The sequence below is a fragment of the Anomaloglossus baeobatrachus genome, chromosome 7 (assembly GCF_048569485.1).
Source record: "Anomaloglossus baeobatrachus isolate aAnoBae1 chromosome 7, aAnoBae1.hap1, whole genome shotgun sequence".
Taxonomy (NCBI): Eukaryota; Metazoa; Chordata; class Amphibia; order Anura; family Aromobatidae; genus Anomaloglossus; species Anomaloglossus baeobatrachus.
In genome coordinates, this window is record NC_134359.1 from 41,321,692 (window position 1) to 41,465,870 (window position 144,179).

General features: G+C 45.0%; 2 protein-coding genes across 6 annotated transcripts in view; one reads left to right on the top strand and one right to left on the bottom strand.

Moving 5' to 3' along the window:
- The first annotated feature begins 22,599 nt into the window (after window positions 1-22,599).
- On the top strand, window positions 22,600-91,334 carry UPP2 (uridine phosphorylase 2). Of its 3 annotated transcripts, none has more exons than XM_075317244.1 (7): window positions 22,600-22,685; window positions 70,779-70,896; window positions 78,496-78,654; window positions 81,680-81,794; window positions 83,897-84,106; window positions 86,630-86,776; window positions 90,930-91,334. In XM_075317244.1, the coding sequence occupies exons 1-7, from the start codon at window positions 22,633-22,635 to the stop codon at window positions 91,070-91,072; spliced, it is 945 nt and encodes a 314-aa protein (XP_075173359.1). In that variant the 5' UTR covers window positions 22,600-22,632; the 3' UTR covers window positions 91,073-91,334. The 3 variants fall into 3 exon arrangements, with proteins under 3 accessions (XP_075173359.1, XP_075173357.1, XP_075173356.1); XM_075317242.1 differs by lacking the exon at window positions 22,600-22,685 and adding an exon at window positions 56,264-56,370; XM_075317241.1 differs by lacking the exon at window positions 22,600-22,685 and adding an exon at window positions 63,968-64,065.
- An 8,697-nt stretch (window positions 91,335-100,031) lies between these two features.
- Window positions 100,032-144,179, bottom strand: part of CCDC148 (coiled-coil domain containing 148) — a 214,909-nt gene continuing 170,761 nt past the window's right edge. For 2 of the 3 annotated variants that reach the window (XM_075317245.1, XM_075317247.1), the window contains exons 10-15: window positions 143,024-143,230; window positions 119,798-119,938; window positions 115,082-115,200; window positions 110,825-110,942; window positions 108,242-108,382; window positions 100,032-100,672 (exon numbers count right to left, since the gene is read on the bottom strand). In XM_075317245.1, the coding sequence (XP_075173360.1) occupies window positions 100,526-100,672; window positions 108,242-108,382; window positions 110,825-110,942; window positions 115,082-115,200; window positions 119,798-119,938; window positions 143,024-143,230 (873 nt within the window). In that variant the 3' untranslated portion in view covers window positions 100,032-100,525. The remainder of the gene's footprint in view (window positions 100,673-108,241; window positions 108,383-110,824; window positions 110,943-115,081; window positions 115,201-119,797; window positions 119,939-143,023; window positions 143,231-144,179) is intronic. The other variant, XM_075317246.1, reaches the window with a different exon arrangement.

Sequence of the window (144,179 nt, forward strand, 5' to 3'; positions counted from 1 at the left end):
CTACTTTAGAAGCCATATTTATTTATTAATGGTTATATGCTTTCCAGACATCAACATCACTGTTTTTTCCCATTGGGGCCGAAAATCCTAATTCACCATCAGTATGGCTTGTACTTTTCCTTCCTCATGTCTTACATTGCAATAATAGATAATGTTTTCCACTGCGTCTGTGTCATGTTATTAGAAGGTTGTTTTCCTATATGTCGATCAATTATTTCAGCTAAGTGTTATCTCTGGTCATTACGTAACCCCCAAATGAGACCTAGTCAGCACCGGACAGCAGCCAGGATATAGTTACACAACGCAGCAATGCAATACTTATTCTGTGGGTAATGTCATGTGCTGTAAATGATTTTACCTGTGAGAAAATACTTCCCTGCCATAATAAACCTCATAAAAAATATCTATTCACGGTATGGACACAGAGCATTGTGTAGAAATCGATTTCCTAATACATTGCTATTGCTTATTTGAGCTGGAAAATTCCTTTAAATGGAATCTGTCTGAGGTTTTTGCTATGTATTCTGAGGACAGCATGCTGTAGGGGTTCAACAACAAAAAGCAACTGTGCCTCTCTTATCTGTGAGTGTGCTATTGTTAACTTAAATTAATGGCTTTATTACCCTGTGATTAACATTGCAGGACTAGAAAGTTAAAGCACCCTCCTCTGATTGACACCTCACTGACCATCTGTATTGAGAGCCCAGTGTGGGCGGGACAGGTCCCTGGGCTCAGCTACATGCTTAAAACTCAATTCTTTGATTATGTGAGAACGGCTGCACCCAGTAATCTATGTGATACACCGTTGGATTCAGAATCTCCTTGCCTACATAATGTTGCTGTCAGATGAGGTAGAAAAAACCTGCTGACAGATTCCCTTTAACACAAGAAGTCCCAGGAATTTCGAGCTCCATAGGGTTTCAATGGTAGAAATGTCAAATGACCCCTCTCTGGGACTTCTAGTGTTAAACACCAGTCCCAAGCTACTTTCAGCCCATGACCATATTTATCAAACCCTGTAGTCACGTTTACCAGCACATATAACAACACAATTGTGTATGGGAAACTAAAAGGAGCGTCGCAGTCACACATTTATTTGCCACTAAACTTTTCATAACTTTTTTCTCAAGACGACTGCAGTTAAAACCAATTGTAACGTGTGAGATATAATTGTTAGTTTATGGAGAATTCAAGTATTTACTAACAGGAATGTAAGAAAAGAGTAAAGGTCCTCTGTAATAAATGACTCAGGGATAGATAATAAGCTCTGATGGGTCTGTGTGATAGATATATGATGTGGGTAGTACGGTGGCACAGTGATGCGTCCTGCTGTAATATCACCACATCTGCATTTATTTTGTATTCATTATTGATGTATGATGGGACAATTTCAGAGGACAGGTCATCAATTCTCTCAATTTGAACTACATTTTGGGTTGCTGTGTTCTTATATTTTATGGACATATAATCTTTTTTTTTTATTTCAAAACATTTTTTTTAAGATTTTGCACAATACAGGTTATACACCGCAACAAACATGCGGACAGTTGAAAAATGTATCCTATAACAGCAGGACAATAAAATTCAAAGCAAAGACAGATAGATGAAAATTCTGCATAGTAGGGTTAAGCGGGCTTTACACGCTGCGACATCGCTAATGCGGAGTCGTTGGGGTCATGAAATTTGTGACGCACATCCGGCCGCATTAGCGATGCCGTTGCGTGTGACACCGATAAGCGATTTTGCATCGTTGCAAAAACGTGCAAAATCGCTAATCGGCGACATGGGGGTCCATTCTCAAATCTCGTTACTGCAGCAGTAACGAGGTTGTTCCTCGTTCCTGCGGCAGCACACATCGCTGCGTGTGACGCCGCAGTAACGAGGAAGCTCCCCTTACCTGCCTCCCGGCCGCTATGAGGAAGGAAGGAGGTGGGCGGGATGTTACGTCCCGCTCAGCTCCGCCCCTCCGCTGCTATTGGGCGGCGGTTCAGTGACGTCGCTGTGACGCCGCACGGACCGCCCCCTTAGAAAGGAGGCGGTTCGCCCGTCACAGCGACGTCGCCGGACAGGTAAGTATGTGTGACGGCTGTTGTGCGACACGGGCAGCGATTTGCCCGTGTCGCGCAACAGATGGGGGCGGGTACCCACACTAGCGATATCGGGACCGATATCGCAGTGTGTAAAGTAGCCTTTAGGGTATACAATTTACAGCACGGGAAGCAAGGGTAGGGATGATAGGTAATAAAATAACAGGCCCATCAATCAGGTCTGGAAGGACGAGAATTTGGACACCACCCAGGGGGGCCAACGATTCCTTATTTTATTTTTGGTAAACAGATCCGAAGTCAGAAGGAGCTCGTATTGGTAATGTTTATTGATTTTTTAGATAATTTCCAATTTTGAGGGGATAGTTATTTCTCTCCAGTGGTCTGCCAGACACATACGTGCTGATATTAGAATTTGTGATACAATTTGTCTCAAATTGCCAGGGAATACATGTAAACCGATCCCCCAAAACCGCTAGCGGAACCCTCAAACTTCCAGCCAGGCCTGTAACTGAGGTAATAATGGTAAGGCCCCGTCACACGCAACGACATATCTAACGATATATTGCCGGGGTCACGGATTCCGTGACTCACATCCGACATCGTTAGCGATGTCGTTGCGTGTGACACCAACGAACGACCGTTAAAGATGGAAAATACTCACCAAATCGTCCATCGTTGACACGTCGTTCGTTTTCAAAAAAAGTTGATTGTTGAGGACGGAGGTTGTTCGTCGTTCCTGAGGCAGCACACATTGCTACGTGTGACACCTCAGGAACGATGAACTTCAGCTTACCTGCGGCCACCTGCAATGAGGAAGATAGGAGGTGGGCGGGATGTTACGGCCGCTCATCTCCGCCCCTCCGCTTCTATTGAGCGGCCGCTCAGTGACGCCGCTGTGACGCCGCACGAACCGCCCCCTTAGGAGGTGGTTTGCCGGCAACAGCGACGTTGCTAGGCAGGTAAGTCCGTGTGACAGCTCCGAACGATATTGTGCACCACGGGCAACGATATGTCTGTGACGCACAAACGACGGGGGCGGGTGCTTTCACCAGCGATATTGCTAGCGATATCGCTGTGTGTAACACCCCCTTTAGACACTTGTTCCCAAAAAGGCCGGATGAGCGGGCAATCCCACCACACATGCCCTAGGGAACCAACACCTGAGCAGCCCTTCCAGCAGGATTGGGGTTAGGAACCGCAGAATTTGGAAATCTTCAGCGGGGTGTCGTACCAGTCAAAGTGAACTTTCTTAAGCTGCTCAAGATGATTGATACAGGAGGAATATTTCTGCAGGTCGCCAGAAGCGGACCACCATTGGTCTGGGGTTGAGGAGAAAGCAAGAGCCCCTTCCCAGAGCATCATATACGCTTGTTTAGGACCATTACCGGAGGGAATTAAGCACTTTATATACTACCGAGATGCTGTGTTTTTGAGGGGAGGAGGAACTAAAAAGCCGCTGTATTGGCGAGCAAACAGCATTATGACTGTATAAGGGAAATACACATGAATTTAAAAAAAATGCCGAATTTGCAGATTTTGGTAGAAGTTATTTCTGTGAAGGCCAAATTCATCCATTAGGACAGAGAAAGGTTTCAACTCCTGAATTAAGAGGATATCTTTCATGACCATAATACCATTCCTCATCCAATTGCCTAATGTGAGGCCATCCACATGAAGCTCCAAGGCTCTAATAGAGATAGACTCAAATTTAATCACCTGATGAATAGAGACCAAATCAGACCAGTAAGAAAATGCCACTTTCATTGTCTGCAGGGGAAGAGAGGGGGCAAAGGAACTAAGAACTCGCGCCTCCAGTAGAAATCTCAAAGTCCCACGCGGGACCAAGTATTTCTCCACAAGCACCCATTTGTGAGTACTAGAGTCATCATACCACTCCTTTAACGCCTCTAGAACCGCTGCTTTATGGTACAAATGAAAATTCGGGACCCCCAGACCACCATGTGAATAACTATAAAATAAGGTAGACATACCAACCCTAGGTTTCTTTCCTGCCCAAATAAATCTGCTCACAACTGCCTGCTGGAGAGAGAGAAACCTCTTGGGGAACCTCAGGGGAAGACAGCGGAATACATAGATAATCTTTGGTAGGAACATCATCTTAACTATCTGAATGCGCACCATCCAGGAAAGGGGTAATTGTATTTGATTGTCTATGTCCTTTCGAATGGAATCAAGCAGAGTATTAAAATTCTGCTTGACAATATTGGAAAATTTACAAATCTTTAGCCCTAGGTACGAAAAGCCGTCCTGGGCCCAAGTATATGGGACAAGTGAGGAGATTCTATCTCTAACAGACGGTGGAACATTAATTGAGAAGAGAACCGATTTTCCTTCATTCAGCTTGTAATATGAAATCCTAGAAAATTCAAGGAGAGCGTTTTTTATCCCTATCAATGACCTTTCACTGTCAGTGCAAGAGAGTATTACATTGTCTGCATATAGACCGATCTTATGTTCTACAGGGCCTATTTTAACTCCAGAGATTTCCGGGTTGAGCCTAATGGACTCCGCCAGTGGCTCCATGACTAAAGCAAAAATTATAGAAGTAAGGGGTCAACCCTGGCGGGTCCCATTAGTCAGGTCAAATCTATCAGAATAGAAGCCTGCTGCAGAGACCGAAGCATTTGTTTCTTTGTATAAGGCCATAATAGCATTCTTTATATTACCAGAGAAACCAAATGTGTCCAAAACGGCGTCCACATAGCCCCAATGCACCCTGTCAAATGCTTTTTCCGCATCTAGAGACAGGAATACACCGGGCGTACCACTGGACTCAAGAAAATCGATCAAATCAATCACTCTTCTAGTGCCATCTCTAGCCTGCCTCCCTGGGAGACATATAATCTTTGCTGGCCTGAGATTGAGAGTTTGCACATGGGTTCTAATAACATGTTTACCAGTATATCCCAAATGGAGTCACACCTGGTTAAAAATGGCACCACTGATTTATTCGATTGCCTTTGTAGCTTTAAGAAATTATCCACTACCCTAACACATTTAATTTTTTATTCATCAATCATACTATTATGTGCCACTAAATGCAGCCATACTCTTATTCCAGTAATATAACATTTTATCATACAGATAATATCACCTGGTGTCAGCCAGCAGCTCTGATGTTTTCATCCATCTCTTCCCCTCCCCAGGCTTATTGTGTGCTAATACTATTAGTTCCATCATCCATTACTGCAGCCTGTGAAACAGCACTTAGTTCACCCCTTCCCTTCTCCAACCTGTGCTGTTAAAGATTTTGGAAGAGAACAAGTATCAGAGTAGCCCAGGGTAGGTACCAGCCCATCTGGCACTTGACAGGTGCCAGTACATCTCTGCCACTGTGTTTATTATGCAAATTTAAGCACTTTTCAGCTGTCTACATCAGTGATTCGATTACCTAAACCCTTTGCTTTTGAAATGCAAATCGCAGCACTTCACTAAATGTCAGCCCCTGCTGTAACTGCAGAATGAAACTGTCATCTCAGCTTGGTGAGACAGTGAGGCAAATTAATTATAATTCACTGCAAAACGTCCACACCCACCATCAGGAACCCAGTGACTACTTCCTTTCATTTTTTCTGATTCTGGTGCCGGAAAAGGAAGTATCAGACATAACAGTACTAGATTGTTATGAAGATTCTTCTTCTTTCTCTTTGTGATCCCTGCTGAGATGCGCTCATAGAATCTATACATTCAATATAAGTATATTACTGAATTTATTGTTTAAAAGAAAGATGATATATGGCAAGTGGGTGGAAAGAGTAGTTGAAAACCCCTTAAAAGTGAGGATACAATTGAATAAAGCAATGACGTTGCAACAAGCCATATTCAGCTTTGTGCCTAGCGCCCTCACATCTTCTCCTAGATGACACTAGCAGCAAAATGATGTCCTTTCAGCATCAGTGTCATTCAGCAGCAGAGCAGGCAGAATGCTGGGCCGTACAGGAACTGCTCCTAACTGCTGCGCTCTCTGATGCTGCTAGCAGAGGCATTTTTATCTCTGCAGCATTGCAGGAGCACAGGGGTACTGTTGCTAGCCAGATCCAGCCAGCTTCATAGCTATGATGCCTGCCCGGAACCACAGACCCAGGATGGATGATACGGACAGGATAGAGGAAAGACGTTCACTAAGCAGTATCCCGAGAACCCTGAAACCCTTTAGCTCCTATACAGGGATTTGGAATTACACAGGGCTCCGGAGTTCACTACCTGTGGAAAGTTGCAGTCCAGATGAAAGTAGTAGTCCAGCAGGATTAAACCAGGAAATACAGAACAGGGACAAACTCAGGCAGACAAAGGGCATAGTCAGGAAATCAGGCAGAGGTCAAAACCGAAGATGGCAGAAAGGTACAAATAAAGCAGGCAGGTGTGTAGTCAGAGAGCAGGCAGAGGTCAAAACAGGAATCAATAACCAGACCAGGGAGGACCAAAGTCTAGCAGGAATACAAACTATATCTGGCAGTGACCAGCAGACAGTAGGGGGAAATAGAAGGATGAGGTGTCTTACATTGTCTGTGGCTGAATGGTGGTACCTTCAGCTGGAAGACACACGCCACCTACACTCAGCCCCTGGTACTGCAGGTCCCAGGGAAACCCAGCTTAGTGGATGAGTGGAGCCTGCACCCACCAGAGCCACTGGCACTGACTCCTCTCCTATATCCAGCCCCGTCCATGGCAGGAATACGGCGGTGCCTGGTGACTGAAGCAGAAGTCACAGGAGCGGACTCCAGTGAGGGCGTGACAACAGCAGTGTCAACCTGTAATATCAGAAAGAGCTTGTAAGCGCTATGCTTCATACCAAGGAAATGGGTCACCACTAATAGGCTGCAGAGACAGTGGCATAACTTGAAGATCATGGGCTCCAATGCAAAATCTCCAGCAGGGCCCCCAATTATTGCAAGTTGGTCTTTTGGGGTCCCCTAGGCTCCAGGCTCCGGGAGTGATATCAGCCCCTTCCCCTATTGTAGTTACGCCCCTGTGCAGTGGTGGCTTTAACCAAGGCAACAAATAGTAAAGTATAGAATGTAATATCCCTCTGTTCTTGAGCTGGAGAGGTTTTTTTAATAGGTGGTAAATTGCAAAAGTGTTTGTTTTTACCAGAACTTTGCAATTTTACTCATTGAAGAAGTTGAGTGCCAGTCAGCAAGCCATTACTAGTCCATGACCGTGTTTATGAGGCCCCGAGTCAATTTTTCCAGCACATGCAACATTTAAATTGGGTTTGAAAGAGGATCTGCAGCATCAGGGTGACTCATTTATGTGACTTTTACATATTTCTTGTCTTTTGTTGAAGTCTCCAGGTAAAACCTGTTGTGGCGTGCGACAAGAAATTGTTATTTTATGGGGAATTGAAGTATTTACTAACAGACATGTGAGGACGGAGGAAAGGTTCCAGAAATAAGTCACGCAGGGTTAGCTAATAATAAGCTGTGATTGGCAGACATCTGATGTAGGCAGTACGGTGACGGGTCCTGACCACATCTGCATTTATTTTTTAATCATTATGTGACCGGCCAATTCCAGGTGATGGGTCATATTTCACAATTGTCAGAGCGTAGAATGAACAGTGCCTTAAACCGATCCAAATGACACTTCAGGTTGTTGTTATTTTTCAAGGACACATTGGCTTTGCCGGTATTAGAGCCTTGTCAGTAAGTGCCATTGAAAAAAGTCTTAATAACATGTAGACCAGCGCTTTCTAAAGACACTCTGGTTAAAAATAGTGGTGGATGCGCAGCGGAACTGATTTATCCAATTGCCTCCATTTCTTTAAAAAGAAGCTTTCATCAGTTTTAACGTTAAAGTGGATATATCATGGAAGATTGGCTGCAGAGCGGAATAAAACACACATTTTTATTTCTCATATGAAGTAGTAGCAGAGGCATGGCTAGAGGTTTAGCTTGGGAAGGGGCGAAACATCTGATTGGTCCTTACCCAGGTAACACTGTTACTAAAAATCACTATACAAAGATTAACACCAATATGACCGCCATATGGTGACCATATAGAGGTAGATACCAGTCCTACAGAACATGTAAGAGGTTACAATACAATTATAGATGTCGACTTACAGATGACGTTCTTTCTGATGGAGTGGTTCACTTTTCCCTTCTTTTCCATCTGGCCCAGACCGACATGACAACTTCTCCAGCCACAACTTGTCTGCAGAGATTACAACAAAGACACATCTGACTTCTCACATTTCCGGTTCCGTCCACATCCATTCCCGACCTGCACAAGCTCCTCATCCTCCTGATACCCCAATGCTGAGCCCCTGCTGCCATATGTTTCCCTATTACTGCTCCTTAGTATGGACTCCGCTGTACGATATCCTGAGTCTTCTAGTCAACTACAGGGTTCTGTAAGGTAAGCCAGGGGAACCCCAGTATGACTGGTGACCGGCTCAATGTGGAGGACTCTAATGAAGAGTTCCAAATCGTGAACGCACTCTTTAAAAAACTCCTGAGACACAGGAGATGAGTCGATGGCCACAATCCGTATCAGACTGGGTATCTCGTCCACCCTTAACCTAGAAGAGCGGGCAAAGTGCTCATCAATGATATTTTCCCCAACCCCACTATCCAAAAATACCTTAATGACGACTTCATGGCCCCCAACCTTTAGTCTGGTGGGTAACAAACATTGAGTAGCCATTATGAAGGAGATGCGTAAGCCCTGGCAGGAATCGTCTAATCCGCGTGAGCCTAGCAGTTTTCCAACAGCCGACCTTACTTATGTATGAGGGGACACACATTATTAAAGTGCCCCTTTTTACCACAGAAAAAAAACTTGCCCCACCAGATTTACAAGCAAGGAACTCCCCAATCACCTGAGTCATCCTACCGAGCTGCATGGGCTCGCCTGAGGTCTTCAGGGGTGGCACAGGAGAGACTTCCCCCTCCCAGATAGATGTGGTCTCATACGACCGCTGATGGAACTGGCGATCTATCCGGATTACTAATGCCATCGCAGACTCCAGAGAAGGAGGGGGTCTCATACAAGACCAAGGCCTCTTTCACCCTCTCTGAAACACCCTGAAAAATCTGGCTCTTGAGAGCTGGGTCATTCCACAGGGTGTGTAACGACCAGTGCTGGAATTCAGTGCAGTAATCCTCCGCTGGTCAATTCCCCTGTTTCAGTGAATGGATCTTGGACGTGGTTAACAACACCTTTTTGGTGACATCATAGATGAGACCGAGTGCAGAAAAACGTCCGTCAAACCAAACACAGGGGAGTTGAGACACAGCGAAAAGGCCCATGATTGCGGATCACCACTTAGCAGAGATACAACGATCCCCACCCGCTGGACCTCGTTCCCAGAAGAGAAAGGACGTAGTCTGAAGTACAACTTAGAGGCCTCCCGGAAAGAGACAAACCGACTGCGATTCCCGTCAAACTGCTCAGGAAGATGCAGTTTTGGCTCTGGAACACTTGTCAACGATCCTTTATGTACTGTAGATGGAGACTGGGATTGCAGCTGGAATGCACCCTTAGCTCCGCTACCTGGAGTGTTAATGTCTGCAACTGCTTAGCAAGACCAGTGACCGGATCCATAGGATATAATAGACTGGGCAGATAATAATGTCATGGGGTATGTAATGACAGAACAGGGACTCTTAGGCTGGCCTTCAAACTCGAGACCCTGTGCTGTCTCTTATCTTGGAGGTAGGCTTGATGGTAGTGAGGTCTGAGCCCCCAGCGTGACCCTAACTCCTGTCCAAGTCCTGATCTTACTGCTCCTCTCCCCCACTCTTGGGGTGGGCTGAAAAACACAATATCAAAGCCCCACAGAAACAACACGGAAGAGGGAGAACAAAAACTCGTACACAATGCACTCAAACACAAAGCAGAGACAATATGTGTACAGGCCGAAGCAGAATAGGCACAAAGGAGATGTGGAGCTAATACTGCGCTGCCAAAGATATGACATAAATCCAAAGATGATCAAATGAAAATGGTTGTATTCAACACGTTGTTTTGAAGTGTCTCCCCACTTCTTCATCAGGAAATCAGGGGTGCAGAGCGTACATTAATGAGAAAAAAAAGAACTTTATAGAATTTACCAAATGGCTGCAATGAAACAAAGGTTGAAAAATTTAAAGGGGTCTGAATACTTTCCGTATTCACTGTATATACAGTAATGTTACACCTTTTTTTTTTTAAGTACTCAAAAGATTAAGCTTCAAATAGCTCAAAATGCACCATTCTTGTCTATAGGATCTGTCTAGCATTGCAGCTCCACTCTCTTAAAGTGAATGTGTCAAAATTGCAATACCAGATACAACCAATAGACAAGAGTGGCGCTGTTTGGGGCTGAAGGGCAGGGAGAACTTTCTTCTTATTTACTACAAGCACTTTAAGGCCAAATTTTGGTTCATTCTTTAAGTTTACCTGTCATATCACTGAAAACCATAGTAGAAGCATGGTCTTGCTGCCCTCACTGAAAACAATAAGTTAAAACTTCTCCCTTGTCTGGTATGACCAAAAACTGTCTAGGAACTAGCTTGATTCTTATGATGTATAATTTGCCATCCACTGTATTTTCATTAGTTGTTTTCTCTTTGTTCACTGTCTGCCAGTACTACAGGAGCTGGGACGTATCTCACTTTCCAGATTGCAAAAGCCATTGTAAAATGCCTTGTCTTCTCTGGACTAAAACTCTCTGTCATACCTCTATATAGTTTAACATACAGCAGAACAAAAGCAGAGAGAAAAAGTTGTGCCCCCTTTTTCTGTTAAAATACAAAATACCACCCCCACTTTCCGTAGAGGCAAAGTCCCACTCCCACTTATCGTAAAGAGACAAAGTCTTGCCCCCACTTCCTATAGACAGGCAGAGCCACACCCCCACTTCCTGTAGAGAGACAAAGTCCTGCCCAACTTCCTGTAGAGATAAAGTCCTACCCCCACTTCCTGTAGAGAGACGAAGTCCCACCCCCACTTCCTGTAGAGAGACAAAGTCCCATCCCCACTTCCTGTAGAGAGACAAAGTCCCACCCACCCCAACTTCCCATAGAGAGACAAAGCCATGCCCCCACTTCCTATAGAGAGACAAAGCTATGCCCCCACTTCCTGTAGAGAGACAAAGCCACACCTCCACATCCTGTAGAGAGACAAAGCCACGCCTCGACTTCCTGTAGAGAGACAAAGTCCCACCTCTACTTCCTGTAGAGAGATAAAGTCCCACCCCCACTTTCTGTAGAGAGACAAAGCCCCACCCACCCCCACTTCCCGTAGAGAGACAAAGCCATGCCCCCCCTTCCTGTAGAGAGACAAAGCCACGCCCCCACTTCCTGTAGAGAGACAAAGCCACGCCTCCACATCCTGTAGAGAGACAAAGCCACGCCTCGACTTCCTGTAGAGAGACAAAGTCCCACCTCTACTTCCTGTAGAGAGACAAAGTCCCACCCCCACTTTCTGTAGAGACAAAGTCCCACCCACCCCCACTTCCCGTAGAGAGACAAAGTCATGCCCCACCTTCCTGAAGAGAGACAAAGCCACGCCCCCACTTCCTGTATGGAGACAAAGCCATGTCCCCATTTCCTGTAGAGAGACAATGCCATGCCTCCACTTCCTGTAGAGAGACAAATCCATGCCCCCACTTCCTGTAGAGACAAAGTCCTGCCCCCACTTCCTGTAGAGGGACAAAGTCCTGCCCCCACTTCCTGTAGAGGGACAAAGCCCCACCCCCACTTCCTGTAGAGAGACAAAGCCATGCCCCCACTTCCTGTAGAGAGACAAAGCCATGTGTGGTGCCCCAGGACCTGGTCGCCACAACAGCATTGCCCCTCCAAAGGGTTAATGCTGAGCCTGGAGGTAATTGGGAGGTCTATTGGCCAGTAAGTTTAACATCCAACGCAGTTCTCCCTCAGGCCAGCAGGGGGAGCTCTGAACCTGGAGTTCCAGGGAGCATTCCTTAAGTCTGGCCTGAGGGAGGAGTTAGTGTTCAGTCTGTAGGAGAAAGCAAAGAGTGCAGACGCAGAGTAGTGCTGTCCTGTGGAACTGGGGCCTAGAGCTGGAGCAGCTTGGCCCAGTGAAGCAGGAGGAGCAGAGAGGCACAGAAGAGACTCGGACATCGGAGTCTGTGGCCACCAGGGCCTAAAATACTCCCTGGTAGCCGAATCCGAAGGGCAGGAGAGCTGCAAGCACCTGGCCCATAAACAGCCCGAAGGTACAGCTGCATCATCAGGGCCCGGTGTGGACTCCAGCAGAGAAGCACCAGAGAGGGCCTGTGCAGCCTACCACAGAGGGAAAGGGACGTACCACCGGTCCCAGCAGCAAGATGGCCATTGCTAAATCCAGAGAGCAGGGTCCTATCACAGTAAGGAAAAGAACAGGAGTAGGCCTCATTCTCATCTGGCCAAAACGACATCTCAGTTACTTCCAGGCCGGCCGGAGCCCTCCACCACCTGTAACGGTCTCCCAGGACTAACCGTTTGTGAAGTAAAAGAGGAGAAGGTAAAGAGACTGTTGTTTGTGCCTGTTTCTTTCATTGCCTGTCGGCCCTGCACCGTGTTAACCACACAACACCATAGACTCTCACGAGCACCAACAGTGTCCCCAGGGCACCGCTTCACCTGTGGGGAGCAGTACCACCATTGCTGCCATATCATCACCCCGGAGGCCTCACACAGCAGCGGCGGCTTAATAGCCGCAAACCACAGGTGGCGTCACGAACACAAACCCCAAGTCACCAGCCATATTTAACTGACACCCACCAGGGCCACGGAGTCGGGCCCCGCCACCACTGACGACCCCCGGACTAGTCCGGCCCGGCACCGGGTGTCCCATAGCCCTGGGGTGGGCGAGTCACATGCCCCCCCTCCTATAGAGAGACAAAGCCATTCACCCACTTCCTGTAGAGAGACAAAGCCATGCCCCCCTCCTGTAGAGAGACAAAGCCATGCCCCCCCTCCTGTAGAGAGACAAAGCCATCCCCCACTTTCAGTAGAGAGACAAAGCCATGCCCCCCCTCCTGTAGAGAGACAAAGCCATTCCCCCACTTCCTGTAGAGAGACAAAGCCATGCCCCCCCTCCTGTAGAGAGACAAAGCCATGACCACCCTCCTGTAGAGAGACAAAGCCATGCCCCCCCTCCTGTAGAGAAACAAAGCCATCCCCCCACTTCCTGTAGAGAGACAAAGCCATGCCCCCCCTCCTGTAGAGAGACAAAGCCATGCCCCCCTCCTGTAGAGAGACAAAGCCATGCCCCCCTCCTGTAGAGAGACAAAGCATTCCCCCACTTCCTGTAGAGAGACAAAGCCACGCCCCCACTTCCTGTAGTAAGACAAAGTACAGTGCACAGCAAGTTGCACAGCATAGACACCTAGTGGCCGGCAATTTCAAGCAGTTTTTTGGTCTCAAAATGTAATTTTAGGTAAATAAAGCAATTGTAATTTTATTAGGTAGTAATTGCATTACCCACCAGGTAAATCTAAGCAAAAGTAGATATTTAGCGAGTTCACATAATTTCTTCATTGGTGTCTTGAACATAGCCTGATGTGGTTTTCTTTCTTCCACCTTGGGAATCTAACGCCCCCAGTATAGTCTGACTTTGTCTGTGGAATAGACTCCACGCTCCGGTAAACGACTAGTTAATGACTTTCTGCCTCTGCAGGGCTTCAGACACTCAACTCAACATTTACTTTGTGATACATTAGTTACAGAATCTTTCCAGCTGTCACCGCTCGATTTAGCGCACAAGTCACTGGATTAACATAACTTGCAAAATTGATGTTACTGATCCAATCTGATTTAGCGGCATATAACCGGCCCGGCTGCTGTATTACTCATAAAAGAAATCTTCTACAGTTAATTGCTTTTAATTGCATTCTGATTATTTGCATAGCGATAAGTGATTCAGATGCTCATTAGAATTACAAAGTGTTAAGATTCTTAGGTTCATGTTTGCGGTAATGATACATCGAATCCTTTCTAATTTTTTCTGCTTTTCTATTTTTTTTTTGTGAGATTGAACAAGAAAAACAAAGACAATTAATTATATCATTAGTTATTCTTGACTTGATGCTGAGTTTTTCCCCTCAGGTAAATTGTGTATCAGATCGTTTATTTCTAAATTGCATTAATTCAAAGTAAACTATACTCTCCGTATAATTGCTGGAGTGATAAGGGTGAGGGAAATGGGCAATGAGCCGTAGGGGAATTAGCAAACCAGTAAGATGGTTAAAGGGCTTGTCCCGTGAAAACAAAGCATCATGTATGAGTATGCGCCACACCATTTGGCCAACTGGGGAATTGTTATGCTCAGTAAAGCCCCTGTTACACGCAACGATGTATCTAACGATATATCGCCAGGGTCACGGATTCTGTGACACACATCCGGCATCGTTAGCGAAATACTTACCAAATCGTCCATCGTTGACACGTCGTTCATTTTCATAAAATCGTTGATTGTTGAGTACGCAGGTTGTTCATCGTTCCCGAGGCAGCACACATCGCTGTGTGTGACACCTCGGGAAAGACAAACTACAGCTTACCTGCGGCCACCGGCAATGAGGAAGTAAGGAGGTGGGTGGGATGTTACGTCCCGCTCATCTCCGCCCCTCCGCTTCTTTTGGGCGGCTGCTTAGTGACGCTGCTGTGACGCCGCACGAATCGCCCCCTTAGAAAGGAGGCGGTTCAACGGCAACAGCGATGTCGCTAGGCAGGTAAGTATGTGTAATGGCTCCTAACGATTTTGTACGCCACGGGCAGCAATTTGCCCGTGACGCACAAACAACCACTTCAAGGGGATATCCGGGACATAAGAAAGGTGGGAGAGGGGGTATATGGCACATCCAATTTTCAACGTCCAAGAGCACTCAGCCGAGCATTTCTGTGTATGGGTGACCTAATGGTTGGCCAAATGATTCTCAGCCAACAGCTATCTTGCCACAAAGAGACTTTTGCAAGCATCACCGACTGTCATGGCGGCATCAGGATCTGTGGAAACTCCAGATTCTTGCACTCTGCATTCTAACCTCTATAATGTCTGTGATCAGTGCATGGAGACTCAGGCGTCGATTCACAGACTTGTACTTTATAGGAGGCGTCGATTCACAGACTTGTACTTTATAGGAAGGCTAGCAAGAGTTAATATCTGCTGGTCTGCTTGTTAATCTCTTTTAGTCACATGCAATGGGAGAGCCAATCACCTTCACTCCCCTCCTATATATGCTGGCTGGACACTTCCATTAGTGCCAGCTATAACTGGTCTGGAGAGGTGGTTTGATCCAGACTTACTGGTGTTTGTAGTGCCTTATTGATGTGAACAGTTGTGGTGTTCTTTTGTTGCTGCCTTGCTTCTCTTGCTTTTCTCCTTAGTGTCTTATTCTTTGTTCCTGTGAGTTTGCAGTTTGTCTGAATTTTGTTTTTTCCCTGTCTGTCAAAATCTGTGTTGCCGTCACACTCCTGCCCCTTCCAGCAGATTTGCTCTGGTCAGGAGAATAACCAGGCATGGGACTCAGGCATCTTCACCATTAGGGGTAACCCTGCGGTTATGGATTGCCTAGTGTCCCCTAGCATGAGGGACAGTATAGGAGCCCCCTGTCCCTCACTATCTTGCAGTCACATTGTGACATATCTAATGTGTATGAGGACCTTAACTACAACTCATACAAATTTTTTATGTGGTTACAGTCGTAGCTAAATTTGATTTATCTAGGACAGATTCAGTTCAGCTCTAGAAGCTTCAAGCTTTGCTTTTGTCATGTCCATAGAAGTAATTTATAGATTTGACCAATCCAACTGTGCATGTAGACTTTGCTGTGAAAGAAGTATTTTCAGGATACACCACTAGGGTCTGATTTCTGGAATCACTGCTGATCCTTAGAGTGAAGGGGCTGCAGTATTCATGCTCATTGAGTGTCCTTTAGAGATGACCAAAAAGATTAAATCTACCTGGGTCTGGCATCCTGGTCGGTCCTCTGTGGCAGTAGAACCAAGGCACAGTTCACATTTGTGCCGGCAATCATTAACCTGGCATACTTAGCGCCACTACTGCTAACTAGAACTTCGTGATGCCAATAATGTTGAGGGGGACAAGTAAGCAGCAGAAACGCACAGGATCCAGGTAAAGGATGGCCAGTAGAGAGGTGAACACTGCCCTGTTCTGCCTGACATGGAGGACCGAACTGGACACTGGACGAGGGCAGTTTGATTAGATTTTTATATTTCAGTATACAGGAACTAAATATATGCAAAACCCAGCTATTAAAGAGGAACGACCACCAGGATTTTTCTATATAAACTAAAGCCAGTGCTATACTGACACTATCATGCTGATGCTATACATACCTTTAGTTGTGAGATCGGATGTATAGTTTCTGAAATATAGGCAAGTAAAGATTAGGAAATGCCCTGTTACTTGATTGATAGGTGCTGCAGAATATATAATAGGTGGGTCGGGTTTTGCTAGTTATTCCTGCCCCTGTCTGCTGCCTGTCCTTCCTCCCCCTGTCTCTATTATTTATTGGGGAGGAAGGAGGGAGGAAAGGCAGGCAGACAGGGGTGGGAATAACTAGCAAAACCCGACCCTCCTATTAGATATTCTGTAGGTGCTATCAATGAAATAACAGTGAATTTCACAAACTTTGTCTATATTTCAGAAACTATACATCCAGTCTCACAACTAAAGGTATGTATAGAATCAGCATGATAGCAGCAGTATAGCACTGGCTTTAATTTATATAGGAAAATCCTGGTGGTTGGTCCTCTTTAAAGGGAACCTGTCAAATGCTCTGACTGCTCTCAACTGCTTCTACAGCGGTGTACAGGCCAATTCCTTTACTCTAGTAAGGTATTTGATGTGCCATCATAAACATGCAATCTTTCAAGAATGAACTTTAATCCTGCAGCATCACGTACACAAATGAAGAAGGACTAGTCCAGTGGGGCGTCTCTTCTCACAGACTAGTCCTGCCTCAGATCGTTTAATCACACCTCCCTGGGAATGGTTCGCAGCCTTCATATACTGCCATTATGATAGGACTGTTATGTATGCTGTCAATCATGCGCGGAGAGGTGTGATTAGAAGATCCACGGCAGGAGACTTCCGGGAGAAGAAATGCACTGCCAGACTAGTCTTGCCTCATATATGACGCTGCAGGATTAAAGTTGTTGGGGGGTTTTCCTACGATCGTGTGGCACATCAAACACCTTCTTGGAATAAAGTAATTGGCCTGTACATTGCTATAGCCAGAGCTGTGGAGTCAGAAAGCCAAACCTCCGACTCCTCAATTTCCCTGATTCCTACTCCACAACTCCGACTCCACAGCCCTGCCTATAGCATCAGTTGGGAACAGTCAGAGCACCTCACGGGTGTTTGGGGTTTTTTGTTTTTTTCTAAGGTAAAATTAGTTTTTCAATATTTTTTTAGATTTCAGATTTTTTTTTGCTTACCGTATTTTTCGTTTTATAAGACACACCACAAATTTGAAGGAGGCAAATAGGAAAAAATAATTTTTACTGTTAAAATGAGAGTCTGTCTTATAATCCTAGTGCCTCTTATATTATCTCACCAGGGGGGAGCAGCGGTGGTGGAACGGCTCAGGGAGGTCACAGGAGGCCGGGTCGGCGTTGCCGTGGGCTCAGAGGAGGGGGTGTCGTCTCTCAGGAGAGTTGAGAATGCTGCGGTCTTGTAGGAAGGATGTCACGGCTCAAGAGGGTCAATGTGTAGCAGCAGGGGATCGGCGATACTACGGGCTCGCGGTGTGTCGCGGCGGCGAGCACTATTGATCTGCTGACGGACTGCAGGCTCCATTAACTTGCCTGTCGTTGACGTGATGGACTTCAAGAAAATGGCTACGGAGGCGACATGCGTGCAGATTGGCCTCTGTGGCCATTTTCTTGAAGTCCATCGCATCAACCACTGGCGATTCAAAGCAGTCCGCAGATCAGTGTCACCTGCCGCCACGACACCCCAGGAGCCAGCAGTATCGCCAACCCTCCGCTGCCACACGCTGACCCTACTGAGCTGCTCCACTGCAATGACACCCCCTCCGAGCCCTCCATATCACCGACCCAGCGCCACCACTGCCACACCTGTAAGCCATATGCAGTTTGTAAGACGCACCCCAATTGTTCCCCTTGTTTTGGGGGAAAAAAGTATGTCTTACAAACCTGAAAATACGATATATGCTCCTTTTATATGGAGCCTGGGGACCAGTGTCAAATATTTATCTACTTTACTTGCTGCGATCAAGTATATTGATCATATTGACAGGGCAAAGTGTTAGCGGCTCTATTATACAGAACTGCAGTGACTCCATGTGGCGCCATAGAGGCGGGGATGAGACCGTAGCATAGATTGATCTCAATATATAAATTCATGGCGAGTCGTGAAAGGAAGGTAACGTGGATGGAGATTGGGGCTTTGTAGACACCAATGTATAATATTCATCACTGTTGCATTGAATAATTATTATGTGCCAATGTGTGTATGCCACCTGCTGTGACATTAGAAATGCTAAGCGGTGGCACGCTGCATTTCAGTCTATCACATGAGTAACAATTATACGGGTCAGAAAAACGACCCCAGGCGCACGTAGTGGCTTTTTATCTCTAGTTGGTGCTTAAAGATTTGGAAATGAATGTGCGGGTCATTCCTTCCCAGCAATTATTTCGTCACCAAATGTCAGACTTCTCCAGAAAAGAGTAATGTGGTATGAATTGACCTCTCCAAGTAGCTGCCACAAATAATTCTCGCAAGCTCTTTTCACCTGTTCCCTCCACCTTCCGCTGATTTCTGTATCGTGTCACTGTGCACTCGCTTGCTATTTTCCTAAACTTCCCTCTATTGAGAGAAATGTCAGTTTCACCTTGTAAAATGGAGCCTGTTTACTAATTGGTGTTTGCGAAGATTCCTTTATTCCGTCCAAAAACGTGTTTTCAAAATGTCAACTTATTTTTATGGCGTTTAATCATTACCAAGAGTTTAAAAAGTAGACAGAAAACTAAATCAGAGGCCAAGTTTAGGGAACAGTGCCTGGGCAGGACATCAGCGAGACCTCTGTATCTCTGAATGCGACCCTGATGGAGCCATGGCCAAGAATGAAGTTCAACCTCCTTCCAAGCAAATGTTACAATAGTCCAGGAGTGGACCCACAGGGCCGTGCACCGGACTCCACCGGGGGAGCTAACCACGAGCTAACCTCTATACAGGGACTGTTGGGCGCAACCTCAGAGGGCCTAAGTGCAGTAGTAGTAGTAGTAGTAGAGTAGACTCGGGCGGTTTGGATAGCGTCCCGTTCTGGTCTCCATGCCAAGTGGTAGTAGGTCCAGGACAGGAACAGGATGGTAGGGTCAGGTGGGGACTGAAGCTGGCAGGCACTGGTGGTAGCTGGTTGGCAGAGGAGACTCGCAGGAGGAACAGGAAGATGGACGCTCTAAAGGGGGCATTACACGCAGTGATATCGCTAGCGATACCGCTGGTGAAAGCACCTGCCCCCGTCGTTTGTGCGTCACGGGCAAATCGCTGCCCGTGGCGCACAAAATCATTAGGAGCCGTCACACGGACTTGCCTGCCTAGCGACGTCACTGTTACCGGCGAACCGGCGTCACAGCCACGTCACTAAGCGGCCGCCCAATAGAAGCGGAGGGGCGGATATGAGCGTCCGTAACATCCCGCCCACCTCCTTCCTTCCTCATTGCCGACGGCCGCAGTTAAGCTGTAGTTCGTCGTTTCCAAGGTGTCACACGTAGGGATGTGTGCTGCCTTGGGAACGACGAACAACCTCCGTCCTGCAACAATCAACGATTTTTTTGAAAATGAACGACGTGTCAACGATCAACGATAAGGTGAGTATTTTTGATCGTTAACGGCCATTCGTTGGTGTCACACGCAATGACGTCGCTAACGATGCCGGATGTGTGTCACGGAATCCGTGACCCCGGCGATATATCGTTAGATCCGTCATTGCATATAACGGGGCCTTAAGACTGGCACATAGGGTCTGCAGGCAGGGACAAATTTAACACAGTACAGAGCACATGGAAATCCGAACAACTAGCACGAGAGACAAGCTACAGGAACATGTTGAACAAGCACCACACAATGGGGAAGAATATCTTAAGTACCCAGTACCTGTCAGAGGCCATCAGATGAACATCTTGGTCAAGAGATGCTTGCCTTTTAAGAAGAGGAAAAAGCCTGTGCCCTAGTGCGCATACACAAGCCCTGAGACCTGGATGCCAGAGCAGGAAGCATGGGAGAGGAGGCTAAAGCGCACCGCAGGTGTGCAGGAGCCGGGATCTGCTGAAATGCCGGCAGAAGTGCGGAGGGGACCCAAGTGGAGAGCGGAGAGTGACGCTGGGACCCCTGGGTAGGGAGCGCTGGTGACGTCGGCAGGGAAACCCGAGGGTAGCGGTCTGGGGCAGGGGACATGGAGGCCGGGGCAGTGAAAGACGAGCACCGCTGATGCACCTGGGCTGGTAGCGTGACAGCAACTCCCCTTCATGATCTTAAAGGGGGCCTGTCAAAAGATTCACACAGTCTGATGTTCGGATGAGGTATTGCAGCGTTTCGAATGACTAGTGCGCATTTCGAATGACTAGTTCTAGGCAGATCTCCAGCGGCTTCTCCTCTTGCCGATCTCTTTAACGGGCAGGTCTCTCTAATACAGTGTCAAATTGGAGACCAAGAGGTGACTGGATGGGAACCCCTACACTGGCCGTTAGACTAATGCACCCTGAGTTTTCCCTCATCCCAGAGGTACACTTGATAGTAGTGAGGTCTGAGCCACCAGCATCTCCCTATCTCCTGTCAAAGCCCTGATGTAACACCCTCCACATATACTATCCAAGGGACGGGATGGGACAGTAGTCACAAAACCCACTGGCAAATAACAGACAGGGAAGACAACAAAATTCACACACACTAAAAACAAACACCAGGAGGACCACAAAAAGGTGCACAGGAGGTAAATAAGGTAAGGAGAAAGTAACTAAACAACGGGGTAACTTTCACCTCAAACAACAGTAGACAGCAGCAGAAAACAACACCTTCTCGCTCCAGACCAAGCTCCAAAATGATTTCTGAATAACCGGAGGGGTTGCATACACCTGCTGTTTGATATGACCTCACAGAAAGAAGTCCAATGGGGTCAGGTCAGGTGAGCGTGGAGGCCACTCTACACAGCCACCATAACCAATGACTTGCAAGAAGGTCTCCATGAGGTATCGCTTCCCTGAGTTTTACACGTTCTAATCATAGCATTTCTGTACGCAAAAAGTTGATTCGTATTGAATTGATGATGCCCTACAACTTTGTAATTCACTTTTTTTCTCTATCTCATTCCGTTTTCGAGATAAAAATGCTAACTCCGTTGTTTTCCACCAGTTGGCGCTATAGGTGGTTTCATTGCATAGCGCATGGCTACTTTACTATACCTAGACACCACTTCTATATAGCTGTCGCCGTTCTCAAGTTAATGGCGGTGGACAGGAAATGGGTGGACACACTGTATTTGTTATAGGGTATTTCATGTTCAGTTTGTACCTGTTTACATTTGTCTGTTAGGAAGTGCCATCAGTATTCTGATTTTAGATTATTGGGTCATTCCTTCTGACTGAGCATTACTTCCCACCAATTTAAGGCTATTTTTAATTTCTTGTTAGCAGGTTCCTGCCCACCCATAAAATTGTAGGCTGTTCAAAGGCATTTAGGTAGGGATCCAGCATAAGAGATATGCCTTGACGCTGGCTGCTGGGCTCACAGAAAACTGGCCTTTGTTATGCACTATGTGTCTCAAATTTTAAATTTATTTCCTTAGCAGTAATACATGTCCAAATTCCTAGATTCAATAGTTGCATACCTTAGTTTCTCAGAGTGCAGCTGTATATTTATTTATTAGAGTGTATTTCAGGTTCAGTTTTCACCTGTTCAAATTTGTCTGTTAGGAAGTACCGTCAGTTTCCTCACTCCGGCCACATGGCGAATTTATTAATAATAATCATAGTAAGCGTTATTTTATGCATATTTTTAAGCATTTTTTGAGAAATTGAAGCCAGAAAAGTCTATAAGATTTCTGATGTGATGTGCGCTCATTGCCTTTTTTTTCTTGCAGATCTTGGTGCAGAAACAAATCTGCAGCATGGCAATTTTTGAGGCATTTTTTTCCTGCATTTTTTGTAGCCCTTTCAGCCATTGACTTCATATCATAAAAAAAGGATGGAAAAAAACACACCAAAAAAAGCACCAAAAAAAGCACTTGTTTTCTGTGTATTTTTCTGCCAGAACGTGCAAATTTCATGCAGAAAAGTTCTGCACCAAATCTACCGTGTGTGCATATACCCTTACCGTTGAACCAGTGCAATGCTCGTGGAGTAAGCACGGGGTTAGGGGATCCTCTGGACCAAAGGAAGCAATCACTGACCTGGAGGAGCGAGTCAAAACTGCTACCGAAGGTTCACTAAAACCACAGAAGATGACGATAGACACAAACGCTGGTGCCATGGACACAAACAGTTTTTGGTTGTAGAAGCAGCAGCAGTGGATTTCATAGGAGCGGCTGGTGTGGTGGGTTGCAGCAGTAACGGAGATAATTGCGGTAGCAGCAACGGATATCGTAGGAATGGCCAGAGAGGATACTTGGTGCAGCGGATATTGCAGAAGCCGCCGATGTGGGTAGGTGCAGCAGCAGACTTGATATGAACTGAAACACAGAGCTAGGTCAGCAACAACATACAGCAAGTAACAGCAGTGGCAGCACAAGGGACCAGAGAACTATTAACGTATATAACTCATTGCCCAAGCACCTCGCTTATGGGGAAGGTGCCTTAAATATCTGCTGCCTCTCAGACATACTGAGAGGCACTTTTGGGTCAGGACACACTGGCATTTTAAGAAAGGGGCCTATGTGCACAGGCCCCAGGAGACAGCATCAGGGATTAGGGTCAGAGCAGACATTGCTGGGTAGTCGGGAAAGTGAGAGTGCCGGCGTCCCCGCTGGAGAGGGTGGCAGGACACCGTGGGGACGCCAGCACGGGCGTTACAACTAAACACCAACACCTTCTGATATGAACAGAGTCACACGTTGCATAATTACTGAATGGTTTTTCACGTTTTTTTCATGCAAAGCCAGGAATTGTGCACGTGTGTCCTCTATCAGTTGTGTAACTACTGCTGATTGCTTTAAGCAAACACTTGTTTTACCTTGAACACTTTGGTAAAAATAAACTCTTTCACTTTATGAGTTTACAAAATACAATCATGGGATTGGGGCATGAACTTACTAGCAAAGTGTGTTCAAATGTAAGGGAGTTCAATGAGTTCACCCCCCCCACCCCCAAAAAAATAAATAAAATATATTAACAAGTTCCCAAGTGTTGAGCAACGGAACTACTGTAAAACTCATCAATACTTATCTGCACAGCTCATGTTGTTCTACGTCAAAATTTAATGTAAAGAGTAATCATTTTATGTAGAACAGATTTATTGTGCTGCCTCTGTCTGTCTGTCTGTCTATCACCAATCTTGGCCAAGGTTGTGACTTGTATTGCAACTCATGAATCTTCTATAATAGGCTATTGGAGAGCAAGGGACCCCTCACACCTTTAAGGGCTTCAATGGCAATTACATGATCCAGGGACATACATTTATGGGACTTAAGGGGGCTTTACACGCTGCGATATCGTTAATGTTTGGTCGTCGGGGTCAAGTTGTTAGTGACGCACATCCGGCGTCATTAACGATATCGCAGCGTGTGACACTGACCAGCGACCTTAAGTGACCTCACAAATGGTGAAAATCGTTCACCATGGAGAGGTCATCCCAAACTCAAAAATCGGTAAGGGTTGTTTATCCAGGTGGTTCATCGCTCATGCGGCAGCACACATCGCTATGTGTGACACCGCAGGAGCGAGGAACGTCTCCTTACCTGCCGCCGGCCACAATGCGGAAGGAAGGAGGTGGGCGGGATGTTACGTCCTGCTCATCTCCGCCCCTCCGCTTTGATTGGCCGGCCGCTTAGTGACGTTGCGGTGACGTTGCTGTGATGCCGAACGTCCCTCCCCCTTGAAGGAGGGATTGTTCGGCAGTCACAGCGACGACGCCGACCAGGTAAGTATGTGTGACGCTGCCGTAGCGATAATGTTTGCTACGGCAGCGATCACAAACAATCTCATGCACGACGGGTGCGGGTACTTACACGCTCGCTATCGCTACAAATTGCTAGCGATATCGCTACCGTGTAAAGCCCCTTTAAGGAGATAAACCTCCACCTTGTGTCACAATTCTGCTGGTTTATCTGTACCCCTCTTGTGGCAAGTTAGATGTCCGTCTGCATGTAGTATGTAATATTATCCATCCTTCTGCTGGTGAATGGAGAACATTATGTGGGAGATATTCAGCTTTTGACCAGCAGAAGGCACGTGTGCATGTGTGTTATGTGTGTGTATATTTTATATATATATATATATACAAAATAATGTGATTTTTCATGAACATTTTGTTCAAAGTTTGTGTACCCACCATAGGCCAAAGACTATGCATCCTGTTTTAGATGTGCCTGTATACTAAGGGCTCACCTGCATATTTTGTGTCACTCTCTGTGTGCTCATATCTCATATGTTTATATAGTTTGCTTTTTTTAACAACTTCCCTAATTCATTGGTCATTAAAGGAATAATCCCATCTCGTACATTTGTAGGATATCCACAGGCTATGCTATAAATGGATAGTAGATGCAGGTCTACAGTATCTCGAGAATAGGGCCCTAACGCATGCTGCTTTCAGTGTAAAGGTGGGTTGAATATGCATTGTCACAATGTGACAGCGAGGGACAAGGGGCTCCAAGACTCTCTCTCACTCCAGGGGACCCTAGACTATCCCTGCCCTCTAGATTACCCCTAATGGTGGAGAATCCAGAGTCCTGTGCCTTACTATACTCCTGAAGCTAATCTGTTTTTCTCCTCCCTCCAGGGAAGGAAGGGGCAGGAGTGTGATGGAAACATAGATGAGATAGGGATAACAGAAACTCATTTACACTGCACACTCTCAGGAATAAACAGAAAGTAAAGGGAAAAGCAAGAGAAGTAATGAAGCAACAAAATAAGTCTAGATAAATCCACCTCTCCAGGCCAGAATAGTCAAGCTATAGCTGGCAAAATAAAAACCATCCTGCCAGCATATATAGGAGGAGAGCGAATGTGACTGGCTCTCCACAGCATGTGACCAAGGAGATTAACAAGCAGACCAGCAGAGATTAACTCTTGCTAACCTGCCTATGAACTACAGGTCTGTGAGTCAATGCGCAAGTCTGCCTGTGCTGATCACAGATATCAAGGAAGTTAGCAGGCAGAGTGCCAGAATCTGAAGTTTCCCCAGATCCTAACGCCACCTTGAGAGTGAGTGATGCTTGAAAAAGCCTCCTTGTGACACCCATTAACTTGTATTAGTGTTTACTTTTCTACTGAATGCAGAATGCAATGGGGCCCTGTTCTTTAGATAGATGCAGTTCCCATTGGTGCGACCTACATATCTACTAACTAGACATTGATTGCATAGCATGTGGATACGCTATAAATTTGGGCTGGGAATAACCCTTTTCAGTAGGTCTAGTTTTGATGAATATCTGATGGACACACCTGGCCAGAGACGTATTTGCTGCTGCTCACCTGGGGTCTGTTGGTCCCATCAGATGAAATGATGTTCTCTGCAGCCCTGGTGTCAGGAAAGTCAAGAAATCCCGAGAACTGCGTTGCTTACTGATCTCAAAATAAATAAAATGTGAGTAATTTTGCAGCTTAAATCAAGATAAATACTGACAGGTGTTTGTACCGCAATACTCAGGATTGTGACTGAAGGACCATTAATATGTGAAGAACACTTCTGACATGCGGAGTATGACACCGACCCATCAATCATATCATATATTTTAGCATCAAATAATCCCCCAGTGGGAGACTGTGATATTCTCCAAGCTGTTAGCAAACGTGTGCTGTGGCGGTAATGACATCACTGATTCTCCGGTGACAGCCGCCATACTCGGCCATCATTCTCACTGGAGGTAAGCTGTGAATAATGGATACATGGAATGCTAAAGAATAAAGGAATCGAGCGATGCAGTAAATTATCTGCTGACGAGTCAAACACTTTCATTATAACGGTATGATATATTTTTGGTATAAAATATTTACTCTGCCTTGTGGATGTAGTAACTATACCGTAGAACGGGATATCATAACATGGTGACAGACAGCAAAGCCCATAAACTGAGCAATATTGTATATACTGTGTGTTACGGGCAATGTATGAAAACCCGGCATTCTATAGGATACCTAGACAATGTATACAATCCCTGTTATTTTCAGGCAAGGTTTGAAATATCTGCATTGTTCTATACTTTTCCTAGGCATTACATAAAATGTCTGGGTATTATAAAGAATGATAAGAACTGCTCAGGCAAAGTGTGATATAATGCCCAGATTGGAAAAGTTAGCCATTCCATAAAATGTCTAGGTGCCCAGATTGGAAAAGTTAGCCATTCCATAAAATGTCTAGGTGCCTAGATTGGAAAAGTTAGCCATTCCATAAAATGTCTAGGTGCCCAGATTGGAAAAGTTAGCCATTCCATAAAATGTCTAGGTGCCTAGACTGGAAAAGTTAGCCATTCCATAAAATGTCTAGGTGCCCAGATTAGAAAAGTTAGCCATTCCATAAAATGTCTAGGTGCCTAGATTGGAAAAGTTAGCCATTACATAAAATGTCTAGGTGCCTAGATTGGAAAAGTTAGCCATTCCATAAAATGTCTAGGTGCCTAGATTGGAAAAGTTAGCCATTACATAAAATGTCTAGGTGCCTAGATTGGAAAAGTTAGCCATTCCATAAAATGTCTAGGTGCCTAGATTGGAAAAGTTAGCCATTCCATAAAATGTCTAGGTGCCTAGATTGGAAAAGTTAGCCATTCCATAAAATGTCTAGATATTATAAAGAATGACAAGAGCTGCTCAGGCAAAGTCTGATATAATGCCCAGATTGGAAAAGTCTTTAGTAACAAACAGTCAAAAAAACTAATGAAAGAAGAAATCCTAAATGAACAACAGGATATCTTTACTGGGAAAAAACACAAAGAAACAGAAGTGTCATTCCTGACTATTAAGCGGGCTTTATACGCAGCGATATCGCAAGCGATATCACTAGCGAGCGTACCCGCCTCCGTTGGTTGTGCGTCACGGGCAAATTGCTGCCCGTGGCGCACATCATCGCGAACATCCGTCACACTATACTTACCTGCCTAGCGACGTCGCTGTGGCCGGGGTACCGCCTCCTTTCTAAGGGTGCAGTTCGTGCGGCGTCACAGCGGCGTCACGAAGCGGCCACCCAAAAGACGCGGAGGGGCGGAAATGAGCGGGACGAACATCCCGCCCACCTCCTTCCTTCCTCATTGCGTGCGGCCGCAGGTATGATGTTGTTCCTTGTTCCTGCGGTGTCACACATATCGATGTGTGCTGCCGCATGAACGACTAACAACCTGCGTCCTGCAACAATAATCGGGATAGGAACGACTGGACAACAATCAACGATATGGTGAGTGTTTTTTGATCGATAACGGTCGTTCCTGCGGTGTCACACGCAACAACGTCGCTAACGAGGCCGGATGTGCGTCACGAATTCCGTGACCCCCCAACGACATCTCGTTAGCGATGTCATTGCGTGTAAACCCCGCTTAGTAACAAACAGTCAAAACCATGAAAGAACAAATGCAAAATGAACAACAGGATATCTTGGCTGGGAAAAAAAAAAGGAATCAGAAGTGTCATTCCTGACTATTTGTTGCAGCACGGGAGGCTAGAATGGCATTTTGAATTGCACTTCATCTTTTTTTTTTAACGCAAAGGTATTTGTTAGTTTGGCACTTAGTCTTGCACACACACCTCAAAAATCCTTGGCCACTTCCTGTGGACTGAGCAGTAGCAGCAGATCAAAGAGGTATTTTGTGGTCAGGAACATCTTGAACCTTGAGCAAGCCCCTTTGACAAACACTGAATTGTGATCTTGCATTGAGTTGGTTCAAAATGCTGCCTGGCTGTCCACCTACTTTTGGACGGACCACCCCTGTAGTATTCTACACTCTGCCTGTTTGTCATTTAGGTATTCTATAGAATGACTAGGAAATGTGTGAACATCTGATGTGTTTCATACTTTGATGACCCATTTCCAGCATTGTATACATTGCCTAGGTATTCTATAGGATATAGAATAGGAGACATGAGGACCAGAAGATCTGGGTGGTGCTGGGTCTGTCAAGCCAGGGATGCTAGTGTAGCTTTGACCTTTAGAGTCAACCTGTCTGACAGTATTGGTGTGTGTGCTGTCCAACAAGTGTAAATAGCTTCTGATGGGTCCAATTGGACAGCACCACATCATACTTAAGATGCCAGTTATAGTTTATGCTTGCTCTGGTTTAGTTTGGTTATTTAGTACCTGTCCACTGTTTGATCACTTTGCTCTTGTTCAGATTATTCTTCTACCTGATGATTCTGTTCTTGTTCCTGAACCCCTGCTTTAACTCTGATTTCTGACAATCACCTGCCAGCCCACTCTACCAGTCAGTAGCTACTCTGTGATCCCAAACCAGGGGCCCCGGTGTTAGTCCAGAGCCCTGTACAGTGGTTTAAGTGTGAAGATCAGTTCAACCCTTGGGATCTGTTAGATGAGTGGCTGGCCCTAAGCCTTCCTGTGGCTACTCCATTAAGAGTTACCCAGCTATCAAGCACAGTGCACCATTGACAGCATGAAGCATAGTTATTGGTTCTAAGCTAGCCAGAGCCAATATTTCAAAAACCACCAACCATACGGTGCTTTCTCTTATAATGGTGTTGAGAGTATACCAAAAATTATACGAACACCCAACTAAAGGTGATTCTGTGTTCGTTGATAAAAGATGTCAGAGGTGAATGTGAATAATCGTTCTGATGAAGAGACGGTGGAAAGTCAAGCACGTCAACTCATTGTTCTTTTTCACGGACAGTCTATAACAACAGATGACCAATTCCAGTGCCATTGCTGCCTAAAAAAACAAGAAAGATATACTCTACGGGGCAAAGAGAATCTAAATTGTATTAACAAGCAATGGAAAACATTGAAAAGAGTCCAAATTTCCAGTGCGGAATGCTGATTTGATGATCAGAATTTGTCGAGAGGTCCATCAATCGTTAAACCCTTGCCGTAATGTGCCAACAGTTCAGGCTGGTGAAGGTGGAGTAATGGAGTGCGGAGTGGCACCACTTGGGTGTGATGGTCAACACTATGTGGCATAGTATGATGCTAGTCACTAGGTGGCGCCAGATACTACTTGCGTGTAGTGTGAACGGAGAGGTAGTCAGACAAGCCGGGATCAGAAACCAGGAGGACATGACAGGACACAGGGAACAGGCAGAGATGAGGTCAAGATACAGGCTGAGGGTCAGGATTCCAGGAGAGTATGGATAGGAAAAAGGGAGCAAGAGGAGATGTGATCAGGAGAACGTCTGAGGTCAGAAGCCAGGAGGTAACGACAAAGTCTACTTATTTTGGATGTTGTGCAATGTATGACGTTGTTTATTTAACTATATGTGGTTCCCGCTGATTTTTTTCAAACCAGTGGGTGGTCCTATGACGTATATGGACCATGATGTATAGGACTTAAGGTATTTATATCCATGCATGAGTTTTGCCTGCAAAATCTTCTGTGTCATTGTTGCATTGTCCTGAGGAAGGGGGCAGAGACCCCTGAAACGTGTAGACTTGTTCATGCTTCCTAATAAATGACTTGGAAAATTATCCTTTGGATTGAATGGTGATAAGCGCGGCACTGATCCCCGACTTCTTTATGAAACTGCTAAAGTCAGGGGGGGGTGGACAGAGCAGAGTCAACAACAGTCCAGGATCAAGAAGCCAAGATCAGAGATAACTGTACACAAACAGGAGCCAAAAGCACTTACTGCGGAACCAGGAAATACGACTAGAGACGTTCCGGGAGAACATGCTCCCTAATGAAGCAGAGCAATCACCCAGAATGAGGAGCATGTGAGGAAACCCCTCATAACCCCAGAGTAGGACCCAGTGCTAAGAAACAACTTGTCCACAGGTGCTCAAGACAAACAGCAGAGCATCTCAACCTGCAAAACGCTCTGCACAATGGAACAGGCAAGTACCGGCTCTGCAGGAGAGCATGGCAGAACATCACAGAGCACAAGATGCTCCACAAATCGGAACCATGACACTGGGTCCTCAGATACCTGTGCATTGTGAACAACCAGGTTCACCCTTCACTGCAACTTCTTACTAGTGCCACATTTACTGGAGAAATGCAACCAGTCTCAGTTTAAAAAAAAAAAGGAAAATGCAATATCTCCTCGGTGCAACGATTAGACTATTAAAAATGACCGGATCAGTTAGGACTTATCAAGAGAAACTTCAAAGTTACTCCGCAGACCGATATTATCTTCTCATTTATATTGAACGGTATATGAAGTAAATCCTGAATAGGAAGTAAAAAAGCGGAGGTAATATCTTCCAGTCCGCAGGCGCTCAGACTTTACTATCACTATTGTTTTGAAAACTTACAAAATTTCCAATAATAACAGAGCTCAAAGGAAAAATAAAGTTTCCAACGCCGGCAGCTCGACCTCATTAATTCATTCCCTGGTTCCTTGCAATAAGCTTATATTGTTATTAAGTGCACACCTGGACACCAAGAAAGTGACTTTACACAAAGGATTAGTTCCCAGCTCTGCACACACTCCATCTCTGCTGGACCCAATTACATTGCAATTGCATATTTGAACTAATTTGTACCCCCGTTGATTAGTTTGGAGGATTGAAGTGCGATTAGTTCTTTATGTGCATTAGATTTATTGGCTTTTGCGCTTTAAGTCTATACGCTGTCCTGCCTATAAAAAAACACCAGGTTAACGATTAACGAGAACAAATGCCATCATCTCCGGTGTGATCCTACAGGGTAACAATATCACAGAATGCGCTGAAAGTAAATGTGAGGGTAAAAACTTTCTGGAGGTTATTGTTGATGAAAAGATCAAGGTGTTAATACAGGAAAATCTGACATATACCAAGAGATCACAGTTTCCCACATAAGGGACTAGGAGGAAATTGGTTATTGATCTTCTTGATGTTTCCAAACTGAGCCTTCTTGAAAAATTACTATAAGAAAAAAACTGGCCAAAGAAGACAAATGTGAATAGGTGCAAACTGCTGTGACTGCGATAGTATACAAACCAATGCAACAACATGCAGTGTTTGCTTGTTTGTACCTCTGTGAAGGCATACATTCCCAAAGGGTTTATGGATTCCTTTATATTAGGGTCAGCACACACGGCAAGTAATACAGAGCAAGTGGAATGCAATAAAAAATCTGGCACCAATATTACTCTATGGGGTCGCTCCCATGGGCAATTTTTTTCTCAACCCTAATCGGACTGAGAAAACAGTCGCAGCATGCTACAGGTGGAATGCGATCCTGTTTCACTTGCACCCATTCAAATCTATCGGGCGAGAGAAACGTCTCATTGCCCTTGCATTACAGTGGAGTATAATGAGATTCTCGCATCAACCGGCAACGGAGGAGATGGGGAGATAAATCCCTCCCCTCCGCAGCGTCGGCCCTCCTTTCCGTAGCTGTGGTCTGATCGCAGGATCGGACCACAGTCTCATGACACTCGGCTCCCGCTGCGAACGTGAGCCAAGTTTCATGCGAGCACTCGCACTTAATCTCCATGTGGCCCCAGCCTTAATGTAATACTACCTGCCCATTGCATGACAATCAGAATTTTTGGCATACATCCAATGTGACATTTTCCTGGCACATGTGCTGGACAGAATCCCAACCCCAATGTCTCATGTTGTGATATCCCCAGTATTTTAGATTTTGTGGCAGCGATGAGCCAAGAAATAACCAATGCTAATATTTGTCACTGGAGGTTTTGTTCCAACGATCTAAGAATTTACTGTATCATGTATATAAGCTATTTGTCATGATGTGACTGTATGGATAGCGAGGGACAGGGGGCTCCTATACATCCCTCACACTAGAGGACCCTAGGCTATCCCTCACCTCCAGATTACCTCTGATTGAGGAGATGCTGCAGTCCCATACTTTAGTATTCTCCTGATTAGAACTAATCTGTTGCACCCCACCAGGGAAGGAAGTGGGAGGAGAGTAATGATAACAGAGATAAAGACAAACAGGAAAAAAAAAAAAAAACTCAAACACACTGCAAACTATCAGGAACAGACAGAAAAAAACTAAGGAGAAAAGCAAGAGAAGTAAGGCAGCAACAAAAGGACAGCAATGGTTAACACTACAACCGCTGACAAAACAAATTACTACAACCACAAGTAAGTATAGATCCCAACCCCTAACCAGGCCGGTATAGAGAAGCTATAGCTGGCATCCTATTCCTAATGAATTTACTAGGGAGATTAAATTCATATTGTTCTTTGTGCTTGTGTTAACATGGTTGTCAAAGTGTGAGTGCACACAATCAGTGTTATCAGTGTTTTGAACGCATCTTGTTTTCCCTGTGTCCAAAACGCTGCATTGTACAGTACGAACACAGTGGATGGGATTTATAGAAATCTCCTTCCCACTGTGCTTCTTTAGATGTTCCGTTAACTGACATGCGTTGCAGGTTTTCAAGCTGCAGCATGTCAACTTACTCTTGCAGAGAAATGGGTGTACTGATTGGGAGAACACAGCGAATACAAGCTGTGTCCGTAATCCGGATCGTGGGTACGTACAGTGCGTTCTCCCGCACAGGACACTAGTGTCTCCGGAAGAGACAACACACTGCATCCATAATGCTGGCACTCCGGATAGTGTGCACATACATGTAATGGAGACATAGACAATGTTCCATCACAATTTAATGATTTCCATTCTGACATATGAGAATAAGCCCCCGGTCTCCTTTATCTTCATACACTATAAAGGTGGTGAGCACTAATGAGAAGGAAATGTATAGGATTCGCCATCTGTGGGACATGATCTGAAGGAAGCGGTAATTACAGGAGCACCTGCTAGGTCTGCAAGAAGGGGTCACTTAGCGAACAAATTATGACAGAAGATTTAATGAACTAGGTGGGAAAAAAAGATGTCCCCCAGCAAAGGAACGGATGGAGGGAACCTGTAATAATGGCTGTTAGCAGTAGATTAATAAACATCTATTCCTATAGGCAGTTCCTCTGCACAGAAGTGTTTACCTAACTAGGCCTCGGCGGCGGCTCCCCAGTCAGCGCTTTACGATGTCTTTAATTAACACGGAGAAGATTCATCTGTCTTTTCATGAAAAATAATGAGACAATATGCTGTATATTGTACACACAACCTAACTGTGAGCCAAACTGGTCTCAAGTTTATCTTTAGAGGCATCCTTCATCCAATGCCAGGAATCATCGCTGGTCAAAATCTGTAAAACGAAGCGTTTCATCAGTTCTTACTGACTGCGGAGGAAGTCATCTACGGGAAGAGAGTTCCCATCTTCACATTAAGGGTGGCATTACACGCAATGATTTATCGTGCGATCGCATGAGCGATCGCACCCGCCCCCGTCGTTTGTGCGTCATGGGCAATTGCCCGTGTCGCACAAAGTCGTTAAACCCCCGTCACACGTGCTTACCTCCCTAACGATGTCGCTGTGGGCAGCGAACATCCTCTTCCTGAAGGGGGAGGGACGTTTGGCGTCACAACGACGTCATACAGCGGCCGGCCAATAGAAGCGGAGGGGCGGAGATGAGCGGCACGTAACATCCCGCCCACCTCCTTCCTTCCTCATTGCCGGCGGGATGCAGGTAAGTTGTTGTTCGTCGTTCACGTGGTGTCACACGTAGCGATGTGTGCTGCCACGGGAACGACAAACAACCGGCGCGCAGAAGAAGGAACGACATTATGGAAACGAACGACGTGTCAACGAGAAACGATAAGGTGAGTATTTTTGCTCGTTCACAGTCGTTCGGAGGTGTCACGCGGTACGACAACTCTAACGATGCCGGATGTGCGTCACGAATTCCGTGACCCCCGACGACATATCGCACGATATATCGTACCGTGTAACGCCACCGTAAGGCCAGTGTCACACTTGCGAGTGCCTCGCGTGTATATTGCGTGAGTCTCGCGGTGCATCACCCGGAACGGACTCACACTCTCCTCAAAGGAGTGGGTCGATTGCATAAAGATGCATGTAACCGACCCGCTCCTGTGAGGAGAGTGTGAGTCCGTGCCGGTTGATGCACCGCGAGACTCACACGCGAGGCACTCGCAAGTGTGACACCGGCCTAAGGGGCACTTTGCACACTGCGACATCGCAAGTGCGATGTCGATGGGGTCAAATTGAAAGTGACGCACATCCGGCATCGCATGCGACATCGCAGTGTGTAAAGCCTAGATGATACGATTAACGAGCGCAAAAGCGTCGTAATCGTATCATCGGTGCAGCGTCGGCGTAATTCATAATTACGCCGACGCACGGTCCGATGTTGTTCCTCGCTCCTGCGGCAGCACACATCGCCGTGTGTGAAGCCGCAGGAGCGAGGAACATCTCCTACCGGCGTCACCGCGGCTTCCGTAGGTTATGCGGAAGGAAGGAGGTGGGCGGGATGTTTACATCCTGCTCATCTCCGCCCCTCCGCTTTGATTGGCCGCCTGCCGTGTGACGTCGCAGTGACGGCGCACGACCCGCCCCTTTAACAAGGAGGCGGGTCACCGACCACAGGGACGTCGCACGGCAGGTGAGTGTGTGTGTAAAGCTGGCGTAGCGATAATTTTTGCTACGCCAGCTATCACCACATATCGCTGCTGCGACGGGGGCGGGGACTATCGCACTCGGCATCGCAGCATCGGCCTGCGATGTCGCAGTGTGCAAAGTGCCCCTAAGGGTGTATTTGATATTCTTAAAAATAGAATATCCTAATCAACAAGGAGAAACTTCTACATGGAGCTCCCATCCACATCCATTTTTGTGTAATTTTTGAGAATTTCACATAAGATTTGCCATCCAATTCGGAGAAGAGAGTGAAGGAGCACCGTGCACGTGAAATATCCCAAGATGTTAATAGTTATAATGCACAACCTAATCAAGTGGGCGCCTGTCCTATGAGTTAAGGAGGAGGAATAGGGGTGATAATTCTGCTTACTAACATTCTTGGGGAGCCATACTTCTTTTGTCATTTTTATAAGTACTTATGTTATTCTTAGGGAAGTGTCTTGCCATCCTGGATCACAGGTCTGTACAGGTGAAAAGGTTGATGCTACCTATTCTAAACATACAGAAGAATGGAAAAGTATAGGCAAGTGAGAAAAATGCTGCAAAGTAAGAATATAAAAAATAGAAGCTTTAATAGTTTATTGTAACCAATTCACAAAATACTAAGTGAATGAATGAATGAATGAATGAATGAATGAATGAATTATAAATCGAAAATCAACATTTGGTGTGACCACTTTTTGCCTTCTTCAATTTTTTGAGTTACACTAAGGGGTAATGTTATTCCTTGTAGAGAGTGACATTCCTGACATGCCAATGTAAGGAGGTTTATAAGCCATGTGGTGCTTTTCTGGCAAATTAAATATCTAAATGCCTCTTCAGAGAGGAAAAGGTGTTACCTCTCGTCAGTGCAAAGCATGAGATCTAATTTGGCTGTATGAGAGATTTCTGACTGGGTTCTAAGGCATAACGTTTCTCCTTATGGAGAATGCCATTCCTGACATGCCAATTTAAGGAGGCTTATAAGCCATGAAATTGTACTCTTGGAAATTAGATATGAAAATTGCCTCTTTGCTTATAAGCCTCTTTACACTGGCATGTCACTCTCCACAGTGAGAAACATTACCCCTGAGATCCCATGTAGAAGCCATTCATACAGCCAAATCAGATCTCATTGTCATGATCCATACCGGTAACTCTCGCTGTGGTTTCACCCAGCTCCAGCCTGGTCATCTCAAGGGGTTAACTCCTCCCTGCCTCAAGCTGGTTACCGGGACACTATATCCTGGTGCTACACCTCCGGTTCAGTGCCAGTGATAGTTTATGCTCTGCAGCGTGTATTTCTGGCTCTGGTGAGTTACCTGATCTGTCCTGCTTTCCTGCTACCTGGTTCTCACCCGTACTCTCCTCCGTTCGTCCATCTGTCTCGGTCACTGACTACTCGCTCTTGTCTACTGTGTATCCTTCCCTGTCTGTCTTATCCCACTCCTAATCTGTTTGTCCTCTTCTCTTGTTTGTACTTGGCCTTTCTGACATCTGACCTTTATCCATGTTCCTCACCCCTACCTCCGTCTCTCCCTTCGGCTGTATCTGTGACTTCTCGGCTTCTAACTTTCGACTATCACCTGACCACGATTTGCCTATCCCTGTGCTATTGACGAGATCTCCTGCTGCTTACCCGATATTCTGACTACTCTATTGCCCTCTGGTGGTTTACCTGCTAACTGCACTCTGAAGTTACATTGCTTGTAACATCAGCTTCTCCTAGTGCAGTGTGACACTCCTGCTCTGAGGAGGGGCAACACCCAGTAACAAGTGTCTGCAAATTGAGATTCTGGTTTGGCTTTTATACCAAGTCATATGGCAGGGCTTGATAAAGGGTTGATATTGACTTTTAGGCTATGTGCGCACTGGGAAATGGAATTTTCTTGAGAAAATTCCGCATGCTCTTAAAGATTACCGCACCAGCGGTAAAAAAAATGCGGCAAACCGCACCCAAAAACCGCATGCGGTTTGCTGCGGTTTCACCGCGGTATTGTTCGCGGTATTGCCGCGGTTTTGCCGCGTGCGGGTTGGGATGTGCTTTATTGCATTCAATGCAATAAAGCACATTGAAAAAAAAAAAAAAGTCATTTAATTCTGAGATAGTAGATAGATAGACAGAAGAATAGATAGAGGGATAGATAGACAGATAGATAGAGGACAGATCGCTACATTTCCCACGGTCGCAGTGAGTTCACATTACCGGCCGTGGGAAATGACCGGTAATTACCTCTGCTGTCTGCTGCATTCATTCAGCGCTGTGTCTGTGACAGTCGCGGCTGGATGTAAGCAGCGCAGGACCTGTGGATTACGCCGGAGCTTTGGTGCGGGAGGGGTTAATAAAATGGTGAACGAGGCTTGTTCGTTTTTTTAAAATAAAGGATTTTTCGGTGTGTGTTTTATTCACTTTACTTACGGGTTGATCATGTCAGCTGTCTCATAGACGCTGCCATGATCAAGCCTGGAGTTAATGGCGGTGATCCACCACCATTAACCCCTTGTATTACCCTGCTGCCACTTCTACACGGCGGCAGGAAGAGCCGGGGGACACTCTGGTGCTGCCGCATAATGCATGCGACAGTGCCGGGGCAGCTGCGGCTGATATTCTCGGCTGCCGGAGGGGGAGTGAGGCGGGGGACATTAACCCTGCCCCTCTCCCTCCCCAGCCTGAGAATACCGGGCCGCCGCTGTGTGCTTACCTCAGCTGGAAGGTAAATATGCAGCGGAGCCCACGTTCTTTGTTTTCTATATTTCTGTTTTCTTTCTATGTGTGTTCTATGTGTCTGTGATGTCTATCTGTGTGTGTGATCTGTGTGTGTTTACTCTGCACGGCTTCCTCTTCCTGTAATGACATCACTTCCCTGCAAAACCGCAAGCAAGTGATGCACATTACCGGAGGTAAACCGCGAAATACCGCAGGGAATAACGCAGGAAAACGCAGTGAACCGCACAGAATTTGCTGCCTGCGTTATTCCCTGCGGGATTTCACGATTAACATTGGAGTCAATGGAGTGAAATCCCGCAGCGACGTGCGGAAAAGAATTGACATGCACTTGTTTTTGCTGCGGGAATCCCGCAGCAAAACATGCAGCTGTCAAATTAATTCCGCTTAGTGCGCACAGGATTTTTTTTGCCCATAGGTTTTGCTGGTGATTCACTGCAGAGATGTTATGAACATTTTCTGCAGCGAAACATGCAGCAAAACCGCAAAAAATCCACGGCAAAATCCGGTAAGTGCGCACACAGCCTTAAGGCTGTGTACACACGGTGAGTTTTTGCCTTGTTTTTTCTTGCAGATTTTCACATGGATATCCTTATGCCAGCAAAGTCTTTGAGAATCCTGAAGTGTTGTACACACGTTCAGGATGTTTTCCTTGCAGAAAAAAATATTCAGCATGTCAATTCTTTCTACATTTTGTTTCCTTGCGCTTTCACAATTGAAAACCATGAAAAAACTCATACAAACGCACCAAATGTTGGTAAATACACGTTATTTTTGGCCAGAACATACATATTTGGTTGTAGATTGGCTGCAACCAAATCTGCAATGTGTGCACATAGCCTTAGGATTGCTACTTCCAAAAGGTGGCAACATTGATCAAGTCCTCTTCCTCTCTGAAGAGGAAATTTGCATACTCTAGGTACACTTGGTACTTGCACAGTTTTCGAAGGAACTCTGCAGAGAGGTTGTTACAAACATCTTGTAGAACTAGCCCCAGATCTGTAAATCCTTCTGTCTCCTCATGTAATCGCAGAGACTCAATGATGTTAGATCAGGGCTTTGTGGAGGCAATATCATCACTTTCCGGTCTCCTTGTCTTTATACTGAAGATTGTTCTTAGTGACATTGGTTGTATATTTGGGGTCACTGCACTGCTACAGAATAAGTTTTGAGCCTCCTACAAAGCTGTTCCTGTCTCAGTTCAAAACTGTGTTTCAACCTACATATGAATATGATGATCATTATCACGTGTTTGGTATAATTGAATACTCACACACCGTAATCCTACAAGTGTGCCTAGAAGAAGGGCGGTCACACCAGATATTGATTTGATTTAGATTTCTCTTTTGTTTATTTACTTTGCATTTTGTTAATTGATTAAAACAAAACTATTATTTCTTCTATTTATTAAAGCATTTTTATTTTGCAGAATTTTTGCATATCTGCCTAAAACTTTTGCTCACTCCTATGTATCATATAGTTTAGTAACAGAGCTAACAATGGTCATACACCTAAGATTTCGATTTGGTATATATATACAGTGCCTACAAGTAGTATTCAACCCCCTGCAGATTTAGCAGGTTTGATAAGATGCAAATAAGTTAGAGCCTGCAAACTTCAAACAAGAGCAGGATTTATTAACAGATGCATAAATCTTACAAACCAACAAGTTATGTTGCTCAGTTAAATTTTAATAAATTTTCAACATAAAAGTGTGGGTCAATTATTATTCAACCCCTAGGTTTAATATTTTGTGGAATAACCCTTGTTTGCAATTACAGCTAATAATCGTCTTTTAGAAGACCTGATCAGGTCGGCACAGGTCTCTGGAGATATCTTGGCCCACTCCTCCATGCAGATCTTCTCCAAGTTATCTAGGTTCTTTGGGTGTCTCATGTGGACTTTAATCTTGAGCTCTTTCCACAAGTTTTCAATTGGGTTAAGGTCAGGAGACTGACTAGGCCACTGCAACACCTTGATTTTTTCCCTCTTGAACCAGGCCTTGGTTTTCTTGGCTGTGTGCTTTGGGTTGTTGTCTTGTTGGAAGATGAAATGATGACCCATCTTAAGATACTTGATGGAGGAGCGGAGGTTCTTGGCCAAAATCTCCAGGTAGGCCGTGCTATCCATCTTCCCATGGATGCGGACCAGATGGCCAGGCCCCTTGGCTGATAAACAGCCCCACAGCATGATGCTGCCGCCACCATGCTTGACTGTAGGGATGGTATTCTTGGGGTCATATGCAGTGCCATCCAGTCTCCAAACGTCATGTGTGTGGTTGGCACCAAAGATCTCGATCTTGGTCTCATCAGACCAGAGAACCTTGAACCAGTCTGTCTCAGAGTCCTCCAAGTGATCCTGAGCAAACTGTAGACGAGCCTTGACATGACGCTTTGAAAGTAAAGGTACCTTACGGGCTCGTCTGGAATGGAGACCATTGCGGTGGAGTACGTTACTTATGGTATTGACTGAAACCAATGTCCCCACTGCCATGAGATCTTCCCGGAGCTCCTTCCTTGTTGTCCTTGGGTTAGCCTTGACTCTTTGGACAAGCCTGGCCTCGGCACGGGTGGAAACTTTCAAAGGCTGTCCAGGCTGTGGAAGGCTAACAGTAGTTCCATAAGCCTTCCACTTCCGGATGATGCTCCCAACAGTGGCGACAGGTAGGCCCAACTCCTTGGAAAGGGTTTTGTACCCCTTGCCAGCCTTGTGACCCTCCACGATCTTCTCTCTGATGGCCTTGGAATGCTCCTTTGTCTTTCCCATGTTGACCAAGTATGAGTGCTGTTCACAAGTTTGGGGAGGGTCTTAATTAGTCAGAAAAGGCTGGAAAAAGAGATAATTAATCCAAACATGTGAAGCTCATTGTTCTTTGTGCCTGAAATACTTCTTAATACTTTAGGGGAACCAAACAGAATTCTGGTGGTTTGAGGGGTTGAATAATAAATGACCCTCTGAATAAACTTTTCACAATTTAAAAAAAAAATAAAAAAAGAAATAACATTCTTTTTTGCTGCATTTCACACTTCCAGGCTGATCTACAGTCCAAATGTCACAATGCCAAGTTAATTCCGAATGTGTAAACCTGCTAAATCTGCAGGGGGTTGAATACTACTTGTAGGCACTGGATATATATATCATATATATTATATATATATATAAACATTCAATATATATATATATATATATATATATATATATATATATATATTGAATGTTTATATATTTTTTCAATTCCCAGATGACAGCAACACCAGGAAACATCTAAAAAACATTTGTAAAACTGGTAAACAGAATGTGTGTGAGGAGGAGCGGTGACGGTGCCATTGGCTTTATTTTAAGGTAATTGACCTTTTGAATTGCCAGTTGTGTAATCTGTTAAGGTTATGATCCTCGGGGGGTATTGATCCGGTCACGTGTAAAACGGACAGGTATTTGTGTTGTACTGACATGTGACTAATGGACAAATGAGGGAAGATTTATGAAAACTGTCTAAAATAAAAACTCTTTGTTGCCCCTAGCAACCAATCACAGGGATGCTTTCATTTTTCAGCGCACTATATAAAAATGAAAGCTGAAGTATGATTGGTTGCTATGGGTAACACAGACCATTTTTCTATAAGTCAGTTTCATAAATCTTCCAACTTAATGAAAAAGAAAATCCTTAAAACATTAAGCCTAAAGGCTGCTTTACATGCAGCGACATCGCTAGCGATGTTGCTCGTGAAAGCACCCGCCCCCGTCGGTGCGGTGCGGTGTCACAGTGACGTCACACGGCAGCCGTCCAATAGAAGCGGAGGGGTGGAGAGCAGCCGAAAGAAAGTGACGCCCACCTCGTTGCCGGAGGACGCAGGTAAGGTGTTGTTCGTTGTTCCTGGGGTGTCACACGTAACGATGTGTGCTGCCTCAGGAACGACCAACAACCTGCGTCCAGCACCATCAACGATATTTGGGATTAGAACGACATGTCAACGATCAACGATAAGGTATTTTTGATCGTTAGCGGTCGTTCATACGTTTCACACACAATGACGTCGCTAACGATGCCGGATGTGCATCATGAATTCTGTGACCCCAACGACATCTCGTTAGCGATGTCGTTGCGTGTAAAGCCCCCTTTAGGCATGAAATCTAGGGCCAGCGAAAATCGTAAATGTCGCCCATAGGAACTTATCAGAATTAGAGAAGGGCAAGGTTTCCAGCTCTTGCTTGCAATGGTTTCATATATGATACCCATTGTCTATTCTTTAGAGCAGTGGTCTCAAACTTTTGGACCTCTGTATAGCAACATCCAGGAAACCAAAATATGGAGACCTCTGTGTTAGGGCATGTTTTAATGCAATCATAGCAGGGGTGCAGCATTGGGGCTGTAGAAGGAGCAGTCACATGGCCCATGTGTCTTAGAGGCTCCTATAGACCTCTCCTCTTACTCAAAAAAGACCTACATCAACAAATTTTACAGCTAGCTTTCATGGGATTCAGAATTTTTTCGATTTATCCCATTGCCCCCTTTTAGGTCACTTGCGCCCCTGATGACGCGATCGGAAGCCGGTGCTCCATCCAATGCTAGAGAATCTTGTTGCTATGTATTGAAAACCTTCTGTGGGCGCTGGTTTCCAGGAGGTTTACACTGTGCCCTGAACACTTTCTCCCCTTTTCCTTAGAGTCTCACATAGACTCTAGGCCTAGATTATTATTCATGCAGGTTACAACCCAAGTGGGGTACTATTGTGCCTCTCTTGGCTGATTTGTATGAGCGCATGTATTTTGTCCCACAACTTGGGCCCTGTAGGCAAGGGAGGCCCATAGAGGTCTCTTTTGCCCAAATGATAAGATCAATACTAATAAAAATTCATGGCAGTTGGTGGCTGTGTTGGAAATGTTATATTGGGGACAACAAAATTAAAGTTTTGCCAGGAGATGATTGACGTAAGGGGCTCCATCTCTCCTGGAAAAAGTCTTGGAGTTGAACAGAGCATGCACTCGTACTCTCAGGATGGCTCCTCTCATTGGTGCAGTGATAGCCGACCCTTAGGATAGGAGATCAATGTCTGAACGGCTGGGGTCCGACACGCAGCACCCCCCGCTGATCAGCTGTTCTCAGTGCTGGCGACGGTAGCAGGCACCTGGAAAGGCTCAGTTCCGAGCTTCCACCGGCAACTGACAGTGGCCGCGGCCGGGTACTGCACATCCGCCTCCCATGGGAGGCGGATGTGCAGTACCAGGCCAGAGCTGCTATCAGAAGTCAGGGCAGCTCCAGAACTGAGCATTCCCGATCAAGCACAGCTGATCAGCTGGGTGCTGGGTGTTGGACCAAAGCCGATCCGGCATTGATGACCTACAAAAGGTGGGCAACCTCTATAATAGGGCTTTCATGAATGAACTTAGTGATAGCCACTCCATCTACCAGATCACAGGGGCTTTCTTATCCTTCCCCCATTAACCCCTGTATAAGTATTTGGACTTGCACAGAGATTTCTGATATGGGGCCACAGAGTAGGATGCTGGCGAGTGGAGCTAGCTTGAGGCTCGTCACATGGGGTTGTTAACAGAAGCTCAAAGTCAGGTACAGATCAGGGAAGCAAGCGGGTGGTCAGAATACAAGCCAAGGTCAGAAAACAGGATAATCAAAACAGCACCCAAGGGGCAAAGAGAAGGTATATAGATCAGGGCAAGCTGAACTTAATAACTGGCTACAGGGAAAAGGCATTCAGTATCTTAAATAGACAGCAGCGCTGTCCAAGGTTAACAGCAGAAATCAATGACAAAAGTTAACTCAAGCTGCTAGGCGATATGGTACCACAGGTCCCAGAATCACATCAGATCACTAAATTGTCACTTCACATCACGTGTGAAAGAGGCACAACATGAGCAGGCGATGGAAGCCGAAGAAGATGGTGGGCACCAAAATAAATGTCATGAAAGCTTACCTAATATATGCCCTAATTTACTGAATTTGGAGCAGATTATTACATAAAGATACCATAAGTGATAAGTATAGGTAATGCCCTATAAATTTAGCAGATTTGACATTTGTTGCACCCACCACATTCCTATATAGGTTGAATGACCGAGAGTGGAAAGACCTATGGATTTCACAAACCTCTTCCTGTAACATTGTTACTAGAAGTCAGGAAGCTTTTTAGTTAGTGAACCTGATGCCTAATGCGGGCGTCACACGGTACGATATATCGGGCGATATGTCGTCGGGGTCACGTCGGTAGTGACACACATCCGGCATCGTCTGATATATCGTAGCGTGTGACAGCTACGAGCAGAAACACTCACCTTCTCGTTCATCGTTGACACGTCGCTCACTTTCAAAAAATCGACCATCAGGTTGTTCATCGTTCCCGTGGCAGCACACATCGCTCCGTGTGACACCCCGGGAACGACGAACACAGCTTACCTGCGTCCTGCCGGCAATGCGGAAGGAAGGAGGTGGGCGGGATGTTTACGTCCCACTCATCTCCGCACCTCCGCTTCTATTGGGCGGCCGCTGTGTGACGTCGCTGTGAGGCCGAACGTCCCTCCCCCTTCAGGAAGAGGATGTTCGCCAACCACAGCAACGTCGCCTGGGAGGTAAGTACGTGTGACGGGGGGGTTAACGACTTTGTGCGCCACAGGCAACTAATTGCCCGTGACGCACAAACGACGGGGGCGGGTACGATCGCTCATACAATCGCACGATAGATCGTACCGTGTGATGCCCGCATAAGAATCATCATTGTACATTGGGGAGGATCTGTTATACTGTAGGAAAGCACTGGATCACCATTGTTCAGAATCATAAGTCTACAATCAGAGATTGTCACGGTTGACAGGCAGTCGGTGGTGTCCGGTTGAAGAAGGTCGCAGTGTTTCGCTGCACAAACTGCTCCCTGACATTCTATTCTTCCTTTTGCGGTGTAAATGGTATCCTATGTATCTTCGCTGTTTGGGGTTAATCCTTTTCCGTTTAGGATCCTGTGAATATCTTCAACTTTCAGTTGTTAATTCTCATCACTACTGCTTATGTCCTTAAATATCTGAATTTCCCCTTGGTGTTTGCTGGTGATAGAGTTCAATTTCTATATAGTCTTAAGTTCAAGCAGTCGGCTTGTAATTATCTGGAGAAACATTGTTGTATGTTGCTGTAGTTCTCCCTGAGTCATCTGGAGATAACTTGTTTATTTTCCCCTGTGTGTGTTCTGTAGAAGTTAGTGGGGTTGACTAACCGCTCATCCCATCTGTTCCTTACATAGGTCCTAGTTCAGCGTCAGCCAGGGCCAGGTATCCTGCTCGGCACATAGGTGTGGAACCTATCTAGGGTGGTGAGGGAAGCCAGGGGCAAGTGATAGGTTTTATCAGGGGTCACTATCTCTCCCTTCCCTAGACACAGGGTTATCCTTTTCCCCTTCCTCCTTTTTCACTGTTCACTTGGTGTTTCCCAATACCTGCTGTAGCTTGACAGAGATAGATGCCAGCTAAATCCAGAAAAAGGATGGCCTAAAAATCCGCATACATATTGGACTAACATTGGCTGAATCCACCATCATCAACAGCAGTCTGTTTATGGGGCCTCCTGACTCTTCCCCGACAGATGATGTCAAAGGAAAAAAGGATTCGACACATTGGATTTCCGGTGGCCAAGGTTTTCGTTCTGTGAGAGATAAGCCTCCATCAGAGGAGTCCCTCATAGCAAATACAGATACGCTCTGCTGTATATGGGGCTCCAGAGAGATAGCCATCAGCTGAACGATTGGTCAAAGGATCGTTTCAGTGACAGCTATCTATTGTGTATGGGGGCTTGATTCACTGCTTTGTATAAACTGTAGCTGCCAGTCAGGCTGAGTTGGCAGAGACTGAAAGCTGTCACTCAGACTGGGTGGGCGGAGACTGACTAGCTGTCGCTCAAGCTGGGTGGGTGGAGACTGACTAGCTGTCTCTCAGGCTGGGTTTGCGGAGACTGAATTGCTGTCGCTCAAGCTGGGTGGGTGGAGACTGACTAGCTGTCTCTCAGGCTGGGTTTGCGGAGACTGACTTGCTGTCGCTCAAGCTGGGTGGGTGGAGACTGACTAGCTGTCACTCAGGCTGGTTGGGCGGAGACTCACTTGCTGTCGCTCAAGCTGGGTGGGTGGAGACTGACTAGCTGTCACTCAGGCTGGTTGGGCGGAGACTCACTTGCTGTCGCTCAAGCTGGGTGGGTGGAGACTGACTAGCTGTCCGTCAGGCTGGGTGTGCAGAGACTGACTAGCTGTCCCTCAGGCTGGGTTTGCAGAGACTGACTTGCTGTCACTCAGGCTGGGTGTGCAGAGACTGACTTGCTGTCACTCAGGCTGGGTGTGCGAGACTGACTTGCTGTCACTCAGGCTGGGTGGGCGGAGACTGACTAGATGTCACACATGCTGAGTAGGGGGAGACTGACTTGCTGTCACTTAGGATGGGTGGTCAGAGACTGAAAGCTGTCACTCAGGCTTGGTGTGCGGAGACTGATTAGCTTTCACTCAGGCTGGGTGGGCAGAACTGAAAGTTGTCACTCAGGCTGGGTGGGCGGAGACTGAAAGCTGTCACTCAGGCTGGGTGGGCAGAGACTAACTTGCTGTCACTCAGGCTGGGTGGGCAGAGACTGACTAGCTGTCAGTCAGGATGGGTGGGCAGAGACTGAAAGCTGTCACTCAGGCCGGTTGAAGACTATTCATTTTGATAAGAATATTATGCCGCCATTTTGACATTTTAAGTAAGTACACCAGTCTTTCCAGGTCTAAGACATCTACGTATTAATTTAGGCCTTTGCATTGTCTGATGATGGGTCCTTTAAAGTTTAGGAATTAAAATTGTGGTTCAGTAGAGCAAATAAGTGCCATTGCCTGTTCTTACCACTAATATAGCCTTTATGGTTCATTATTCTTAATTTTAGCAACAGAATTAATAATCCATGTAATTATTTGATATAATAGAACCTGGAGGGCTTTTATTCCATAGTATTAAGCCCCCTGCAGTTTTATATAAAATAACCACCTGTGGAACTGCAATGTCCATTACTGAAATGATTTATATAAATGTGCATTATTAGTCTTTATTATAAAGCAAATGTTCAGCTATTTCCTCTGACAACCGGTGCACCCAGGAACAGTCTCAACTCTTTATATATTCTTATATGTTCATTTTAATGCATGTAAAATTTGAATTATTATCATTTGGCTACAATGTATCTTTCCTTAAATTGTCATAAAATGAGATGACTATTCTTATACAGCAAAAATGGCAAATTACACAGATGACATAATGGTGCAATAGGAAGAGGCTTACTGGTGGTCATTTGTCGTCATGACCTGTTCTTCTCATTCAGATATAATGGCGTACGCTATATACCACAGCAGATACATTGCAGCTAATGGTTCTTCCAGCAGGGAAATGGATTATAAAGGACATAGCGTCACATCATCCATAGGAGAATACTTCAGATTATGAATTATAAATTGATTGCTAATCAATAAATTCAGTATAAAAATAAGTGATCCTGATAAAATAGGACAGACTGAGATGGCCACTCCAGAACCTTCACTTTGTTTTGCTCTAACCAATGACAGTTTGACTTGGTCTTGTGTTTTGGATCGTTGTCTTGTTGGAACATCCAAGTACGTCCTTCCGAGCGGAGGAGTGCAAATTTGCTTCCAGTATTTGCTGATAACGTCCTGCATTCATCTTTCCTTTAACCATGACCAAGTTTCCTGTGCCTTTATAGCTCAAATCATCAGCGATCCACCTCCGTGCTTTACAGTAGGAATGGTGTTCCATTCATCATAGGCCTTGCTGACACCTCTCCAAATGTAACGTTTACAGTTGTGGCCAAAAAGTTCGATTTTTGGTCTCATCACTCCAAATTACCTCGTTCCAGAAGGTTGGAGGCTTGTCTTTGTGCTGTTTGGTGTATTGTAGGTGAGATACTTTGTGGCATTTGCACAGTAATGGCTTTCTTCTGGCCACTCGAACATGCAGCCCATTTTTCTTCAAGTGCCTCCTTATTGCGCATCTTGAAACAGCCACACCGCTAGTTTTCAGTGAGTCCTGTATTTCAGCTGATGTTATTTGTGGGTTTTTCTTTGCATCCTGAACAATTTTCCTGGCAGCTGTGGCCAAAAGTTTTGTTGGTCTGCCTGATCAAGGTTTGGTTTATACAGAGCCCCTGATATTCCATTTGTTAATCACAGTTTGAACATTGGTAACTGGCATTATCAATTCTTTGGATATCTTTTTGTATCCCTTTCCTGTTTTATACAGGTCAACTATCTTTTCCCGTAGATTCGTTGACAATTCGCTTGCTTTCCCCATGACTGACAATCCAGAAACGTCAGTGGCTGGATGAAAGATGCAAGAGTCTGGCTGGATCCCAGAAACTCACTCAGCTTTTATGCACACACTGATTACAAGCAAACAGGTTGTGTCATTTGTGTCAACATCTGTGCATGTTATCAGGCCAAAATCACCAGGGCATGGAAACTTTTGATCAGGGTCATTTGGATGTATTTGGTTGTCATTATGATTTAAAAAGAGAAAACACCGTAGATGACAATAAATGGCTTCACCCGACCACTAACCATAAGTGGAACAAAAGATTTTGCGTTATCATTCATATTCTGTGAAAAAAAGGCCAAGAAAGCAAAAAATCGGCCAGAGTATGTAAACCTTTGAGCACAACTGTATATACCATATCTTAAGGATTTGTAACTCTCCTAGGTTACTCGTTCTTGCTGAAGTCTATCAGAAGTGACCAATCATGCAAAGTGCTTACAAACTCTTCCCTATAGAGCTTGTAAGCACTGCTCTGAAGCTGGAGTGCACTGTTACCTCTGGATTCTAGTCAGATTCGGTGACACTGTGCTTCCCATGCTGCAGAGTGCACAGTGCGAGGCAGTGGTGCAACAAAGCTACTGAGCCAAACTGTCAGTAGGTGACACCAGCTGCCATGCAAGGAGGGCTATGTGGGCAGGATGAATTGCAGTTTTGAAAGACACCAATTATAATCAAACCATATAAGAAAATACAAGTATGCTAAAATGGGGAAATTTATTCAACGCCACCATTGTTTTTGTTTTGTTTTTAAAAGGACTCTGTTATCACAGAATGACTGTTCAAACTAAGCACAGGCACTTGGTGCTCCATTTTTGATCAAACATTTAGGTGCACCTTCCCGCCTGCTGTTTTCCCTCATTCTCCACCTCCACCATCTTTTTTCATTGACAGCTCTGGTTTCATAGAGAAAACAACTCAAAATAAATTTAGAAGTACAGAAAATGCAAAAAGAAATAACTCCTAAAGTTTAGAATTTATTATATATATATATTAAAGAAGTTGTCCAGTTACCAAAACTGATTTTTTTTTTTTCTGATAAATCTTGCTAATATGTGCCCCTCAACACATCTATTATGTTTTTTCAGCAAAATTACCTTTCATTGTGCACTAGCAGCACACGGTCATTGCTGGCTCCAGCTCTGATGGGGTTAATCTCTCCTCTGACTTCCTGTGTTCAGTTCCTACAAGTCCCAGAATTCTTTGTGGCTTTAGGGCGGTGTCTGGCTTATCTAAGACACCCACTGTGTCTAATACACCCACTCTGCTCCCACCCAAACCCTCCTCCCTGCCTCTTCCCAGTGGATGTGCACTCAGAGAAATCACAGATACAGCAGCAGCTCTGCACAGCCAGGGGAAGAAAGTGTGTGTGCGCGTGTATATACAGTGTGTGTGTGCGTATATACAGTGTGTGTGTGCGTATATACAGTGTGTGTGTGTATATACAGTGTGTGTGTGTATATACAGTGTGTGAGTGAGTGTGTATGTGAGTGTGTATGTCATACTCACCTGTCTGCAGGGTCCCGGTGCCATGCTTGCTTCCAGCCCCTGTCTCGGTCCCGCCGCTTCGGCTGTGTGCAGTCTCCCCGGTGCATGCACGAAGCTTGCAGGACCTGGCCGTGGATCACCTGATGCAGTCACCTGACGCATCAGCTGATCGTAGTCTCGCCGGCTTTTTCTTGCCCGGCCGGCTATCAGCTGATCCTGCCGTCAGGGGACTTCATCAGCTGATAGCCGGCCGCTCCTGCAGTGATGGGCCAGGATCAGACTCCGCTCCAGGAGCTGCCGGTCATCAGCACAGACGTGAGTATTTATTTATTTATTTTTTTTTTTGCACTGATGCATCAGCTGATTGTATAATCGGCTTTTATACAATCAGCTGATGTGTGATGGGATTCACATCCTTTATCCTGACACATCATCTGATCGCTTTGCCTTCCTTCCAGCAAACCGATCAGATGATATTGGATCCGGATTGGACGGCGCGGGACCCTGACCCAGGATTACTGCGGAGGGGGGTTTATTTCAATAAAGATGGAGTCACTAATTGTGTTGTGTTTTATTTCTAATAAAAATATTTTTCTGTGTGTTGTGTTTTGTTTTTTTTCTTATCATTACTAGAAATTCATGGTGGCCATGTCTAATATTGGCGTGACACCATGAATTTCGGGCTTAGGGCTAGCTGATAATATACAGCTAGTCCTAACTCCATTATTACCCGGCTAGCCACCCGGCATCAGGGCAGCTGGAAGAGTTGGATACAGCGCCAGAAGATGGCGCTTCTATGAAAGCGCCATTTTCTGGGGTGGCTGCGGACTGCAATTCGCAGTGGGGGTGCCCAGAAAGCATGGGCACCCTTCACTGTGGATTCCAATCCCCAGCTGCCTAGTTGTACCCGGCTGGACACCAAAATTAGGCGAAGCTCACGTCATTTTTTTTTTAAATTATTTCATAAAATTCATGAAATAATTAAAAAAAAAAAAAGGGCTTCTCTATATTTTTGGTTCCCAGCCGAGTACAACTAGGCAGCTGGGGGTTGGGGGCAGCCCGTACCTGCCTGCTGTACCCGGCTAGCATACAAAAATATGGCGAAGCCCACGTCATTTTTTTTTTCTTTTTGGGTAAAAAACTGCATACAGTCCTGGATGGAGGATGCTGAGCCTTGTAGTTCTGCAGCTGCTGTCTGCTCTCCTGCATACAATGAACATTTTGAATAAGGAAATGACATCAGACCTTTTTTATTTTTTTCATCAACAATCTTTAATGGCATTGTGCACTGATTAAAAACGCAGTGAGCAAAAACGCAGCAAAAAAGGCACCAAATCGCGGCAAAAACGTGACATGCAGCATCCGGTCACCTGCACTACAAGTGCCAGAGTGGAGAAAGATAGTGACATGCAGCACACTATGTGTCAGAGCAGAGCATGTCACTGTCTCCACTCCGCTGACCTCACAGCCCGTACACGCTGCGATGGATGCAGGGGGACACAGAACAAGTAATCGGACGACACTGGAGTCATCTGATTACTTGGGATGAATTGAGCAGTAAAATGCTCTGGTGCTCGATGGGCGAAGCCCATGCCGTTTTTTTAAAAAAAAAATTAATTAAAAATAAAAAAAAAAAAAATCACATTGTTTGTGGGCTCCCGCTGCATTTTCTGTTGCTAAGGGTAACCAAAGCAGCTACTGGCTGCTAGCCCCCACTGCTTGGTGTTACTTTCACTGGCAATAGAAATGCAGGGAAGCATTTTTTTTTTTTTTTTATAAAGGTTTTTCCCTGAAAACGTTTTTAAGAAAATGACGTGGGCTTCGCCATATTTTTGTATGCTAGCCAGGTACAGCAGGCAGCTACGGGCTGCCCCCAACCCCCAGCTGCCTAGTTGTACCCGGCTGGGAACCAAAAATATAGAGAAGCCCTTTTTTTTTTTTTTATTTCATGAATTTCATGAAATAATTAAAAAAAAAAATTACATGGGCTTCGCCGAATTTTTGAGTCCAGCCAGGTACAACTAGGCAGCTGGGGATTGGAATCCGCAGTGAAGGGTGCCCAAACTTTCTGGGCCCCCCGCTGCGAATTGCAGTCCACAGCCGCCCCAGAAAATGGCGCTTTTATAGAAGCGCCATCTTCTGGCGCTGTATCCAACTCTTCCAGTGGCCCTGGTGGCAGGTGGCACGCTGGGTAATAAGGGGTTAATACCAGCTATGTTTTACCCGCTGGTATAAAGCCCGAGATTCTAAATGTCAGGCCAAGGTTGACCTGGCCATTAAGAATCTCCAATAAAGGGTTAAAAAAAAAAGACCACACAGAGAAAAATACTTTATTAGAAATAAATACACAGACACAGTAGGGACTCCATGTTTATTACTCCCTCTCACCCCTCCACGATGGAGAGATTTCTGTACTGACCATGCCAGGAGAGAGCGAGGGAAAAGAGAGCGAGCGAGGGGGGGGAGGAAAAGAAGGCGAGCGGGGGGGGGGGGGAAGAGAGCGAGCGGGGGGGGGGGAAAGAGAGCGAGCGGGGGGGAAAAGAGAGCGAGGGGGGAGGAAAAGAGAGCGAGGGGGGAGGAAAAGAGAGCGAGGGGGGAGGAAAAGAGAGCGAGGGGGGAGGAAAAGAGAGCGAGGGGGGGAAAAGAGAGCGAGGGGGGGAAAAGAGAGCGAGGGGGGAGGAAAAGAGAGCGAGGGGGGAGGAAAAAAAGAGAGCGCGGGAGGAAAAAAAGAGAGCGCGGGAGGAAAAAAAGAGAGCGCGGGAGGAAAAAAAGAGAGCGCGGGAGGAAAAGAGAGCGCAGGGGGGAGGAAAAGAGAGCGCAGGGGGAGGAAAAGAGAGCGCAGGGGGGAGGAAAAGAGAGCGCAGGGGGGAGGAAAAGAGAGCGCAGGGGTGAGGAAAAGAGAGCGCAGGGGGGAGGAAAAGAGAGCGAGGGGGGAGGAAAAGAGAGCGAGGGGTGAGGAAAAGAGAGCGAGGGGTGAGGAAAAGAGAGCGCAGGGGGGAGGAAAAGAGAGTGCAGGGGGGAGGAAAAGAGAGCGCAGGGGGGAGGAAAAGAGAGCGCAGGGGGGAGGAAAAGAGAGCGCAGGGGGGAGGAAAAGAGAGCGAGGGGGGAGGAAAAGAAAGCGAGGGGGGAGGAAAAGAGAGCGAGGGGGGAGGAAAAGAGAGCGAGGGGGGAGGAAAAGAGAGCGAGGGGGGGAAAAGAGAGCGAGGGGGGAGGAAAAAAAGAGAGCGAGGGGGGAGGAAAAAAAGAGAGCGCGGGAGGAAAAAAAGAGAGCGCGGGAGGAAAAAAAGAGAGCGCGGGAGGAAAAAAAGAGAGCGCGGGAGGAAAAAAAGAGAGCGCAGGGGGGAGGAAAAGAGAGCGCAGGGGGGAGGAAAAGAGAGCGCAGGGGGGAGGAAAAGAGAGCGCAGGGGGGAGGAAAAGAGAGCGCAGGGGGGAGGAAAAGAGAGCGCAGGGGGGAGGAAAAGAGAGCGAGGGGTGAGGAAAAGAGAGCGAGGGGTGAGGAAAAGAGAGCGAGGGGTGAGGAAAAGAGAGCGAGGGGTGAGGAAAAGAGAGCGCAGGGGGGAGGAAAAGAGAGCGCAGGGGGGAGGAAAAGAGAGCGCAGGGGGGAGGAAAAGAGAGCGCAGGGGGGAGGAAAAGAGAGCGCAGGGGGGAAGAAAAGAGAGCGAGGGGGGAGGAAAAGAGAGCGAGGGGGGAGGAAAAGAGAGCGAGGGGGGAGGAAAAGAGAGCGAGGGGGGAGGAAAAGAGAGCGCAGGGGGGAGGAAAAGAGAGCGAGGGGGAAGAGAGCGAGGGAAAAGAGAGGGGAGGGGAGAGAGGGATAAGAGGGGAGAGAGGGATAAGAGGGGGGCAGAGAAGAGGGGGAACAGGGGAGGGGGAGAAGAGTGGGGGGAGAGAAGAGAGTGGGGAAAGAACAGGGGGGGGGCAGAGGTGCTCTGTCACCAACTGTCTCCACTCTGTGACTTGTGGTGCAGGTGATAGAGTGCAGACAGTTGGTCCCATGCAGCAGGACAGATGGCAGAGCACAGCGGTGACATGCCTGTCAGTGTCTTGCTGCTGGGAGGAGCACACGATCACACTGCCCGACACCGGCCGCTCTCATGACATCGCAGCAGAGTGGGCGGGTGGACAGTGTGAGCACATACTTACGTGCAGGGGGGGATTCAGCTAAAGACCCCCCCTGTACTGCACCCTGGCGCCCCGTGTCTCAGCCTCTCTGCAGGACGCCGGCTCCACACAAACGTCCTCCGGCTCCTCCCCTCGATGCTGGGCTGTGACGTGCGGTAGTCACCGCCCACAGCCCTGTCACTCAATCTGAGTGGCGCCGGCATCCTGTGACGTACCCGTCTTGTTTGAGAGCCCGGAAATGCCGGGACGTCAGAGGATGCCGGCGGCCACAGCTCCAGGGGGTCATGTGACAGGCACTGAGCGTGCAGGATAGCGCCGCTCAGTGCCAGAACTGGAAACAGAAGGCAATGGAGAAGACGCCTAGAAAGGTAAGTATAGCTCATACAGAAAATAAAAAAAATGGGTGAACCACCCCTTTAAGAATGAGAAATATTCTCATAACAACCAACAGCATAGATCATAGAGCCAGAGATAGATGGAAAGCAAGTAGGCGGGAAGGGGAACGGAAATATTTGACCACATCATGATGCCACGAGCGCCTGAGCTTGGTTTGAACAGTCGTTCTGTGCTGACAGAGTCCCATTAAGACATTCTTAGGATTCTTCATGTCAGTATGACTACAGCAATACCAAACTTCTATAATTTTTATATATATTTTAGTGGTTCCATACATTTTTTATTTTTTTTTTTAAATGTGGTTTCTTTTTCCATTTTCTGACTGATTTTTCCATTGATGGGCAGTGTCAGGGCTTGTTTTATGCACCCCGAGTTGTACTTTTCATTGATATCATTTTATGGTGTATATAATCTTTTGATCGCTTTTTATTGCATTTTTTTCCATGGCATCGGAAACCTAGCAATTCTGACATTGTTTTATTTATACAGTGATTTCTATGCTGGTTAAACAATATTATAGTTTGATAGATCGGACTTTTGTGGATGCAGCAAAATATATCAAATATATTCATATCTTTTATTTTTTTTTTCAGCTTCTTTATTTTTGTATTGGGAAAAGAGAGGGATTAAAAATGTTTTGTTTTTAAAAAAATATTTGTTTTAATTTTTTTTTATTTTTCACCTTTTTTAGATGCTCTAGGAGGCTATATACTACAATTCTTCAGTACTTCAGCAATATATAGTCATTTAATGTTTTGGCAATGGGGGCATTCAGTAGGCCCCAGTCCCAATTGGTACACCCCAATTATGTCATGCTGATGGGTGGTCTTCAGGCTTATGCCAATGAAATGCCGCTGTAAAAGATTGTCAGCGGCATTTAAGGGAACTATATACTGTACTACAATTTTCCAATACTTCAGCAATATATAGTGAATGTAATGAACCAGCAGGGGGAGCTGGAACACCAGGAGAGTGCATGGTAGGGATTCCCCACTAGATGGCACTAGACTTAACAAACCAGCAGGAGGAGCCGGAGCTCCAGGAGAGCGCTGACAGCAATCCTCCACTAGAAGAAGTGGATGGTCATATGGGGTAGAACCAGGAGGTCTACGCGGTACTAAGGGTTAGACGGAGACAGAGTCCAGGGAAAGCCGAGTCAGGTACCGAGAGGGAACGTCAAAGATCGGTGGAGCGCGGAAAGTGGAGTAAATAGACAAGCCGAAGTCGAGAGCCAGGAGAGCAGGTAATAGCAGGGAGTACAGGAGAACGGAGCATCAGAGGAGGGAGGATGGGAGTCAGAGAGGAACGGAGGTGGTCAGGACGAAAAAGCAGAGGGGACGGCGGGTCAGGACGGGAGGTAGGTAGAACATACACAGACAGGACAGGAGGTGGTAGAGCGGACACGGTCAGGACAGGAGGCAGGGAGGATGAATGTAAAGGGGGCGGGAGGCAGGATCAGAACTTACAGGGACCGGCGGCACACTGCACAGCAGAATTATAACTGGCACCACATGAAAAGAAGTGACCAGAAGATAAAGGCGCCGTGATCCCGAGAACAAGGCACGGAGATGGTCAGGGGATGGCACCCCTCCCCGACCATGCTCCAGGAAACACTGACAGCCGGTGTCATGACAATGAATTTAATGTTTTAGCGATGGGGGCATTCAGGAGGCTCCAGGCCCCGTTGGCACACCAAAATTATGTCACAATGATGGTGGGACGCCATCGGGATCATGCCAATGAAATGCCGCTGTCAAAGATTGTCAGCGCACTTAACACTAAAAGTCCCAGAAATTTCGAGCTCCCTTGTTTCCAAAGGTAGAAATGTTAAATGACCCCTCTCTGGGACTTCTAGTGTTAAGTAGTTGAACAGCCTTGATCAGAGATAACTCTGATCTCTGTTGTTATAGGCAGATACCAGCTGTGTAAAACAGCCAACACACAGCGTTTATTGAGCGGGCTATGCTTAGGGCTTAGGTTAGGGCTCAGCACAGGGGCCCTTTTCTGTCCGTGCCCACCCCTGCTGCTGTGTATAGTTGCGTGACAGAAATATAGTTTAAACAATGGCCAGAATGATTAAATATGTGAAATATGTGTCACGGGAATCAGGAACCAGAATTTACTACATTATCTCAGACTTTCACTACAGTAATCAGTAACCAGAATTTTTCTAAAGAGCACATGAATTTCGTAAAGTAACCGGCTCTATAAATAATCAGAGTAATCAGTAACCAGCATTTACCAAATACACCCAGACAACGCCCCCAACAAGCGGCCAATCAGAGGCCCAGGAACAATATTCCCCATATGATGTCACGTCACCACTCCTTATAAACACCTCCCTCCGGTGACATCACGACAGCAATTCTGTTTAGCTGAAATTTATAATCTACAGTGAAGAAAAACCTGAGGAACAAATTTCTGTAGATTCCGGCAGATCTGGAGAAGCGATGGCTCCGATCTTAGCAGATAACACCGGCTCAAACCTGGCTGAGAGGGACAACTATGTAAAGTAAGTGCATGATGTGGAAGAGCAGGTAATATAGAACAAACATTAAATATGTTATAAATGCCTGGGAATTATGCCTGCCCTTTATCCTGCTGCCAATGACAAATGTTTAAATTTATCCACAGCGGAAAAAATGGCCTAAATTTATGGATGAATCTGCCCCAGTGCATTTAACACTTTGGTGTGGTTTATCCGTGAAATAGATTTTCACATGTAGAATGGTCCAAAAGTGAAATTTTTGGGATTTTTTTACTTCGGCGTTCCATGAAATAAAACATAAATGTGTCACAAATCTGTCCGATGTGGAACACTGCACACTCTGTATAACATCAGTGGCACATAAAGATATGGTTTACAGCGCCCATCAAATTTTATTAGTCCTGTACAGACGTGTGAATGAATCCTCCATTATTCCGCAGTTATTGTATACAGGTTTCTGTGTCTTTATGCAAAAAATGTGAAAAAGAAAAAACACAACTGGGTTTCTTGCAAGTAGAGCGGCTGATCTTTCCTTATATTGCGTATGATATATATTTATATTCAGATGTAGGAGAGTGGATTTTGTGCAACATTGAAAAATTGAAAATGTCCAATGTAGAAAAGAGGACTTTCCAGATGTAGCAGAGCTGTGTTTGTTAGAGGCAGCAGAGCTGGAGTTATATAACGTAGCAGAGCTGTGTTTGTCAGTGCAGAATTGTTTGAAATCTGCAACTCTGCCACATCTGTTATATATAGAGACATTTTTTAGTGAGGTGAATACCATTACTGCCATTTTTATGACCATTATTATCTAATTTTAGCTCTGCTTTTACTGCAATTGAATGCAGAACCACAGGAGATTGCTGGGGGTGGGATTAGGCACTGCAAAGATGGTCCAGGAGAAAGATACATTGGGGGCTATTTGAGGATTACTGAAGAGTAGGACATTGTGTAAGGAGGAGGGAATGTGTGTTGAGGACCCAGTGTTTTACAGCCTGTATCCACTGCAGAAGTGGGACTTTCAATGGAACATTAGTGATGAGCAAGCACTACCATGCTCGGGTGCTCTATACTCGTAATTAGTGATGAGCGAGCACTACCATGATCGGGTGCTCAGTACTGGTAACTATTGATGAGTGGGCACTACCATGATCGGGTGCTCAGTACTCGTAACTAGTGATGAGCGGGCACTACCATACTCAGGTGCTCAGTACTGGTAACTAGTGATGAGCGGGCACTACCATGCTCGGGTGCTCAGTACTTGTAACTAGTGATGAGCGAGCACTACCATGCTCAGATGCTCAGTACTCGTAACTAGTGATGAGTGAGCACTACCATGCTCGGGTGCTCAGTACTTGTAACTAGTGATGAGCGGGCACTACCATGCTCGGGTGCTCTGTACACGTAACTAGTGATGAGCGGGCACTACCATGTTCAGGTGCTCAGTACTGGTAACTAGTGATGAGTGAGCACTACCATGCTCAGGTGCTCTGTACACGTAACTAGTGATGAGCGGGCACTACCATGTTCAGGTGCTCAGTACTGGTAACTAGTGATGAGCGAGCACTACCATGCTCAGGTGCTCGTTACTCGTAACTAGTGATGAGCGGGCACTACCATGCTCAGGTACTCAGCACTCATAACTAGTGATGAGCGGGCACTACCATGCTCAGATGCTCAGTACTGGTAACTAGTGATGAGTGAGCACTACCATGCTCGGGTGCTCAGTTCTCATAACTAGTGATGAGCGAGCACTACCATGCTCAGGTGCTCGGCACTCGTAACAAGTGATGAGCGGGCACTACTGTGGCGCCCCTGAGGCTTCCGTCGCCACAGGTCATTGCACCCCATCAGTGGTGTGATGCCCCATTCTGGGAGAGGAAGAGAGTGAACGCCGGTCCCCTGGTAAATCCGCACTACACCCATTGCTAGGGACACACAGGACCAGGGAAAGTGGCAGGCAACCCTCCCATGCTGTGCAGTGGGTGAGCAGACCCCTCTGCAAAAGGGAGCATAGTTAACCCGGAAATGTTATTAATAAAAATGTTTTATGTTGTATGCATGTATGCTGAGTCAGGGTACTCCCTAGGTGCCAGTGTAGTGAGTGGTTCCCCTGGTAACAGTGACAGGGAAGGGGGAGGAGCTGGCAGCTTAGGAGGAAAAAGGAAGTGTGTAAGACAAGCAGTTGTCTCGGGGACAGGAGCGGAGCAGCAGAGCCGGGGCAGAGTGTGGAGCTGAGTGGGCAGAAAGCAAGAAAGAAAGAAGGGAGCTGGAAATCAGGGAAGCCGGTGAGAAAAGGAGCGAGCGGAACCTCATAGTGTGAAGCAGTCCGGTGTGGGTCCGGACTGTGGGTAGCCAGCAGTGGGAGCCGGGCGAAGTGGAGTAGTCAGGCACATCACCACTGGAGGGGACGCAAGGACAGGCTTCCCCCAGCTAAGAAAGCGTCTCAGCACCTTTATGGCTTTGTTCGGGACTTTGTGAGAAGTAGCATCCGGGGCAGCAGTGTGTGCACGTCGGGCAGAGTGTGTGAGCAGAACAGCAGGGGACACCGGAGAGAAGGAGGTGGACGTAACCTCAGAGCCTATTCTGCCGGTGTGGGTCCGGTGTATGCTTGGCTGAATAGTGGGTGCCCGAAGGAAGTAGAGTACGGAGGGCATATCCCCACCCGAGGTGACGTTTGGTCAGGGTGTCCCCAGCTCCACAGGAATTGTCATCTGCCAGATTTATTGCTGACCGGATTGCTTTGTCTGGACTTTTAACTGTGAAGAATAAAAGAATGTTTGTTCATCGCATTGTACCCTGCCTGAAGAGTGTTTGTGCGCCGGACAACATCTGCACCACGACCACACTCTGCCCCACCAAGTTAGCTCCTGTCCCCATAGTGACGGTGGAACCAGGGGTAAGCCTGATACCGAGGGCCACGACTACAAGGCCGGAGGCACCCCTGGCACCCCGTTACATGTGGCGTAGTCGGCAGGATCCGGATCGTATGCCAGGGGACCCGCTCCAAGAAGATGGAGACCAAGTGGTGCCGAGGGCCCCTGATCCGGACTCTCAGCGAAGATTTGCAGTCCCATGGTGGGAAGAGGAGACGGTGCCTGAGGTGAAGGACCGGGCACAAGATGGCGGCAAGATGGCCGTTGTCTGGGAAGACACAGAAGGCGCGCGCAGAATTGGCGCCAAAAGAAGAGCCTGGGGCTGGCCGGCGCCGAAGAAAAAGGACAGAGTACTCCGCCCAAAGAGGGGAGGCGCCAGCTCCAGGGCATTGAAGACGAAGAAAAGGAAAAAGAAGTACCTCAGCGGAGGAGTCGAGATGATGCGCAAGGCTGGGGGTGGAGTTTGTTCAAGAGCGGGAAACGAAGACCCGCCTCCACTTCCTCCAGTCTCAGCGTCGACACCACCGCCATTACCAGCGATTCCGTTGAGAACCGAGATGGAGAACTTTGGGCAACCTGCGGAGTTGGCGACGACTATGGCCCTCATCAGCCTTGGCCGAGGCCGACCCCGGTTCGCTCCAGCACCCGTGAAGACCGGAATTGTTGTAAACCGGCAGAAAGTTGCTTTTGTTGAAAAGTTTTACGGGCCTGTTGCCCTTCAGCAAAGACCGGGAGCGCTATTGAAGCCTCCGGGCACCTCCAGCAAAGACCGGGAGCGCTCTTGAAGCCTCCGGGCACCTTCAGCAAAGACCGGGAGCGCTACTGAAGCCTCCGGGCGCCCATTTAAGACCGGGAGCGCTATTGAAGCCTCCGGGCGCTGTCCAGAGACCGGGAGCGCCGCTGAACTGGTGCCGCTGTTGAGGACTGACCCAAAAGGTTTTTATGTGTTTATGTGTTTAAGAGCCTTGCCGGGAGGCTCGGGTTTTAAGAGGGGAGGTATGCAGTGGGTGAGCAGACCCCTCTGCAAAAGGGAGCATAGTTAACCCGGAAATGTTATTAATAAAAATGTTTTATGTTGTATGCATGTATGCTGAGTCAGGGTACTCCCTAGGTGCCAGTGTAGTGAGTGGTTCCCCTGGTAACAGTGACAGGGAAGGGGGAGGAGCTGGCAGCTTAGGAGGAAAAAGGAAGTGTGTAAGACAAGCAGTTGTCTCGGGGACAGGAGCGGAGCAGCAGAGCCGGGGCAGAGTGTGGAGCTGAGTGGGCAGAAAGCAAGAAAGAAAGAAGGGAGCTGGAAATCAGGGAAGCCGGTGAGAAAAGGAGCGAGCGGAACCTCATAGTGTGAAGCAGTCCGGTGTGGGTCCGGACTGTGGGTAGCCAGCAGTGGGAGCCGGGCGAAGTGGAGTAGTCAGGCACATCACCACTGGAGGGGACGCAAGGACAGGCTTCCCCCAGCTAAGAAAGCGTCTCAGCACCTTTATGGCTTTGTTCGGGACTTTGTGAGAAGTAGCATCCGGGGCAGCAGTGTGTGCACGTCGGGCAGAGTGTGTGAGCAGAACAGCAGGGGACACCGGAGAGAAGGAGGTGGACGTAACCTCAGAGCCTATTCTGCCGGTGTGGGTCCGGTGTATGCTTGGCTGAATAGTGGGTGCCCGAAGGAAGTAGAGTACGGAGGGCATATCCCCACCCGAGGTGACGTTTGGTCAGGGTGTCCCCAGCTCCACAGGAATTGTCATCTGCCAGATTTATTGCTGACCGGATTGCTTTGTCTGGACTTTTAACTGTGAAGAATAAAAGAATGTTTGTTCATCGCATTGTACCCTGCCTGAAGAGTGTTTGTGCGCCGGACAACATCTGCACCACGACCACACTCTGCCCCACCAAGTTAGCTCCTGTCCCCATAGTGACGGTGGAACCAGGGGTAAGCCTGATACCGAGGGCCACGACTACAAGGCCGGAGGCACCCCTGGCACCCCGTTACAGCTGCATGCTGAGAGGGGCTGTAAGACCCATCCCTGCTTCCATAGGGTGGTAGCTTAGCAACTGGGGAGGTGGGAGGAGCCATCTGAGAGTAGATAGAGAAGGGAAGGTCAAGTTAGTTTCAGTTTACCTCAGGGAGTGAAAGAGTGAGGAGCCAGCATGTAGTTGGAGAAGAAGAACGAGAGCAAGGAGGGAGGAGGAGGCCTGCTGGAGGCAGGCAAGGAGGAAAGAAAGAAAGAAGGAAAGAAAGGCTCCAAGTCAGTCAGGAGCAGAGGAACTGAAGGAGACGCTTCCTGGTGAAGAACCTGGGACCCAGAGGTCCAGGTGACACCACGCAGAGACAGAAGGGGTCGCAGGGCCGCGGGTAGTCCTGTAAGGTACCACGAGCAGTCCTTGTTGGGTACCGAAGCCGAGGGCCCAGAGGCGCTACGAGTAGCTGCAGGCTGCGGTGGCCTGGTCCACAGTGACATCGGTGGAGTGATTAAGCTGCGACAGGGGACGGTCCCTAGAGACTGGAGGAGTGGAAAGACAATCTCCAAACAGTAAAAACCGAGGCCCAGGGACGTTGCAAGCTCCCAGGGCCAGAACCCAGAGCAGCCCTTCAGAAAAGGGGTAATCAGCCGACAGGTGACCCCCCAGCCTGGAGGCTGTAATGGAGGCCAAGCCAGGTCCATCTCAACTAAGGCAAGGCTAGTGAAGACAGCAGAGAAGGAGACACTAAGAGAAGGGTACCGGATTTCACACTCTGAATCACCCAGAAGGCGGAGGTCCCTGACAGAGGTCCCAGCAGTCCAAGGGTCCTGCTGCCCTGACAAGAACTGTGAGTAAAAGAACTTGAACTGCACCCTTGGAGTTGCCTCTGTTATTTCTGCTGCATAGACACTCACAAGCACCAACTGTGCCCCGGGCATTGCTCCACCTGTGGGGAGCAGTACTACCATTGCTGCCATAACATCATCCCGGAGGCATCACACAGCAGCGGCGGCTTAATAGCCGCATACCACAGGTGGCGTCACGAACACAAACTTTATTCAACAAGCCACATATAGTACTGACACCCACCAGGGCCACGGAGCCGGGCCCAGCCACCACTGACTACCACTGGACTAGTCCGGCCCGGCACCGGGTGTCCCACAGCCCTGGGGTGGGCAAGTCACTACCATGCTCGGGTGCTCAGTACTTGTAACTAGTGATGAGCGAGCACTACCATGCTCAGATGCTCAGTACTCGTAACTAGTGATGAGTGAGCACTACCATGCTCGGGTGCTCAGTACTTGTAACTAGTGATGAGCGGGCACTACCATGCTCGGGTGCTCTGTACTCGTAACTAGTGATGAGCAAGCACTACCATGTTCAGGTGCTCAGTACTGGTAACTAGTGATGAGTGAGCACTACCATGCTCAGGTGCTCGGTACTCGTAACTAGTGATGAGTGAGCACTACCATGCTCGGGTGCTCAGTACTTGTAACTAGTGATGAGCGGGCACTACCATGCTCGGGTGCTCTGTACACGTAACTAGTGATGAGCAAGCACTACCATGTTCAGGTGCTCAGTACTGGTAACTAGTGATGAGTGAGCACTACCATGCTCAGGTGCTCGGTACTCGTAACTAGTGATGAGCGGGCACTACCATGCTCAGGTACTCAGTACTGGTAACTAGTGATGAGCAAGCACTACCATGCTCAGGTACTCAGTACTGGTAACTAGTGATGAGCGGGCACTACCATGCTCGGTGCTCAGTACTCCTAACTAGTGATGAGCGGGCACTACCATGCTCGGGTGCTCAATACTCGTAACTAGTGATGAGTGAGCACTACCATGCTCGGTGCTCAGTACTCCTAACTAGTGATGAGCGGGCACTACCATGCTCGGGTGCTCAGTACTCGTAACTAGTGATGAGCGGACACTACCATGCTCAGGTGCTCAGTACTCGTAACTAGTGATGAGCGGGCACTACCATGCTCAGGTGCTCGGTACTCGTAACTAGTGATGAGCGGGCACTACCATGCTCGGTGCTCGGTACTCGTAACCAGCAGTTGGACCCCCAGCGTCCTGAGGTCCATTCATTGTTTATGGGACTGCCGGAGAAAGCAAAGGCTATACATCAGCTATTTCCAAGTCTCATAGACAATGTATGAAGCAATCAGACCTCTGCTCCATTCAAGATGTAGCGACAGAGCCTCATTCTCAGGGTACCCGAGCCCTGATCTTAGAATGATTGGGGGTGCCAGCAGTCGGACCCCCAGAGATCAAGTTTTCCCCTATCCAGTAAAGAAGGGGTTTTCTTTCTCCAACGGATAGAACATTTTTGAGGATCTGGGGAATTCTCCTTTAGCTCTTTGCATCTCTCTGTCATGAATGGGGCCATCAGGCTCTGCACTAGGCCTCACATCGCCCCTGCTTCTGGGTGCAGTTGTGGGACCGAAATTTAGAATAAACAGTGGTTGGAATGATTAAATGTGTGTTAAATATGTCACAATAATCAGTTACCGGAATGTACTGCATAATCTCAGTAACCAGAATTATGTAAAGAAAGAGCACGTGAATTTCGTACAGTAACCGGCTCTATAAATAATCACAGACTAATCAGTAACCAGCATTTACCAAATACACCCAGACAACGCCCCCAACGAGCGGCCAATCAGAGGCCAAGGAACGATTTTCCCCATATGATGTCACGTCACCACTCCTTATAAACACCTCCCTCAGGTGACATCACAACAGCAATTCTCTTTAAATATCAGTGGAATAAGAGCTGAGGAACTAATAATTGAGGATCCAGAAAGCTCCAGGATAAGATGGCTCCGATCTTAGCAGATAACAGCAGCTCAAACTTGGCTGAAAGGGACAATTATTATGTAAAGTAAGTGCGTGATGTGGAAGAGCATGTAACAGAGAACAAACGCTGAGGCTATGTGCACACATTGCAGGGTTTTTTGCATGTTTTTTTCATGAGTTTTATGTAAATTTAAAAGCTGCTTTTTACAGTACTAGCAAAAGCGATGAGATTCCAGAAATTTCATGCACACAGAGACGCACACTTGGCTTTTTTTTTTTTCCTGTTGCTTTTTTTTAAAGAAGCAGAATGTCAATTCTTTCAGCATTTTTGCAGCTTTTTTCACCATTGAAAGCAATAAGTGCAAAAACGCAGCTGCATTTTTTTTTTTTTTTTTGCTGCGTTGTTGCTGCTTTCATGGTGAATTAAACTAATTTTTATTTAAACATGTACTGTAGACAAATGACACCAAAAACACAGCAAAAAAATGCAGCAAACATGCTTTTAGGAAGCAGATTTTTTTTACTGCCAAGAGATTAGATTTTGCTGCAGAAAAAAAGCAATGTGTGAACATACCCTTAATGTACTATAAAGCTCTGTTCACACTGAGTTTTTCGAGTCGTTCGAAGGTTTTTCAAAAGGAAACCACTTCAGGAAATTCTTCTTTTTTTGGGGGGAGTTTTTGGTGGAATTTTTCTTTTCCTGAAGGGTTTTGAAAGAGTTTTTACCTGCAGCAGTTTTTGCAGCTTTTTTTTTGCCAAGTTTGGACTGGTTTCTTTCAGGATCAGCTTTAAGACCCTGTGCGCACGCTGCGAATTTACCGCGGATTTTGCCTCGGATTTGCTGCAGAAAATATGTCTAAAGGCTACTTTACACGCTGCGATATTGGTCCCGATATCGCTAGCGTGGGTACCCGCCCCCATCTGTTGTGCGACACGGGCAAATCGCTGCCCGTGCCGCACAACATCGCGCAGACCCGTCACACATACTTACCTGCCCGGCGACGTCGCTCTGACCGGCGAACCACCTCCTTTCTAAGGGGGCGGTCCGTGCGGCATCACAGCGACGTCACTGAGTGGCCGCCCAATAGCAGCGGAGGGGCGGAGATGAGTGGCCGGAACATCCCGTCCACCTCCTTCCTTCCTCATAGCGGCCGGGAGGCAGGTAAGGAGAGCTTCCTCGTTCCTGCGGTGTCACAAATAGAGATGTGTGCTGCCGCAGGAGCAACGAACTACATCGTTACTGCTGCAGTAACGATAATTGAGAATGGACCCCCATGTCACCGATGAGCGATTTTGCACGTTTGTGCAACGATGCAAAATCGCTCATCGGTGTCACACGCAGCAACATCGCTAATGCGGCCGGATGTGCGTCACTAATTCCGTGACCCCAACGACTCCGCATTAGCGATGTCGCAGCCTGTAAAGCCCCCTTAAGGCTATGTGCGCACTTTGGGTCGAGGTAGTTGCAATTCAAAAAGCATCCTCTGGCAGAAAGGACAATGCTTTTGGCTTTAAAAATGCATGTAAAACGCAAAGAAAGTAGCCTATGCGCACCTTGTGGTTTTCATGAGTTTTTAGTGCTTTTCCGCTGCTTTTAGAAACGCTGCAGTTTTGTATTAAATTGAATGGATGGGAAACGCAGCCAAAATGGCAAAAACAATTGACATTTTGCTTCTTTAAACGCTGAGTTTTTGCCCAAATTTATGCAAATTAAACGCAGGGTTTTGAACAGCAAAGTGCGCACAAGAAAGCTCAATGTCCCATTGACTTTGCTATGTGCGCACTTTGATTTTTTACTTGCTTTTCCACTGCAGCGTTTTCATGCCAAAATGCTTGCTTTCTGCTTTTCAAGCAAAGTCAATGGGACATTGAGCTTTCTTGTGCGCACTTTGCTGTTCAAAACCCTGCGTTTAATTTGCATAAATTTGGGCAAAAACCCAGCGTTTAAAGAAGCAGCATGTCAATTGTTTTTGCCATTTTGGCTGTGTCGCGGGCGGAGGAGGGGACGCTGCGCTCTCCCACTGCTCGGGTCCGGCTTGCTGCTGCAGCTGCTCGGTGGTGGCTCGAGCGGTGGGCCGGATCCCGGGGACTCGAGCGGCGTTCCTCTCCCGTGAGTGAAAAGGGGATTTTGATTGTGGGGGTTTTGATTATTGTCCGTGACGCCACCCACAGTTGTGGTGATATTGGTGACACCACCGCTGCTCTAGACGGGGATCCCGGGAGCGGTGACAGGGAGCAGCTTGGTTGTTATTTCTCCCCTCCGTGGGTAGGGGGTTGTTTGACCCGGGGCCCGGTGATGGGGGTAGGGATGGTTGGTGCAGGCGGGATACGGGTCCTGGCGAGGTGCAGGGTCGCGGGGGCAGCGCTGTGCCACACGGCACGGTGGTACTCACTCAGCCCAATGATGAAGACACAGTTCTCAGTAAAACACACGGCTGGATGGACGGGTCCCACAGGCGGCTGCGGTTGTTTCCTCCCGGCAGGTTGGTGATGACTGCCTTTCCCTGCACCTAGATACGGTAGTTGGTTCCAATGGGTTCCCACCGGTAACCCGCTCCCCGGCTTGGATGTGGCCGGAGGAGCCCCTTTTGCCCGCAGGCTCTGGCCCTGAGAAATGGTTGCCTTGGCGGTGGCGGTGTCTCTCTCACTTGGTTGGACTGTTGCCTTCTGTCGGGACTTGGTCGTTGGGAAACCCAGGAGGTTCCCTTCACTAACGGATTCGGCAACTTCACGGCGACTCCTAGCCTTGCCGGGGTCCGTAGGCCCCTGCCAGTTGGTGCTGGCTTCTCTTCGTGTACCGGTCCGGTACCGCCGGGCCACCGCCCGTCCACGGTCCTTACGGTAACTCGGATAGGCCACTCCTGCAGACGGTCACCACCGTCTGCCAACCTTGCTGTCTCGCCCGGGCCACACACCCGGACGCTGTCAGTCAGTTGCTCCACTACTACACTTTCCTCCTTCCACTTTCACTGTCCAAAACTAGACTGCTCCTTTTTCCCGCCTCCAGGACTGTGAACTTCTTGGTGGGTGGAGACCAACCGCCTGGCTCCACCCCCTGGTGTGGACATCAGCCCCTGGAGGAAGGCAACAAGGGTTTTGTGTCTGACTTCGGTGTGCCTGCTGGGAGTGTGGGGTGTGTTGTGGTGTTCTGTGTTGCCCCTGGCTTGTCCAGGGCACCACAGCTGCGTTTCCCATCCATTCAATTTAATACAAAACTGCAGCGTTTCTAAAAGCACCGGAAAAGCACTAAAAACTCATGATAACCGCAGGGTGCGCATAGGCTACTTTCTTTGCGTTTTACATGCATTTTTAAAGCTATGTGCGCACTTTGCGTCGAGGTAGTTGCAGTTCTAAACGCATCCTCTGGCAAAAATTGCCTTTGGCAATTTTTGGACGGACTTCCAAAACGCAATAAATACGCATGCATTTTTACCGCGTTTTACATGCTTATCCATGGCTTAAATCAGATGCGTTTTTAACACAAAGACACAACTAATTAAAGTTTCAACATACACACACTATGAAAAAAAATAAAACAAACATAACAAATATCAAAATTAAAATCATACCGCAAATAGTTATATTTAATATAATTATAGCGGTTTGCTAACATTTATGTCTAAATTAACGATAAAATATTAATTTAATTGTCGGACTATGTGTGTGTCTAAAGGGACATATCATGTCATTAATTTGATGTCAGAAATGCATGCGTTTGTTACCAAAAACGCTTGTTTTCTGCATCCAAAAAGCATGTAAAACGCTAGAATTTTGAGATTTGATGCGCTTTGAAATTTCTCATTGACTTTAATGATAGCTAAACGCAGCTAAAATGGCAAAAACAATTGACATGCTGCTTCTTTGAACGCAGAGTTTTTGCCCAAAAATATGCAAATTAAACGCAGCGTTTTGAACTGCAAAGTGCGCACAAGAAATCCCTATTTCCCATAGGCTTTGCAGGAAAATCAAAACGCATGCATTTTGGCATCAAAACGCTACAGTTCAAAACTCTGCGGAAACGCAGGTAGAAACGCAAAGTGCGCACATAGCCTAAAGCCAAAAGCATTGTCCTTTCTGCCAGAGGATACTTTTTGAACTGCAACTACCTCGACGCAAAGTGCGCACATAGCATAACATTGCTGCAGTCATTCCCCAGCAAATCCTATGGGTTTGAAAAAATGCTGTGTGTTCACTGCGTTTTTTTATACCTGTGGATTTACCAGCGGATTTTCCGCTGCAGAATTAATGAGCATGTCACTTCTTTTCCGCAGGTACTTGCAGATTTTGCCATAGATAATGGTAAAAACCGCGGGGACCAATTTGCGGAAAATCCGCAGTAAATCCGGTGTAAATCTGCGGTAAATTCGCGGCAAAAACGCGGGTGCGGTTTTACTGCGGTTTTTACCGCGGGTGCAGGATTCTTTTAGAGGGTCCGTTTTTTTCTTTAGAAAAAGGCACTTTCTAGTGTGCACATAGCCTTCAACAAGCCACATGCTCATACTTTATCCACCACCTCTTCATGAATAAAAAAACAAAAAAAACCTTTTAATGCAAATACCAAAGTAGATAGAAATGAATTGGAAGGGATTTCCAAGCATTTTTTGATTATTTTAGTGAGGATCTGCTCCAAAAAAATTAAAAAAAATATTCACGCAAAAATTCATTAAATCTGTTGTGAAAATATGGATAGTAATTGGGACTAAAAATTATCCAGAGATATGAACAACCTCTTCCCATAGAAAAACTACAGTACTGTTTGCATTTATTTATTTATTTTTTTATTTTTTTCGAATGATAGATTTTCTTTCTTTTTTTTTTGTGTGTGGGTTTTATTCCAGCAGCATATTATGGACTGAGGGTAATATTTTTAGTGCATATCTTTTCCCTATGGAAATCATTTTACAACAAAGACTAAACATGGCTCCTTGATGAATCAGTAGCTAAAAATAATGCCAGGTCTTTCGAAAAGTGATGGAAAATAAGTTGACATCTCACCATCGTCATCAGACACATGTTTATCTCTAAGACAAAGGTATTATAGAATTATCTATGGTATTGAAAAAAAAAAATCCATAAACAGAAATAAATCTGTCCTATTTAGTAGCCCATCATGCATAACCATTATGTTATGGGCACCTTTGGGTGTTGTTTTTTTTACTTGCCTACATGTAATTTGGGCTGAAAATAATTTTTGAAATATGGTTTCATGAAAACAATTACCCTTTTTCACTTTTATAGGCTCTTTGTTTCTCTGTTCAAAGCTGACTTCAGAATGAGTTAACTGAGAATCTGTCAGTGGGCTCATTTTGATGGGGAGTTTGTAACTTTTTTAGTAAGGAGTTCCTCTCAGCTAATTGATGACTGTATTAAAGTTTGACTTGCTTTGTGTTCATAAGTTCAGAAAAAAAAATCAGTTGTCATGGGGTACTTCTCCGATATCACACAAACAACAGAGTGAGAGATGATTGAACAATCCAAAGAATATTTATTCCATGCAATCCAGAATGTCCATCAAATAATCCACCACACAGAGGGTAAAATAGTCCAGTAATGGTATAAATGTCCTGGCAATGAGTCACAATCATCCAGCAGTCCTTTTCCATGGAAATCGGGATTTCTCAATGGCTCTCTGGGGTGCTGCCTGTCGCCACAGCTTCCCCCTCAGAGGATCAATCTTACTCCTTCTCTTTCAGACTGAATAATCTCCCAGGTAAGCAGAGAGTTTGGTGAATTCCAGGCCTCTTCCCCACACCTAGGGACAAAAGCCTGGCAGGGGTGAATACCCTGCAAACAGGACAATGTACACAGAATGGACAGAGCACCACGCCTAAAATACAAACCTACACAAAATTGTACACGATCCCCCCCATATTCCACCATCCCATCAGTCTCCCAGTGAAAACCAGCAACCATGTGCAGGGAAACAAAAGTTGTTCAAGTAAAACAATGTCAACATTTTCATGAAACCAGATTGCAAAGATAATTTTGAACCTAAAATACATGCATTTAAGTAAAAAAAAAATCTTTTTTTAAAGCGTCCATGTTTTAAGTATCATCCCAAACCTCTATAATAAATCAGTGCCGCCTCAACAGGAGAATATTAATGTAATTAAAATGCAAACAAAATGTTATAGCAGATTCAGGTGATATCCATGATAAAAACAAATTGCATATTAAAAATAAAATCCATAAAAAAATCTATAATGTTCACTGGCCACATCCATGCTATATAGATCCATATATTGTAGAAACAGAGGGGAAAAAAGGGAGATTAAAGACCAATATAGACCCAATAGAATAATCAAAAACCATCCTCTTGATGCAAAAATACAAAATCTTTATTTAGGATTTTGCAATTAATAAACAAGAGGAAATATAAGGAGGTTATAAAATCACATACTACAAAAACAGGTACAAAGTAAGAGCTCCAGAGAACACCATCAGACAGTGAATAAAACAATGGGCGACCATATTAGTAAGTTTCACCCACAGATATCCGGTAAAAGTGCAACCACTAATCGCCCATTCAGGGATTTACATATAAATAGTCCAGTGACAAAGGCATAGATATTAACATACTATAATCCCATAGGGCTAAATAGCACGGACATCATACAGTAAGGGGTTAACAAGTCTTACCCATGTCTTAAAACACTGTTCAGATGGACAAACGCGCTCCAACGCGTTTCATAATCTTCTTCAGGGGGCCGCCAATATTCAGTGGCCACATCCATGCTATATAGATCCATATATTGTATAAAGGGATTAACACCAGCGTCATTTGTTTCTCTTCCCCAGCAATGGATTTGGATATGTTAAAAATCCCCATCTGGACCTGTTATCAGAGGATATCCTCTACCACTTTGACTTGGGAACACGAACACACGACCTGCCCTCTATGTTCGGGGATGTTAAGGTAATTATTACTGAATTATCAAATGTACGCGTCTTCAGTTTCTGAAACAGATAACGGATTATAAAATTCGTCACATTTTTTAATTAGTTTTTTTTTATTAAATGTATTTTTATTTACATTTTCATAGAATCATAGAATGGTAGAGTTGGAAGGGACCTCAAGGGCCATTGGGTCCAGCCCCCGGCGAGTGCAGGCTTTCCTAAATCATCCCAGCTATATGTTTATCCAGTTTCCGCTGGAAGATTTCCATTGATGGAGAGCTCATTACCTCCCGTGGTCGCCTGTTCCACTCCCTGACTGCCCTCACCACCTCCCGTGGTCACCTGTTCCACTCCCTGACTGCCCTCACCACCTCCCGTGGTTACCTGTTCCACTCCCTGACTCCCCTCACCACCTCCCGTGGTCGCCTGTTCCACTCCCTGACTGCCCTCATCATCTCCCGTGGTCACCTGTTCCACTCCCTGACTGCCCTCACCACCTCCCGTGGTCACCTGTTCCACTCCCTGACTGCCCTCACTACTTCCCGTAGTCGCCTGTTCCACTCCCTGACTGCCCTCACTACTTCCCGTAGTCACCTGTTCCACTCCCTGACTGCCCTCACTACTTCCCGTAGTCGCCTGTTCCACTCCCTGACTGCCCTCACTACTTCCCGTAGTCGCCTGTTCCACTCCCTGACTGCCCTCACTACTTCCCGTAGTCGCCTGTTCCACTCCCTGACTGCCCTCACTACTTCCCGTAGTCGCCTGTTCCACTCCCTGACTGCCCTCAGTCAGAAAGTTATTCCTAATGTCAAATCTGAATCTCCTTCCTTTAAGTTTCATCCCATTGCTTCTTGTACTTCCTTGTGCTAATGAGAATAGGGTGGTTCCCTCTGCACTGTGACTACCGTTCAGATATTTGTAGACCGCTATTAAGTCTCGTCTCAGCCTTATCTTTTTCAAACTAAACATTTCCTAAATTGCATTTCCTAAAACAGGATGTTAGGAAGGAAATTAACTCAGTTGGCCAGTGTGAAAAATGCAAGATATCCAATTTTTACTTATTATAGAGACTGTGAACTGTAAAAGAAAAAATGACAAATTTTAAGAAAAAAAAAATATATAAATATATTTTCATAATTAGTCAAAATATATATATATATATATATATATATATATATATATCTATCTTAAACAGCAAGGAAAAAGATATTTAAACAATGGGACTTTTTCTGATAAAGTATTCCCTTTAAGTGGCTATTCCAATCTCAAAATTTATGCTATTTATACGAGGCGGCCGTCCAAACTTGGTTTCCTCCATTCACTTCTATGGAAGTTCTGTAAATGGTCAAGGTGGCCTGCTGATCTGGATTGTCCATACAGTGAACAGAGGGAGCTGCACATGCTCCACTACCTTGTCATTTACAGTGGCCGGGACCAGACCTGTTCTTGAGGCGTGTATGTATCCCAGAGGCATAAACATGCCATCAATAGGTAATAGCGGAATACCCTTAGGGGGGATACCATGCCCTGTCTGTCAGCAGGATTTTGATGTCCCTTCTGAGAGCAGCATGATGTAGGCAAAGAGATCCTGAATTCAATGATGTATCACTTAGATTACTGGCTGCAGCCCTTCTGACACAATGTGCATTTTTAGCATTACTCCTGTAGCTGAGTCCACAGAGCTATCCCCACCCATATCAGGCTCTCTAAAGAGATTGTACATTGACAGTGAAGTGTCAATCAGAGGAGGAGGTGTGCTGGACAACATGACAGCAGCCACCTAGCCACAGCAATGATAAGGGTCCAGCTGCTAAAACAAACATAGCAAGTAAACAAAAGATTGGACTGTGACAATACAGGCATGCCTGAACTTTCTGTCTTAACCCTTACAGAATGCTGGCTTCAGGTTATATAGCCAAAACCTGCTGACAGATTCCTTTTAATGGCGCTACAGTGCCAAGCCTCCCGGCTGAGTCCCATACTCCTGAGCATTGACAGTTGGGCAGGCGGCCTGCTAGAGGCGCTGGTCATAAGTGCGCTCTCTCCATTGCTGCTAGCAAAAGCAGTTGTGTGGTGCAGCTTCAGTGCAGCGCTAGCAGGCTCCATCCTGAAGAGCTTGTAAGCATGGCGCTCCATGCCTACAAGACTGGCCACCTCTCATAGATTGCAGCGGTGGCTTTGAACTGTAAACTATAGAATCCAAAATCCATTTTTTTTCTTGAGAACAGATTATTTTTAAGAAGAAATGACAAGAAGTAAGTTTTTGCAATTTTAAGTGATTTATACTTTGTCGAGCTATTAGTATCAATTTGTGTCCTACGGATAGAACTGTTACACTCAGTATATTATTGTATTTCTCATATATTGTTCTGGAGATTATTCTCAGGAGCAGGCGTGGGTAGCAGCCATTTCTTATGTTCCTGTACTGGAGTGTTGGGAAGTGATTACTAAGCATTTTATTTTGGAGGAGTGGACTTGAACCCCAACCTTCACCATTTGCATTATTCCAGCAAAAACAAATGTGCGGAGAATTTACAAAAGCCATCGATCATTCAGTCATTTATTCCCACTTCAGCACAGGCTGAATATTCATTACATGGAGTGATAATGGAAAAATTCAGAATGACGACCCCAGGGTTACTGCGTTATCCAAAAAGGATACATGACTTTATTATTATTATTTTTTTATTATTATTATTATTATTATTATTATTATTATTATTATTATTTATAGGCTTCACTTAAAGCGCACCGATCACCAGGATTTTCCTATATAAACTAAAGCCAGTGCTATACTGGCACTCTCAGGCTGATTCTATACATACCTTTAAGGCTGGAAACACATCTATGCGAGTAAAATCGGTCCGACTGGGCTGAAAAAAACTCGGCTGATTTTAGTTCACGTTAGGTCCAAGTGCAACGCAAGTGCGATGCTTTTTCTGAATAAATTAATGATTTTACTAGCGTGTGTAATGCGTGTGTAATGCGTATTTTTTACTATGTCATCTGCCATTCAGCTCTGCTACATGGCCGCTGACAGCAGACACAAACAGCCATGTAGCAGAGCTGAATGGCAGATGACAGCAGACACAGACAGCCATGTAGCAGAGCTGAATGGCAGATGACAGCAGACACAGACAGCCATGTAGCAGAGCTGAATGGCAGATGACAGCAGACACAGACAGCTATGTAGCAAAGCTGAATGGCAGATGACAGCAGACACAGACAGAGCCGCACTGTCAGAATGAACTCGGGTGAACTTCACCCGACTTCATTGTCATGCTGCGGCTCTGTCTGTGTCGCGTCCTGATTAGCGGTCACCTGTGAAGGGCTCACCAGTGACCGCTAATTCCCTGAGTGACTGAAGTTAGCAGCCCTCTCTCATACTCACCGATCCCCGGCGCGGCACTGCACGGCATTCACACTGCTGCGGCGGCTTTTACTATTTTGAAAAAGCCGGTCGCTCATTAAACAATCTTGTATTCCCTGCTTTCCCTGCCCACAGGCGCCTATGATTGGTTGCAGTGAGACACGCCTCCACGCTGAGTGACAGGTGTCTCACTGCAACCAATCACAGCAGCCGGTGGGCGGGTCTATACTGTGCAGTGAAATAAATAAATAAATAATTTAAAAAAATGGCGTGCGGTCCCCCCTAATTTTAATACCAGCCAGATACAGCCATACGGCTGAAGACTGGTATTCTCAGGATGGGGGAGCTCCACGTTATGGGGAGCCCCCCAGCCTAACAATATCAGTCAGCAGCCGCCCAGAATTGCCGCATACATTAGATGCGACAGTTCTGGGACTGTACCCGGCTCTTCCCGATTTGCCCTGGTGCGTTGGCAAATCGGGGTAATAAGGAGTTAATGGCAGCCCATGGCTGCCACTAAATCCTAGATTAATCATGTCAGGCGTCTCCCCGAGAAACCTTCCATGATTAATCTGTAAATTACAGTAAATAAACAGACACACCAGAAAAAATCCTTTATTAGAAATTAAAAACACTAACAAATTCCCTGGTTCAGCAATTTATTAAGCCCCAAAAAGCCCTCCATGTCCGGCGTAATCCACGGACCTCCAGCGTCGCTTCCAGCTCTGCTGCATGCAGGTGACAGGAGCTGCAGAAGACACCGCCGCTCCTGTCACCTCCACGCAGCAAATGAAGAGAGCCGCGTGATCAGCTGAGCTGTCACTGAGGTTACCCGCTGTCACTGGATCCAGCGGTGGCCGCGATTAACCTCAGTGACAGCTCAGCTGATCGCGCTACTCACCTCAGTTGCTGCGTGGAGGGGACAGGAGCGGCGGTGTTTTCTGCAGCTCCTGCCACCTGCATGCAGCAGAGCTGGAAGCGACGCTGGAGGTCCGTGGATTACGCCGGACATAGAGGGCTTTTTGGGGCTGATTAAATTGCTGAACCAGGGAATTTGTTAGTGTTTTTAATTTCTAATAAAGGATTTTTTCAGGTGTGTGTGTGTGTTTATTTACTGTAACTTACAGATTAATCATGGAGGGTGTCTCATAGACACTAATCTAGGATTTAGTGGCAGCTATGGGCTGCCATTAACTCCTTATTACCCCGATTTGCCAACGCACCAGGGCAAATCGGGAAGAGCCGGGTACAGTCCCAGAACTGTCGCATCTAATGAATGCGGCAATTCTGGGCGGCTGCTGACTGATATTGTTAGGCTGGGGGGCTCCCCATAACGTGGGGCTCCCCATCCTGAGAATACCAGCTTTCAGCCGTATGGCTGTATCTGGCTGGTATTAAAATTGGGGGGGACCGCACGCCATTTTTTTTAATTATTTATTTATTTATTTCACTGCACAGTATAGACACGCCCACCGGCTGCTGTGATTGGGTGCAGTGAGACACCTGTCACTCAGCGTGGAGGTGTGTCTCACTGTAACCAATCATAGGCGCCGGTGGGCGGGGAAAGCAGGGAATACGAGATTGTTTAATGAGCGGCCGGCTTTTTCAAAAGAGGAGAAGCCGCTGGAGCAGTGTGAATGCCGTGCAGTGCCGCGCTGGTGATCGGGGATCGGTGAGTCTGAGAGAGGGGGGGAGAGGGATAGACCGACATGGACAGAGAGTGAGGGACAGAGATAGTGACCGACGCAGAGAGAGAATAGAGTCCGAGAGGGAGAGACCGACTGACAGAGAATAGTGATTGACAGACATTGGGAGACATCGCTCGTTTCCAGTGTTTTAGGAAACATGCGAGAAATGTATTTAGAAAATCGCATGTCACTAGGATGGTGTGAGTGCCGTCCCGTGACATCCGATTATTTACACGCTCCCATAAGTTTGTAAAATGATCAGTGTTTTGAGTGGCAGCAGCTGCCGATCCCGATCAGCTGATAGCTGGGGTGGGTATTCATAGTGATTACTGCTCCCTCCTCCCCTATCTGTTATTTATACTAATTCCATTATAGAACCGTTTTACTAACTGACTAGAAGGACCTGTGCTGATGTCATACTCATGTGACCAGAAGGGGTGGGGCCTCAGCCAACAGAAAAATATTGTTGCTGCCTGGTATCAGCTGTTGGTTGAAGCCCCACCCCTTCTGGTCACATGGGTGTGACATCAGCACAGGTCCTTCTAGTCACTTAGTAAAACAATTCTATAATAGAATTAGCATAAATAAAAGATGGGGAGGACGGACAGGCAGGGGCAGGAATCACTATGAATACCCACCCCAATGTATGTAAAGCGCTGTGGAATTAATAGCGCTATATAAATGAATAAATATTATTATTATTATTATCTATCAGCTGATCGGCAGCTGCTTTCATTCATAAAGCTGGTCTATTTACAAACATTACTTGCTTGTATTTCAAAACCTATACATCCGAGCTGACAACTAAAGGTATGTATAGAATCAGCATGATAGTGCCAGTATAGCACTGGCTATAGGTTATATAGGAAAAGCCTGGTGATTGGTGCGCTTTAAAGGGAACCTGTCATCAGAAATTTACCTGTAAACCTAAAAGTTTCCCCCTCTGCAGCTCCTGGGCTGCATTCTAGCAAGCTTCCTATAGTTTTTGTGGCCCCTTTTATACCAAAATAAATACTTTATAAACTTGTACCTTTTCGTATGCAAATTTTGAAAATTATCCATGGGGCGGGCTGCCTGGTGTCCGTTGTTGTCCTCCTGCCGATTTACGCCGCCCCCGAACGCTGAATTACAAACCTCAGGACGCTGCCCCTGGGCACCCGTGGTCCCGCGCATGCGCTGTGCGACTGTAGCGGTGCCGTGCACTGTGTGCACGTGTGACCGCTGGTGACTCTTTGCGCGGGCACGAGGTTATGGGCGGCGCTGTGAGTGTCATCAGCAAGTGCCACCCATAATCTCGTGACCGCACTTTCCCCTTTGCCTTCTGCGTAAGCGTCTCCTCGTAACCTGTGGTGGCCTGATCCGCTCCTCCCATCTATTTCCTGCTGCAGGGCAAGATGGGAAAGGTGACGTCGGATCATCTGGCCAGCGCTTGCGCAGAACGCAGGAGGCAAAGGGGAGAGCGTGGCCACGGTATTATGGGCAGGCACTTGTGATGCATTCACAGCGCCGCCCATAATATCGTGCCTGCGACCACGTCACCAGCAGTCCTCGCGTGCACGGGACCTCGGGCGCAGTGGGCGGCGTCCTGATCTATGAAATGAAGCAATGGGGGACGGCGTAAACCAGAAGGAGGGACAGTAACGGACGCAAGAGAGCCCGCCCCCATGGAGAATTTACAAGAATTGCAGACAAAAAGGTACAACTTTATAAAATGTTTAATTTGGTTTAAAAGGGGGCACAAAAAGTACAGGAACCTGCTAGAATGCAGCCCAGGAGCTGCAGAAGGGGAAACTTTTAGGTTTAAAGCTCAATTTCTGATGACAGGTTCCCTTTAAAGGAAGTAACACTGTGCCTGCCACCATGCACCACTAGGGGGAGCTGACTACATGTAGATTTCTATAGACAGTGTTGAACTCAACAGTGTGTAGAGTCTACAATCTGTATGCAGTGAGCTCCCCCTAGTGGCAGCTATTGGTAAACCCTATCACTTGAAGCAAATCCGTGACACAAGGCGATTCTAGCCACACGGTCTGCCTGTATAGTGGGTATTTCACTGCTATAGACAACATAGAATGTCTGTCTCTGAATATTATGTATGTATTTGTAGCTAATTAAAATCTTATGCACTTATGCACTATGCCAACACTTTAAAACACAGCAGACTTTCTGCAAGCAGGGCAAAATCCGATGTGGAAACTTATCCACAAAGTTACTGACAAATGTAAAAGAGGCATTTTATATAGGAAATATATGGCAAAGTTTCTTACATTGACTTGTACTATTGATTTTTGAAAAAACAAAATTAATGTATACTTATTATTTAAAGATTTTGTATTGTTTCCAAAACGGCGACTCTCCTGTCAACAGGATGCATCAGGTATTGCAGCTGAGCCACATTCAAAAAATGAGCTGCAATACCAGACCCAGCCAGAGCACAGGAGGGCGCTGTTTCATTCTAATCAGTTACAATTCCTTTAAACGGTGATTTCTAATATTTTATTTCTGATGATATACATACAAGGCTGTGAGGAATTACAATTCTCTTCTTCTTTTCTTGCAGTTTGTCTGCGTTGGAGGAAGTCCAAATAGAATGAGGGATTTTGCAATTTTCATACACCAGGAGCTGGGTCTGGACGGAGATGGAAGTGACATAGCTGATATTTGTGCTGGCACAGACAGATACAGCATGTACAAAGCCGGCCCTGTGCTGTCTATTAGTGTGAGTGTCATTTTATTGAAAAATGGGAGATAACAGACGGCACAGACACAATCGATAGTTGCCAGGTTTAAATGACTTTCTTTCATTATTTATATCAGGTCATAAAATTGCATCTTTCAGAGGAGAAGGAACATTTCATTATTATTTGCAGCTAAAATTACTTTACAAAAAGGGAAAAAAAAGAAAAGTAGAGACGTGCGCCCTCTAGTGGTGTGTTTTATCTTCAGACCCTTCCCAATCACTTTGGTTCTTGGCCCTTAAACTATGTTTTTGATAAGTTATTATATTATTATTTATGTTTTTGATAAGTTATTATTATAATTATTTATTATTCATGTTTTTGATCAGTTATTAATAATAATAATAATAATAATAATAACTGATCAAAAACATTAATAATAATAATAATAATAATAATAATAATATTAAATAATTATAATAATAACGTATCAAAAGCATAAATAATAATACATAATTCAATTATTTATGCTTTTGATACGTTATTAGAATTATTTATTATTTATTAGTATCATTATTTATGTTTTTGATAATAACTTATTATTATTTCATACTTATGCTTTAAAAATGTTTTTCATTCTGATATTCAAATAATATTTGCATCTAAATTTCATTAAATTTGGGGTTTAATTTTTAACTTATTTTCATACTCTATACGCAATATAAGTGGGAAAACAAAGGAAATAAATGCCCGTTTTTTCCACATTTTTTAATAGCAACAATGGACAACAAAAACACATTTTTTTTTTTAAATTTCTCTAAAGTTTGTTCCCCGTTTTGTAACAATTAATTTTTTATATCTGACACATTTTTAAAGTCATAGTGAAGGGGATTAAGAGGGTTATTTTTTTACCTACTTCGTACTTAATTAATTTATTTTTGCATTTTTCATTAATGTCACATATTGTGCCCCCCCCCATAAGGTGATAAAAGACCTTTGGGGGCATTTCAACATTTAAAAACTTTTTTTTTCTATCTGATTACTCCTGTAACTTGGGCTGATGTATTAGCCCCAGTCAAAGTGGAAATCCAACTTCCGAGCTGCAAAGCAAAGCTGACTAGGTCTTGCTCCAGCTTCCTCCCTACATCCAGTGATCACCTGAATGTGGTCAAGAGGGGAAGCCCTCAATATTTCTGTATACACTGTACTTGTTTAGTGCTGTGTATACGGCGATTGAGATCCTATTACTGTATACACTGTGCTTGTTTAGTGCTGTGTATACAGTGATCAAGAAGACATGGCCTCCTCTATGTGGAGCTGGTCTGTGAATGACAGCCGGCTCCACGCTTTCACAGCTACATATTCACGTGCCGCTGCTCTACTATGTAGTGACATTGTTTATCAACACTGCGGCGCAGAATGCGGACACACCATCTATGGACAGTCTGGAAGTAAAGGATAAAGGCACCTTCAGGGCCTTTTTTATTACTTATGACATCCAGATAGCACACAGATAGCATGAACCTGTATACTTACCTGTCTCCAGCGCTGCTGTTACTTCCGGGGCTGCAGTCAGTGAGGTGAATATTCATGAGCATAATGAGCGGGCCCAGAAGCAACAGCAGCGCCAGAGACAGGTAACTATAAAAATTCTTTATTTTTATGTCACCTGTATTTACTCCCATATATGTGACACTGATGTCAGACGGATCACATCAGTGCATGGTCCATGTGACACCCATGGAGCTAGCAGAAAACGGACATGTCGCTGTGTGGAGCACATGGACATGCGTGTGCTCCATACGGATACACGGTCCATGTGAACACACGAATGTTTGACCAAGCCCATTGATTTTAATGGGTCCACATGTGTCTGTGTCTCCGGTACGTGTGCAAACAGACGTCATGTGTAGCAGAGACGCATATGTGAAGGAGACCATAGGGAAGTTTGAGAAACTTCATCAGATTTATTTACCTTTTTTTTCCATACAAAAAAAATCCGATGAAACTCTGATGCAAATCTGTTCAAAATCACCAATAAAAATGTATCCTGAAAAAAATGACAGACGACCGAATGAGGCCTCGCTGTCAGATCACGCTCGCTGATGGGTTCTTAGCTAACTCATTCTGCAGCCAGTAATGTGCAGAGAAACAAAGAGCCTGGAAAAGCCATTCAGAGCAAAGTGGTTAATGAAATCAAATTGCAAAACTAATTTTTAGCCCAGAATACAGGCATTTAAGTAAATATCTTTCCTTGCATAATGCACACATTTTAAACCCCAACAGCCCACAAAGGGCCATTTTCATGCATTTTTGCATATTCTCCCTTTGTGATTTGTTCCATATGACAATTCTGCATAAATAGGGGTGTTGACAGGTATTGCAGTGAGGTTGGGTTGGCCATCCCTGGTCTATATGGTGTTGTGCTAGTTTATATGGAGGTAATAATAATAATATTTATTCATTTATATAGCGCTATTAATTCCACAGCGCTTTACATACATTGGCAACATTGTCCCCATTGGGGCTCACAATCTAAGGTCCCTAACTGTATGTTTTTGGAGTGTGGGAGGAAACCGGAGTACCCGGAGGAAACCCACGCAAAAACGGGGAGAACATACAAACTCCTTGCAGATGGTGTCCTTGGTGGGAATTGAACTCAGAACCCCAGCAGCACTGCAAGACTGCAGTGTTAACCACTGAGCCGCCTCAAGACTGCAGTGTTAACCACTGAGCCGCCACAAGACTGCAGTGTTAACCACTGAGCCGCCACAAGACTGCAGTGTTAACCACTGAGCCACCACAAGAATCCAGTGCTAACCACTGAGCCACCACAAGACTGCAGTGCTAACCACTGAGCCACCACAAGACTGCAATGCTAACCACTGAGTCACTGTGCCGCCCCGAATTTATCTATATGGAGGATTCGTGGTGGTATCTGACCGGAGCAGGGGGGTTTCTGCAGGTTTATCATTGGAATGTCTCCAGGCTGTTATGTGATTTACATGCAGGTATGATGATTATATGGGGATGCGACACTCCTAACAAAGGTTTCTTTTTCTGCAGCATGGAATGGGGGTCCCTTCTATCTCTATAATGTTGCACGAGCTCATCAAACTCCTTCATCATGCCAAGTGCAGAGATGTGACCATTATACGTATTGGAACGTCAGGGGGAATCGGTAAGGACCAGTGCTTAAAAATATGCGTGATTTGCCCCTAAACACACAGATATATAGGGGAAAATATATATGTGCATTATTGCATTCTATATGCATTATCCAGCTTGCCATCATACACATCGGCACTTGGCAGAATGGTGTGGGGGGGAGACAATGGAAGAAAAGGGGGCAAAGTAAAGAGCTAAAAATAGGAAGTGCATGAAAAGTAATTTTTTTATACAGTCTGTATTACCACATTGAAACCAGTGCAGTCTGGAGTCACAAAAGCCAACGGCTGTCAAATCCATCATAGTGCACTGGTATAGTCAGGGGCAAAGTGACAATATTCTGAAGTTTATATCATCAATTGTGTGGATACATATCATCAGGGTTCATAAAAACTCCCCTACATGTCTGTGTAATCATTTTCGATCATCTTTTTCTTACAATTTTACATTGATCCGTTTATCACTTACTCCTCCTGAAAAAATATCAATAAAATGACAACTAAGGGCTATTTACCTTGGTAATAGCAAGTACCAGCACTGATAGGACAGTATCATTCTCCATTGACAAGGGTAGTCATCAGTTTAGTCATTCATTTCCAGGAGGAATAACAGAGGAACAGCATAGATTTTTAAGAAAGGATGTATGTGAATTGTCATTTTTCGGGGGTTAACATTTGCCTTGTTAGTCAGATGGACCAGCACTGATAGGACAGCGTCATTCTTAGTTATACATTTCCAGGAGGAATAGCAGAGGAACAGCAAAGAGGTTTAAGAAAGGATGTGCCTGAATTGTCATTTTCGAGCGCTAACATGTGCCTTGTTAGTTGGCTGTGACAGCACTGATAGGAACATGTCATTTCCCGTTGACAAGGGTAGTCGTCAGTTTAGTCATTCATTTCCAGGAGGAGTAACAGAGGAAAAGCATAGACGTTTTAGAAATAATGTCATTGAATTGTCATTTTCGTGGGCTAACATTTCCCTTGTTAGTCAGATGGACCAAGACTGATAGGACAGTGTTATTTCCCATTGACAGGTTTAATCTTCAGTTTAGTCATACATTTCCAGGGGGAATAACAGAGGAACAGCATAGAGTTTTTAGAAATTATGTCCCTGCATTGTAATTTTCGGGGGCTATTATTTGCCTTGTTAGTCAAATGGACTAGCACTAATAGGAAAGCGTAATTTCCCAATGAAGAGTATTCATCAATTTAGTCATACATTTCCAGGAGGAATAACAAAGGGGAAGTATAGAGGTTTAAGAAAGGATTTCCCAGATTGTCATTTTCGGGGGCTAAAATTTACCTTGTTAGTAGGGAGGACCAGCACTGCTAGCACAGTGTCATTTCCCGTTGACAAGGGTAGTCGTCAGTTTAGTCATTTATTTCCAGGAGGAATAACAGAGGAACAGCATAGAGTTTTAATAAAGGATGTCCCTGAATTGTCATTTTCGAGGGAAAACATTTACCTTGTTAGTTGGATGGACCAGCATTGATAGGACAGTGTAATTCTCCATTAACAAGGGTAGTCATCAGTTTAGTCATAAATTTCCAGGAGGAATAACAGAGGAACAGCATATATTTTTAAGAAAGGATGTCCCTGAATTGGGGCTAACATTTGCCCTATTAATCAGATGGATCAAAACTGATAGGACAGATCAGTGTGATTTGCCGTTGACAAGGGTAGTCGTCAGTTTAGTGATACATTTCCAGGAGGAATACCAGAGGAACAACATAGTTTTTAGAATGGATATCCCTGAATTGTAATTTTCAGATATGTCAGATCAGACAATACCTACAGCTCTCACTTTATGAAATATGCAGGCTACATGCACACAGACCACCCTATGGATTTCCTTCCAGTTGTGAATATTTATAACGCTGGCTGTTGTGACCTGACGTCTCCTTTATTAATATTTAGCATGATTATGACTGTGACCTCTTATCTAGCGCCTACATATTATCATATTTCTATATTTGTCCCTCGAGCATTAGATTTGCTTGCGGTTTACCGTTGTTTACGACTCTTCTGTACATTGTTAGTAAATATTCCGTCTTCTGTTACATCGCTCGTGCAGCATTGATCCGGTATTGATCCGCCCTGATATATGTATTGCAGGCATTGAACCAGGCACGGTTGTGATCACAGATATTGCAGTGGATGCGTTTTTCAGGCCACAGTTCGAGCAGGTTATTTTAGATAAGGTGGTTATCAGGAACACTCAGCTGGACCAGACACTCGCGGAAAGTCTTGTACGCTGCAGCAAGGAGATCGATGATTTTCCTACTCTTATTGGCCACACAATGTGCACCTACGACTTCTATGAAGGTAGGTGTCCGCCCTGATTGATACCGTAATATACCGACCGTGGTTTTCACCTGATGCCATAATCTTAGGCTACTTTCACACATCAGTTTTTTGGCATCAGGCACAATCCGGCGTGTGCCTGATGCAACGGATCCGGCGCAGAATATGCAAAAACAGATGTGCCGGATCCGTTTTTTTGACGGATATGGTATACCGGATCCATCAAAAAACGGATCCAGCTCATCCGTTTTTGCATCCGTTTCATCCGTTTTTTTTAAACTGAGCATGCTCAAATGTATTGTAAAAAACGGATCCGGTGGCCACATCCGTTTTTTGCCGGATCCGGCGTTCATAGGCTTCCATTGTAAATCACAGCGTATCGCGCCAGATCTGGCGCGATACGTTTTTTTTTTCAGAGACAAAATACGTTACATGAGACGTTCGTTCCGGCCGCCGCATTGATTAATTACGCCGGATCCGTCAAAAACCGGACGCAACGCAAGGCCATCAGGCACAATCTGGCGGTAATACAAATCAATGGGGATAAAATGGATCCGGCGCCAAATCCGTTTTATCCATTTTTTTTCCGGATTGTGCCTGATGGGAAAAAAACTGATGTGTGAAAGTAGCCTAACCATCACTGACTGGTATAAGATGTCAGTCCATAAATAGTTACTTTATAGTGGAACTGCACTTTCAGAAAAGTTTTGAGAACTTTCAGAAAACTTTTGACATGTCGGGTTTTGATTGGTGGAGGTCTGGGTGCTGAGACCCCCATGATTGCTAAAATGTAAGCACTCAGAAAACTTCTGGGAGACTGTCTTCAATCTTGGAGGAGTTCGGCACTCAGAAAAGCACTTCTGCTCCTCAGTTCTAGCAATCAGCAAATCTAACCGACTAATGTATATCTATGACATGTCAAAGTGCAGTTACACCTTCTTATCTATGATATATTCAGGTGCTGACAAATCTTTAAAGGAAATGTGTCACAAAGTTTTTGCCACCTAATCCGTGACCAGCATAATGTAGAGACAGATAAATGTATCGCTTACTGGGCTGCTTGCTGTAGTTTCGATAAAATCACTGTTTTATTAGCGGAGATTATCAGTAAAGGACTAGTAAACCCACTGCCATGTAGTCCTCCATACTCATGACCTCTGTATAACCCCGCCCCCAACACTGATTGGCAGCTTTCTGTCTATACATACTGTACACAGTAAGCAGCCAATCAGTGATGTGGGCAGGGTTATACAGAGCTCAGCATTCAGAGAACCGCTAGACCTGGAGCAGATAAAAAGTGATTTTATCAAAACTATAGTAAGCAGCTCGCAAGTGAAACATCAGTGGAATCAGTGTCTCTGTCCCTACATCATGGTGCTCTCAGAATAGACAAGCAAAAAATCTCAGATGTGAAACCAAAAAAAAAATGGCCCAACAAGTCCCAATCCAAGATTATAAACAATAAATTAACAAAATGAACAAATGTATTAAAAAGCAATGGAGGAGAGAAGGCGGACTGAACATGATCCAAATAAATGCCAGGCAGGTGGATAGTCATTAATATACAGTGACTACAAAGTTATATGGGATTATAGTATGTTAAAATGAATAAAGGTATATAGTATAATTACATGGAATAACAAAGACAAAGAAAATAAAAAAAATACCAATATATTAAGGTAAATATAGAAGTATAATATTGGAGGTAAACTTACCCAATTGTTTGGGATACAGGGAATGGAAATGACAATATGTCATATAAAGTAGATTATATAGCATACCATACTAGAAGGTGGCAGCATAGTGTTGAGGATCAATATAATATTAGCATGGTATAGAGTATACCTGGTAGCTGCTGTATTGTATTGAGTCCCTGTGCCCCAACGCACGTTTCGCCCTGCTTCTTCAGTGTTTTTTTTGTTTATCATATTAGTTAGGGTCAATATTAAGGATTTCTTTGTTTTTGCACATGCTCTCAGATTAGGTAACAAAAAACCTGGTGCCAGATTCCTTTTAAAGTGATGGGAAATTAATTTTTCTTTAGATATACAAATAATCTGCATAGACGTGCGGTGGATTTGTTGAATTCTGGCTGTTGCTATCACTAGAGAGAGCTTACTGTATATTGTAAATCAGTTGGGTTCAGTAGGATTTTTGGGGACACCAAATGAGGATTCACAGTTTTCTGTGCAGTCATATATACTGTATATAGGTAAACAGCCGTAATAATGAGGTACTGCCCACGTCACCCCAAACATTATATATAATCCACTAGGTAATAATATAGATATTCATTTTCTCATTTCCTACTTATATTACCAGCCAATTCCAATACACCTGAGGTTTTGGTGTTTAACGCTGCCCCATTAGAATATTTCTTCCCTGGCTTGGATATCGGTCCATCTATTACTATTTATTATGGTGCCCCACAGTAGTCAACATCAAGCGCTGGGCAGCAATGACTCATATGAAATAAAATAATTGCATGTTTGTTTGTGAGTAATGAAATACGGACGAGAGAGGTAAAAGTAATTTATTTCTAAGGTCAGGGGAGATTGGATGGCGCGCTCTGCTCATTTTCGAAGGAAGAAAAATGCGAGTATCTGCAAAAGGCGTACATCGCAGGAGTCAGGAACATTGAGATGGAGTCTTCGGTCTTCGCTGCCATGTGCCATTTATGTGGACTTAAAGGTATATTTTTTTCGTATAAACAAGTAGACATTGTGAAATGTACGACAAAGTGACCTGGTCTCTATATATTGTTGCATTCTGCTTGGAGAGTATGCTACTTTCTATTTATTTTAAGCACATATTTAATCTGTGCTACAAAATGTTTTGTATAATATATTATTAATTAATAATCATAATAAAAAATAATTAATTTATTACATTAGTATTATATGTATCTAATGTTAATGGTACTCTGATTAGATTGGTGGTGGCCACTGTACGGGCTGCTCTGCTACCTTTACAGTTGTGGTCAACATCATCAGCATCTCTGAATATTTCAAGGAGATAAAAATGTATTAAAAGCCACAAGCTATCACAACCTATAAAGGCTTGTATGATACCCCTTACTGCTTTAAGTGTCACTTCATGTGATTTTACAAATATTCACTGTGATATCACAGCACTGATGCTGATCCAGAGAGCTCTTCCTCCCTTCTGGGATACTATATCAGAAACTAGGGTGTGTGGCTTGCTTTATGCTCCTTAACCAAGCCAGCCCCCTGACTAAGCCTCCACTCACTAATCACAGATCATGAGGGTGTGGTTTGCTTCATGCTCTTTATGCAAGCCAGCCCCCTGACTAAGCCTCCACTCACTAATCACAGATCATGAGGGTGTGGTTTGCTTCATGCTCTTTATGCAAGCCAGCCCCCTGACTAAGCCTCCTTTCACTAATCACAGATCGAGAGTGTGGCTTGCTTTATGCTCCTTAAGCAAGCCAGCCCCCTGACTAAGCCTCCTTTCACTAATCACAGATCATGAGGGTATGGTTTGCTTCATGCTCTTTATGCGAGCCAACCCCCTGACTAAGGGGTACTTTGCACGCTGCGACATTGGTAACAATGTGTTATCGACGCTGCAGCGATAGTCCTCGCTCCCGTCGCAGGTGCGATATCTTGTGATTGCTGCTATAGCGAATATTATCGCTACGGCAGCGTCACACACACTCACCTGCCCTGCGACATCGCTCTGGCCGGCGAACCGCCTCCTTCCTAAGTGGGCGGGTTGTGCTGCGTCACAGCAATGTCACACGGCAGGCAGCCAATAGAAGCGGATGGGCGGAGATGAGCGGGGCGTAAACATGCCGCCCACCTCCGTCCTTCCGCATTGCAGCCGGGACGCAGGTAAGGTGATGTTCCTTGCTCCTGCGGCTTCTCACACAGCAATGTGTGCTGCCTGCTGGAACGAGGAACATCGTACTGTCGCGACTGCAAAATTATGGAAATGTCGGACCCTACACCGATCATACGATAACGATGCTTTTGCGCTCGTTAATTGTATGTAAAAGGATTTGCACACTACGATATCGACAGCAACGCCGGATGTGCGTCATTTTCGATTTGACCCCACCGACATCGCACCTGCGATATCGTAGTGTGCAAAGTGCCCCTAAGCCTCCTCTCCACAGTTACAGAACCAGAGAGTATAGCTTGCTTCTTGATTTTTATGCAAACCAGCCTCCTGACTAAGCTTCCTCTCCACAATCACAGATCTAGGGAGTGTAGTAGTGATGTGTCGGTCGCAAACGATCCGACACAAAGATCCGGCTCCCTGCTGTGACTGACAGGAGCCGAATCCCCAAAGTGAGCCACTAAAATCGCTAAATGGCTCTTTTTGCCGCTGAAACCCTGCCAAACCGTGTCTAAACCCCGCCCACTCCGCGATTTAATTGGTCCCTTGTAAGTGGGCGGGGTTTAGCCGCGGGTGGGCATGGTTTGAGCGGCGTCACCCCCTTGGGGTGAACACAAATTTAATAAGGAGCCGAGAATGATCCGAATGAGACGGCTCTTTTTGGTGAGCGGAGCCATGGGAACCGGATCACCAAATAGAGCCGGACTGCCCATCACTAGAGTGTAGCTTGCTTCTTGCTTTTTATGTAAGCCAGCCCCCTGACTAAGCCTCCTGTCCCTATTGTATGCAAAACCAACCCTTTCTATGCCATTTGAATTCCAAATTAATAAGATTTGGGTTTTTTGAGCGCTCAGGAAAACAATACAGCACACACAGCTTTGTGGCGTACTTGAGGTTTCTGATATAGTACATCATGTGACCAGTTTATATAGGATCTCAGAACAAAGAACTAGCTCCCCTGAACTATGCACCAATAAGAGCAGGAGGGGTGTGATAGAAATGTGAAACTTCCCCACACATCAGTGATAGCTGAACCCTATGCCATCAGTTATAAGACAAGATGGGTAGCATAAGAACAAAATTATGTTCTTTCACACTAGTCACAGATCAAGAGGGTGTGCCTTGCTTCTTACTCTTTTTGCAAGCCAGCCCCCTGACAAGGCCTACTATCTGCAGTCACAGATCAAGAGGGGGTGGCTTCCTTCTTGCTCTTTTTACAAAATAGCCCCCCTGAGAAAGCCTCCTCTCTGCAATCACAGATCTAGGCGGTGCGGCTTTCTTCTTGCTCTTTTTGCAAAACAGCCCCTTGACAAATTCTCCTCTCTCTAATCACAGATCTAGGCAGTGTGACTTCCTCCTTGCTCTTTTTTTCAAACCAGCCCCCTGACAAAGCCTCCTGTCTGCAACCACAGATCTAGGCGGTGTGGCTTGCTTCCTGATCTTTATGTAATCCAGGCTATTGAAGTGCCTCAGCTTTGGCTGTGTACGTTTGATGTTCCCCCTCACTCTTTCTGCTGTCCGATGCTCTCATGGCTCATATGTGACATAAGACCTGTGAAGAGGACACAATGACTATATGTACGGTCAAAGCTCGTTCTATGCTTCCTCCCTGCTCCTATTCCCCCTTCCATCCTGGGTGATTTTCTGTTTTTCCCATTCATGTTTTCCTCCTCCTCTTTCAGAATCCATAGCTTTTTTAATTTTCTGCTGACATAGCCGTATGGGGAAGTTGATTTTTGTTTTTTCTTTTTTTGCAGAATGAGTTTTTGTGTTGAATTACACCATTCATTTTATCACACTCAATGTACTGGAAAATGGGGGGGGGGGGCATTTTTAAGTGCTACTCAGTCCCTTTAAAGCAAAAGTGCAAGAGAATGAATAAAAAGGAAAATTAGACTGTTATCTAATGATGCACAGTTGGTACATACCCACCTATTTCTGAAGATATTGACCCCGATTCATCAAGATCATCAATTTTCGTTGCATTTGAGACAGATGATCTTGATTCTGGAAAATTGCTTTGATGAATCGGGGGGTCATTGGCTTTTTTATTTTTTTTTTATATTATTATTACCATTATTATTTTTTTATTATTATTAATAATAATAATAATAATACTAAATCAGAGGTACCAATAATGACTTTATAAGCTGTTCTATTCTTTCCACATCCCAAGGCGGCTTTTTATTATTTTATTATTACCATTATTATTATTAATAATAATAATAATAATAATAATAATAATACTAAATCAGAGGTACCAATAATGGGTTTGTAAGCTGTTTTATTCTTTCCATATCCCAAGGCGGCTTTTTTATTATTATTATTATTATTATTATTATTATTATTATTATTATTATTATTATTATTATTATTATTAATAATAATAATAAATTAGAGGTACCAATAATGTGTTTGTAAGCTGTTCTATTCTTTCCACATCCCAAGGTGGCTTTTTTATTTTATTATTACCATTATTATTATTATTATTATTAATAATAATAATAAATTAGAGGTACCAATAATGTGTTTGTAAGCTGTTCTATTCTTTCCACATCCCAAGGTGGCTTTTTTATTTTATTATTACCATTATTATTATTATTATTTTTATTATTATTATTATTAATAATAATAATAATAATAAAAAATCAGATGTACCAATGGGTTTGTAAGCTGTTCTATTCTTTCCACATACCAAGGCGGCTTTTTTATTTTATTACTATTATTATTATTATTATTATTATTATTAATAATAATCAGAGGTACCAATAATGGGTTTGTAAGCTGTTTTATTCTTTCCACATCCCAAGGCGGCTTTTTTATTATTTTATTACTATTATTATTATTATTATTAATAATAATCAGAGGTACCAATAATGGGTTTGTAAGCTGTTTTATTCTTTCCACATCCCAAGGCGGCTTTTTTAAGTTTGATATTATATGGTAGACATCTTCTAATGCAGTCACCTTTCTTGTGTTTCAGCTGCCGTGGTCTGCGTGACTCTTCTTGACCGGTTACAGGGCGATCAGATCACGCACAGTCACTGCGTCCTTACAGAATTCCAGAAGAGACCTCAGAAGCTGATTTCCAATTTTATCAGGCAGCAGCTGCAGATGTGCACATAGGCCCCGCGCGGACCGTGCACTCTGTATATAAACCTGGACTGTCAGCTATGTGCTATATATACACACTCAACAATATCCGGTTATTGTAGAAAACAGGCAGCAGGACCACTGATCCCCGAATGTGCTATATAATGTACTGTTCTCATATCCGAAAATACTGAAGGGGCATTGTACTCGTTAATCGGTTGCCTTTGCTTTTTGCAATCTCGAGATCTTCGTCGATCAACTGTAATCTGAGACATCATAAAGAAATCAAGCATTACACATTTCTCATTGACTGTGGTCTATGCAATGCATGAATGCACTTTGATCTCCCCTGTCCATGGGTTGTGCGAGATATCGCAGCTCATTGAATAGTGTGGAGCTGCGACACAATGCACAATATGTAAAAATTTCACAATGTTACTGTAGAATAGCGAGGGACAGGGGGCTCCTATACTGTTCCTCACACTAGGGGACCCTAGGCTATTCCTAACCTCCAGATTACCCCTCATGGTGGAGATGCCAGAGTCCTGTGAATTACTATTTTTCTGACCAGAACTAAGCTGCCCCCCCCCAATGGAAGGCAGGGGCAAGCGTGAGATGGTAACATAAATAAAGACAGACAGGTAAAAAACAAAAGACAGACTGAAAACTCACAGGAGCAAACAGTAAGAGACTAAGGAGAAAAGCAAGAGAAGGAAGGCAGCAACAAAATGAGAGCAAGGGTTAATTCTACAACCACTCACAGCAACAAAGAACTACAACCACCAGTAAGTCTGGATCACAACACCTCACCAGACCAGTATAGAGAATCTATAGCTGGCAGTAAAGGAGGGGAGCAAATGTGACTGGCTCCCCCACAGCATGTGATCAAAGGAGACTAACAAGCAGCCTAGAAGAGATTAACTCTTTCTAGCCTGCCTAAGAACTACAAGTCTGTGGGTTGATGCCAGAGTCTGATCACAGACATTAGAGAAGTTAGCAGGCAGAGTGCTATAATCTGTAGTCTCCACAGACCCTGGCGCCACCATGACAGTGGGCGATGTTTGTAAAAACACCTCCTTGTGACAAAATATTTGGTACTTTTTGGGGAAAAAAGTAGCCATGGACAACCCCTTTAATTTAAGTTTATTTATAAATCTCAATCACAGAAGAAGAAGAATTAAGATCTTACGTAAATATTCGTTATCAAAGTCACTTTCCTCTTTTCATTTCCATCCTTTGGTAACATCATCCAAAATGCCTCCAAAAAGAAATTGGGGGTAGTAGTTACCAAGAGGGTAATACACATCTGTGCCCTCTCATAGCCAACAACAGGGGAGGTGGCAGATACAAATACTGTCTTTGTCAGCTGTAACCATGGAAACACATAAGAGTGCATAAAAGCTGTGTCCATAAAACGGTAGACTTGCAAATCTGCTGATTTTTATTACTCAGATGCGTTGGAGCAATAAATTATTGCAAAAGTAAATCTAGGATACGCAATGTACTTTGCTTACAGTCTTAAAGATGCCTTTTGAAACTGTCTGGGTCAAGGGCCAGTGAATAAATAGATTTTATTCCAAAATTGTATTTCCTTCTCTAGTTTACTTGGCAGCGCAAGAGGTTTTATAAATATTCTCTACGTTGGCTAATGGTCTAAAGCACTTTCAGGTCATCGGAGTTTATAATTAATGAATATATAGGGCTTCTTGCCAGCAGGTAGACGTACAGCGAGCAGGGATTACAACCGGCCGGAGCTGCGGTGGTTTTGGCAAGTGCCAGACCTTGCGGTACATACATGATTGTTTATACTGCGTAGTTTTGTAGACCGGGTCCTGTTTTTATCCGTCTTTATTCCTTTAGCTGCAAAATGATCTTAAAGTAATGAATAATTTATGAACAATGCAAAGTAATTCTAGAACAAAACACTAAAATCTGCATCTGAGGCTTCACGTGAACCAATAAAATAAAGAAAAAAAAAACTTTATGGGATAATAAAACTAATAAAATAATAAAAAAATTATAAAACACAAATAGAATATTCTTTTTCAAATAAAAATCTGGACACAGAACTAAACTTGTTACACTAAAAAGGTTGCAAGGTTAAAGTGTCAGTCTGTTCTGTGAGGATACAAATTAAACTATCCAACCAAATTGATAGGAATCGCTGTCATCTATTACAGCTTGACTAATTAATTTTCCGCTGAGATGAATGGGAGTCAGGCCAGTCATAAGCTCCATCAAACACACAGATATAGTACATGGACCAAAACACGTTTGTGTGAACGAGACCTTATCTGGCATCTTATTGCGCTCATCTCTGGAAAGAAACTTGTAGGATCTGATTCGTAAAGGTGTTTGTGTGTTAGTTATTAGTTACATTACCCAATATTTGGTGATTCTAACCCCTCAGCATAAAGAAGGTCTATCCGTAGTGATGAGCGGGCACTACCCTGCTCGGGTGCTCAATACTCGTAACAAGTGATTGAGAAAGCACTACCATGCTTGGGTGCTCGGTCCTCGTAACTAGTGATGAACGAGCACTACCATGCTCAGGTGCTCTGTACTGGTAACTAGTGATGAGCGGGCACTACCATGCTCGGGTGCTCGGTACTCGTAACTAGTGAGAGCAGGCACTACCATGCTCAGGTGCTCAGTACTGGTAACTAGTGATGAGTGAGCACTACCATGCTCAGGTGCTCAGTACTCGTAACTTGTGATGAGTGAGCACTACCATGTTCGGGTGCTCGGTACTCGTAACTAGTGATGAGCGGGCACTACCATGCTCAGGTGCTCTGTACTCGTAACTAGTGATGAGTGAGCACTACCATGCTCAGGTGCTCAGTACTCGTAACTAGTGATGAGTGAGCACTTCCATGCTCAGGTGCTCGGTACTCGTAACTAGTGATGAGTGAGCACTACCATGCTCAGGTGCTCAGTACTCGTAACTAGTGATGAGTGAGCACTACCATGCTCAGGTGCTCAGTACTCGTAACTAGTGATGAGCGAGCACTACCATGCTCGGGTGCTCAGTACTGGTAACTAGTGATGAGCGGGCACTACCATGCTCAGGTGCTCAGTACTGGTAACTAGTGATGAGCGGGCACTACCATGCTCGGGTGCTCAGTACTGGTAACTAGTGATGAGCGAGCACTACCATGCTCAGGTGCTCAGTACTCGTAACTAGTGATGAGCGGGCACTACCATGCTCAGGTGCTCAGTACTCGTAACTAGTGATGAGGGAGCACTACCATGCTCAGGTGCTCAGTACTCGTAACTAGTGATGAGTGAGCACTTCCATGCTCAGGTACTCGGTACTCATAACTAGTGATGAGCGAGCACTACCATGCTCAGGTGCTCAGTACTCGTAACTAGTGATGAGCGGGCACTACCATGCTCAGGTGCTCAGTACTCGTAACTAGTGATGAGCGGGCACTACCATGCTCGGGTGCTCAGTACTCGTAACTAGTGATGAGTGAGCACTACCATGCTCAGGTGCTCAGTACTCGTAACTAGTGATGAGCGAGCACTACCATGCTCAGGTGCTCGGTACTCGTAACTAGTGATGAGCGGGCACTACCATGCTCGGTGCTCAGTACTCGTAACTAGTGATGAGGGAGCACTACCATGCTCAGGTGCTCGGTACTCGTAACTAGTGATGAGGGAGCACTACCATGCTCAGGTGCTCAGTACTCGTAACTAGTGATGAGCGAGCACTACCATGCTCAGGTGCTCGGTACTCGTAACTAGTGATGAGTGAGCACTACCATGCTCAGGTGCTCAGTACTCGTAACTAGTGATGAGCGAGCACTACCATGCTCAGGTGCTCGGTACTCGTAACTAGTGATGAGCGGGCACTACCATGCTCGGGTGCTCAGCACTGGTAACTAGTGATGAGCGGGCACTACCATGCTCAGGTGCTCAGTACTCGTAACTAGTGATGAGCGAGCACTACCATGCTCAGGTGCTCGGTACTCGTAACTAGTGATGAGCGGGCACTACCATGCTCGGGTGCTCTGTACTGGTAACTAGTGATGAGTGAGCACTACCATGCTCGGGTGCTCAGTACTAATTAAGAGCAGTTGGATGTTTGGATGGGCACGACTCAAGTAACTGCTTGTACCGACCACCAGAGCATGGTAGTGCTCGCTCATAATTAGTTACGAGTACAGAGCACCTGAGCATGGTAGTGCCCGCTCATCACTATCTATATGGTAAATCGCAGCACATCTCCATTAATCAGACTGACGGTGCAATACCAGACACAACCATTGGACAGGGGTGGTGCTATCTTTGGAAATTACCATTCTAATCCTGGCCATAGCGGCAACAGGAACAATAAACATTTACCTAGTTCATCTTTCCCTCTATGGTAAAGAACAGGCTATAATTTGCAACATATTTTCCAATCACTTTTGTTACTACAGAATTGATCTCTGTTGACTTTTGTCTGTACTGTAAGGATTATTTGTATATTGTTATGTAATATTATATATTTTATTATGTATATAGTGGAATTTCAATAAAATACTTATTATTATTATTATTATGACTCTGTGTATTATATCACTATAAGATATTATCAGATTCTGCTTCTTTTTTTTCTGTAAAAGTCATTCTAGGAACATTTCCACAAAGTTCTTAGCTTTAATGTCCATCTCTAATCATCAGGGTAAAATTCTGCGCTGATAAATGTAATAATCTATCTTTATCGAGGTCTGCTTGTCCGGTATAAAAGATAATTTGTAGACTGGAAGCCTTCAGGGCAGGGTCATTTTACTTCTGTACCAGTCTGCATTAATTAAATGGGTTTTATGAAACTTTTTAAAACTTTACAGACGGTAGGGATCCTTAAAACGAAAGAAAAGAGTAATACTTACCATGGAAATACCCCCTGCTCCAGGGAAGTGGTGACGTTTTGACCACCAATTACCGCATGGTCAGGTGACCGGTGGAGCAACAGAGGCTTCCGGTGGTAAATGGAGTTGAGCGAGTACCTAACTATTCGTACTTGCTTTACTCATAACGAGCACTGTCTAATACTCGTGTATTCATTAAGAATAGCGTGTGCAATGCAAGTCAATGGGGAAGACTCGCAATGTAACGAGTAACCCGAAAGCCGTACTATTCGTGCGAGTAGCAAATACTGTGGAATTCGGGTTACTCGTTACTTTGCGAGTATTTCCCATTGACTTGCATTGCACAAGCTATTCGGAATGAATACGCAAGTAGTAGACAGTATTGGTTATGAGTATAGCGAGTATGAATAGTTAGCTACTCGCTCAACTCTAGTGGTCAATATTGTTTTCCTTTTTTTTAAGAAGGATTTTTACTTTGTGTAAAGTTTTCAAAAGTATCAAAAAAAACACCTTTAAGATGATGAGTATTGTAAGGTTTTTTTCCTCTTATCTTTTTAAAATTTGTTTGCTACCTGCGACCACCACTAGGGGAGCCCATGAGCTTATTGCATAATATCTTATTCTTAAAGGATTTTTTTTCCAATTTAACAAAAAACTGGACCCTAAATGCTTTTATACTTGTAAAATAACATGCACAGATAGTTATCACCCTCTTTGGGTCCAGCACTTTCTCTCCGCTGCTGCTCTGGTCTCTGTTTTTCTGCTGCAGTGGTGACGTCATGTCGACAGCGTACATCGCTGAGCTCAGTGGCAGTGCTTATGTAGTCAGCACAAGCTCAATGATTGGCTGCAGCGGTGATATGTGTTGTAATTCTCTTGTCGCCACTGCAGCCAAAACACAGAGCGGCGCAGCAATGGAGAACCGGCGCTGGACCCGAAGAGAGTTAGTACCTGCTGTGTTTGTTGCCAAGCCTTCACACCCACTTGCGTTCAAAACAGACAAGTGCAATCAGATAACGAAAATTGGATTGCACTCACACCAGTATTATTCATTAAGGCAGTGTCCATCTACGAGTTTTTCCTCAGCTGTAATGTAAAAAAAAATCGCAGCATCCTGTGTATATGGCCGTGTATATTGCACGAGGCTCGCCAATGCAAGTCTATGGGTGCGAGGGAAAAAAAAAAACAGAAGTCACATGGAACATCTGTATGCTGTCTGATTTTTTTTTTCCACGCACCCATAGAACTGCATTGGCGAGTCTCATGTGATATATGCACATAAGTTCCCAGCCAGAACACTCCTGGAAATCAATTAAAAAACAGATAGGTAGGTAGATATTGTGCTGCTATAATGTCTCGCCCCCTTTATATTATGCTCTTGCACTTAGCCTAATAAATAATTAAAAAAAACAAAACGGTGTGAGGTCCCCCCCTATTTTTGATAACCAGCAAAGGTAAAGTAGACAGCTGGGGGCTGATAATATCGGGCTGGGAAGGTCCATGGTTATTGAGCCCTTCCCAGCCTAAAAATACCAGCCCGCAGCTGCCCTAGAAATGGAATATCACATTCTCACCATGATAATATTTATTTACTTATTAGGTTAAACAAGTCTAAACACCCTTTAGTACCACATGAAAAGGCACTAAAGGGTGCAAGTTTATAATATTTGGGGGGTTGGGACATTATATAGCTGCAGGATATCTATTTATCTATCTATCTGTATGTTTAGATTTGATTTCTTTATTATTTCTTACAACGAGCAAGAATTTACAGAGTATTCTGATGATAAAAAGGCATTGCATATGCATGTCATACAAATGCTAGGCGAGATAAAAATGGACCACTCGCATAGCACTCGCATGACCTACACAATAACATATGCGTGACACTCGTCCCACTTTTCAGGATGGGTATCAGAGCAATTATTTATTACGCTAGTGTAACGGCAAGCCACCCACTAAGCAGGACCCCAAGGTACCCCGAAATCCTTTAACCCCTATACAGGGATCTGGAATTACTGCAGGGTCCAGGGGTTCACTGCCTATGGTAGGCTGCAGTCCAGAGATGGGAATAGTCGACAGGCCGAGGTCAAACCGAGACGTCAAGCGACGTACAAAACAGCAAGCAGGAGGAATGTCCGGAAAACAGGCCAAGGTCAAACCGAGAAGTCAGGCAAGGTACAAAACAGCAGGCAAGAGGGTCGTCAATAAACAAAGCCGAGTTCATATGAGACATAAAGCAAGGTACACAGTACCAGGAAGGATGTGGATCAAAGCAACACAAGACTATCTCTGGCAAGGAACTAGGGACACTGAAGGATATAAAAAGGGTGTGCTGCCTTCCCATAGACTGAAGTAGGAGCTGATACTAGCTGGAAGGCACAAACCCCTACAGTCAGTCAGTAGTACTGCAAGTTCCAGCCAGACCAAGCCTGGTGAATGTGGGGCAACTCCGCTCTGCAGAGCCACTGATACTGACTTCTCCCCCATCACTAGCACAGCCTGCAGTGTGAGCAGAGCAGCGCCTGGTGACCGGGGCAGATGTCACTGGAGCAGGCCCTGGTGGAGATGTGACAGTAGAGCGGCATCTGGTTACCGGGGCAGACATCACCGGAGCAGGCCCTGGTGGAGACGTGACAGTAGAGCGGTGCCTGGTGACCGGGGCAGACGTCACCGGAGCAGGCCCTGGTGGAGCCGTGACAGTAGAGTGCGCCTGGTGACCGGGGCAGACGTCACCGGAGCAGGCCCTGGTGGAGACGTGACAGTAGAGCGGTGCCTGGTGACCGGGGCAAACGTCACCGGAGCAGGCCCTGGTGGAGATGTGACAGTAGAGTGGCGCCTGGTGACCGGGGCAGACGTCACCAGAGCAGGCCCTGGTGGAGCCGTGACTGTAGAGCGGCGCCTGGTGACCGGGGCAGACGTCACCGGAGCAGGCCCTGGTGGAGACGTGACAGTAGAGCGGCGCCTGGTGACCGGGGCAGACGTCACCGTTGCAGGCCCTGGTGGAGACGTGACAGTAGAGCGGCGCCTGGTGACCGGGGCAGACATCACCGGAGCAGGCCCTGGTGGAGACGTGACAGTAGAGCGGCGCCTGGTGACCGGGGCAGATGTCACTGGAGCAGGCCCTGGTGGAGATGTGACAGTAGAGCGGCATCTGGTTACCGGGGCAGACATCACCGGAACAGGCTCTGGTGGAGACGTGACAGTAGAGCGGCGCCTGGTGACCGGGGCAGATGTCACCGGAGCAGGCCCTGGTGGAGACGTGACAGTAGAGCGGTGCCTGGTGACCGGGGCAGACGTCACCGGAGCAGGCCCTGGTGGAGCCGTGACAGTAGAGTGCGCCTGGTGACCGGGGCAGACGTCACCGGAGCAGGCCCTGGTGGAGACGTGACAGTAGAGCGGTGCCTGGTGACCGGGGCAAACGTCACCGGAGCAGGCCCTGGTGGAGATGTGACAGTAGAGCGGCGCCTGGTGACCAGGGCAGACATCACCAGAGCAGACCCTGGTGGAGACGTGACAGTAGAGCGGCGCCTGGTGACTGGGGCAGATGTCACCGGAGCAGGCCCTGCTGGAGACGTGACAGTAGAGCGGCGCCTGGTGACCGGGACAGACATCACCGGAGAAGGCCCTGGTGGAGATGTGACAGTAGAGACAGTAGAGCGGCGCCTGGTGACCGGGACAGACATCAACGGAGAAGGCCCTGGTGGAGATGTGACAGTAGAGCGGCACCTGGTGCCGGGGCAGACGTCTCCAGAGTAGGCCCTGGAGACGTGACAGCTAGTAAGAGTGAGGCCTTATAAATATAAATGCATTTGGGAGTCCAGATTTGATGAAATGGAAAAACCCTTTAAATTAAATGTATAAAAGTATGGAGTACCGTCCTTCGCTCTTCCTAGTGGTTGCTGCAGGCAACCAGAATATTTTGGTTGATACCTGTGTCTGTAATGGATTAGAAACCGTGAACGCTAAGAATATATTTTAAAGAATTAATCAGCACTAAAATTTGAACCCATTTAGGATAAAAAAATAATCAAAATTAAATTCAAGAGGAGAAATTTTATACATTAGTGATGAAGCTGCGGAGTTGTGCAGATCCCTGTAGTAATACCTGTACATACCCAAAAGCAGGAAAAAAAAAATCTTTAAATATTTATTATTGGTATATAAAGAAATCAAGACTGTTTTATTACCCCTGTCACCCCGGACCTGGATGAAAAATGTTCCGTCTTGGACATTCCCCGATAATGAGCAATGGCAGAACGTAGAGGTTTATACAGGCATTCACGCAACTCATGCATTAAAATACATTCTCCCCCTGCAGCCACCAGAAGTCAGCGACCATTCTCCAATTTATGTTACGCTGGATGTAGCAATAAACACGGAGTAAACAAGAGCCGCGAAATTCCACCGGAGCAATGCAGCTGTCACCTCCAGTCCATCTCTCACATCTAATGTCTCAATTTCCATCCTCACGCTGCATAAAGAGACGCTTACTGTACAAGCGCATGATGATCTACGGCGAGAAAGCTGCCGGGTCTGTGTGTAATGGAGAGGTCCCTCCGTGTCAACGGTGATATAAGACCCCCCCAATAACACAATGGACTATTGCACCGTACACTGCAGGACTCGGCTATTTTCTGAATATCGTGGATTCCATGTCTTTCCTCGGTGGTTTTGGTGGGAGGATTTTGGGGAGGATTTCTTTAGCATAGTTGGTGTTGTGCAGTCCGGCCTCTCGTAGAGCCATCTCAACTCGGACCCTCGGGTCACAGATGATCTGCATTGTAAAAATAAAAATAGAAGGATTTTAAGGGGTATTCAAAGAATATGATGTTCATGTTTTACCACCGGTTCACATTTATTAAAAAAGACTGACAGCACTCACAACATGCAGTGTGAACAGGTGCAAAACCGAACATGACATATAATAACAAAAAAAGACAGTTGCACTCTGAAATGCTAAAGCATGCAAACAATCAATGTAAGAATATAGATATGCATTATTGTTTAAGGAAATCTAGGAAAAATTAAGATATGTAGCATACAAAAATGGCTATTTTTATATCTGCCCAGTAGCTACGTCAAGGCTTATCACATATACTGGGTACCTACTCTAATGCCTTTCTCTGGATTAAAAACCTCCTTTGTATGGGCAAAAAGGAACCTGATACTATTGATGGTCACCTGTGGCTAATGGGGGAAGGGGTGTACTGTCAAAGGGTATGACTCTATAATGTAGACAAAAAGACTGATGGCACTCCCAACATGCAGCCTGAACAGGTGCAAAACCGAACTTGACATATAACAAAAAAAATAATGCCCTCTGACCGTGCACCCCCCATTAGCCACAGGTGACTTTATTCAGTAGTAGCAGTTTCCTATTTTCTCGTACGCAGGAGGTTTTTCACCCAGAGAGCAGCTCTAAGGCCAGTCACACACAGATAAATCTTTGGCAGATCTGTGGTTGCAGTGAAATCATGGACATATTGTTCCATTTGTACACCGCCACAAACCTGGCACTGATTGTCCACAATTTCCCTGCAACCACAGATCTGCCAAAGATTTATCTCTGTGTGTAAAGTGGCCTTTAGAGTAGGTACCCAGTATACGAGGTATGCCTTCTCATGGCTACTGGGCACATATACAAATGGCCATTTTTGTTTGCTAAATATCTAAATTTTCAATAGATTTTTTTAAACAATAATGCAAGTCTATAGTCATATATTCTTACATTGATGATTTGTATGCTTTAGCATTTCAGAGTGCAACTGTCTTTTTTGTCACATTTATTAAAACCGCCGTTTTTTTACTAATAAGCATGGAGGAGTAAGATGCACCTAATTTCTTCACTGGTGCACCTTCTTAATAAAGTAAGAAGCATCATTAGCTGGGAGTCCGTCAGATGGCTAGTGTAGATTTATGCCACAAAGTGGAGTAAATTATAAATGCATAATATTGTCATCTATAGAAAAGTGATCAAAAGATGGAAAAAAAAGTTACAAACTATGGTGTAAACAGGACGTGTGCAATAATTTCCAAAAACAAGCCATCATGCATCTATGTTGACAAAATAAAAATATATATATACAGTGTGTCCACCCATATCCTGTCCACCGCCATTAACTTGAGAACGGCTGCAGCTATAGGCAAAGAAGTGGTGGCTAGGTATAGTAAAGTAGCCATGCACTACACAATGAAACCACCTATAGAGCCACCTGGTGGAAAACAACGGAGTTAGCATTTTTATCTCGAAAACGGAACGAGATAGAGAAAAAAAGGGAATTAAAAAATTGTAGGGCATCATCAATTCAATACAAATCGACACCTTGCATACAGAAATGCTATGATATGAAAATATGAAACCCATGACCCCCTCCAAAACATTGAATGCTGGTCACGCATATGTCGCTCATTTAACTTTGATGCTCAACGTGGCCCCCGTCAGCTGCAATGCACATCTGGACTCTGCACAGCATACTGTATCTTGCTGCACGTTGTGCAATATGGTAGGTGACACGTTGCACAAGCATCTGTGATACGTCGTCGTATGTCCTGCAATGATAGTGGAGGGGTCGCATACACCTGCTGTTTGATGTGACCTCACAGAAAGAAGTCCAATGGGGTCAGGTCAGGTGAGCGTGGAGGCCACTCCATGCAGCCACCATACCCAATGACTTGTAGGAAGGTCTCCATGAGGTATCGCTTCACATCCGCAGCCTTGTGAGATTTATACGTTCTTATCATAGCATTTCTGTATGCAAGGTGTCGATTCGTATTGAATTGATGATGCCCTACAACTTTGTAATTCACTTTTTTTCTCTATCTCGTTCCGTTTTTGAGATAAAAATTCTAACTCCGTTGTTTTCCACCAGGTGGCGCTATACGTAGTTTCATTACGTAGCGCATGGCTACTTTACTATACCTAGACACCACTTCTATGCCTATAGCTGCCGCCGTTCTCAAGTTAATGGTGGTGAACAGGATATGGGTGGACACACTGTATAGCTCTTAGAAGAAAGGGGAAGAAAAACCTAAAGTGCAAAAGCAAAAATCTCCCCATGAAGAGGAGGTTAAAATGATCTACATTAAATAAAAATGTCATATAAAATAGTTGCATGACCCCCTTAAATGAAAACAATTTTTTTTTAGATATTTCTAATATTTTATATATTTTTGACAATTTTTTTTCTACTCTCGAAGCTACAAATCCAGACTTTCGATTACTATTGCCTATTCATAATGCAGCGTATTTAGTGTAAAATGTTGGAAATGTTCTGAAGTGACTTTCTGCAGCGCTGGTGACTGCTGACTCGCTTTGTACGGGCAAGTAGGTCAGCCCCGCTGGTGAGAAGGTTTGTGCATCTCTACTCGGATCATCTTTTACTTGGTTCTCAGAGGATTAGATCAACTCCTTTTTTTCTACAAAGCAGAAAAAAATACATGACTGCAGCGATAAAGGTCAGTTTCAGCAACCGAGCGGCGCTGGCTTGTCTATCAATGGTTATGAATCTGGAGGTGTCAGATAGAGATGAGTATATGAAGCAGCCGACAGGCGCGTCTCTGGGTTATGATGAACACCTCACTAGAGACTCCCCGAGCCGTACATGCTGTCAGTCTGGTCACATCACAGTAAAAAGTCATCAAAATCTCGTTGATTATCGGTGTTGGGCAATAGAAAAATAAAAAAGTGGCTAAAAAGAAGTGTTACAATTAGGCATTTAAATAACAAGAAAACAACAAGAAGAGATAATTGGAATTAAAATATATCTGGAAGCATTACCAACTTCTTTAGATAATTTACAGATTTAGTAACTACCTCTACATTAGTGGAAGAAATCCAGCTAAGAAGGTAAGCGCAAGTTCTACTTTGGTCTCATCTGACCAGAGAACTTTCTTCCACATACTAGCTGTGCCATGTGGAAGAAGGGGCTCTGGTCAGATGAGAACAAAGTAGAACTTTTGTGGGCCAAATACAAAGAGCTATATGTGGTGGAAAACTAACAATGTGCATCACCCTAAAAACACCATCCCCACCGTCACACATGGTGGTGGCAGCATCCTGCTGTGGGGAAGCTTTTCTTCAGCAGTGGCAGAGAAGCTAGTCAGAGTTGATGGAGGAAAACCTGTTAGAGGCTGCAAAAGACTTGGGACTGGGACATAGTTTCTCCTACCAGCAGGACGACCCTAAACACCCTGCAGAGCTACAATGGAGGGTACAGTAAATTCATATGTGTGTGAATGGCCCAGTCACAGTCTAGATGTTAATCCACCAAGAATTTATGACAATACTTGAAAATTGCTCTTTGCAGACGTCAGAAGAATGGGCAAAAACTTTAGTCTGTAGATGTGCAAACCTGGTAGATACCGTACATCCCCCAATAGATTTGCAGCAAAAGGAGGTCCTACAAAATAATGGCTCAGGGGGGCTGAATTTTCAGATTTATATTTTTTAAAATATTTAGAGTAGGTCCCCACGATCAGGACCCGCTGTGTCCTGCAGGTGGCGGGTTCTGATCTGCGGGGCAATGAGTCTCCTCCACAGGAGAATGCAGCTGCCCATGCCCACGGTCCGGGCTCGGGCAGTTGTGGTCTCATGCTGTGTTCTCCCTATGGAGGTCGCTTGCAACTCTGCAGCAAACAATTGCCATGCTTGCGGCTTTGAATGCCGCACTGGAGATCAGTTTACGTTGCGGGCCGCACATGCACAGTGGGCAGGGGATTTCTAGAAATCCCATCCACTGTGCTTGTACTGTACAACAAAACCAATAGAGAAGGTAGCCAAGGACAATACAATAATAAAATATCAAATTTTTATTAACGATAATGGTAAACACAGTACATGCAAGGGTGAGTAATGAACAAAGTGCCGAGGCACCACAAGACTCAGCAAATGGGTTTGCAAACAGAAAATCAATAGATTACATAGGGATAAAGGTATATATTACATTCTAAATATCTGTCCCCATCATGGGTATAGCAGTCATTTAGATGAATGTGATCTACAGGCAGATCATATGATATAATTAACTGTTCGCATATTACTAAAAGGCATAAACACAGGCAGAAAAAAACAAGGAGAAATACCAAGGAAATCCCATCATAGGGGTAGATTACCTGTCGCCATTAGCCACACTTCGGTGTGGCTCAGCAGTGGCTAATGGCGACAGGTAATCTACCCCTATGATGGGATTTCCTTGGTATTTCTCCTTGTTTTTTTCTGCCTGTGTTTATCCCTTTTAGTAATATGCGAACAGTTAATTATATCATATGATCTGCCTGTAGATCACATTCATCTAAATGACTGCTATACCCATGATGGGGACAGATATTTAGAATGTAATATATACCTTTATCCCTATGTAATCTATTGATTTTCTGTTTGCAAACCCATTTGCTGAGTCTTGTGGTGCCTCGACACTTTGTTCATTACTCACCCTTGCATGTACTGTTTTTACCATTATCTTTAATAAAAATTTGATATTTTATTATTGTATTGTCCTTGGCTACCTTCTCTATTGGTTTTGTTCTGGCGTAGTAGCCTGACTCCATTTTGGAGATTACTTATTCATTATTTATTAATTTTCTTTGTTTATTTGTGTATATCTCCTTGTGGCGACACAATTTGGTATTCATTGTACTGTACAACGCAGTGTTTTAGACGTAGGGAAAACACACTGCATCTAAAACACTGCAAACACTGATCGTGGGCACACAGCCTTAGTAAACCATGTATCATTTCCTTTCCACGTCATACATGCTTGTGCTGGTATATCACATGAAATCCATATAAAATATATTTAAGTATGACTGTGTAACATGAAAAACTAGAAAAATTCACGGAGTATGATTTATTTATTTTTTTAAAACTGATCAATGGAATTAATGGCCAATTATATATAAATCAGATACATTTTGCATTTAAAATGGTGGAGTACATACTATAAGAATAGATATAACATACAAATATCACACTGGCGATGCTATCCTTTATCTATTGCTTAGTTTGTCTATGTGTGTCTCTAGGTACAACCAATTACTATAAATATTTCATGGACAATATTATATATGGTGCCTTTGGTATTTATTCTGCTATCTGCCAGGTTCTATACATATGGTATGAGGTGTAGCTGGCTCATCTAATCTAATCACATCGTGCAAATTAAAATTATTTTACTATTATTTACATAATGCAGTAATAAATGACCATGATAACAGCAAAATAAATAGATTGTTGAGTATTACAAGAACAGCGGATCCATGTCCGGTGCCGTTGTGGTTCATAGGCTGTGTTTGGTATTGCGGCTCATCTCTGTTCACTTGAAAAGTGGATCTATCATCAGATTTGATCATACTGATGAATTAATTAGCTCTCTTATACCTGATTTGGCTTGTTTATTTGCTGAGAAATTCATGTAAAAACAGATGTATTATCCTAATTGTTTATACATCCAGTTGTTTCTCTGCCCACCTGATTGACAGCTCCTCAATGTTCCTCCTTCCTGTTGCTGTGGAATCTCTGCCCACCTAGCCTGATTGACAGCTCCTCAATGTTCCTCCTTCCTGTCTCTGCTGAATCTCTGCCCACCTAGCCTGGTTGACAGCTCCTCAATGTTCCTCCTTCCTGTCTCTGCTGAATCTCTGCCCACCTAGCCTGGTTGACAGCTCCTCAATGTTCCTCCTTCCTGTCTCTGCTGAATCTCTGCCCACCTAGCCTGGTTGACAGCTCCTCAATGTTCCTCCTTCCTGTCTCTGCTGAATCTCTGCCCACCTAGCCTGATTGACAGCTCCTCAATGTTCCTCCTTCCTGTCTCTGCTGAATCTCTGCCCACCTAGCCTGGTTGACAGCTCCTCAATGTTCCTCCTTCCTGTCTCTGCTGAATCTCTGCCCACCTAGCCTGGTTGACAGCTCCTCAATGTTCCTCCTTCCTGTCTCTGCTGAATCTCTGCCCTCCTAGCCTGGTTGACAGCTCCTCAATGTTCCTCCTTCCTGTCTCTGCTGAATCTCTGCCCACCTAGCCTGGTTGACAGCTCCTACAGCTCCTCAGTTGTCTCTCTACCCTCCTAGTCTGATTGGCAGCTCCTCAGTGTTCCTCCTCCCTGCTGTTGCTGAGATCTCACAGTGCTTAGTACAAGCTGCAGCTGCCAGTCAGGCTGGGAGAGCAGAAAACTGAATATACTTGGACTCTCATTCTTCAGCTGGACTCATACCATGTTCATTTTAATACCTAGATTATCTGGCGCTGTTCCCACCACAGACTCTGACACTCCACACTGTGCATTCTCTGGGGCTTCTGAGTTGTACAGGCAGGCTCAGACATCAACCAGTTCTGTGCTCAATAGTGATAGGGCTAACAGGGCTTAATCTCTCCTAGCCTGGAGGTTACCTCTAGGATCACATATTATGACAAACCTATCACAGATTCTCCCCGCCTTTTTAAGATGGTGGAAACTGCCGTCATGTGCAGATTATAGCTTTAAGCAATAGCGGTCCATGTGCTGTTGTGATCCAGTTGCTGGTGAACTACTGAGTGTTATATGGTGTGTTGTGGGAATTCTCTTGCTGTGTGTTTATTCCCTCCCTGCTCTTTATTTCCTCCTGATCATGTATTGTCTAATACCTTTGTGTGTGATTGCTGTGAGTTAGAGGTTTGGTTTCCCAGTTTGTCTTTTTGTGTAGGTTTAACCACTCCTGTCCCAGCCCTCCCCTGGGTTGTTTGACAGGGGGTATTAGAGCAGGGCTGGCCAGGAGCAGGGCTAGGTTGGCAGTCCAGACCTCTTCACCATCAGAAGTACCTTTGGGATAATGGACAGCTAGGGCACTCTCCTAACCTGAGGGCCAGTCTAGGAGCCTCATTCCCCGGTTATCCCCTTATACTTCATGACAATTACACAGCCTTTTGAGATGGATTTTCAAAGCAAGTACACCAATATCATCAGGTCTTTGAGATCTATGTAATAATATATGTAGATTGTAATGTGAAATCTCGAGACAGATCTGCTTTAAGTTGCATTACCAGACACAGCCAGTGGGCAAGACACTTTCATAATAGTTCTTTGAAAATGTGACTTAAATTGGGAATCGTTTTCCTTTAACCCTATAGTAATGCTATCATTTTAGTGTTAATGGAGTCGTTTAATGAACAATCCACCCATGTATTTATAAATATATAATATATATAATATAATTATATAATATCCGTCTATATAAGCCAGAAAGAAGAGCCGCTCAGTCTGCATGGCCTGTGTGTCCGCCACTTTGCACAGCAGAACTTTGAAAGAGGCAGTCTCTAATGAGACAACTAAGTATTTAAAAGTTAAAGGAAAGTTTAGCGCATCTTGCACAGACCTGTTGTTCACTGTATGTGTGCAAATCAAAAAGTGGTTTTTGCAGGGCAACTTCTTCTTCTACCCCAATCCCGAGTCTGGCTTTCCATGCTTGTGTGTCACTCATCATTCTGACGGGATCAAATTCAGCTATAACCGCCACCTGTTTAAGGAAATTCAGAGCCTGATGTGTTAGCACAAGTGCTATAATTCTCCAGTATAAAGTATTATTAATAAGTATTCAATCCCATCCTTTAAGACATTTCGCTCTAAAGAAGCCCTCTGTATTCATCAAGGATCTATGAGAACAATCGCTGAATCGGCATGTACGCGATGTCACATTCTGTACCACAGTGATATTGTGTAATTTTAGGGATACTGAAATAATTAAAAATCCAAATACTTGGTAGGTTCCCTCATCATTAATGTAATACCTAGCACATTTAGTGCATGAATTGTCACAGGATAGTATTCCAGATTGCTATCCTATTGTTATTAGCTGACTAACGAATGGTGTTTGGGTAAAATTGAAGCACACATTAGAAGCGGTTCCCCAACATGTTTCACCATGACAGAGGCTTCATCAGGGGTAGAGATAAAATGTTACCGGTAAGTAGTCATATTCTTAAAACAGCAATCCACAATAGTGTTCTGTGTCAATTTAAGAAAGGAATGTGGAATATACTACATTAACCTACCTAAGTGATTGGGTTTTCTAATTCTTACATTGTCCCTAAAAGTACACAATGTTTTAATGCATAAATAATTTAAGTGTAATGACTGAGCCCTACCACTCACATGGAGATGAACAAACCAGGGGAGATGTAAAACCTGCAATATACAGCTCGGAGAAGCATTAAATCTGACCCTGATTTGTCCTTGCCTGACAGCAAACGTTTGCACCCTGAGTTTATGCAAAGTCGCCCCCACTCAATGTCGGATGACCCTGAGTGTCCTTAACTGCACCCTCAACTATAACCCAAGTGAAACACAAAAACAACAATAAATGATGTACACACGGGCAGAGGGTGAGACACAGGACTATGGTACGTGTTCACACAGTCATACAGAAAGATGGAAAAAACCCAGAAGACTAACGGAATACGTGGGAAGCCCCCACCGCCTAAATATAATAGAATAAGAAGAGTGCTGGAAAGAGAAACTCAAACAAAACCACAGGGAAAAGTAATAAAGATAAATCAGTAAAATAATCCTTAACTGAGGAGCCAGGACTCCAAACATACATCTATATTGGAATAGCCCCTCACAAGACGTGATAGGGCCAACAAGACGAGGAATTGAAAACATATGAATAGAAGTAATACAGAAAAGCAATGAAAAGGAAAGGAAAGACAAAAGAACTATAAGCAATTGGACAGAGACAAAACAGACGGTGAGTAAACAGACAGGGAAACCGACCACAGAACCAGGGGTCACCAGATCGAGCCCTGAAGTCGGGCCATAACATAAAGTTAAAGGGAACCAATCACCAGGATTTTTGTATATAACCTAAAGCCAGTGCTATACTGGCACTATCAGGCTGATTCTATACATACCTGTAGTGGGCAGCTCGAATGTTTAGGTTTTGAAATTTAAAAAAGTAAAGTTTATAAAATGAGCTGCTTGTTGAGTGACAGTTGCACTGGAGCAGATAATAATCATAGTTATTGTATATTATACAAACGATTCACTTTGTTGCAGGACCTGTGTGAGGTCATACCCATGTGACCTGGTATCCAGCTTTGTTGGCTGAGGTCCCGCCCATTCTGGTCACATGGGTATGACCTCACACAGGTCCTGCAACAGAAACTGAATTATTTGTATAATACTTATGCTAATTCTAACAGAGGGAGGGGATAGCTATGCAGATATCTGCTCCAGTGCAACTGTCACTCAACAACCAGCTAATTTTATAAACTTTACTTTTTTGGATTTCAAAACCTAAACATCAGAGCTGACCACTAACGGTATGTATAGACTCAGCCTGATACTGTCAGTATAGCACTGGCTTTAGGTTATATACGAAGATCCTGGTGATAGGTTCCCTTTAAGTTTTTGTTGTTAAGATATCAAGTAACTTCTGGATCACAATGGCAGATAACAGGACCAGGCAGGGGTGCACTGAGTCCCTCCATAAGGGGCAGCATTTTGTTATATATGTCAAGGATCCATATACTTCAGCGACATATTCTGTCCTCTTGCCTACATAAAGGGGTTGTCCCAACGTTCCCAAAAATTACCTAGCTACAGGAGAGGAGACAAATTTTTGTTTGCTTGTGATCGTACTACAGGGACCCCCATTATTAAAGTATTGGGGCTCCAGTGTTTCCCAGTTTGAATGAAGTGATGATCGCGCTTGTGCACTGCCATATCATTCATTCATCATTAATGGGACTGAGCGCTGTACTTGACATTCTCCATCAGTCCCGCAGACTTAAAGTGACGCAGCAGTGTGCATGCACCACCACACTTGGGACGGGCGTCCAATGGGGGTGGATAGGTAATAAGTGGTAACTGTAGGAGACCTCCCATAAGATGTAGGACAGTTGTATTCAAGTTTTTAATATATAGACGATTACAGTATATGAGTGCCACCACACGTTACCTGCTGTCGTAGAGCGTCAAGCCGTCTCTGCCTCTCTAGCTCTACCTGCTCCTCATGAAGAGCCACCTCCTTTCTTTCTATCAGACGTTTCTCTAACAACTCCTGACGATAGACAACCCTGAGAAGAAATGTAGTTGGAGAATTAATTCAATGAATTGTAGGAATGACTGATCATTCACAGACGATACAATATTACATCTCCAGTTTATCGCTGTTCTCTGCTCCCATTAATACAATGTCAGAACAAGAATCTGCATTCAGACCACGGCTCCTGGCAGGATTCATGAACGATGATGACGGGAGGAGTTTTGGTGTCTATTCTTGGATCAATAGTCGTCCTGCTAATTTTATAATCCTTCACAACGAAGACACAAGGAAAGGAGCAGATGAGTGGAGGAAGTCAGGAAGATGAAAAGTAATATATAGTAGAAGAAGATGGCAATACGAGCCTTGAGCAAAGCTTCTCAGTGAAGTGCGATTCTCTTTCTAAGACTGGATACATGGACTCCTTTTGCTACAAGTGCATAGTATCAAGGCCGACCCAATGAATGTCAACCCAACTTTTAAGTATGGGGTTCACCGAACTCCCCCCTGATGTTCTGGGTAAAGAAAGATCAGACATGTTGGATTTCAACATGACCAATCGCTTGTCTCCGCAAGGACTAATAACACTGTGTCGTTAGAAACTGATGTCCACTATGGCTTTAAAGTAAACATTTACTGTTTTACCCAAAAGCTGGACCTTCTTTAAACCTCTTGGAGATAAACAGTGGTCAGAAATAAAAACGTCTTGGCTCCCAATTTACATGAAAAAAGACCTTCTTAGTCGCTCAGTCATGGTCATTTGAAAGTCAATTAGAATATCTATCGACAGAACGACAATTTGTGATCTTACATTGGCCAAACTAATAAGTGAGAAGTAGGTGGATGAATGGAACAACTATAGTTGTTTAAGGTGGACTTAAATCTCCATGTCACGGTTCCACTGTGAGGAGCATTTTGCATTTGTAATGCTTTTGTCACAGCTTTTGAAAAAGATCTGCTGTGTCTTGTGCACTTGCTGACAGGTTGTCTTTCAGCACTAGGGTCCATGCTGCTTTTGGGAGGTGCCTTCACAGATGCGCCTCGTTCTTGGTGATTGCTCTGCTTCTTTACTAGGCTTGCTCTGTCTGAACTTCACAAGTTCAACCTCCTGTTTGCTCAGTGTGCTCCTGGCTCCTGTCTGGTGTAAGTGTTCTGATCCGGCTTCTGACCTCGGACCTCTTCCCGACCACGTCTCTGTCTGCTCCCTGAACCTTATACGTTACCTCCTGGCTTCTGACTTCGGACCTCTTCCTGACCACGTCTCTGTCTGCTCCCTGAACCTTATACGTTACCTCCCGGCTTCTGACTTCGGACCTCTCCCTGACCACGTCTCTGTCTGCTCCCTGAACCTTATACGTTACCTTTCGGCTTCTGACCTCGGACCTCTTCCTGATCACGTCTCTGTCTGCTCCCTGAACCCTATAAGCTACCTCCCGGCTTCTGACCTCGGACCTCTTCCTGACCATGTCTCTGTCTGCTCCCTGAACCTTATATGTTACCTCCCGGCTTCTGACCTCGGACCTCTTTCTGACCATGTCTTTGTCTGCTCTCTGGATCTTATACGTTACCTGCTGGCTTATGATCCTGGCTTGTCTGACTACCCTTCTATTCATACTGCTTGTAGTGTCTAACATCACAGTTCATGAATGAATGAATATAATATTCATAAAGCTAAAGGCTCCAGAATTCTGGCATAAATTGTACCAATAAACTGTCATTTATAACTTTTACCATATGTATTATGTGTTTAGAGACATGGTCTAGCTCAAGAGGGTCTAGTCTAATGTGTGACATCATGTGTCAAAGCTGTCGTACAAAGTTCTGGCACAAAACCAACTAATAAGTGATGTAGGTAATTAGTCTAGAAAGCCTTAAAATCAATTAATCAAACAGGATGTAAGTATAAGGAGAGACCTGTCACTCAAGGGGAGTGTTTTAAGGAGAAGCCGCCAGGGACCAGCCTCTAGGACTAGTCACAAAAGCGACATGGTCCCCGGCCGGCTTTGAAATGTATGTTTACTCTGTAATGCCGCAGAGTAGCAGAGAATAGATATGATAGAGCCAGTGTCTGATTCATGCTGCTCTTGGTTCTTGTACTAGAAATTTCTCTCTTCATTTCAACATTTTCGGCCTCCTGACTGGAAGATATAGGACATAGTGCCATTAGTCAGAATTAATGTAGTCCTAGGATAATTGGTAATGCTTCAAACTAACATATGAATACAAAAATAAAAGAATAGAACAGGCGTATCACTAATGAAGCAGAGGGATAACCCAAACGTGTTCAAACTTTTATGGAAACAACCAGATAATACAGGGCATTGTGTTTCGGCAACAATCAAATGCCTTCCTCAGGTCAATGTGCATAAATGCTTTACCTCATTTTGAGCTCACCTAACTGATCCCACCTGTGATGTCACAGCAGCTCACCTAACTGAACCCATCTATGATGTCACAGCAGCTCACCTAACTGAAATCCACCAGTGATGTCACAGCAGCTCACCTAACTGAAACCCGCCTGTGATGTCACAGCAGCTCACCTAACTGAAACAAGCCTGTGATGTCACAGCAGCTCACCTAACTGATCCCAGCTATGATGTCACAGCAGCTCAAATAACTGAAAGACACCTGTGATGTCACAGCAGCTCCCCTAACTGAAATCCACCAGTGGTGTCACAGCAGCTAACCTAACTGAAAGCCACCTGTGATGTCACAGCAGCTCACTTAACTGAACCCATCTATGATGTCACAGCAGCTCACCTAACTGAAACCTGCCTGTGATGTCACAGCAACTCTGTCACAGCAGCTCAAATAACTGAAAACCACCTGTGATGTCACAGCAGCTCACGTAACTGAAATCCACCAGTGATGTCACAGCAGCTCACGTAACTGAAATCCACCAGTGATGTCACAGCAGCTCACGTAACTGAAATCCACCAGTGATGTCACAGCAGCTCACCTAATTGAAATCCACCTGTGATGTCACAGCAGCTCGCCTAACTGAACCCAACTGTGATGTCACAGCAGCTCACCTAACTGAATCCCACCAGTGATGTCACAGCAGCTCACCTAATTGAAACCTACCTGTGATGTCACAGCAGCTCAAATAACTGAAAGCCACCTGTGATGTCACACCAGCTCATTTAACTGAAAGCCACATATGATGTCACAGCAGCTCACTTAATTGAACCCACCAGTGATGTCACAGCAGCTCACCTAACTGAAAGCCACATGTAATGTCACAGCAGCTCACTTAACTGAAAGCCACCTGTAATATCACAGCAGCTCACTTAACTGAACCCATCTATGATGTCACAGCAGCTCACCTAACTGAAACCCACCTGTGATGTCACAGCAGCTCATGTAACTGAATCCACCTGTGGTGTCACAGCAGCTCTCCTAACTGATCCCATCTGTGATGTCACACCAGCTCAACTAACTGAAAGCCACCTGTGATGTCACAGCAGATCACCTAATTGAACCCACCAAAGATGCCACCTGACATAAACACATTGGTTATATCATCAGGAGCACACATGACTGAACTTTGTGATCTCACAATTCATAATGCGGTCCAAACACTAAGAAAAGTTACCACCAGATCTAGTGTATAGACCAGAATATTAGGCCCTTTGCCTTATGAAGAGCACTGTGCCTATTGGTAAATTAGGTCATTGGACTCAGGATTTTGTTTTTTTCCAATAGTTTCTAAAAGTATCCAAACTTTACTTGAATGAAAGTTTTAGAAGTGAACCCAAAAGCGTAAAGTTTACAGTTCGGTAATCCAGCACAATTGCAATAGAATATTTGCTAATGGTTTCCTTGCAAACCTCCGTGGTTCTGCCCTCCCTTGGGTTTGCAAGATCAATATTAATCTATAAGATTTGTGAAATCTGCAGGAATTGCTCAGCTTCTCCATCCACAACATTAAACATTTACAGCAATCATTTCTCGGGGATTTACTCTTGGCCGCTACTAAAGTAGACGATTATGAGGGCTTTTTAATAAAACGGAAATAAGTTCACCAAAAAAATATGGAAACATATAAATAAATTGGTTTCAAACATTTGTGTCGAGAGCAGAAAGAATCTACATCCTCCGGGTCATGGCCCATCTGGGCACACAGAGCCATTTGGTTAGAATATACCGGTGCTTGCCCAATAATGTACTTACCGCTCTTTGTCTTTCTCCACTTGCTGGGCCATTATCTTTTTCAGCTGCTCTAGGCGCTGCAGATCCCGGCTCTGTTGCGCTTCCCACGCTTGCTGTTTTTCAGCTTTGTACTTTTGTATCTGTCGCGTGAATAAAAAAAAAAAAAAGAATTTTCAAACTAAACTGCGCCGAGGCCTGCGTGACAAGCCGCACAAAGAAATCCCCAATGCTAGAGTATTGTTTCTTGCAAATATGGTTATGTGTAATTGTGCTGTGAGGCTTGAAATCCCCGGCATTGTTTTCCTGTGGTTTCATTGTTGATTTCATTTCTAAGTGGAAACATTTATAAGACAAAGCTACTTGTTGGGTAATTTCTCCAACCTGCACCTTTTACTTAACTTGTATACTCGGTTATTATAGATTGAATTCAGACCTGTGCCGCATGAACAGCTGCTGTTACGGACTCCTACCTGGACCGGTACAATTTTCTTCTATTTTTAGCGTCAGAACGAATAAATAGTCAAAAAATCTAAACAAAAACTTTCTCATTGAATAAATAGTAAAAAAAAAAACTTTCAAAAAGTCTTTAAAAAAAAAATAAATTTTTTTTTGTTCTGCAGACCATTATATCTACATGGTAACAGACTACAAACAAAGTTTCTGTAGTCTGATCCTGCAGTCCAACCCATTCTCTTTTCTCCCTAACGTTATGGTAATGTGGGTAGATGGGAAATACATATACTGTAGTTCAGACTTTGACATTCAAAAAAATCCAGTAGGTCTTGTTTCCTAATAAACATAAGTCATGCCTGTGTTAGGCCTCACTCTAAAGGCCCATTTACACACAAAGATATCGCTAACGAGATATCGTCTGGGTCACGGTGTTGGTGACGCACATACGGCCTCGTTAGCGGTCGTTGTGTGTGACACCTTTTTGCGATCAGTAATGATCGCAAAAAGGTGTCAAATCGTTCGTCATGTACACGTCGTTCATTTTCAAAAAATCGTTCTTCATTTGGAACACAGGTTGTTCGTCGTTCCCGAGGCAGCACACAACGCTATGTGTGACACCGCAGGAACGAGGAACAACGTCGTACCTGCAGCCGCCCGCAATGAGGAAGGAAGGAGGTGGGCGGGATGTTCCGGCCGCTCATCCCTGCCCCTCCGCTTCTATTGGGCGGCCGCTTAGTGATGCCGCTGTGACGTAGCACGAACCTCCCCCTTAAAGGAGAGATTGTTCGGCGGCCACAGCGACGTCGGTGAACAGGTAATTGCGTGTGACGCTGCTGTAGCGATATTGTTCGCTACGGCAGAGATCACCCCGTGAAGCGCCACCGACGTGGGCGGGTGCTATGCTCGTGACATTGCTAGCGATGTCGCAGCGTGTAAAGCCCGCTTTAGGCTGGTTTCACACATCCGTTTTTTACCGCCAGGCACAGTCCGGCAAAAAAACGGATCTGTCGCATCAGTTTTTTCCATGCGTTCCTTCCGTTTTTTGACGGATCCATTGTGATACTGAGCATGCTCAGTTCAAAAAACCGGATCCATCGTTGGATTCCATCATATGCCGGATAACAACGGATCCAGCGCCCATAGGCTTCCATTATACAACATGCCGGTCGGCGCTGGATCCGGCGTGTTCCAGTTTTTTGCCGGAAACGAATAACATTGCATGCTGCGTCCTTTCCATCAAGGACATCCGGCACAATCCGGAAGATATAGGACATAGTGCCATTAGTCAGAATTAATGTAGTCCTAGGATAATTGGTAATACTTCAAACTAACATATGAATACAAAAAATAAAAGAATAGAACAGACGTATCACTAATGAAGCAGAGGAATAACCCAAACGTGTTCAAACTTTTATGGAAACAACCAGATAACACATCGAGGTTCGGCAACAATCAAATGCCTTCCTCAGGTCAATGTGCATAAACGCTCTACCTCATTTTGAGCTCACCTACCTGAACCCATCTATGATGTCACAGCAACTCATGTAACTGATCCCACCTGTGATGTCACAGCAACTAACCTAACTGATCCCACCTGTGATGTCACAGCAACTCATGTAACTGATCCCACCTGTGATGTCACAGCAACTCATGTAACTGATCCCACCTGTGATGTCACAGCAACTCATGTAACTGATCCCACCTGTGATGTCACAGCAGCTCACCTAACTGAAACAAGCCTGTGATGTCACAGCAGCTCAAATAACTGAAAACAACTACAGGTCAATGAGGAATAAAATGGATCCGGGATCCGGCGCCGGATCCGTTTTATCCGCATTTCGCCGGATTGTGCCTGACGGCAAAAACCGGATGTGTGAAAGCAGCCTTAGGCCAGAGTCACACTTGCGAGTGCCTCGCGTGTAACTCGTGCGAGTCTCTCATTGAATCATCCGGCATGGACTCGCACTCTCCTGACAGGAGCAGGTTGGCTGCATGTATGTCTATGCAGCTGAGATGCTCCTCTCCTGAGAGTGTGAGTCCATGCCGGGTGATTCAATGAGAGACTCGCGCGAGTTACACGTGAGGCACTCGCAAGTGTGACTCTTGCCTTAGAGTGCAATACCAAACTCAGCCCACAGATAAAAGTGGTGCTATTTCTGAAAAAAAACAAACAAAAAACTTTGGGACCATTCGTTGTTCCTTTTTTTTGTTTAGTGTGGCTTTTCCACTTGATTTTCATTTATGTCTTATTCTTTTTTTGTATTTGTGCCTTTTTCAGCCCCTTACCAACATGACATAATGGTATGTAATATGTTGGCTCCAGGTTTTTGATTTGGCCTCAGGAGCTGAGGCCACATCTTGACTGGCAGATGATGTGTAACGCTCGCCGCCGAAGATGGTACTGCAGCTACCAAAAGTGGATCCACTGGACCACAGGTAAACCCTGGGCCTACTTTTTAGTTGGGTAGATTTCGGAACTGTGGCTGCTGACACCCAGGGCAGGGGTGGATATAGGAGCAGACAGGCTAAGTCTCAAGTGTAGACAGGGACCACCAGGGTAGCTGAGGCAGACAGCACAGGGAAGACAGACTGGCAGAGACACTAGCATCAACAGGGCAGGACGGACAGGTAGCAGGTACCAACAGGACAGGATGGACTGGTATCCAGGTACAGGCAGAACGGACTGACAGTCACTAGCAAGGCAGATGGCATGGCCAGGATGGACAGGCAGAGTCCCCTACCAAGGCAGATGGAACATACAGGACAGATAGGCAGACTCACTAGTAAGGCAGATGGCACAACCAGGACAGACACAGTCACAAGTACCAACAAGGCAGGACGAACTGGTAGCAGGTACAGGTAGGACAGGACTAGAACCAGGTGCCAACAGGGAAAGACAGGCTGAGACCAGGCAGAGGTAGGACAGGATGGACTGGAACCAGATGCCAACAGGGCAGGACTGGCTGGGACCAGGTACTGGCAGGACAGGACGGAAAGGGCAAATCAGGACAGGGCTGGCCAGAGATCTGTTAACTAGCTAGCTAGACAGGACTCAACTAACTGAACTCAAGGTTTGACCAGGCACCTCCTGTAGTGGGAGCATGCCTTAAGTACCCAGTGCTTCTAACCAATAGCCTGAGAGACACTTCCTAGGAGTGGCTGACACCCGCACCAGAGGGTTATTAGCATATTGCTTCCAATGCTCTCGCATCGGAAGTTATACGCTAGTGCAACTGAACCCTTAGGGCAAGTCTCGCCTCCACCTTGGTCTGCGCTGTGCATTCAACAATGAGGAAGACAGAGATGGTTTAAAACCATCTCTGCCTTCTCTATGGATAGTCCGTGTCTGTCTCCCTGCTCCTGCATGTTCTTGTGCAACTAGTTATTCTAGGATAACATTCTAAACTGTAATTACAGACTTTTACATGGAGTGCCAGGATGTTTATGGGTGGTCTAGAAGCAGTTAAACTTGCTAAATAAAAATTAAACAGGGAATGTGCTGCTGACGACATTATGCTGTCTAGGGAAAAAATGATTGTATTAACGATCGTTCTGTCCTCATCAGTCTTTGTCGGCCTTTGTGCACAGACCGGTAAAACAGCGCCAATCGACTTGTACATAGTTAATTACTGTTTGTTAATGGACCCAGATCGGCAAATGTGAATGTGCCATGAGATTGGTGGGGAAAAGGAGTTGAGGCAATGAAATAAATGATTATTTGTATTGATGTAAACCTCTGTAAGGAGGCAGCGATTGCTCTTGGTTGTTTGGATTGTATTCATGCACATTTATCCTTTGTGAAATTGGGTAACAACTCTTCCGGGAATGGCTTCCATTAGTGTAACAACTCAGGATTTCATATCTTTCAGCTCCCGCTATTTGTATTGCTATGGAGAACACGACGTGAGCCCTTATCCCAGCGTGGGGAAAGTGTGGCTTGCAAGGAGTTGCTGAGTTGTGACCGGAGTGTGCTGCAGTGCAGAGTACTTGACTGCAGCACTTTCAGCGTTCCCACAGTCTCTCTAGTACTGTTACAAAAACCCACATTTACAGAATAATTCAGGATACATTACACTCCGCGCACAATGCAGTACGGATAAGATTTAGTTCCTTCAAGGCATTAATGGCTTTAGCGAGGTCTTAAACAATCTTGCCGGGAATGCTGTGTAAACACGCTTATCCAATGCGCTGCCAGCCAGTAACAAACAGTTTTAATTAGCATGCAACCAAGATATTTTCTGTAATCTCTTAAGTAACATATGCAAATGATTAGAACTTTTATACCTTCTCCTTTTGGTTTGCTCGCTGGAGCTGTTCCTTCTCTCGCCTTTGTTTTCCTTGCTGTTCCTCCTCCTGTTGTCTCCTGGCAGCGATAGAAGATTCTAATCTCGAGGCTTCTTCTTGGTGTATTCTCCACTGCGTGACCTAAAATTGGATTTGGGAACAGTTTCAAATGGGTTTTGTCCTCACGTACACATATATCAAAAGCAGTATTTTAGGATGACAAAAGTGCGTTTCGAAAACTACATCAAAGAACAGGGCGAAAAATGCGTTCTCTACATCCCAACGGATCTTTCTCATCTTAGATTTTTGCATCTTCGGTACATGATGTATGTTTATAGGTGCCCTCTAGACATTAGGCTGTCCAAATACATTGCATCAAAGTTGATAGAAATGACAAATTTACTGTAACCAACACTTTTGATTTGATGAACCAAAGCATTGATTGTTTAGATTGACAACCGGTTAATAAATAGGGATGATCGAATAGCTCAAATATTCGGCTTCGCGAATATTTTCCGAATACCTCGCCACTATTTGATTATTCGATGCGCAATGTAAGTCTATGGGAAGCCTGAATAGTACCGAATAGTTGTTATTCGGGTTTCCCATAGACTTAAGGGTACTTTACATGCTGCGATATCGGTACCGATATCGCTAGCGAACGTACCCGCCCCCGTCGGTTATGTGTCACGGGCAAATCACTGCCCGTGGCGCACAACATCGCTAACAGCCGTGACACGGACTTACCTTCCCTGCGACGTCGCTCAGGCCAGCAAAGCGCCTCCTTTCTAAGGGGGCGGTTCGTGCGGAGTCACAGCGACGTTACACGGCAGCCATCCAATAGCTGAGGAGGGGCGGAGATGAGCGGTCGGAACATGCCGCCCCCGTCCTTCCTTCCTCATTGCCGGTGGACGCAGGTAAGGAGATTTTCGTCGTTCCTGCGGTGTCACACAGAGAGATGTGTGCTGCCGCAGGAACGGCGAAAAACATCGAACCTGCAGCAGCAACGATATTAAGGAAAGGAGCGACGTGTCAACAAGCAACGATTTTTCACGTTTTTGCGCTCGTTGATCATCGCTCTTTGGTGTCACACGCTGCGATGTCGCTAACGGTGCCGGATGTGCTTCACTAACGACGTGACCCGACGATATATCATTAGCGATGTTGCAGCGTGTAAAGCACCCTTTACATTGTGCATTGGATATTCACAAATAGTCAGCGAGGTATTCGGAAAATATTTGCGAAGCCGAATAATTGAAGTATTCAATCATCCCTATTAATAAGCTTTCATAATCTCCAAACGCCACTTGGCCCTGTTAGATCTTTTCACCTAATGACTGATATTGGTGTAATGTACATGGGTCTTTCAGGTGATCAACAAATGATTGCTCTATAAGTTGACCACCAGCTTTCACCATATTGATTTTTTGTACTAACGTACATAAAATCATTGGTGCGTTGTTCTCTTATGACATTTGACATGTATGGCTGCACCGAACAGTGTCACTGCCCGAAGTAACCTGAAATGTATATGTGGTAATCATGAGAATGACCACTGGGCCTCTGTTCCACTTGCGCAGAGCTTCTGGTGCGAGAGCATTTCAAGCGATATGCTAATCACCCTCTGCTGCAAGCGTGAGCCGAGGGTCATGCGACTGTGATCTGATCTTGCGAGTGTATCATAGCTGTGGAGAAGAGGGAGGAAGCACTTTCTCCCCATCTCCTCCGCTGTCTGCCTCTGCGTACGTCGCATTGCGGTTGGATGACATGCAAGTGCAGTGCGATGTTTTACACGCTCCCATAGACTTGTATTGCGGTGCGTGAGCTGAGACCCAATACCAAACGCAGCATGCTATGATTCATTCCAATGCCGATACGCAAATCAATCGCAGATGGACACTGCCTCATAGTTTTGCACTAGAGTGAGAGCAATCCAATGTTTTGAATGTGCAAAACGCAAGTGGAACCGAGCCCTTGGACAGATAATTGTCAATGTTGGTCCATTTTCTACCAATATGTATGGACAACATTAGACTTAAAGGGAACCAGCCACCAGGATTTTGTAATGTAAAGTAGAGGCAGTGCCATAGTGCCACTTGGATGCTGAATCCAGGCATACCTTTTGTTGAAAGATCGGATGCTTGATTGCTGAAATATCTTTAATCAAACTTTCAGAAATGCACTGCACTTTGATTTAGGGGTGCAGTGGTGCGGGCCTTTGTGGATCAGGTCCTCGGTGCATATTCCTTCTCCTGCATCCTCTATGGGGCACCTCCTTTTCTCTATTTAAATATTGCACCACGCCGCTATTGCTGCTTTTGGTGGCGCGTGCGCATTGCCACAGTAATGATGTCTTCATTAAAATGGCACCGGAGTCTGAGCATGCGCATACCGTGATCTATGATGCCATTTATTGAAGACACTGTGGAGAAGGCTATAAGCGGCATTGGCGCGTGTGCAGATTTTTATTTATTTTTTTTTACATCTGCCCACGCGCCACTGCCACTCATAGTCTTCTCCACAGTGTCTTCAATAAAATGGTGCCAGAGATTGCGGTATACGCATGAGCATTGAAGAAGACCTTACTGTGGCAATGCGCACGCACCACCAAGCCTATGAGTAAGGAGTCATCTCTGAAACGCATAAGGCGGAGTCTTTATTTGGTCCACATCATGGGACATATTTGATTTTATCATGTATGTGATTTCTCAGTAAAGAAAGAATTTTTTATGGAAAATTTTGGTGTTCGACCTTTTCTTTTTTCTATTTGACTTTTGGTAGTCAGCCATATCCGCGTACCTGTGGGTCTGCAGAAATATGAGCTTTCTCCCCACCCCGTTACACCAACAACATCAGCAATGACGGCGTGGTGCAACATTTGTATCAAGAAAAAGATGCATGTCATAGAGGATGCAGGAGGAGGAATATACACGGACGCCCCGACCCACAAAGGCCCATCCCGCTGCACACGTCACTCAAAGGTGCAGGGCATTTCTGCAACTTTAATTAAAGATATTTCAGCAATCATGCATCCCATCTTTCAACAAAAGGTATGCCTGGATATAGCATCCTAGTGCCTGTATGGCACTGCCTTTACTTTATGTAGCAAAATCCTGGTGGTTGGCTCCCTTTAAAGGGATTGAAAATAAATTATATCAATCAAAATGTTAATTTTAGTTGACCATCGTCTAATGTTAAATCAGTGGAGTCTGATTATTTTGTCCGATAGTGTGACCAAAGATCTAATATCCATGAACGATTTTTTGGTCAAATAATGTTCCCAGAACGATGGATGATTACTAGGAATGATCGAATACCTCAAATATCCGGCTTCGCGAATATTTGCCGAATACGTCGCCGCTATTCGACTATTCAATGCGCAATGTAAGTCTATGGGAAACCCAAATAACAACTATTCAGAACTATTTGGGTTTCCCATAGACTTACATTGCGCATCGAATATTCGCAATGCGGCGACCTATTCGTCGGATATTCGCGAAGCCGAATATTTGAGGTACGGTATTCAATCATCCCTAATGATTAGTCATCTGGTGTCATTTGAACATATATGGCCAGGTTGGAGGTCAGTAATGGCCAATATAGACTAAAATGTTTAGGGCTCAACGATCATTCACCAGATGACCATTTTATTCATTGGTTATGGAACCCTCAGACTACTTTTATCTAAAATATGTGACTATGTTAAGGTGCTGTTCACACATCGGCAGTTTCTGTGTCAGTGATGTAGAATATGTCTGTACAGCGTTATTCATATAAACCTCCAAAGGAACTTAAAATAAGTCAATGGGGTCCAAAAGGATCCGTTCATAAAAAGTTCAGTTATGAGTATCATGGCCCATTATAAATGGAATCCATGATGTTAGTTTGAATAGAGTTTAAGGGTTTTTCTCCTTGTGGCACCATACCGGTAGGATATGCCATCGCTTCATGATCACGACCCCTACCGATACTGAGAATGGAATGGAATCAGCTTTGGTTAATGCAAAACCCTCTTCTCAGCGGGCATCTATCTATTGTGTATGGGGAGGGGGTTTCAGATTACCGAAGTCTAGTGCCATTTCCAGGACCTTGAATCTTTCATCAACCAACCCACATTATTATCAGTAGATCAGTGGTTAGCATTAATCATACACTTAAGATGAAAATTGTCTGCAGTGTTTCCCAACTCCAGTCCTCAAGAGCCACCAACAGATCTTGTTTTCTGGATTTCCTTAGTATTGCACTAGTGATGGAATTATCATCTAAACAATACTAAAGAAATCCCGAAAACATGATCTGTTCGTGGACCTTGAGGACTTGGGCTCGGGAACTCTGGACTAATATGCATGGGGCGTCCTGACAAATTCTTACAGGGGGATAGAAGGATTGGGCAGGTTAAATTGAAACGCCCGATTCTTTTGATTTTGGGTGCGATATGCCAATGACAGAGCTGTCTGACAGCAGCTTTCTCCCCTATACTCATTGAAAATTTTCGAATGCATGTATGGGGGAGTCAGAAGAGCATTCGGTTGTTATCTTTCTAGCTACCTTATGTGTGCAATGCCTATACCAGCGTCCCCAAACTGTCCTGCCCCTTATCCCCAGCAGGAACGCCGGCTCCCTCACTTTTCCCGTCGCCCTGCAGTGACTGCCCTGTCCCCAGGTCCTGCAGCCAACTCCTTGGGTCTACACACTCCACACAGGTCTTCTGGGAGTGTCTTTAGGGAGCACATGCGGACACGTCCCCTTTCTTAAAAGGCCAGTACACTGTAACCCGGAAGTACCTCTCAGCCGTTATTTAAGGCACCTTTCACTTCAGGGAGGTGCATGGGAAATGTATTTCTAATGTTGCTACATCTCAGGTCCCTTTCTGCGGCCACCACTGTTATTGCGCAGTATTGCTGATGCTCTTCTGTGTTCCAGTGTATGACGACTCCGCTGCTGCTGCAACTATCCTAACCTACTAGTGCTGCTGCTATTGTCCACACCGGCCACTTGTAAGTTACTGGCCACTTCTGCTGCAACTACCCATTTTGGCCACTGCTGCCGCAACTAGCCATCTCGGCCGAACCTACAATACCAGCTGCTGCTCCTACTATCAGAGGCTATTTGTGTATATTCTGTGGCACCAGCTGCCGGGTCACCATGAACCCCTGGAGCTGGCTGTCCTTTTCAGCTACCTACCAGCGTGTTAGCCTAGCTTCACCTACAGTGGCTTTAGTGAAGACTCAAGGGTACTTTGCATGCCGCGACATCGCTAGCCAATTGTAGCAATGCCGAGCGCGATAGTCCCCGCCCCCGTCGCAATATCTTGTGATAGCTGCCATAGCGAACATTATTGCTACGGCAGCTTCACACGCACTTACCTGCCCTGCGATGTCTCTCTGGCCGGCGACCTGCGTCCTTCCTAAGGGGGCAAGTCGTGCGGCGTCACAGCGACGTCACATGGCAGGCGGCCAATAGAAGTAGAGGGGCGGAGATGAGCGGGACGTAAACATGCCGCCCACCTCCTTCCTTCCTCATTGCAGACGGGACGTAGGTAAGGAGATGTTCCTCGCTCCTGCGGCTTGATACACAGCGATGTGTGCTGCCGCAGGAACGAGGAACAACATCATACCTGTCGCTGCCGCGAAATTATGGAAATGACCGACACTACACAGATCACCGATTTACGACGCTTTTGCGATTATTTATCGGTGCATCTAGCTTTAAACGTTGCGACGTCCATACTGGCGCCGGATGTGCGTCACTTTCGATTTGACCCCGACGAGATCGCAGTAGCGATGTCGCAACGTGCAAAGTACCCCTCAGTAGCCTTTCAGGTTCGCTTCCTCAGGTCAGTGATCAGTGTCTTTGGTCCATTGGATCCATTTACCCCTTGTTTACCCTACAAGCACTACAAGGTGTGTGGCCAGCTTAGATGTGCAGGGGGCGTCTACTTTCTAACCAATCCATGATATTACACTGTAAAGTTTCCGTTTTTTCCTACAGTTGCCCCTCTATTATGCCAGTCCGCATCTGTAGCCCCCTTGTTAATTCTAAATAAATCAGTCTGGCAAAGCTGTTATGGAAAGATGAATTAATTAAGATGTTAAACAAGTCTCGGCTGCTGCACACCCCACAACTGACACCTGCAACTTGCAGTCGGGAGTACAGATGGCATTTAAGTCATTGTCTTGCTGTTATGTATATGATAACCGTGACTGCACTTCAGGAAATCGCGAGCGTCAGACAACGCTTTAATCACTAAATTATTAGCACATGTCACATTTGTGAGATGCCTTCAACGTTTCGCCAGCCTCCATTTATTTAATGTCTGGCTTGTGTGAACTCGGCAGAGAAAATAAATTCCTTATTGATTGGTTCTCATACGAAAAGCAGAAGATTTTTCTCAACTTGGCATAAAATGATGAAACTGACATGAGAGGATTTCGGTAGCTCGGGGTGTTACTGAACAGATGTTCTCAAGATAAATGGCACGGAAAAAATCTCGATGTCTGCCCGATACTTCCAATAACGAGAAAATGACAAACTAACGAAGGTTTCTTATACGGGTGGAGAAACAGTGTGTGAGCGAACGGATCGATAAAAGCGCTACATCCAAGAGCAGATTAATGAGGCAAATTGTATCTTGCAAATATCTTTTACTGAAATATGATAGACTGTCACGGGTCAGCTTAACAGAGTTCAAATCGCAAAGGATCAACCAGGGGACAGCATGAAAGATTAATCCTGCAGACACAAAGTCATTTATACCCTCTACTTACAGATGCAGCGCTTGTACTTTCCCATTAAATTCACATACAGAATGGTAAAGAGAGGTTAACGGTGATGGATAATGAATTGAACCGCATCCCTATGCTCATAGAAAGTCTGAACTATTACAAGGAATGTGTCAGCAGAAAAAAAAACTATAGTTTAAATCAGGTTTTTACGATAGAGAAGATAAAAGTTTATTTTACTGTCCCTGCCCTCATAAACTATAAAGATGAGATGCGCAGTGCTGTTCCATATCCTCACACTACCTGTAATTCAGTGACACTGGAGCTGCTCCTTGGTACTTCCCCTCCCTTCTGGGACGTTACATCACACATCAAGGGGCGTGGCCTGCTCCATGCTGTAACAGAAAGCCTCCTGATAATACAGGCTTCCCTGCAGTCCAAGAGTAGGGGGCGTGGTGGGGGGCATGGCCACACCCCCTGTTCTCGGACTGCAGGGAAGCCTCTATCATCGATGGGCTGGCTGTTACAGCATGGAGCAGGCCACACCCCTTGATGTGTGATGTAATGTCCCAGAAGGGAGAGGGAGCAGTGAAGAGCGGCTCTAGTTTCACACTGTACTATAGGAACAGCACTGTGCATCTCATTTATAGTTTATTAGGTCAGAGACAGTTAAAGAATTTTTTATCTCTGTGGAGTACCAATTTAATTTTTTGTAATTTATTTTGTTATTTTCACACTGGCTACTAGGCCCCATACTAGACTTATACGTCTTGATCTGCAAAACTAACTTTTCATTATCAACACAGGCAGGATTACAAAGACAGTTAACACTTGTATATAGGTAAGAAAATGCAGGATACACCATTCATAATAGGGGATATCACAGCTCACCTCCTCCTCCTCCTCATGTACAATAACTGATAACATCTAATACAAGATCCGCCATTCACAATACGTGATGTCGCCGCTCACTTCATCCTTCCCTTGTAAAATAACTGATAACATCTAATACAGGATCCGCCATTCACAATACGTAATGTCGCAGCTCACCTCCTTCTGTACAATAACTGATAACGCTTAATACAAGATCCGTCATTCACTATAAGAAATGTCGCTCACCTCATCCTCCTCCTGTACGATGACAGATAACACTTCTACATACAGTAAATAATACATGGTCCACCATTTATAACCGATGATCGCACAACTCACCGCCTCAGCTCCCTTCAAAATCACCCTTGCCTGGATTAGAATTCGCTCAGGAGAATGTTATACAAAATATATTGACTGCATCAGTCTATTGTTGTTAATCTCCATATAGCCAACTGGAAGAAGGAGTCCAATATTAAACCTACTGACCAGGTTGACAAATTGCAAGACTATATACATTCTTTAAAGGAAATCTGTCACCAGATTTGTCCCCTAAAAACTGCAGCCACCAGGCGTCAGCTGTTATATACAGCATTCTAGAATACTGTATATAAGTGCCCAGTCCACTCTGTAGAACGTAAAAAAGACCTTTATTACACTCACCTGTGGGGCGGTCCGAAGGGCGAAGCTGCTCACGGCTCCGGCGCCTCCTTTCTGCTGCGATCCCCGCTGTCTGTTTTCTCAGCCCCGTGTGGATGACGCATCCTGCCGCAAGTCATCCATACAGGCCTACACTGCGGTCCTGTGCAGGTGCATTTTGACCTACCCTCCTGAGGGCAGATCAAAGTACTGTAATGTGCAGGCGCGAAAAAGGTGAAAGACCGCCTGCACATGAGCACTACAATATTTTGATCTGTTCTCAGCAGGTCAGATAAAAAAGCGCCTTCACAGGAGCGCAATGGCAGCCTCTGTGTGGATGACGTACAGTAGGATGCGTCATCCACACGGCCTGAGAAGAAGGAGAATGACGATTGCAGTAGAGAGGAGGCTCCGAACCCGCGAGCAGTGACGTCCATTAGATCCGACCGTCCTCTAGGTGAGTATAATAAAGAGGTTTTTTAGGTTATATAGATCGTCCTGGGCTCTTATATACAGTATTCTAGAATGCAGTATATAAGAGCCCACTGGTAGTGGCCACAGCTTATAAGGGACAAATCTGTGATAGGTTCCCTTTAAGGAAACGGTCTGTTCAACCCTCATTCACACATAGCTGAAAATATCTGCATGGTTACTGAAGGTGTTAAACCGCAGGACACGGATATTACTTGATTCCTTGCTGCACCCAGACGCCATTAAGGGCATGCCAGTCACTTCTGCATGCTTCTCCTAGAGAGAATGGCATGAACAGATACTAAGTAACCTGCTGCCAAGTAGTCCTACATATTCAAGAGATCTTTATAACCACGTCCCCACCACTGATTGCACTGTGCATAGGCAGAAAGTTGTCAAACAGAAAACTGCCAGTCTGTAATAGAGGATGGGTTATATACAGAGCTCAGCATTCAGAGAACATACAGATCTGCAGAAGAGTAAACATTTTTTAAACAAAACTGTAACAACCAGTAAAGTAAGTAACACATTGCTGGAATAAGGCTATGTGCGCACATTGCGTAGTGTCCATGCTGAAAAATCTGCAGCGATTTGGCAGTGCAGAAACACTGTCTATGAATGCAGTGTGTCTGCAGAATAGATGCCGATTTCATGCGCTCGGGATGCTGCCTCTCCCATAGACAGAGCGGGAGCAGCATCCAAAGCGCACAAAAGAAGTGATATGTTACTTTTTTTGAGCGCAGCGATTTGGATCAAAATTTCAGCAGCCGAAACGCTGCACTCTCAAACCCAATGTGCGGATGGATTATGCACAGTCTTCATAGATTGTGCTGGGGACACAGGTCGCATGCGTTTACATTGCAGTGCAATATGCAGTGTAAATGCATGAAATTACGCAACGTGCACACATAGCCTAAGGGTCTCTTTCCCTACATTGTGCTGCTCTGAGGGCCCATGTGTCACGCTAGGTATGGGGAAGTAACAAGTGAACGGCGAAAGGGAAGGGAAACCCTGATTCTAGGGAAAGAGAAGACGGTGACCCCTGACCAAACCAACTGCTGGTCCCTGGAGTTCCTCACCACCCTAGATAGGTTCCCCACCTATGCGCCGAGCGGGATACCTAAGCCGTGGAATCCCTAGTGGTGGACCCTAAATAGGGAATGGATGGGATGAGCTCTTCGTCAACCCCACTAAGCAAATATAGATGACACAAAGAGAACACACGGGGAAAATGCATGAATTACTTATCAGATGACACAGGTAGAAGTTCAGCAAAGTTTTCAGCAACGATAACACAGAGCCACCTGATTGCAACTAAGGCTTGAATGAACTGAAAATATCACCAGCACCAGTCCAAGGAAGAAAGGGGTATTTAAGCACCAAGATAATGCTGATGATCAGCAGCTGGGTGGAAGGCGAACTCCTGCGGGGTCCAAAGGGGAGAGAGATAAATCCAGCAGGAAAGGTACCTATACCAATGAATACTGACAGCAGGAACAATAGAAAGTCAGGGAGCATATTATGCAGCTAGACGCTATGACCTTCTATTGCCCAGAAACCACATGACTGTCTGTCACCCATGACACCATGCACACTGCAGAGTCATATCCGTGGTACCAGCTTGTAGCCTTAAGGCCCCGTTACATGCAACGACATCGCTAACGAGATGTCGTTGGGAGTCACGGAATTCGTGACGCACATCTGGCCTCGTTAGCGACGTCGTTGCGTGTTACACGTACGAGCGACCGCTAAATATGCAAAATACTTACCAAATCGTTGATTGCCGACACGTTATCCATTTCCAAAATATCGTTGCTGCTTTTGGATGCAGGTTGTTGGTCGTTCCTGAGGCAGCACACATCGCTACGTGTGACACCCCGGGAACGACGAACAACACCATACCTGCGTCCTCCGGCAACGAGGTGGGCGTCACTTTCTTTCGGCTGCTCTCCGCCCCTCCGCTTCGATTAGACGCCTGCCGTGTAACGTCGCTGTGACGCCGCACGAACCCCCCCTTAGAAAAAAGGCTGTTTGCCGCCCACAGCGACGTCGCTAGGAAGGCAAGTCCGTGTGACGGGTACTAGCGATATTGTGCGCCACGGGCAGCGATTTGCCTGTGATGCACAAACGACGGGGGCGGGGGCTTTCACCAGCGACATCGCTAGCGATGTCGCTGCGTGTAAAGCGCCCTTTAGTATAGAGTTACGTGGCCTCAATGTGTTGCTGTACAGATTTTGTCGGGCACCACAATTTTTTGTAGAGAATCCGGCAGAAAAAAATCTTTGTATGCATGAGATCAAAAGGGAAAGGAGCAACAGTAGAGGCCTCACAGATCACAAAATAAGCCCTTTCATGCCTCTGTACAAAACAGAATAATATAGAGCACTATACCATGACGTATGTAAATGGCCCTCGACCTAATTATAAAATGATCAAAATTATATTTTCTCACTATTTTTCTTATAAAACAATTATATTTGATAACATACATTGTGCTCAGAGTTGCGCTTTATACCTAACTTCTCATATGGTTCCAACTATTTTTTTTTTTTTTTTACTTTTTAATGAAGTGCAATTATCCACTCTTTTCTTAGATGAAAATTTTAAATAGCTGGCGGCAATTAATCACGGGTCCTTTTTTTGTAATTATATTTGATTTTTCATTTACATAGCTCTTTTTTACATTGCAATTATGGAATTATAATCATAAAAAATGAATGATTAATTCCTTCTGAAGGTTAATAAATCGAAGCACATAACAGAAGAGTACATGAGGCGTGCTATCCAGATGTTGTGGATTATGGAGATAACTCATACAAGAGGCGCGGAGACATTCACTATACCGTATTCCTCCCATGTATAAATCTCCTAAATCTATTCACTAAATCCTACGGAAACATTCGTGTTGAACTAAAGCTACAACCAGATCAGCATCGATGGGAGAAACAGCATCACAAAGTCATCATAAAAGCATTATAAAAACACTATACATCTTATAAAGGATAAAACAGTTAAGCGGCTAGCGATGTCGAGCGCGATAGCACCCGCCCCCGTCGTACGTGCGATATTGTGTGATCGCTGCCGTAGCGAACATTATCGCTATGGCAGCGTCACACACACATACCTGCTCTGCGACATCGCTCTGGCCAGCAAACTGCCTCCTTTCTAAGGGGGCGGGTCGTGCGGCGTCACAGCGACATCACACGGCAGCCATCCAATAGAAGGGAGGGGCAAAGATGAGTGGGACATAAACATCCTACCCACCTCCTTCTTTCCGCATAGCCGGTGGACACAGGTAAGGCTGCTTTCACACATCCGGTTTTGCAGTGCGGCTAAATCCGGCTCTAAAACCTATGCAACGGACGCATCCATTGCATAAGTTTTTACATGCGGCCCGTCTGTTTTTTTCCGGTTGCGGCATGCTACTGAGCATGCGCAGTGCAAAAAACCGCATGCGCGGCCGGATGCGGTTTTTGCCGCATTGCGCCGCATCTGGTGTCCATAGGCATGCATTGGAAAAAGCGCCGCATTGGCTGGATGCGGCGCGATGCGGGTTTTTTTGCCGGACAAAAAAACGTGCCAGGCAACGTTCCATCCAGCAGCCGCATGGGCTAAATATGCCGCATCCGGCAAAAACGGGACCAAACACAAGGCCATGCGGCACAATCCGGGACTAATGAAAGTCTATGCGGAAAAAACGCAACCCGCGGCAAATAAAAAAAACGGTTGCGTTTTTTCTGCAAAGAGCCGGATTGTGCCGCACTGAAAAAACCGGATGTGTGAAAGCAGCCTAAGGAGATGTTCCTCGCTCCTGCGGTGTCACGCATAGCGATGTGTGGTGCCACAGGAACGAGGAACAACATCGTTAACATCCTGAAAACGATTTTATGTTTCAGGACGACCTCTCCATGGCAAACGATTTTGCCCTCTTTTGCGAACGTTTAAGATCGCTCTTAACTGTCACACGCTGCGATCTCTTTAATGACGCCGGATGTGCGTCACAAACACCGTGACCCCGACGATAATGCATTAACGACATCGTAGCGTGTAAAGCCACCTTTAGCGTCATCTTGCCTGTTACTTGGTACTTTAAAGGGATTGTTCATCCCCCATGGATTTTTTTTTTACAAACTGCTTGCAAGTATGCTCACCTTACAAATCTCCTACATTTCCATTGCGGATGTTTTCGAGGGTCTCCCACCGCTCTCTGCCTACCGGGCTTTAGCAAAGATGCACAACCTCAATTGTAAAAAAGTTTGGATGCTGTGTAAAATGCACAAGAATGCAATGATTTGGAAATCTAACAGAGCCATATTTTTCTTATTCACAGCAGAACATAGCTTACAGATCAGAAGTTGAACAGAAATTTTTCATTTGAAAAATTTAACTCATTTAGAAAGTGATGTCACCAACACACCTCCAAAAAGTTGAGACAGGGTAAACAAGAAGTTGGATGTGACGCTAGTCAGTAATCTCGGGCTGGCTGTTAGGTTGGGTGGTCAAGAGGTCCGGAGTCAGATACCATGAGGGCTAACAATAAACAAAGGAGTGAAACAAAGGCTAAAGGGCACTTTACACGCAGTGATATCGTTATCGATATCGCTAGCGAGCGTACCCGCCCCCGTCGGTTGTGCGTCATGGGCAAATCGCTGCCCGTGGCGCACAACATCGCTTACACCCATCACACATACTTACCTGCCTAGCGACGTCGCTGTGGCCGGCAATCTGCCTCCTTTCTAAGGGGGTGGTTCATGCGGCGTCACAGCGACATCACTAAGCGGTCGCCCAGTAGAAGCGGAGGGGCGGAGATGAGCGGGACGAACATCCCGCCCACCTTCTTCCTTCCTCATTGCGGGCGGCCGCTGGTAAGGTGTTGTTCCTCGTTCCTGTGGTGTCACACGTAGCGATGTGTGCTGCCGCAGGAACGACGAACAACCTGCGTCCTGCAACAGCAATGATAATCGGGAAAGAAACGACGTGTCAACGATCAATGATTAGGTGAGTAATTTTGATCGTTAACGGTCGTTCCTGCATTTCACATGCAATGACGTCGCTAACGAGGCCGGATGTGCGTCGTTAGCGATGTTGTTATGTGTAAAGCGGCCTATAGTCATTTCACAGTCCAAGGTCAAAGTTCCAAAAAGCCATCCAATCAGGGCTGGGGCGTGTGAGGTTTCCTCCATGTGTATCCTGTTTGGGGTGAATACCTTGCTATTTAGCTGCCTCCTTGCCTTCAATTACTGCCAGTTGTTGCTTCAGATCAGTGGTGTCTGTTGTTCCTGTGCTTAGTCTGACCTATTGTTTACATGGTCTTGGTCCTTTTGACAGTACATTTGCCTAGCCCCTTTTTTCTTTCTCTGCTACCTGAGCACAGGAACAACAGACACCACTGAGCTGAAGCAACAACTGGCAATAATTGTATCAAGACATGCAGCTAAATAGCAAGGTAATCACTCCAAACAGAAGACACATGAAGGAAACCTCACACGCCCCAGCCCTGTTTGGATGTCTGAGGTGTCAATCTCCATACTGACAGCTCAGCACACCCCTGCCCAAGATTGGACGGCTGAACTGTCATTCGATGTGTCCAATTTTCAGCAAAGTCACATGGCTGTGCATAAAAAGAACATTTTAGGGAGGCAGAGTCTCTCAAAACCAAAGATGGTAAGTAGTTCCCCAAGCTGTGAACAACTGCATCTAAAAATCGTGGAACAATTTCAGAAAAACTATACTTGATGTAAAATTGAAAAGACTGTGAATAGCTTTCCATTTACAGTACATACTATCAAAATATTCAGAGATTCTGGAGAAATCCATGTGCACAAGGGACATGGCCGACCATCATGATCTACGGGTTCTAAGTGACACTGGATTAAACACTGGTATGATTTGATTGCGCAAATCACTGCATGGGCTCAGGAATACTTCCAGAAATAATTGTGTGTGAACAAATCACACAAATATATGTGAAAGCTCTATCATGCAAAGAAGAAGCCATATAACAACACATTCCAAAACCGCTGCCATCTTCTCTGGTCAAAGCTCATTTATAATGGACTGAGGAAAAATGGAAAACTGTTCTGTGGTCGTGTGGTCGGATGAAACACAATGTGAAATTCCTAATGGAAACCACGGATGCCCTATCCTGTGAACTCATGAGGAGAGGGACCATCCAGCTTGCTATCAGTGCAAGGTTTCTGCATCTCAGATGGTTGGGCTGCATTAGTGCCTATGGCAGGGGCAGATCACACTTGAAAGGCGCAATCAGTGCCGAGCATTATATAGAGGTTTTAGAACAACATATTCTCCATCCAGACAAGGTCTATTTCAGGGAAGACTTTGTACATTTCAGCAAGGAAATGCTAAACCACAAATTGCATGCATCACAACAGCAGAAAAGGAGTTTGGGTGATGAATCGGCCGCCTGCAGTCCAGACTTTTCATTGATAAAAAAATAATTGGTGCATTAGAAAAAGAAAAATCCAGCAAAGACCCCGAAAATTAGGAGCAGCGAGATTCCAACATCCAACAAGAAGAGGACAATATTCCTCTCCCAAAACACAATGGTAGACACGGCCTGGCCCCATCTTTTTTGAGATGCCATCAATTTCTAAATGAGTTTTTTTGTTTGTTTTTTAAATTAAATAGAATAAAGTCCAACGTTCAACTTCTGAACTGTGATCTGTAGTGAATAAAATATGGCAATAAGAGATTTAGATATCATCGCATTCTTCCTTTCTTTATATTTTACACAGCGTCCTAACTTTTTTTGGAATTGTTCGTGTCAACACATGGCTGCTGCAGCCAATCACTGACTGTAGAGATTTCTTATAGTCATCAATGGGGTTAGGTGATCAAAAAACAAGTGTCGGCATGGGAGCAGCAGAGCGTTGGTCAGTTATTATTACTCTATTGTATCTTTGTTATTTAGTGTTACAGCATTATAGTCTGTTTATAAAAAGCATGGGCCTGGAATACACCTTTAAGGAAATATGCAACCATAAGATGTGTCAAAAATGTCAGATGCCTCCCCATTCAGGAGGAAGGCAATCTAAAATAGAAGAGAAACAAATATAAAGAAGGACAAAGTGGAGAAATCGGCTCACATTTCAGAATTTACCTAAATCCCCTTCCTGACCATAGCTAATCTTCATTTCTGCACTTTAAATTCCTCTGCCCTTTCTTCCAAGAGTCATAACTTTTTTTTCACCTTCGACATTGCCATATGAGGGCTTGGTTTTTGCAGGACAAGTTGTAATCATAAGTAGCACCGTTATGGTACAGTGCACTGAAAAATATGGTAAAAAAAAATCTAAGTAGGATTAAAAATGTAGAAAACAAACAATTCCGCCATTGTTTCTTGGGTTTGTGTTTTTATGACATTAATTCTGTAGTATAAATGATCTGGTTACTTGATTCTCCAGGTCAGTATAATTATAGGAATGACATATTTAGACCATTTTTCTTGGTTATAGATTTGAAAGCTGAAAAAAAGAAGAGTAAAATCAAACCGCTTCAATGCTGTCATTGACTGATAGTGGCATCTATGTGGATCAGCAGCAATCAGAGCTAGCACTGATTACTGCTGTTAGAGCCAGCTGTCAGCTGTACAACACAGCTGGCACTCACTGTGTATGGACTGGTTTCTGCTTCTTCGGCTAACTGCAGACGACTGTTTTTTCCTTATCTGAGAAAATTAGATCAATTATACTAATCACACTTTGTTCAAAGTTTAAGCAAAGGGTGATCAAATTTTCTTGGATGTGGAGAGGCTAGAGAAAAAAAATTTCATTTTCTCCATTGTATCAGTCCATGAAAATTGGACTGCAGTCAAACGTCATGCGAGTGCAGTCAAATTGTTCCACGGTACCCATTGACTTACATGACCGAGTGCGATTCAATTTATGGATGCAACTCAAGCATGCAGAGACCCATAGAATAACATTGGTCCGAGTGCGATCCAATGTTTTGTTAGATAGACCGAAAATATGGTCAGGAAGGGATTAAGGAGAACCGGTCAGCGCTTCTGACATGTCTGTGTAAGCAGATACTTGTATATACAGTGGGTACGGAAAGAATTCAGACTCCTTTACATTTTTCACTCTTTGTTTCATTGCAGCCATTTGGTAAATTCTGTCTCTGAGCTCCTTGGGCAGTTCCTTTGACCTCATGATTCTCATTTGGTGTGACATGCAGTGTGAGCTGTGAGGTCTTATATAGAGAGGTGTGCGCCTTTCCAAATCAGGTCCTATCAGTTTAATTATACACAGCTGGACTCCAAGGAAGGAGTAGAACCATCTTGAGGGGAATCACAAGGGAATGGACAGCATGTGAATTAAATATGAGTGTCTGAGCAAAAGGTCTGAATACTTATGACCATGTGAGATTTCAGTTTTTCTTGTTTAATAAATTTGCAAAAATGTCTACATTTCTGTTTTTTTTCTGTTAATGTGGGGGATGGGGTGCAGAGTACATTAATGAGAAAAAAAAATAACTTTTTTTGAATTTATCAAATGGTTGCAATGAAGCAAAGGGTGAAAAATTAAAGGGGTCTGAATACTTTCTGTACCCACTGTACCATAAAATAATGATTATTGGGCGTCTTTTCTTAGAACTTTGGATTGCACAGATACAATGTTATTCCTTCCAGTAATTTATGAACAGACTGACAACTGTGTGTTACCATGCCTTTGTCAATAGGACTTGTCATCGCAGATTGTAATATTTGTCACACAGTGTCAAACTGACCCTTTATTCTGGCCAGTTACATCTGTATGCACTCCCTCGGGGAAAGCTGGACATCATGAGACCGGACGCAGACTCATAAACTACAGATCAACAACTAGGAATTAATCTACTTTGTTCTTTCTACATGTTGACATTAAATAAGATCCAATAGTCAACGTATCAGGTTTGCTTTAAAGACGTTTTCAATGTAGATAATGGTAAAATGAAGCCGAAAATCGAAGCAAAGTCAAGTTTCCTTGCTTTATGGTCACATTTTAAGGATCAGATAGTATGAAAAAAGCAAAGGATCATACACTATTGGTCATGGAGCCGGAGGAACAGTTTACTCCCTTTTTCCAAAAGATCTGAGACCTTCATGTCTGTTCTTTATTTGACAAAAACCACTAATAATCTGACACCTAGAAGAGAACACACAGGCCCCGGACTGACAGCTTCATTCTCACCTCGCTAGATCCGATTGTCAGGAGCCGGCGGTGGCGCCAATGTCTCGCGCTCGTATCTTCTACATTTGTTATTACTGTATCATTTTCTTCATCATATCACAAGGAATTTATTGCACAGATGATACAATAGTACAGGCGGCAGAACAAATAAATTAAGTAATTACTTTATCATCCTATTAATATATTAGTCCACTCAACAAAATACATTGCTGCTGATATAATAATGTATAATTATATAATAATAATTGCTAACACTCTCTATAGTTTGTTGCTAGGCTAAAAAAAAAAGTCTTGCTTCTTGAGTACCTGAATTACACACATAGCTCATTTCAAGGGGAATGGTAATACATAGTTTCCCCTGCGGGGGCGCAATAGGGTAATTGTCGGCTCCTCCATAGACTAACTGATTGCTGGTGATCACAGCAGCAAGACTCGTAGTGATCAGAAGACCCCTCTATCAAAAAGGACTTTGATAAGACTAAAGGCCCATTTCCACGCAACAATATCGCTAACGAGATGTTGTTGGGGTCACGGAATTCGTGACGCACATCCGGCCTTGATAGCGACGTCGTTGCGTGTGAAACATTCGAACGACCGCTAACAATCAAAAATACTCACCGAATCGCTAACAATCAAAAATACTCACCAAATCGCTAACGATCAAAAACACTCACCTAATCGCTAACGATCAAAAATACTCACCTAATCGCTAACGATCAAAAATACTCACCTAATCGCTAACGATCAAAAATACTCACCTAATCGCTAACGATCAAAAATACTCACCTACTCGCTAACGATCAAAAATACTCACCTAATCGCTAACGATCAAAAATACTCACCTAATCGCTAACGATCAAAAATACTCAACTAATCGCTAACGATCAAAAATACTCACCTAATCGCTAACGATCAAAAATACTCACCTAATCGCTAATGAGCAAAAATACTCACCTAATCGCTAACTATCAAAAATACTCACCTAATCGCTAACGATCAAAAATACTCACCTAATCATCATTCATTTTCATAACATCGTTGCTGGACGCAAGTTGTTCGTCGTTCCTGAGGCAGCACACATCGCTACGTGTGACACCCCAAGAACGACAAGGAACAACACCATACCTGTGTCCTCCGGCAACGAGGTGGGCGTGTCTTTCCTTCGGCTGCTCTCCGCCCCTCTGCTTCTATTGGCCGCCTGCCGTGTGACGTCGCTGTGACGCCACACGAACCGCCCCCTTAGAAAAGAGGCAGTTCGCCGCCCACAGCGACGTCGCTAGGCAGGTATGTGAGACGGGTACTAACAATTGTGCGCCACGGGTAGCGATTTGCCCGTGACGCACAAACGACGGGGGCGGATGCGATCGGCAGCGACATCACTAGCGATGTCGCTGTCTGTAAATGAGCCTTTACACCTAAACGGAACCTGTTAGCTGCACAATATTACCTCTGACCCAGCAGTATTGATCCCTATATGCCTAAATTTCCTCCATACCCAGCCCTGTATAACACCATTTAGGCCGGTTTCACACATCCGGCTTTTTGCCGTTTTGCCGGATCCGGCGCTCTCCCGTACAGTTAATACAGTACAATGACAGCACAACAAGCGCCGGTCACATGCTGTCATGTGACCAGCGCATGTGACCCGGAAGTTACAGCGCTGTCATTTAACTGTATTATCTGTACGGGAGAGCGCCGGATCCGGCAAAACGGCAAAAAGCCGGATGTGTGAAACCGGCCTTACTAATATGAATGTTAAAAAAAAGACTTATAAACCTCGCCGCTTTTCCTATGCTAATTAGGCCTGTAACTAGTTGCAGCATCATTGTTTCCCCAGACTAGTCAGCCTTCTTTCCGGGTTATTATGCCCCTGTGGGTATGATAACATGATTTCCATGAGCCGACGTCACCGCCAGCTCATGGAAATTTGTGCATGCGTGCGGCTCATTCTGGCGTCGTCAGTTCACCCTTGAAGCCGGGTGTAAGCTTCTTGGTGTCATTACGTGCACTGCACATGACCAGAAGTTCAGAAGATGGCTCACGTAAACGTTGTCTGAACGTCCGGTCATGTGCAGGGTACCTCTCTGAAGCCGGTACATGTACACCTGGCTTCAAAGGCGCGATGAATGAGCAGTGCACATGCGCGAAATCTCCATGAGCTGCGGTGACGCCGGCTCGTGGAAATAATGTTATCACGCCCACAGGGGATTGATAACATGGAAAGAGGGTAGACAAGTCTGGGGAAACAATGCCCCAGTCAGGGCTTTAGCATAGGAGCAGTGAGGCTTAAAAGTCGTTTTTTTAAACAGTCATATTAGTGAATAACATTATACAGGGCTGGTTAGACAGGGAATTTGGGCATACAGGGATCAATGCTTCTGGGTTGGAGGGCATAGGGGACCTGACAGGATCCCTTTAATTATATAATACCTACACATTGTGAAAAAAATAATAGGTAATGGTCACAGCTCCGCTCCTACCATTCCCCTCCCTGCACGAGAACCTCTGCACAGGTCACAGAGCATGGCAGTACACTCTCCTATAAAAGTCAGTGAGTCATCGCCTGTGTATGGTCCACGTCTCTGCTGTAAAGCATATCTATAAATTCTGTTTAGGTAAGATGGCTTCCCCCCGTAATCATGTACAGAATGTAGAATTAACCAACCTACAATCAGAAAATAAAATAAAAAATAAATAAATATCACAATCTGGTCTTAATTAATATTCCCCTTAAATTCTTGACTTGAATGGAGAAATATGTAGCATTTATCAAAAAATTCCATTAATGACCACCAATAAGCCTTCTTACTGATCTCAGGAATAAGAAAATAGCGCAGGTGTGTGATACTAGAAATCAGTATTAGCACCGATGGTGGCTGTTTAACCCCCTAGATACTGCTCTCAATAGAGAAGGTATATAGTTAACAAAAGGAGGGGGCTCCCTCTTTAACCACATTGGCACCCAACAATCACGGGGTCACCATGGTTGCCATGACAACCTGAGGCCAACTAATGGCCACAGGGTCTGCCAGCAGTGGTGGCTTGTGAGGATGTTAGTAACATTTTAGTGGAGAAAATGTATTTTTTAATTTCCACTTTGTGTTATGTCCTGTGAAGCACTTGAAGGGTTAAAGGGAACTTGTCACCAGGTTTTTCCCAAATGAGCTGTGGCCACCACCAGTGGGCTCATATATACCGCATTCTAGAATACTGTATATAAGAGCCCATGCTGCTCTCTAGAATGTAAAAACACCCTTATAATACTCACCTACTGGGCCGTCCGGCCGATGGGTGTCGCTGATCTCGGTCCGGCGCCACCTCCATCTTGTGCAGTCGCTGTCCTCTTGCCCAGCCCCATGTGCATGACGTGTCCTGCGTCATTCACACAGTGTCCTTCATCGTGCTTCTGAGCATGCACACTTGCTCTGCCCTGCTGTAGTGCGCATGCGCGGGAGGACTTTGACCTTTCCTTGCATTACAGTACTTTGCTCTGTCCTCAGCAGGGCAGATTAAGGTGCGCCTGCGCAGCAGCGCAATGGAGGCCTCACACACATGGAGCTGAGCAGGAGAACGGCGATGGAAAGAAGAGAGGAGGCGCCGGACCGAGAGAGACACCCATCAGACAGGACATAGGTGAGTATGCTACTTCCAATAGGTGGCGCTGTGCTAGAGTTTGTCTCCTTTACTGGAGAGACAATTTGAATATTTCTTAGAGGGGCGTGGCAGCTATAAGTCCCCTTACTTGGCAGCCAGACTGGCTTGCAAAGTCTCCTTAAGGAGAATAGTGTTCCCCCGTGGTCCCCACATAGCTTTCTCATGAGCCAGATCAGACACCCCCATACTTTGCACTGACGAGGGGCAAGCACCCCCGAAACACCGTGTCTGCAAATTGGGATTCTGATCTGGCTTATATATCCTGAGTCATATTGCAAAGGATTGTTAAAAATCCACTTGTGACTTTTAGGATCGCTACTTCCAATAGGTGGCGCTGTGCTAGAGTTTGTCTCCTTTACTGGAGAGACAATTTGAATATTATAAAGGTGTTTTTTATGTTATACAGCGCGGCCTGGGCTCTTATATACAGTATTCTAGAACGCTGTATATAAAGGCCGCAGCTCATAAGGGGAAATCCTGGTGACAGGTTCCCTTTAATAAACTCCCTGATGGCAGATTTGGATACTCCATGGAGGGTCACCATTCTTAAAATACTATCAGTTTTGCAGCTTTTAAAAAATATATAGGCTCCTTAGTCCCTTCAAAACTGAATAGGTCCTTAAAAAATCTTTTGTTAATTTGCTTGAAAAAAAATAATGAAAAATTATGGCTAAACTTTTAACTCTTCTAACATCCTAACAAAATAAAAGGAAATGTGAAAAATTATGCTAATATAAAGAAGTCAAATTTTGTGTTTTAACTTGTTTGTGTGTGGTACGACTAATTGGGTATAAACGTTCAAATTTGAATATTGCAAACTTTTCGTAAAATTTCTGATAGTTTTATAAATAAACACAAAACAGATTGTCTAAAATTTGCCACTAACATAAAATATAATGTGTCATGAAAAAACAGTCTCAGAATCATTGGGATGAGTTGAAACATTCAAAAGTTATGATTACATAAAGTAACACACGAGATGTGAAAAATTGGGCTAGAGGTTAGGAGTAGATGTGACTTTAGGCCACTTAACACACAGCGACATCGCTAGCGATGTAGCTGGTGAAAGCACCAGCCCCGTCGGTTGTGCGTCACGGGCAAATCGCTCCCCGTGGCGCACAATATCATTAGTCCCCGTCACACGGACTTATCTGCCTAGCGACGTCGCTGTAGCCGGCGAACAGCCTCTTTTCTAAGGGCGCAATTCGTTCGGCGTCACAGCGGCGTCACTAAGCGGCCGCCAAATAGAAGCGGAGGGGCGGAGATGAGCGGCTGGAGCATCCCGCCCACCTCCTTCCTTCCTCATTGCCGGCGGCTGCAGGTACGATGTTGTTCGTCGTTCCTGGGGTGTCACACATAGCGATGTGTGCTGCCGCAGGAACGACGAACAACCTGCGTCCTGCAACAGCAACGATATTTGAGATTAGAACGACGTGTCAACATTCAATAATATGGTGAATAATTTTGATCGTTAGCGGTCGTTCGTGGGTTTCACACGCAACGACGTCGCTAACGAGGCCGGATGTGCGTCACGAATTCCGTGACCCCCAACGACATCTCATTAGCGAAGTCGTTGCGTGTAAAGCCCCCTTTTTAGTTAATGGATCTAGTTATATTTTAGAGGGGAAGAGAGTTTACATATGAAAGATACGATGGCCACGTGTGTCACAATCACTTACCTTTCCCTTAAGTTCGGTGCAGATTTCTTGCTGTCGCTTTCTGTCATTTGCCAGAAAGAGCTCTATTTCATACATGGAACCTGCCTCAGCCATGGTCATTGCCGCCTTGATGAGAAAGTCTTTTTGATAGCGAGTCCAGCTCTCCATCAATGCTCTTCTTTGATCTTTATTGAAGCGATGCAAGTCCCACATCTTTTCATGGCTGACCTACACGAGGAGCATAATGTAAGTGACAGTCAAGCTCCCTGCTACGCCGCGCTCAAACACATGCAACAAAGGGAACCTGCGGTTCATGGTCATCGCAATGGACGTTTCCAAATCGAAAACAATTAAAGAGTCACGCACACCCTGTATATTTCCTCAAGCATGAAACACACAACGTCATTGGAAATTTAGGAATTGTTATAATTCAGTGTTGTCGAAAAAGTTTGCCCTGGGCCATTCTCTGCCTCTAGTTGGTTTGAAAGGTCCATAGTCACAAAGTAACAGTATTTTACATCCCAAAAGTAAGAAAGAAATTGGGAAGTTTACATAGACTCCTAAATTAGGTGAATATTAGAGTAAAGGTTACTTAAAAAAATACAATAGGGGAAAAAAAAGCGCTGTGAATTAACCTACATATGTGTAATGTTGTAGTTGGAGAGCAGGGGATAGACCCTCAGGCTAGGTGACTCTAGCAATCCCTAATCCAAGAGGTACCTCTGATGGTGAGGATATCTGGGCAACCTTCCTTGCCCTGCTCCTGATTTTATACTCCCTCCTCCCAAACCCCTGGGGAGGACCATGGCAGGAGTGATAAAGCCAAAAGAAATAGAAAAACTGGTCAAACCATATCTCTATCTCACGGCACACAAACACAGAGGTATAAGACAAAAGTAGCTTAGGAGGAAAATAAGAACAGGGAGGAAACAAGAAGACAATGGGTGAACTCCACAAGTCCACGCACAAAGTGATACAATCCCCAGCAAGACTGGGATACAACAGCACACAGACTGGTGTAGCAGAAAGCTATAGTCAGCATGGGAAGACAGGCTCCATCATCTTAAATAGGTTAGGATAGGTCTTCCACAACATGTGATCCAAGAGGTGACCAGCAGGCTAGCAAAAATTTTCTCCTGCAAGCCCAATCACTAATGAGAACACAGCTGGTCGACAC

Coding starts and splice junctions, on each gene's coding strand:
- UPP2 (XM_075317241.1), top strand. CDS start 64,001: ATGGCTCCGATCTTAGCAGATAACAGCAGCTCAAACTTGGCTGAAAGG. Junction 81,795..83,896: donor TGGAACGTCAGGGGGAATCG/GTAAGGACCAGT, acceptor TATGTATTGCAG/GCATTGAACCAGGCACGGTT. Junction 84,107..86,629: donor CACCTACGACTTCTATGAAG/GTAGGTGTCCGC, acceptor TTTATTTCTAAG/GTCAGGGGAGATTGGATGGC.